Below are 133715 nucleotides of genomic sequence, written 5' to 3' on the forward strand. Positions count from 1 at the left end.
GGGGGGGGGGGGGGGGGGGGGGAGGGGCGGCGAAGGCTCCCGGCCAGAGGAAACGCCGCCGCCATGAGCGTGGAGGCGTACGGCCCCAGCTCGCAGACCCTCACCTTCCTGGACACCGAGGAGGCCGAGCTGCTCGGCGCCGACACGCAGGGCTCCGAGTTCGAGTTCACCGACTTCACCCTCCCCAGCCAGACCCAGACCCCGCCCGGGCCCGGCCAGGCGGGGCCGGCACAGGGCCAGGGCCCCCCCGGAGCGGGGCAGGGAGCTCCGGGCCCGCTGGAAGCGCAGGTGAGGGGGCCGTGAGGCGGCGGAGGAGCGGGGGGTCCGGAAGGGGCGGGCGGGGTTGGGCGCTCGGGCCCCGCCGGGGCGGGCGGGGAGCGGGAGCCGCGTGTGGAGGAGCCCCGGGAGGCGGAATCGGAGCGAGTTGTTCGGGGAGGAAACTTGCGGCCGGCTGGCCGAGTCGCGATAGTTGTGTCGTTGCGATAGGGAGGTGAAAAAAAAACAACCACCGAGGCTGGGTGTCGGTTCGGGTTCTTTCTCCTTAAAACAAGCGCGGCGTTTGGTTCTCGAAAGTTGGCCGCTGAGGAAATTCGGCTTTTTTACTTCCCCCTCGCTAAAATGCGCTTTAATTTCTAATTGTTATTACTGTTATTTTTTGCTTATTTCAGTTTCCACTTTCTTTGCTGCGCGGTTGTTGGGCTGGTTTGTTTGGGGGTTGTGTGGCAAGGACAGGCCCGAGACAAGTTCTGAGCTCTGGTTCCTCGTGGCTTAAAAACAGGTTTTAGTTCTGGGCTTTTTTATTATCACGGTTGATGATTGGTACCTAAAAGACAGTGAAATTGTATTTGTTTAGCAATTCACAGCTCGTAGGCAGGGGAGGAATTAGGATTGCAGCTCGCAAGAAGTGCTGCAAATGAAGATAACAATCTCAATGTGCCCGTAGTAAACAACAAAAACACCGGAGAACTCTCCCTTATTTTTAAAAAAGTCACACTTTTCTCCAGTTTAAAGATCATGGAATGTTCAGGTTCCTCACAGAAATGCCATTATTAACCATTAAATGCTCGTACATCACCCACGTGTTAAGGGATGAGTTTAGAGACGAGCTGAGAGCTGTAGGTGAGTTTTTATCCCCAAACCAAACATCCTGGACCTGGTTTTTGTCCTTTTATTTGCAAAAGCTGCCCGGGCTGGGTCTGGGAGGGGAGCAGGGAGCACATCCAGCTCCACAGGTGTGCAGGGCAGCACTGAGGGAGGATTTCTGTCCTGGGGGTTTATCCCAGCACAAATGAAATTAATTTTTATGCCTGAAAGTGCTCGGTGACAGCAGGGATGTGCTCAGGTCGTTGTGTTTGTGAGTCAGAGAGCTCAGAGCTGTCGGGTTATTTTCTGTTTATTTGCAGCTTTTGGATTTGGTAGAATTGATCCAGTTTGGGCATTGAAGATCAGAATTATTTTCTACCAGCAGTAAAATCTCTGTGACTATACATTAAAAGAGAATTTTAATCACATTTAATTTTAAACCTTTAATGGGTTGTGATCTGTCCAGAGTTCCCAGTAGGGAATTTGTGGCCAAGGAGAAGAAAAACCACCCCAAAATCAGCCTCATAAGCTGAAAGTCCAGACAAGAGGATTATTAATTGGCTTTTTTTTTTTTTTTTGTCTAAACATGTTTGAAAAACCTTTGAAGTCAAAGTAAAAAAAAAATACAGTAAAAGCTCTGGAGAGCACCTTCAAGTACTGGCTTTGTCTCCTGGCTAAAAGAAAGAGATTTTATGTTGTTGTTTTTTAAAAATCAGTGTGGTTTTGAGTTTCTGCAAACTTTTGTGGTCATCCTGGTGCTCATTTTGACGTTAGAAATGTCATTTTTGGGGAGGGACTCTCAGAGGTGGAACAGGCCCCGTTTCCTCCCGAGTGAAGTAAAACAAAGCCCAGGATCTGCTCAGGCCTGCCCCTCTCATCGGGCTCAGGGCTGATAAAATCACAAAATCTGGGGCTTTTTAAAACGTTCTGGGCAAAATTTTTGCTGCCCTCACCAGGTAATTGAAGTTTGTTGTTCTTTTTGGCGGGAGGCATCTTAAATAATGACTTCTCCAATTGATCAGGATTTGCTTAATGAAATATTAGCCCTGTGATTATAATTAAAGCTAATTAAATAAAGTTTTTATTTGGAGCTGACGAATATTGGAGGTGGAAACTTCTGCTCTGCTGTTTCTGGGGTCTTTTTAAAAAGGATGAGTTGAGCAATGCAGGGCACCTCATGTTTTAGGAAAATTTGATGTATTTTGTTTAAAAGAATGTCCTTTCCCAATATATTTAATTAATAGTTTAATAGTGTTACAAGTGATTAGTGGTCAATTGCCAAAAGTAGGAGTAGAGCACAAACATTTTCTACAGAAAACTCTATTTCCATTGTTTCCTAGAATTAAATAAACATAACAATCGATTTTCTGAAGTGTTTTTAGAGGAATTTAAAATCCTCAGAGCAGCTGTGGCTGCCCCTGGATCCCTGAAGCACCCCAGGATCATGGGGGGTGCCCCCAGATGAGCTTTAGGGCTCTTCCCACCCCAAACCATCCCTGCAGTGTCCAAGGAGCACCCCAGGATTCGGGAAGGTTTCTCTGGAAGGGCTTTCCCACCCCAAACCATCCTTGGATCCCTGCAGTGTCCAAGGAGCACCCCAGGATCCGGGAAGGTTTCTCTGGAAGGGCTTTCCCACCCCAACCCATCCTTGGATCCCTGCAGTGTCCAAGGAGCCCCCCAGGATCAGGGAATGTGCCCCTGGCTGGGCTTTAGGGTCCTTCCCACCCCAAACCATCCCTGCAGTGTCCAAAGAGCACCCCGGGATCATGGAATGTGCCCCTGGCTGGGCTTTAGGGTCCTTCCCACCCCAAACCATCCCGGGGTTCTCTGCAGTTCTCCCTCCTGCCTCATTTTCCCCTGCTGTGGGTGGGATTTCTCTGCTGGGACCCTCGGTGTGGATGAGCTCAGCTCCTGGCGAGGCTGGGGCAGCTCCTAGGCTGGCGGTCTGGCCTAGGCAGGCTGGGTTTAATTTCCAGTGCTAACAAAGGCTGTTTTGTCCGGGCCAGACGAGTCCTTGTTGCTCAGGTCCCATCTGGAAGTGCCGCTCCCTCCCAGGGGCGAGGCTTTCCCAACTTCCTCCTCGGGAAAGGGAAAGCAAATCACCCTCACTGGGGATCCCAGCAAAGCCCTGAAGGGAAAATCACCCACAACAGCAGCTGCCTTTGCCACCTGACCCCAAAAATGTGAGGTTTGGTGGTGAAAATCCATCAGCAGGATGGTGCTGGAGCCTCGTTGCAGGAATTTCCTAGCAGAATACCTGCTGGAGTTAAAGTGCAGTTACAGTTCTTGTTGCAGCTTGAAATGCAGCTCTTGAAAGCAGAGCTGGGTGAGGAGGCTGCAGGTGTGCTCACCTGGGGCTCTGCTCCTGGCCTGGGTGGGTGTGGGTGCTGGGAATATTCTGTTAGCACTGGTCCAGGACTCACAGGATCCCAGATCCCGGCGTGATTTGGGCTGGAAAACCTTAAATCGTTAAAGTCCCAGAGGCAGGGACACCTTCCACTGCGCCAGGGTGCTCCAAACCCTGTCCAGCCTGGCCTTGGGCAGTTCCAGGGATCCTTCTGTCCCTCAGCTCTCTCCTGGCCCTTGTTTTGTCTCACAGGGAATATTTGGAGGCCAGCAGAGGAGCGAGGCAGGCCCGGCAGTTTTTGGGAGTAGTTTTGTGGCACCTCAGTGCTCAGCCCGGAGCTGCCAAACTCGCCGTGCCAGAAGTTGCAGCCAACATTTTTTCAAGCAGAGCAGTGGCCCCCCTGCCACCACAGCTGCCCGTGCCAGGTTTTTAATCCAGTGCACACAGGGCTGACATCACACGAGGGTTTGGAGCAATCACTTCCTCATGCAGAGCCTGCCAAGGGCTGGGGCTGCACTTCACAGCACAGGTGACATCACTGCTGCCTCCCCGAGGGCTGGGACAGCACAGCCACTCCTGCCCTTGACGTTTCTTCCTTCTCTGCCACAAAAAATCCCAAACCGAACCCAAACTTTACTGCTTTTTTAAAAAAAACCACGAAGGCAGTTTTTTATGAGCACCCAAAAAAATATATTAAAATCAACCAACCTTAAAATAAATGCGTTGTGGGGTAGAAATGCCTGGGAATGCTTGTAAGGAGTTCAGCTAAACTCCAGGCTTTGGAATCCCACCTGGGCCACATCAGGCTTTATTTATCTTTTCTGAAATGGCTCTGTCATTGGAAATGGGGATTTGAAGTGGATATTTATCTGCTGACATGAGTGCAGAGTCTGTTCCACGGCGAGCTGATGGGGTTTGCCCTCACCCACTAATGGGGTTGTGCTGCTGCTGCTGCTCCTTCCATGGGCTTTGATTCCTTTTTCCATCTTCCCTTTTGCACTTTCAGTTCCTTTGGCCTGGTTGTTCCTATTAAAAGGCAGAGCTTGGAGTTAACACCAAGAAAAGTCAGCCCATTTATTTATTTTATTTAAATGCTCCTCATTTCATTTGCAGAGCTGAAAATGGAGCTGGTGGCTTTGAGGGCAGGTCCTGATGGCTCAGGGCAAGTGGGAAGTTGGCTTTGGACTTTAACTCTTGCAATTGGCTGTTAAATTTTTAATGTGGATCTCTCTAAAATGAGGAATAAGCTGAGTTTGCTTCATTACAGCTTGATGAGGGCAACTTTTTAATTTATTTTTTGATGTATTTTACAAAAGGTTTTGTGTTCTCAGCTTTCTGTCAGAATTAAGTTGCACCTCCCAGAGAAATAGCATTAAACCTGAGTTGTTAAAATACTGTATTCAGAGACAAAGGCCTTGAGTGGTTTTTGGCTGGTTAAAATTTATAAATCAATGTTAACTTTACAAACATTGGGGGGTGTTAATTACCCCTTAGATAGGAAATGACCCCAGCACTCTCCTCAGATGTGTTGTGAATATTCCAGTCACTTTGGTGGCCCCTTTCCCACATTTTCCACTCAAAAATTAACATGGATTAAGATAAACTTATCCCTGTTCAGCTTTTGGTGGGATCTTGGCTAAAGAGAGCAGAGAATAAACCAAATGTTGGGGTCTTTGCCAGCTCAGTATTGAGGTGCTAAAGCCCCTCAGGGCTGGAGAAATTGAACCAGGACACCTGGGAAGCCCAGGGGGCAACACCTGCAGTGGCCATGCCAAAATCCCAGTGACATCCACACCTCCTGCTGGTAAAAGTGCCAAAAAATGGAGTTATTTTGATCAGGAGAAAGGCTGGGGGTGGGAAAGTTGCTGAGACAGCACCAAATGTTGCAGAATTCCGTGGTTCTGGCAGTCCACAGTGGATGCAGGAATAGGTGGGGGAAATTCCTGTTCCCAGGTAGATCCCTGGAATAAAAAAAAGGGTGAGAAAACAGCTGCTGGAATTGTTGAAATGGAATTTTGTTACGTAAGGCTGTGGAAAAATGTAACTGCAGAAAAGCAATCTCCTTGTTTTCCTGCTTATCAGTTGGAGTTTAAATAATCCTGTGAAACAGGAGGTGATGAAGCAAGTATTGATTGTGGGATTGTATGGAAAAGTACAAGCTGCAGGAAAGCAATCTCCTCCTGGAAACTTTATTCCAACTTATCAGTTGGAGTTGAAATAATCCTGGAAAACAGGAGCTGATGGAGCAAATCATGCTTGTATAATGGGTGTGTATAGAATGCTCTTGGCACTTTTCTCTGGGGGTTTTTCAGTGCCACACAGGATTTTGGGGTTGATTTTGGGTGTGCACCCCAAATCCCAGGTGAATGGTCCTGATGGGATCCTGCAGAATGGAGCTGTGGATGAGAACGTGGCCAAGACCAGCCAGCTCCTGGCAGAGCTCAACTTCGAGGAGGATGAGGAGGACACTTACTACACCAAGGATCTCCCTGTGCACGCCTGCAGGTGGGGCTCCAGAGGGCACGAGGGAAAGGGATTTTGGGAACAGCTCCCTCAGCTGCCCTGGGATTTCTTGAACAGATTTGGAGCTGCCACGTCCACTTGTGGCCAGCTCCCTGGGGGAGAAATCCCAGGCTCAGCCACCCCAGTGATGGGAATATTAAATATTGAGGATTTTGAAAATTAATGTTAAAAATATCAATTAAATATTAAAATATTTGTGACTCACATCAGAAATTTGGCTCCTGTTTGATGCTTCTCCCAGCACTGATGTTCCCCAGTTTCCACTTCTCCTTATTTTTGTGCCCTGTAAATCCAGTTAGAGCTTGGGTTTGGGTTTTCCTCTCAGCAGTAACCAATCACTTGCTGGTTTCCCTTTGGAATTGCAGCTACTGTGGGATCCACGACCCTGCCTGCGTGGTTTACTGCAACACCAGCAAGAAATGGTTCTGCAACGGGCGTGGAAACACCTCTGGCAGGTAAGGGAGGAAATGATGAGACAAAAAAGTCAGCTTTGCACCCATTTCTTCTTCTTTTAACTCTCAGAGCACCCATGCACTGAGAAACATTCCCAGCATGGATGGAAGGAACCAAACACAACTTTGTACCTGTTTCTTTTCACTCTCAGAGCACCTATGCACTGAGAAACATTCCCAGCATGGATGGAAAGAGCCAAATACATCTTTGCACCCATTTCTTCTTCTTTTCACACTCAGAGCACCCATGCACTGAGAAATACTCCCTGCATGGATGGAAACAGCCAGACACAGCTTTGTACCTGTTTCTTTTCACACTCAGAGCACCCATGCACTGAGAAACATTCCCAGCATGGATGGAAAGAGCAGGCACAACTTTGTACCCATTTCTTCTTCTTTTCACTCTCAGAGCACCCATGCACTGAGGAATGTTCCCTGCATGGATGGAAAGAGCAGGCACAACTTCGTACCCATTTCTTCTTCTTTTAACTCTCAGAACTGAGAAATGTTCCCTGCGTGGATGGGAAGAGCCACATCCTACCAACGCGTGCCACAATAAATAGATTTATTCACATGTTCCTAATTGCTAACAAAGGTGTTTCTGATGTGAAACTGCTGTCAAACTGTGCTCTAAACCTGTGCTGTTTGCTTGCAGCCACATTGTGAACCACCTGGTGAGAGCCAAGTGCAAGGAGGTGACCCTGCACAAGGATGGGCCCCTGGGAGAGACCGTGCTGGAGTGCTACAACTGCGGCTGCCGCAACGTCTTCCTGCTGGGCTTCATCCCAGCCAAGGCTGACTCCGTGGTGGTTCTGCTGTGCAGGTGAGACAAGGCTCTGCTCCCACCATCTGCTTTTATAAAAAGCAGTCCTTGCTTTCATTTTGGCCCAATATTCTAGTTTGCCACCCTTTTTCCTTCAGGTGGTCGCACAGAGTTCAGGGATGCAGATGGATAATGCAGCAAAGGGAGTTTTGTTATGGTGGGCAAGCATCTCAGTTCTGTAGAAAAGTAATTTTTTCCTAAATTCTGCATTCCTTAGTGATAGAAAGGTGTTTTTCCCTCTTTTTTGAGCTTTGGGAGAGCCACAGTTCCATTCAGGAAGTGACTCTCACTCAGGGTGTTTTTCTCTCAGCTCACAGAGTCATTTGAGGCCACAATAAATGAGAAATTGTTCTGACAGGCTAAGTCAGAACTGAAAATTGATAATTGTGTGTGTTTTAATTCGCTGCTGTCACTGTGTGGTTGCCAGTAGAAGTTGTATTTCTGTGGAGGAAGTTCTGTTTGGGAAATAACCTCTTTATCTGGTCTGTGTGTGCACACTCTTCATGGCTTATAACCACCTCCAAAGGTGTCATATTTAATATTTTAAATGCATTTTCAGTTCTGGAAACACCCAAACAAGACTTCTCACAATACTGAAATAAGAACTGAGAAATGAATTTCCCCAGCAGGCTGGGGTTGTTTTGCTTGGATTTTCCCTGGTTTTGAGCAGTTTCAGGAGCACACCAGCCCAGTTTTCACCCTCCACACCAGACTACCCCTCACTTTATCTGATGTCACAACTCCTGGCTGTGTTTTGGTCCTGCAGGCAGCCATGTGCCAGCCAGAGCAGCTTGAAGGACATCAACTGGGACAGTTCCCAGTGGCAGCCCCTGATCCAGGACCGCTGCTTCCTCTCCTGGCTGGTGAAGATCCCCTCGGAGCAGGAGCAGCTCCGGGCCCGCCAGATCACAGCCCAGCAGATCAACAAACTGGAGGAGCTCTGGAAGGTACAGCCTGAGCTTTTTGGGGTTTGTTTTACCAGTCCTGAGGGTTTTTTTTCAAAGGAGGACAAGACTTTTTAGAATTCTGGAAGGCAGAAATCACACGAGGTTTAAATCCTGCAGTGCCACAGTGGGCAGAGCATTCAGGAAATTGTTGAAAGCTTCACCAAGCTGAAAATCAACTGTCCTTGCTCATATCAAGACTTCCAAGTATTTCTGCTTGAAGTGGTGCCCAGCAGAGCAGGGGATTGTTGCTCATTCAGTTTTGGGGTGGGTTTTTGAGAGGTTTTTTGTGCATCCTTTAAAATTTCAACTGGGTTTAATATGATTTGTAATGCCCTGGTGTAGCTTTAAGGGTGGTTCCACCTTGATATCACTCCCTGTATCAGTAAAACACAGTTTTACCGGCCCTGCAGTCATTTTTTATATTTCAAACTGTGAAACAAAACATCTCTGCTTTTATTTCCAGGAAAATCCATCTGCAACCCTTGAGGACTTGGAAAAACCTGGTGTTGATGAGGAACCCCAGCATGTCCTGCTTAGATACGAAGATGCTTATCAATACCAAAATATATTTGGTCCTCTGGTCAAGCTTGAGGCAGATTATGACAAGAAACTCAAGGAATCTCAGGTAAAATATGTAAAATTTGCATTTTGAGGGACTCCTGACCAGTGCTGGGGTCAAACATGGACTCACAGCACAAAATGAAACCTGGAGTGCAATAAATAAATGTTTGAATTGCTGTGGTGTAGCAGCACTGGGATATCAGCAGAGATGGTGCTGTGATAGCAGAGAGAGGAGAGGAAAACCCTCACAGTGAGGGGTTTTAAGAGCTTGAAACACTTGGGAACTTCTCACCTTTTCTGTGTTCAAGTTTTTCTTCCCAAAACCACCTTCTCTCCCACTAGTGCAGCTGTTTGTTACCCTCAGAAGCTGGCAGGGAAATGGGAGTTCTGAGAGCTCCTGGAAACATTTAATGGGTGTTTGAAGAGAGGGAGAATTACACAGCTGGTGAGCAGGACTTTGTTTCTCATCATTAGCTCTCAGAACAGAATTCACCTTCTGCAGGTGCTGTGAACTCAGCCACAGGAATGAATACAGATTTTTGTGACATTGGAACAGCAAGTTTTGTCATTTCTGCGCTGTTTTGAAACACAGGACTGTGGTGGTTGGCAAACAGTTCTTCAAGAAAATAATAGATGCTCTTTTTTTTTTATCCTCAGACCCAAGATAACATCACAGTCAGGTGGGACCTGGGCTTGAACAAGAAGAGAATTGCTTATTTCACTTTGCCAAAGACTGACTCAGGTAAGGACACCTGCACTGTCTCTTTGCCAGGGTTTTTTTTTGTACCTCCTGAATAAAACCAGCATTCAGAGCACACTGAGGCCTGGCCTGGGGAGGCTCTGCAAGGTTTTTGTGGTTGTTCAGAGCTTTTTTTCCCCTTCCTTTGCAGACATGCGCCTCATGCAAGGAGATGAGATCTGCCTGAGGTACAAGGGAGACCTGGCCCCCCTCTGGAAGGGAATTGGGCACGTGATCAAAGTTCCTGATAGTATCCTTTACTTAGAGAGCCCTCAGCAGGGCCAGCCCGCAGCTGGACTCGTTAACAAGTCATTAATTATGTCCAAAAATAATTCTCTGTAATTTAAAATTCAGGGTGGGTGCAGGGGAGGGATCTGCTGAAGAAAATCACCAAAATTGGGGAGAATAAAATTCAAATTTTTGCTCGAAATTACTACTTAACGAGGTTCTACAGATTATGGTGATGAGATAGCCATCGAGCTGAGGAGCAGCGTGGGAGCTCCCGTGGAGGTCACTCACAACTTCCAGGTGGATTTTGTCTGGAAATCCACTTCCTTTGACAGGTATTGAGGCAGCACCTCACTGTAGGGTTTTTGTTCTTTGCCTTCACTCAGTGTTTTTCAACCAAAAAATTTGTCTTGGTTTGGCAGCACCCATCAGAGATGTCAGTACCTGGTACCTGGTTCAGAAATGGAATTCATGGCACAAAATGGCCAATTTTTCTCATTTTGAAGGGTTTGTTGCAAAGACATCAAAGGGAGAAATTTACCTTCTGTTAAATAACACTTGAAACAGAAGAAGAAAAACAATTCTATAGTTGAGCTTCCTGAAATTGCTTTAAACTGTTAAAATATCAGAATTTGGTTGTGGGGCCCACAGGCTTCAGCCAAGTCTGTGATTGGTAAGACAGGAGTTGGCTTCTTATCCTGTTATTAGAATTTCCTATTAGTAATATACCCTCTTATTATTATCTCTTTATTCATTATGACTACAAATTTTCTTCAAATCTTGCACCTAAATTCCTGTCTCACGTTCTTGCACCTCAAATTACTGTCCCAGATTCTGTCACTAAAGCTGGTGTTCCTCTCCACATTTTTCTGGGAATACCTTGTAATGTTGACGTGGGGAAAAAGCAAAATCTGTGTTCTCAGAGTACAATTTCTGTGATTTTTAACTCTGTTAATAAGTGTTGGTTGTTGTTCTTTCTCATTTGTGTCTGATACCTGCTGTAGGACACCTGGGGGTGCCTCACACTGATCTTTAGGAATAATTTTCCTGCTTTTCCTTCATTTCAGGATGCAGAGTGCTCTGAAAACATTTGCAGTGGATGAGACCTCAGTGTCTGGGTACATTTACCACAAACTGCTGGGCCACGAGGTGGAAGATGTCATCATCAAATGCCAGCTGCCAAAACGCTTCACAGCCCAGGGACTCCCTGATCTCAACCACTCTCAGGTAACCTCATCTCCTCTCACTGCCCAGGATGACAGAAAGGATTTATAAATAGAGGTTAAACAACTGAAATCCTGTGCTGGGAATGTTAAATAACAATAAACCTTATTTTTTTTTTAGGTTTATGCTGTCAAGACCGTCCTGCAGCGTCCTCTGAGCCTTATCCAGGGTCCCCCTGGCACTGGGAAAACAGTGACATCAGCCACCATCGTGTATCACCTGGCCAGGCAGGGCAATGGGTGAGAGCTGCTCTCTCTGAGCCTTTATGCATGAGGCTGATTCATGCAAAGAATCACCTTGATTTAAAAAGCAAAAATAATTTGTGTCATTGAGCTGTATTTCCTGGGGAGACTTGGGCTCCTTGCACAAAATTCCCTTCCCCAGCATATTCTTAGGGGATGTGTTACTACTTATATTTTATTTCAAGTCTAGTGGAAAGGACTTGCAGTTCATTGAGATTTTTGGCTGATTTTTGGCTGGTGTTCCCAGGCCTGTGCTGGTGTGTGCCCCCAGCAACATCGCTGTGGATCAGCTGACAGAGAAGATCCACCAGACTGGCCTCAAGGTGGTTCGTCTGTGTGCCAAGAGCCGCGAGGCCATCGACTCCCCCGTGTCCTTCCTGGCCCTGCACAACCAGATCAGGAACATGGACAGGTGAGCAGTGAGGAAAAACCTCCATTTTTGGTGTTCCTGATGAGCTGAGGGGTGTTGTCACTGCGGCGCCGCTGTTTGCTTGATGGGGTTATTTTGTTTTAGTTAAAAATCACTTGCACCGCAATCCTACAGAGTTGGTTGGGCTGTAAAACAAAATTCCTGGGGTTTTTTTCAGCATGCCAGAGCTTCAGAAGCTGCAGCAGCTCAAGGATGAGACTGGAGAACTTTCCTCTGCTGATGAGAAGCGTTACCGGGCGCTGAAGCGCACGGCGGAGCGGGAGCTGCTCATGGTGAGGGCCCGGGGCTGCCCCCCGAATCCCTGGGGCTGCCCCCCCCGAATCCCTGGGACTGCCCCCCAAATCCCTGGGGCTGCCCCCCCCAAATCCCCTGGGGCTGTCCCCGCCCCCTCCCAAATCCCCTGGGGCTGTCCCCTCCCAAATCCCATGGGGCTGTCCCCTCCCAAATCCCATGGGGCTGCCCACCACAAATCCCCTGGGGATGTCCCCCCCAAATCCCCAGGGCTGTGCCCCCGAATCCCTGTGGCCACCACCCCAAATCCCTGCTGCCCCCTCAAATCCTTGCAGCCACCCCAAATCTGTGCTGCTACTCCAAATCCTCGCTGCCACCCCAAATCCTCGCTGCTACACCAAATCCATGCTGCCCCCATCCCAGTGCCTCTCCCCTCCCAGTGCTGTCCCCATCCCAGTGCCCCCCTCCCAGTGCTGACCCCGCTCCCCCTGTCCCAGAACGCTGATGTGATCTGCTGCACGTGTGTGGGAGCTGGAGACCCCAGGCTGGCCAAGATGCAGTTCCGCTCCATCCTCATCGACGAGAGCACGCAGGCCACCGAGCCCGAGTGCATGGTGCCCGTGGTCCTGGGGGCAAAGCAGGTAAATCCATCCCTGGAATCCCCTAAAAGGGGTTTGGAAACACAGCAGGAAGTAGCACTGAGCAGTCATGTTCCCAGTGCAGGCACACAGCATTTCCTCTTTTCTATAACATAAACTTACCTGACTTAATTTGGGGTCAGCCGTGTTCATTTTGGGATCAGCCGTGTTCATTTTGGGGTCAGCCCTGTTCATTTTGGGGTCAGCCCTGCTAGTTACTGTTTCCATGGCCTGGAAGGTGTTGGTGCTGTTGGAACAACCTGGAGCGTTACCAAGATTTTAATATAAAATGATCATCTGAAAAGAGAGTGACACTAAAGGTTTCTGAGCCTTTGGGGAGAGCTGAAGCCTATCACAAGTTAGAATGATTAATTCCTGATATGTCAGGGAATGGTTTAAACTGACAGAGAGTGGGTTTGGATTTTATATTTAGGGGAAATCGTTTCTGTGAAGGAGGAGAGGGGCTGGGATGGAATTCCCAGAGCAGCTGTGGCTGCCTTGTCCCTGGGATTGTCCAAGGCCAGGTTGGAAAAGAGAAGCTCCAGGGAGAGCTCAGAGCCCTTGCAGGGCCTGAAGGGGCTCCAGGAGAGCTGGAGAGGGACTGGGGACAAGGCCTGGAGGGACAGGACACAGGGAACGGATTTAAACTGGGAAAAGGGAAATTTGGGTGGGATCTTGGGAAGGGAGTCCTGGCTGGGAGGGTGGGGAGGGAATGGGATGGAATTCCGAGAGCAGCTGTGGCTGCCCCTGCATCCCTGGAAGTGCCCAAGGCCAGGTTGGAGCCCCTGGGATCATGGGAAGTGCCCCAGGAGTGGCACGCGGTGGGATTTAAGACCCTCCCATCCCACATCTCAATCCCCCATTTCCCCATAGGATATTTCTGTTATTCCAACCAAACCCATCTATCCCCAAACTCTTCCCACAGCTGATCCTGGTGGGTGACCACTGCCAGCTGGGGCCTGTGGTGATGTGCAAGAAGGCAGCCAAGGCTGGGCTGTCGCAGTCCCTGTTTGAGAGGCTGGTGGTGCTGGGCATCCGGCCCATCCGGCTGCAGGTGCAGTACCGCATGCACCCCGCGCTCAGCGCCTTCCCCTCCAACATCTTCTACGAGGGCTCCCTGCAGAACGGCGTCACCGCAGGTAAGGGGCTGCTGCCAGCCTCAGCAGCACCACGGGGCAAAGCAGCAGAATCCTGGCCTCACCTCAGACATGGAGTTTGGGAGCGCGGCAGGGAGTAGCGCTGAGCGGCCGCGTTCCCAGTGGAGGGACACAAAGTGTTTCCCTTTCCATCATATAAACCTGGCTGGCTTCTTTTTGTGATAGTCCTGTTCATTTGGGGTTAGTCCTGTTCATTAGGGGTTAATCCTGTTCATTTGGGGTCAGCCCTGTTCATTTGGTGTCAGCCCTGTTCATTTTGGGTCAGCCCTGTTCATTTTGGGATAGCCCTGTTCATTTTGGGATAGCCCTGTTCATTTTGGGGTTAGTCCTGTTCATTTTGGGGTTAGTCCTGTTCATTTTGGGGTTAGTCCTGTTCATTTAGGGTTAGCCCTGTTCATTTAGAGTTAGCCCTGATAGTTTCTGTTTCCATGGCCTGGAAGGTGTTGGTGCTGTTGGAACAATCTGGAGAGTGAACAATATTTTATATTGAAATGATCATCTGAAAAGAGAGTGACACTAAAGGTTTCTGAGCCTTTGGGGAGAGCTGCAAATCTTGAGCAGGATCAAAGCAGGCATTCTCTCATCTGGGTTTGGTTTTTTTAATAAAAAAAATTTGCATCCCGCTTCATTTTGAGGCTCTTTGATATGGAAATTGCCAAGTGGTGTTGCTGATTTGTTCTGCTCCTGTTGCTGTGCTCCTCAGCTGACAGGGTGAAGAAAGGCTTTGATTTCCAGTGGCCCCAGCCTGACAAACCCATGTTCTTCTACGTGACCCAGGGACAGGAGGAGATTGCCAGCTCAGGCACCTCTTACCTGAACAGGTGAGCACAACTCTGGTGTCTGACCTGGCTCAGTGTGCAGGGCAGGGCTGCTGCTCCTCGTGGATAAATCCCCATTTGTGCTTTCATAAAAACCTCCATCAGGGCTGCAGCCTGAGCTGCATTTCAGAGCTGGTTTGGGCTCCTCTCGTTGCAAACCAGGAGGAAAAGGCACCAGGAGCAGCTCAGGGCTGAGCTGGGAGTGCTCTGTGGAGGAGTTCACCCTCCCTGGGTGAAGAAGGAACAGGGCATGATAAAATGCCTGATGTGGATGAATTTGGGCCAGGGTTAGTCCTGTTCATTTGGGGTTAGTCCTGTTCATTTTGGGATAGCCCTGTTCATTTAGAGATAGCCCTGCTATTTTCTGTTTCCATGGCCTGGAAGGTGTTGGTGCTGTTGGAACAATCTGGAGAGTGAACAATATTTTATATTGAAATGATCATCTGAAAAGAGAGTGACACTAAAGGTTTCTGAGCCTTTGGGGAGAGCTGCAAATCTTGAGCAGGATCAAAGCAGGCATTCTCTCATCTGGGTTTGGTTTTTTTAATAAAAAAAATTTGCATCCCGCTTCATTTTGAGGCTCTTTGATATGGAAATTGCCAAGTGGTGTTGCTGATTTGTTCTGCTCCTGTTGCTGTGCTCCTCAGCTGACAGGGTGAAGAAAGGCTTTGATTTCCAGTGGCCCCAGCCTGACAAACCCATGTTCTTCTACGTGACCCAGGGACAGGAGGAGATTGCCAGCTCAGGCACCTCTTACCTGAACAGGTGAGCACAACTCTGGTGTCTGACCTGGCTCAGTGTGCAGGGCAGGGCTGCTGCTCCTCGTGGATAAATCCCCATTTGTGCTTTCATAAAAGCCTCCATCAGGGCTGCAGCCTGAGCTGCATTTCAGAGCTGGTTTGGGCTCCTCTCATTGCAAACCAGGAGGAAAAGGCACCAGGAGCAGCTCAGGGCTGAGCTGGGAGTGCTCTGTGGAGGAGTTCACCCTCCCTGGGTGAAGAAGGAACAGGGCATGATAAAATGCCTGATGTGGATGAATTTGGGCCAGCAGGAATTGCTGATCAAGTGACATTTTGAATTCCAATAACTCCTCAAGCAGAATCCTAAATCTCAGATTTACTTCAAAAGGGATTGAAATGAACTTTTTTTTTTTTTTCCTATCCCTTTTTTCTGCACATTCAAACTTCTTTTTCAACAAATAAAAGTAAAATCTGCTCCTCTTGGGTCATGATTCTTCACGTGCCTGGCAGGGAAACCAGCCCAACTTGTGAAAAAAATATCAGCTGAGATATTTTTAATCTCAGTCTGTTTCCTGAGCAGCATGTGCAAGACTGGATACAGTGGAGCAGATTGTGCACAAACAAACAGCACAATGCTTGGCTGATAGGGGGCATTGACATTCAAAACATTCTATATTTAAAGCTTTAAGATAAAGCAGCTGAAGGATCCGGGGGATGTTTGGAATGATGTTGATTTTAAAAGTTCCATGTGTACATTTAACTCCAGCAAGAAATCCCATTTGGAATTGAGGAGGTTTTGTTGTTTGTTGTGCAGTTCTGAGAAGGTGGGGGTGAAATTTGTGTGGTTCTCAGGCCTTTGGGATGTTGGTTTTGGCCCAAATTCCTCTGTGCATGTCCAGAGTGAGGAGCTCGAGCTGAATTAATTGCAGTGCTCGAGCACAATTATCTTTCCATCGAAACACCCTCACACGGGAGGCTTTTAAATCCCATTAACTCACTAAAAACTGAGCCCTGATGCCCTGACCCTCCTTGGCTGACCCAATCTGCCTCTCCAGGACGGAGGCTGCCAACGTGGAGAAGATCACCACCAAGCTGCTCAAGGCTGGGGCCAAGCCTGACCAGATTGGCATCATCACCCCCTACGAGGGGCAGCGCTCCTACCTGGTGCAGTACATGCAGTTCAGTGGCTCCCTGCACACCAAGCTCTACCAGGTACTGCACACAAAAAGTCACACATTGTGAAATTCTCAGTGGTTTTTAATGTTTATTCCATCTTCAGGCTCAGTGGTTTTGAATTTTTCAGTTGGTTTTGGGTTAATATCGATCGATTTTTTTTTTTTGAGTTTTTAAGTTGGTTTTGGTTAAAATCAAGGAGAAGAGTTAGGAGGTACCAATGGGAACAGGGAAAGGAGGAAGCCCTGCTAAAATCTGTGTGGGAAGAGGCTGCAACAAATCCTGGGAGACACAGAAGGGAAAGGTCACTGTGGAAAACCTTGTACCTCCATCAGCCCCCCGTGCCAAGGGACGTGCAGGAAACCAAGCAAATAAATCCTGGTGGCCACACAATTTATTTGCTTGGGAACACATCCTGCCACCAGTGAAACTCCTCCACCAAACAGAAAAATGAGCTGCTACAAACAGGACAATTCTGTGTTTAATGTGGTCTTGTTTTGCAAGATTGAGAACTTGAGCAGTGTTTTCACTGCAGGGAAACTTGGTGGAAATATTTTTCCCTGTGCCAGGAATGATGTGTCCCTCTCACTGAGGTTTCTCAGAGCTAATTTGGACCTCTCATCCTACAAAATTTTGGAACAGTCAGAACTTTTTGGCAACATCCTCAAGCAAAGAGCTGCTTTGCACAGTTTTGGGGAAACAGGAGAACCATAAAGCTCTGAACATGAGAGGAAATTCTCCTAAACTGGGACTCCCTGTTCCCCCTGGGGAAGCTGCTCCGTGCCCAGAGGAATTACCAAATCATTCCTCCCTCCAAAACCAACATTTTTCTCAGCTGATGGAAGGCTCAGTGCGTGGCCAGGCCTTTGGCAGTGCCTGCTGCTGGCAGAGCTGTTCTGCTTCCGTGCCTGAGGTGTTTTCCTGTGTTGCAGGAAGTGGAAATTGCGAGCGTGGACGCCTTCCAGGGCAGGGAGAAGGATTTCATCATCCTGTCCTGTGTGAGGGCCAACGAGCACCAGGGCATTGGCTTCCTCAACGACCCCAGGAGGCTCAACGTGGCCCTGACAAGAGCCAGGTGAGGCAACTGCAGGAAACAGGGAGAGGATGGAGGGACAGGACACAGGGGGTGGCTTCCAGAGGGCTGGGTGGGAGACTGGGAAGGAATCCTTCCCTCTGAGGGTGGGGAGGGGTTGGGGTGCAATTCCCAGAGCAGCTGTGGCTGCCCCATCCCTGGAGGTGCCCAAGGCCAGGCTGGAGCAGCGGGAAGGTGTCCCTGCCCCTGGCAGGGGTGGCACTGGGTGAGCTTTAAGGTCCCTCCAGCCCAAACCGTTCTGTGCCATTTTTATCTGCTCATCTCAGCCCCTGGCACCATTTGGCATCAGTAAATTTGGGAAGTCACCATGTCCTTCCCATTTCCAGCACAGATCCCTTCCCTTTATCTGCTGCTTTCACTTCCAGCAAACATTTTGTGCCCATTTGGCTTTTTTTAATGGCTTTGACTCCAAAAGGCTGAGGTGGAATCCAGCACGGTGCTGCTTGGCTTCCCTGGTGTTTCCAACCTTCAAAACCAGCACAGGAGGGTTTGGTTGGACCCAGAGCGAGCCTGAAGGAGGAACTTTGTGCTGCTGCCTGCAGCAATCTCCTTCCAGCTGCTGAGCCACATCTGGAATTGTTGCTGTGAACAATTGCAGCTGCATCAGGCTCCTCCTGCAGCTCCCAGAGAGAAGAACCCAGGGGCTGTTGTGACACCAACCTGCTTTTAACATCACCAGCTGTGCTTCCTCTGTGTTCACAGGTACGGGGTGATCATTGTGGGCAACCCCAAGGCCCTGTCCAAGCAGCCCCTCTGGAATCACCTCCTCAATTACTACAAGGAGCAGAAGGTGCTGGTGGAGGGGCCCCTGAACAACCTGCGCGAGAGCCTCATGCAGTTCAGCAAACCCCGCAAGCTGGTCAACACCATCAACCCTGTGAGTGACCCCCGGGCTCTGGCAGCAGCCAATTAGCCCCTGATGGCTTAATTAATCCTAAATGGGTGCAATGAGCCACCCACACAGCCTCACACCCCCACGAGTTTCCATTTTTGGTGCAGCGTGACTTCAGGGAGAAGCAGCTGCTGCTGTCCCGGGGCTGAGCAAACTTCATTGTTTCTTTTTAATTGCAGGATTTTATTAGGGGTAAATCTTGAGGTGAATGAAATGAAGGAAGTGGTTTGTGTGTAGAAAGGGAAAACTCAGTTTTAACCCTCAAGCTGCAAGTTTTAGACTTGATTTTGAACATAAATTGTTATTGGGGGAGCTTGGCAGCCACCACAGGACAGTGAATGGAGCAAGGGAATTGCCAGGGCCTCAGAATAGACTGAAAACTCATCAAATGTCTCACAGTTTGGGACAGGCTGCTGGAAAATCTTATTTTTGGTGTTCAGGATGTGGTTGAAATAATAATTAAAATTTTTCTATGCGTCAGAATTAATTTCCACAACATTTGTGCCATCTGTGGAATTTTATGGATTTTTACCCAAAATAGCTTCCACTGAGGTTGCAGTGCAAGGTTTTCTGGGGGGAAGGAAATGAGGATGAATGCCTAATTGCCAAAATCTCTGCAGGGTGCCCGTTTCATGACCACTGCCATGTATGATGCACGGGAGGCCATCATCCCTGGCTCTGTCTACGACCGCAGCAGCCAAGGTAAAGCAAATCCCCAAAATTCACTTCCAGGCCTTTCTTTTTCCCCTTACCAGCCCCTGAGGGATCACATCTTACACACTTCAAACTTTGAAACTTCTTAAAAGCTTTTAAACTTGTGAACATTTTGAATTTGTTAAACTTCAAACTACAGAAATGGAATTTGAGAACTGGAATTGATGGAGTTTGAAGACTGAAAATGTTTGGGATGAGTTTAAGGGGTGAAAATGGAATGAATTTAAGGACTGAAAATGCTGTGGATGAATTTGAGGCTGAAATGTTTGGGATTTAATTTAACAACTGAAAATATTCAAGATGAATTTGAGGCCTGAAAGTCTCGAGCCTGGATTTTGCTCTCTGTAAATAGAATCCCAACCTGACATGTGCAGAGCAAGTGCAAAATGAGGGGGAAAAGAGTGTGAGAAGCATTTCAGGGATCTCAGGTGGTGCTGTGAGGAGGAGCTGTGGGATGAGCCTGGATGGATTTCTGGCATTTCCAGTGTGGGATAAACAGCGAGGCACAAACGCTGCTGCCTTGGCAGGGGGAGCTCCTCCTTTTCCCTCCTGGGGCTGGGGGTTGATGCTGAAACAGCCAGAATTCCTGCAATCCCTGTGTTTTCCCCTCTCCCAGGGCGTCCATCCAACATGTACTTCCAAACCCACGACCAGATTGGGATGATCAGTGCTGGCCCCAGCCACGTCACTGCCATGAACATTCCCATCCCCTTCAACCTCGTCATGCCCCCGATGCCCCCCCCGGGGTACTTCGGCCAGGCCAACGGCCCCGCTGCAGGTAAGGGGCAAAAACACCCAAAAAGCCACTTGGGGGAGGGATTAAATTCCCTAAAAAGTGTGTTGGTAGCTGTCAGAGTTCTCACTGCTGGGTGGGGTGGGCTCTCTTCCAGGCCGTGGGGCTCCCAAAGGGAAGACGGGCCGCGGCGGGCGGCAGAAAAACCGATTTGGGATTCCTGGCACGAGCCAGTCCAACCTCCCCAACAGCCAGGCCAGCCAGGACGTGGTGTCCCAGCCCTTCTCCCAGGGCCCCCTGACCCAGGGCTACATCTCCATGAGCCAGCCCTCCCAGATGAGTCAGCCTGGGCTCTCCCAACCGGAATTATCCCAGGTGAGTGTGGATTTTGGGAGCTTTTCCTGGGGTTTGTGTTGGTGATCCGTGCCTGCACCTTCTCCCTCCTGAGAGAAACGAAACTGAAACTGCTCTCAGTGACTCAGCTGCAGCATTTACAGCCTGCACTGTTGGGGGCATGAAAGTGAAATGTTGCTTGAGCTGATAAACGGCTCAAAACCCCCTGAATTTAGGGAAATCCTGCACCAAAAAAAGCAGATTTAAAAAACCCAAACGCTCTCAGCTTCATGATTAACCTGGTTCTGCCTTGCACTTGAGCTGGACACTGATGTTGAGGCTTCCCTCACCTCTCCCCTTGCAGGACAGTTACCTTGGTGATGAGTTTAAATCCCAGATTGACGTGGCGCTGTCACAGGACTCAACTTACCAGGGAGAACGAGCATATCAACATGGTGGAGTGACGGGACTGTCACAGTATTAGAGTGTAAGGACCCTGTCCCCATCCCCTGAGCTAAACTGTCCCCTCCTCTGAGCTGAGCTGTCCCCATCCCCTGATCTAAGCTGTCCCCTCCCTGATTTAAATTGTCCCCTCCCCCTGGTTTAAGTTGTCCCCTCCCTGATTTAAGTTGTCCCCTCCCCAGTTTGAGCTGTCCCCTCCCCCTGGTTTAGCTGTCCCCTCTCTGGTTCAGCTGTCCCCTCCCCAGTTTGAGCTGTCCCCTCCCCCGGTTTGAGCTGTCCCCTCCCCCGGTTTAAGCTGTCCCCTCCCTGATTTAAGCTGTCCCCACCCCAGTTTGAGCTGTCCCCTCCCCGGTTTAAGCTGTCCCCTCCCTGGTTCAGCTGTCCCCTCCCCGGTTTAAGCCTGACTGAGTGAGCAGGGCCTCTCCTAACTCATCTCTGCTTCTGCCCCCAGGTTGAGGAAGAAGAGCTAAGCTTATGTGGAGCTTAGTTCATCAGCATTTTATTCTGGGTAATAAAAAAAATAAAATAAAATGGATACCTGTTTTCCACTGCTAAAACTGAAGCACCACTGTGTGAGAGCAACAGGAGAAAGAAACCAACCAACGGAGAGGAGAGAGAGAGAGAGGAGCACGCGAGAGAGCCACTGCTGGAGCTCACTGGGACAAGGAGACTGACAAGGAGAGGAGACAGAGCCCTGGAGGACTGGCTCACGGCACGGAACTCACCCGGCAGGAGCGCTCAGCTGAGCCCCTGCTGCCCCAGTCAGCCCAGCTCCGGAGAAGGGCCTTAACAAAGCAGGTTTCACTTCATTCCATACTTCTCTTTGCGAGCAGGGCATGAACTTTTCAGAGCAGATGGGGAGAGGAAAACCCTCATCTCAGAGTTGGGCTCGTTTTGTGAGGGGTACTAAAAATATTTTAGCAGGAAGTTGTTTACATTTTAGAAGCAGAGTATCTGAGAGAAGGGGGAAAAAAAAAAGAGAGAGAAAGAGCAAGTCCCTGCCTGGGTGACAGCCAGCCAAGCAGAAATCCAGCTGCTGCTCAACTCTGAGGTGCAGGTTTTGTTGTCCAACACTGGCTCTGAAATTTGTTGTCATCGTGTCGCCCACATTCTGAACGAGGTGGTTTTAAAGAGATTCTTTCAAAAAGAGCACTGAATTTTTTAAGAAGTTTTGTCTCTGAATTCTTAGTGGTGGACCTGGGAGATTTAGATCCTTGTTCTGAGAAGCTTATATTACAAAAAAACCTTAAAAAAAAAACCAAAAAACCAAAAAAATACGTTTCAAACAAAAATTAGAGCACCATCCTTGAGAACTTTCAGTGTGATTTCAAGTTGCAGCAATCAGCCTCTTCTTCCTGCATGGGATAGGTTTAGAGTGAGAGGAGCCTGCGTGCTCGAGCAGGAGGGTTTCAAAGTGTTTTCTGTATGCTTTAATTGGCAACTGTCTGGACTCTACTCTGTGAAAAACAGCCTTTCTGTAAGATGAATTTATGCTTGAAAGGGGACGGGTTCCTGTGCCCTTCGGCCCTGGAGGGAAGGTGCAGCCAGGCCTGCTTTGGTCCCCGCAGCTTTTGGGGAGGAGTAGTGGAAATTGGGGATTATTTTGGATGGAAGGAAAGACTCCATGCCATTGCAGGAGCAGGACGGACAGACGGACAAAGCAGGCAGGTGGTGGAAGGTGGTGGCCTCTGAGAGACAGAGCTGGGTTTAATTTGGGAGAATGGGTCAGGCTTTGGGGTGGCTTCGTGGGTGGCGAAGGCAGGAGAGGAACAGGGTGAGGAGTTGGAGGAGCTTTGCTTCAGCAGCAGAGATCCCAGCTGGGCACCGGGGCTGGGAGAGCCCGCGAGGAGAAGCCTTGCCTGAAACACTCACAGGGAACACTTGGGAGCTTTTCATTTCTGTCCAAACCTTTTCTAGGAACAGAGAGAGAGAATTGATTCCTCCAGCCCCGTTCTAGATCCTGAATTAGAGAAACCTCTACCTCCCAATTGGCCAGCAGCAGCAGAGATTGATCCAGAGCCTGGGAGTTCCTCAGCCTGGAGTTAAGCTTTACACTCAAAGGGCTCCAAGTGTTTCTAGTCCTTTTTTTTGGGGGGGAAAAACTCAAAATACCTCTCATCTGAATGTACTTCAAACAGCTCAAAGCCCACTTTGTACCCGGGGAGGGGGGAAACCCTTTCAGTCCTGTCCTTCCTGGAGATCCCTGCCCTGGATTTGCTGGATTTGCCCCCAGAGCAGCCCTGGCGTGGGACCCCCCAGCCCGGGAGGGACGTGCTCCCCCAGCCCCAGGGGGAGCTGCAGAAACTGCAAAAACCACAAAAAACTCGACTCACAAAACCCATTCTTTTCTCATCCAAAGCCTCCAAAGTTTAGATCCTAAAACAGTGAAAGAATGGAGACACAGGCCACCTTCCTTCCTCGTGAGATGGACTTGTTTTATTTATTAACATTGCCGAAGGGCTTTTTAATTTTTTTTCCTTGGTAGGCAGCGTAGTGGCGTAGACTTTTCGGGTAGGTTTAAGCTGAACCCCTCTGTGCAAAGCTTTCCATGAGTAATGTAGCCCCCTCCTCTCCCCTCACCCTTTATTTCACTGCTGGGAATGCTTGCCTCTGCTTCGTGCTGGTTTTTTCCTTTGTAGCAGTTCAAACTCTTTGAGTTTTACAAATCCAGACATCAGTGCTAGCACGGTGTTAAAACTCTTTTTTTTTTTTTTAATTAATTAATTTTTTTTGGTCTCAGTTTTGTTTTAAAACCTGTTTGTCATCAATAAAAAAAAAAGAAAAAAAAAAAGAATAAACAGCTCTTGCATTCAAGGTGGCCCTTAAGTTTCAATGAGGAAACCATGCAACGTTCATTAAAGCTTTAGTCTGATTGTATAAACTTCAAGTTTATTACTTTTTTTAAACACAAGACTAGTACAAAAGTGGGGGTGTGCATAGCAGAGGGGGTGAGCGACTCAACTGGGAGAACTGGGAATACTGGGAAGGGCCCCCCCTCTCTTCCAGCCCCAGGATTTGGGAAGAGCTCCCAGCCTGGAGGAAACACGAAAATGGCTTTGTCCTGCCAGGCTCAGGGCTGGGGGCTCAAAGCTGGGTCTGGGGGGGTTTAGGCCTGGCCTTGGCACCACCCTGGGCACAGACTCAGGCCAGGCTGAGCCCAGGTCCTGTCCTGGCTGGCACTCCCCCCTGGGTGGCCACAAACCCAGAAATACTTCAAGGTTTTCTTCCTCTGCCCGTCTAAAATCAGAATTAAATGGCTCCTGGAGTTCAGCCCTTTAAACACTGAAACGGAGCAGAGCAGGGCTGGGTGGAAACACCTGGATTTGGGAATGGGAATCCAGCTCAAGCTGCTCCAGGCTGGGTCTGCAGCTCCACATTTTGGGTGTGAAAACAAAAAAAAAAACACCACCCCAAGGCACCCCCAGTGGTGAAACCCTCAGTGCTTCCCCTGGGGGGAGGAGGTGAGAAAACAGCAAAAAACCCAAAGCTGCACCACGGCTTCACAGTTCAAAAATAAAGAGAAAAGAGTTCAAGTCTAACTGGGATTCCTTTTCCGTGTCCCCAGAATCCCCAAAGCCTGGCTCAGGTGGTTTCAGAACATCCCAAAGCCTGGCTTGGATGGTTTCAGAACATCCCAAAGCCTGGCTCAGGTGATTTCAGAAAATCCCAAAGCCTGGCTCGGGTGGTTTCAGAACATCCCAAAGCCTGGCTTGGATGGTTTCAGAACATCCCAAATCCTGGCTCGGGTGGTTTCAGAACATCCCAAAGCCTGGCTCAGGTGGTTTCACACACCCAGGTCCAGCTCAGCTGGGCTGGGCTCCAAAGCTCGGCTCAGCCCCTGCAGTGGAAGGGGAGAGCAGAGCTCAAGGATGGGAAATGGCCCAAATTGGGGTCCCTGCTGCCCCTCAGTGACACCACCAAGGGCCCGGGGCTGCCAGCCGGCACAAAACCCAACAAACCCACCCAAAACAACCCGGAGAAGCAAAAGTGTGCAGAGCTCTGAGCTCTGCCCTTGCCCCTGGCTCCTGCCCCGGGACACCCGGGGACAGCCTGGGCTCATCTGTTTGCAAATGAGGTAAATTAATAAATTAATACTGACTCCCAGCTGGGAGGGCAGAGCCACTGAGCCCAGCATGCCCTGGATTCCCTCAGCCACGTTCCCTGCAGGATCCTGCCCCTGGCACGCGGCTCCCAGCGGATTTCTTAGGTAAAATATCCTTTTTTTAAAAGCAAAATCTCAAATTTTTTGGTAAAATCTCTTTTTTTTTTTTTTTTAAGCAAAACCTCAATTTTTAGGTAAAATTTCCATTTTTTAGGGAAAACCTTCATTTTTTTAGGCAAAACCTCCACTGCATTTGGCCACCCAACACAAGCCCTGTCCCCAAACCATCCCATCACCAACCACACCCTGGAAACAGCTCCCAGAGCACAGAGGAAGCTCCTGCCTGGCTCTGCCTCCCCTGCGAAGGGATTTGCTCACTGCATCCCTGTCCCAGCAGCTGGACCACACCCCAGGGAACCCCCAGCCCCATTTCACCCAGAAAAGTCATTTATGCCCTGAGAAATCTGCAGAGTTCAGCCAAAAACCCCAAAAAGCTGCGAGGGGGGAAATGTGGGATTCACAGCGCGGTGCCAGCGTCCCCCGCCGAGAAGGGACCGAGCACCAGGCTTGGTCATAACCCCACAACCCCCTCCCAGCTAATCCTAAACCAGCACCGACCCTCAGTGCCAGCCTAACCCAGTAGAGAGGGCAGCCCTGAGCTCAGCGGGGCTTTCCCAGCGGGGTTTGTTCCCCCCTTTGTCCATCATTCCCTCCTTTGTCCATCGTTCCCCCCTTTGTCCGTCCTTCCCCGCTACCTGCAGCCGCACTCGTCCACCACCATGTCCTCGTAGTGCCGCAGCACCACGTTGTCGCTGTTGTCGTAGTAGAGGATGGAGATGGGGGAGAGCCTGACGGGCACGCAGCAGGGCTGGGGGGTGCCCTGCGGGTCCAGCGAGTGCACCATGGTCTGCAGCACGGCGTGGTTGGTGCTGTTCAGCTCGGCCGCCAGCGGGAAGGGACAGTCCCCGCGGCAGTAGTTGGCCAGGTAGCCCTGCGGGGCGATGATCCAGTTCTCCCAGCCCACGTCGCTGAAGCTGATGTAGAGCCGGCGGGGCTTGCACAGGGGGCTGGGGGTCACCGGGGGGCTCGGGGCGCTCCTCCTCCTGCGGCCAGCCTGGCACTGCCGGCCCAGCGTCACCAGCAGCAGCGAGGTGGCCGCGAAGGCGTCGGTGCTGGCGCAGAGGCTCCGCGGGGTCCCGGCGTGCCCGGCCCGGCCGCTCAGCGAGATCTCCAGCACGAAGGACAAATTCCTGCCCGGCAGCTCGCCGTCCTTCAGCGCCGCGCTCAGGTTGAACAGGAGGGATTTGCGCAGCTGGACGAACGAGCGCTCCAGCAGCGGCCGCCGGCCGGGCTGGGGCTGCCCCCGGGGGGACACCGGGTACAGCCGGAGCTCCAAAACCTGCCCGGAGCTCGGGCCGTGGTAGGAGTTGTGGTGGAACTGGAGCTCCAGCTGGGCCATAGTCAGGCGCTCGCCCTCCTCGAGCGCGGAGAGGTTGAAGAACAGGAGCTTCCGCAGGCACAGCCAGCCCTGGGGCTGCCCCGCGGGGAGGAAGCGGCCTGGCAAAGGAGAAACAGGGGTGGGGGCGGCTGAACGCGGGGGCTGGGCAGGATCGGCTCCTGGGATGGGCTGGGGGAACCCTCGGGATGAGCAGGATCAGCTCCAGGGATGGGGGAACCCTCGGGGTGAGCAGGATCAGCTCCTGGGATGGGCTCGGGGAACCCTCGGGATGAGCAGGATCAGCTCCCGGGATGGGCTGGGGCTGAGCAGGATCGGGAAAAAGAGGGTGAACGGCAGCGAATCTGGGGAGCCTGGTTCAACCAGCCCGAGCCAAATTGGAACCACGAGAGAAAAGAGCTCTGGAGTGCCTTGAAACTTCAGAGACACCAATCAAACAGTCCCCAGGGGACTGAGAACGGCTCGGAGCAGCCAGATGTGCCCTGGGGTCAGCCAGATGTGCCCTGGGGTCAGCCAGAGGCGCTGGGACAATGAGGAGGGGGGGAGGCAGCCCCGGGGGTCGATCCCATCCCTGCCCGAGCTGCTGCTGATCCCGTTCCTGCAGCCACATTCCACTCTCCTCCAGCACCGTGGACCCCAAAGCCTGGGATCAGGACTGGGATCAGGGCTGGGATCTGGGCTGGGATCTGGGCTGGGAACAAGCCAGCACCTCGGGAGGGATTTAGGGGGCTCCAGAGCCTGGCACAGCTGCCCCCCTCACGCCCCGCCTCGGGGTTCCAAACCCATAAACCATCACCGGCAGCATCCACAGGGACTCCAGCCCGCAGGGATTTCTCCTGGGATCCAGCTCCGGCCTCGGGACACGGGGAAGGAAGGAAGGAGCGGAGCCAAGGCTCGAGCCCGGGGAAGCCCAAAGGCGGCGTGGCTGTACCTTGGTCCGCGAAGACTCGGACGATGTTCCCGGGGACATTAAACTCCTCCACCCTACAGGAGTCCGGCTCTCCCTCCGGCCATGGCAGCGTCTTCCTCTTCTGGAAGATCCTCCAGAGCACGGGCGGCACCGGCACGGGGCTTTTGGGGCTGGGCCTGGCGCTCAGACCCAGCGATTTTAGCAGGGAGCTCTCCTGCGGGCTCAGCTCGGTGGCCAGGACGGGGCTCAGGAGAGCCCAGGCGAGGCTGCGGAGGAGCCACATCGCTGCTCTGCTCGCCCAGACAAAGAACAGCCCGGGCCGGGCACCCGCGGGGGTTGGGTCCCTGCTCGGAGCCTTTGATGGGCTCGGAGCTCAATCAGCACCGCGGGATTCCCGGCTCTGGGTGGGATCCTGCGGCTCCCGGCACCCCTTAACCCTTTCAGGGGCTCCGCCGTCTCTCCGGCACCTCCAGAGCGGCCGCTCGGGCTCCAGCACGGTCCGGGGGCTCAGGGGTGAGGATGGGAACCCAGCGCTGCTCCCAAAAGCGCTGCCCGGAGCTGGGGACAGGCCCGGAGCCGGGTCTTCCTTCCCAAAAAATCCCTTTTTTAACTCAATGTGGGCTCAGGGGTGAGGATGGGAACCCAGCGCTGCTCCCAGAAGCGCTGCCCGGAGCTGGGGGCAGACCCGGAGCCGGCTCTTCCTTCCCAAAAAATCCCTTTTTTAACTCAATCACGGTGTCCAGCACTCCTCTCTTAAAGCCATCGACCTCCAGCACATCCAACCATCCAAGTCCTGCTTCACACAGCCCCAAAAACCATCGGCCCCCAAAACCATTGGCCCCAAAACCACCGGTCCCCACCCAGCGCCGGGTCCTGCCCCAGCCAGGCACCCCCAGGTCCCCTCGTGGCCATCACAGCAGAGCTGCCACTGCCACCTCGATGTCACAGCCCCCAAAGGCAGCTGGAGCCACCCAGCTCAATGCCAGCACTGGAAAATTCAGTTTTATCCCCCCAAAGTCACCCCAGCTCTGCTCCGGCCCATGCTGGGGGATCAGTTCCCTTCCTGCCCTGCAAATCCCATAGGAAAACAAGGAATTCCAGCATTGGGGTGCTCCTCTGACACCCTGGAAGTCACGGGGAGGGACAAGGTCCTGCCACAGCTTGGGGACATTCCCACCAGCCCCATTCGGGGTCTGTCCCTGGCTCAGACACAACCAGTCTGGAGGGGAATCACTGTGAGAGACCAAACATGGAAAATCCCACAAATTCCCACCTGGAATTGATGCCCTGGATCCCCCTCTGGCTGTGGGGGAGGGAGCTGAGGGTCCTGGCCTGGGAGGGGACAGTGAGGGGACAACAGGGACCCAAACCCACAGAGCTGCCCAGGGCAGGGACCTGGAGCCTGCAGGGCTGGAGCTGCCTGGAAATCCATCCCAGGAGTAGGAATTCTCTGTTCTTCCTAAAAACCCAGCCCTGGGAGCAGGAATTCTCTGTTCTTCCCAAAAACCCAGCCCTGGGAGCAGGAATTCTCTGTTCTTCCTTCAGCAAGGGGACAGCCCTGGGGAGAATCCCCCAGCAGGGACCTGCAGGACCCTTTTTAAGCCGCTCCAAAACCTACACGGGTTTTTTCCAAGGAAATTGAAGCTCCTGGGCCTCCTCCAGAGGGCTGGGCTGGAGCTCCTGAGGTGGATTTCCAGGCAGTGGGAGCTGCAGGTGACAGTGACTCCTCCAAGGTCACCTCTGCAGTCCCTGGGTGGCAGCTGGAGCACAGCTGGAGCACAGCTGGCCTCGGGGTCCCCTTCCCGGGGCAGGACAGGAGCTGCCCTGCCCAGGCTGGAGCTGGACCCTGCAGGAGCAGCTGGGGAGGGCTCAGAGGGAGGGTCCAGGGGGTGTCACAGCGGGGCTGAGAACGTGGAGCAACACCAGGGACACAAAGCCAGCCCCTGATCCCACCTGGGCCAGCACAGCCACCAGTCTCCCAGCCAAACTGGGCCACAGGGAGCCCCCCCAGCCCCAGGGGACAGGTGACAGGGCACAGCCCAGCCCCGAGGGGCCCTGTCCTGGCAGTGGCGTGTCCTCCCCGGCTCCGGGCAGGGCTGGCAGGGGGCAGGGGTGAAGTCCTCCTCGGGCCTGTCCTTGGCAGGGTCCCAGAGCAGGGTCCTGGGCAGTGCCAGGCCCTGGCAGCCGTGGCCACGCCGCCCTCACAACCTCTTGTCCTTCACGAGGCCGTTCTTGAGGTGCAGCCTGGGGAAGAGCAGAGCCCGGGGTCAGCCCCGTGCCCACAGCAAATCCCTCCCTAGTGCCCTGCTGGGGACACTCCTGTCCCCAGATTTGTGCAGTTTGATGGATCCAGCACGAGGGAGAAGCTCCAGGGAGAGCTCAGAGCCCTTGGGGCTCCAGGAGAGCTGGAGAGGGACTGGGGACAAGGCCTGGAGGGACAGGACACAGGGAGTGGATTTAAACTGGAAAAAGGGAGATTTGGGTGGGATCTTGGGAAGGGATTCCTGGCTGGGAGGGTGGGGAGGGAATTCCCAGAGCAGCTGTGGCTGCCCCTGGATCCCTGGAAGTGCCCAAGGCCAGATCCCAGGATCATGGGAAGTGTCCCAGGGGTGGAGCTGGATGTGCTTTAGGGTTTTCTGACCCAAACCAGTCTGGAACTCCACGTACCCTTCCTTCAGAGCCTGGGGCAGCTGGATCCCAGCCTCCTTCCCGGGTTTCCTGCTCTCCTCCACGTCGTACTCACGGACATCGTTCACCTCCTGCATCTGCCCCAGCAGCACCTTGGCCACGAACAGCACGATGTACTGGGGGGCACAGGGGGACAGGGACCCTCAGGCACGGCCCGAGCCGGGGGAGACCTTTCCCTGCTGCCCCCACCCCATTTCGGGCAGGGCAGCTCCCCCCGGGATGGTCACAGCCCCGGGATGGGGTGGAACTCCACTGGTTTCATCCCAGGGATGATGGAATCACAGCTCCTTGCCCTGCCCCACGGATCTCCGCTCTCCAGCCCTCCCTGGGGCGTGCAGGAGCATTCCCAGAGCGTTCACACCTCTCTCCAATCCCCTTTCTGGGGGGCAGGAGCACTCCCAGAGCGTTCACGCCTCTCTCCAATCCCCTTTCTGGGGGGCAGGAGCATTCCCAGAGCATTCACACCTCTCTCAAACCCCGGCTGCTGTTATCACTCCCCGCGGGGTGTCAGACAGTCTGAATTCCCCCCAGCCTTCCCCCCTCCCCTGACCCCCCAAACCTCCTCCATCGCTGCCATGCCAGCAGCAGCAACCTTAAACACCTCCCTGCTGTCCCCAAGGGGAGGGGACACCTCCCTGCTGTCCCCAAGCCCAGTTTGGGCAGAGCAGCTCCCTGAGGGGCGGCCACCAGCCCGGGATCACCCACCAGGAACCAGTAGATGTTCATCAGGGTGAGAACCAGCAGCAGGGCGTTGAAGAAGAAGTAGAAGGGGATGTTGGGGACGGACTGGAGGCTGGAGTGGCAGGTGGCGTAGAGCACCTTGAGGGGGAACCAGTAGAGACGGAACCAGAACCTGCCAGGGACAGGGACAGCCTGGGTCAGTGTCCCCCTGGCAGAGGACAGAGCCAGCACAGCCTGCTGGCCCCTGGACCCCAATTCCTGCTCCTGGGAAAGGGACAGAGCCAGCACAGCCTGTCCCATCCATCCATCCATCCATCCATCTCTTTGTTTTCCAGGATTAGCTGGATTTTGGGACAGCCCTGCCTCCCTTTTCCTGCCGAGAAAAGAGCTCCTTGCTCCTCCTCCTCCTGCTCCTCCTCCTCCTCCTCCCCCCGTGCCACAGGAATTTCACAGGCACTCGCTGGTGACAGACCCGGCACTACAGAGGGATTCCGAGCCCAGCAGGAGCTCGGCCCCTTCCCAGCCAAAATCCCCCAGGAGATGCTGGGAAGTCCCAAAACCGGGAGGAGAGAGGGGACTGGGATCAGGGGGACAAAAATCCGCCAAAGAGGGACAGGATTGGGATCAGGGAGGGTCAGGAGTGGGGTGAGGAACACAAATCCAGCAGGGAGGAGGGTCGGGATTGGGATCAGGGACACAGACACACCAGGGAGGGTTGGGTTTGGGATCAGGGACACAAATCCAGCAGGGAGTACGGTCAGGATTGGGATGGGGACACAGACACACCAGGGAGGGCTGGGATTAGGATCAGGGGACCCAAATCCACCAGGGAAGGTCAGGATTTGGATCAGGGACACAAATCCAGCAGGGAGGAAGGTCAGGATTGGGATGAGGAGACTCAAACCCACAGGGAAGGTCTGGATTGGGATCAGGGACCCAGACCCACAGGAAAGGTCAGGATTGGGATCAGGGACCCAGACCCACCAGGGAAGGTCCGGATTGGGATGAGGGACACAAATCCAGCAGGGAGGAAGGTCAGGATTGGGATCAGGGACTCAGACCCACCAGGGAAGGTCAGGATTGGGATGAGGGACACAAATCCAGCAGGGAGGAAGGTCAGGATTGGGATGAGGGACCCAGACCCACCAGCTGACGCTGAAGGCCAGGCAGCCGATGTTGGAGACGACGTCGTTGAGGCGGTGGTAGACCCCGCCGCGGTGCTTGAAGTACACGTTGAGCTTGGTGAACTCCAGCTGCACGTCGTTGACGTCGTGCAGGAACAGCACCAGCACGCCCACGTTGTGGTACCTGGGGGGAACAGCGGGGAAATGCGGGAAAACTGCGGGGAAATGGGGAAAAATGGGGAAAAAATGCAGGGGAATGGGGAAAAACCATGGGGAAAAATGGGGTAAATGGGAAAAAAATGGGGAAAAACCATGGGGAAATGGGGTAAATGGGAAAAACCATGGGGAAATGGGGAAAAACTGCGGGGAAATGGGGAAAACCAAAGGGAAATTGGGAAAAACTGTGGGGAAATGGGGAAAACTGCGGAGAAATGGGACAAATCATGGGGAAATGGGGAAAAATGGGGAAATGAAATGGGGAAAAACCATGGGGAAATGGGACAAATCATGGGGAAATGGAGAAAAACTGTGGAGAAATGGGGGAAAGCCACGGGGGAAATGGGGTAAAACAATGGGGAACATGGGGAAAAATGGGGAAATGAAATGGGGAAAAACCATGGGGAAATGGGGAAAATGAGGAAAAATGGGAAAAGCGGGGGAAATGAAGGCATAGGAGGAGGCAAGGAGGGAGGGTCAGGCTTATCTGAAGGGAGGGAGGGTCAGGCTCACCTGAAGGGCAGGAGGAGGAAGGAGGGAGGGTCAGGCTCACCTGAAGGGAGGGAGGGAGGGAGATCAGGCTCACCTGAAGGGAAGGAGGGAGGGTCAGGCTCACCTGAAGGGCGGGAGGAGGCAGGAGGGAGGGTCAGGCTCACCCGAAGGGAGGGAGGGAGGCCAGGCTCACCTGAAGGCGTAGGAGGAGGCCAGCAGGGTCAGGGTGACCAGGTGGTGCAGCAGCATCACCAGCGAGTCCTTGCGCCACGTGTCCATGTAGGCCGTGGCGTAGAGCGAGTGCCCGTAGAAGCTGCCCTGCAGCAGGTACGCCACGGCGATGTCCCCGGGCACCTCCATGCCCCGCTGCCAGCCTGCAGCCAGCCCGGGGGGTTGTGACCGCGAAAATAAACACAGAAATAAAATCAAAATTAAAAATAAAATGTAAATTAAAATATCCTCGTCATAGTTGTTATTGTTATTGTTAATAATTTATTATTTGTTTTACAATTATGTATTATTTAACATCAATAATAATAACAATCATCATCATAATATGGATTATTATAGAAATATTATAGAAATATTTTCTATAATATTATTATAGAAATATTATTATTAAAATTAAAATGAGGAGATTTTTAAACCCTGACTTGAGCAGGGTTGGAATGAGGAGATTTTTAAACCCTGACTTGAGCAGGGTTGGAGTGAGGAGATTTTTCAGCCTGACTTGCTGCCCCTGCCCATGGCCATGAGCTGATCTTCATGATCCTCCTCAGCCCAACCCATTCCATGATTTAATTGTCCATGATTTAATTATCCATTATTTCATTGTTTCCTGATTCACTCAGCCTCTCCAGCAGCCACCAAGTGACTGAAAGAAGGGAACGCCCAGACACCCCCTCGTGCCCTTTCTGCACCCAGATCAGGATAAAAAAAAGGGAATTTAGGGGCTGGCTCTGCCATCCTCACCGTAGAAGACAGAGGGGGGGTCGTGGAAGAAGGGGTAGTCGGTGCAGAAGAGCAGGTAGGCGCCGTAGGACCACGACAAGGAGTAGAAAAGCAACTTCCAGGCACTCTCGGGCATCTTGGCAGCATCTTTGGGCTGCAGCTTGCACCACTCCCCGAAGGGCTGCGAGCGAAAGGGGGAATTTCGTCAGCGGAATTTCATCCCAGGGTGGTGCCAGCCAGGCTCGGGTCCCCGAGTGAGGCTGGGGAAGGGGAAATCGGGAGGGTGGAGACCCTCCGGGAGCTGTGAAAGGGGAGCCGGAGCATCCTCCCTCTCCCCGGAGTATCCCCGGAGCATCCCTGAAGCATCCTCTCCCGCCCCGGAGCATCCTCCCCCTCTCAGGAGCAAGGCATCCCTCCCCGAGGCATCCCCGGAGTATCCCCGGAGCATCCCTGAAGCATCCTCCCCCTCCCCGGAGTATCCCCGGAGCATCCCCGGAGCATCCCTGAAGCATCCTCTCCCGCCCCGGAGCATCCTCCCCCTCTCAGGAGCATCCTCCCCCTCCCCGAGGCATCCCCGGAGTATCCCCGGAGCATCCTCTCCCTCCCCGGAGTACCCCGGGCACGGCTGGCACGGGCGGGGTGGAGCCGAGAACCCAGAAAATCCAAATAAAGCGCAGGAAAGCCCCGAGGAGAAGCTCTAACGACATTATCCTGGCGGATGGAGCCGGCGAATCCCGGGAAAAAGGGAAATGGACGGGCAGGGAAAGGCTGGGCACAGCCCTGGGCACTGCCACCAGGTGCCAGCAGGTGCCACCAGCGCCGGGGACCTGGTGCTGTGCCACCCCTCCCCGCATTCCAGCCCCAATCCCTCCGGGATTTCAGAGGCCAAACCTCCCCAAAGCTGCCCAAAATCAGGGCAGGGAGGACGGGCAGCTCTGCTGGGGAATCACCGAACGAAATTCCTGAAATTCCTCGTCCTGGATCCCCAGGGGGACAGGGACAAGCTGGGAGTCACAGGAAAACGTGGAACAGCCTCATTTTTTTGGGGAACAAATGGACCCAGCATGGCACAGCTTCGTTTTTTTTGGGAATAAATAGATCCAGCATAGCACAGCCTCGTTTTTTGGGGGATATTAAATGGATCCAGCCTCATTTTTTTGGGGAATAAATGGATCCAGCAAGGCACAACCCCGGGTTTTTGGGAATAAAGGGAGCAGGGGTTCTGCCCTCCCCTGTGCCCCAGGGAGGGTTTCCAGCCCCCGCTGGCAGCTGAGCCATTCCAGACCCCATTCCTGCCTCCCATCAGGGCAGTGCCAGTACTGGGGTCCCTGAGAAATCCCAAATCCCCCCCAGGAGCTCCAGATGAGCCCCAGGGGAAAACAAAACTCTGCAGGGTAACAGGACCCTGCCTGGGTCAGCACTTTCTGCTCCTAAATTAAGGCCTCAGCTGTCCCTGGTGCTTGGCCCCTTCTCCAGGGGCTCCAATCCCAAAAGCTCTGGGGTTTCTGGGCACGTCCCACGCTGGGAGCGGCTCCCAAGGCCTTTTCCAAGGGGAAAAGAGGAGCAGGCTCAGAGGGGGATCAATAATGCACAGAAAGCTTTGGTTCCTGGGGTGTCCACATGGCAGGGACACGGGGACAGCCCAGGGGATTTGGGATCCTCAAAGCCCCGCTCACCCCATGAGGGTTTGGGGTGAGAGTGACCACAGGGATCTGTGGGGCAGGGATCCCCTATCCCAGGCTGGATTTGGGATCTGAGCTCTCCTGCTCACCCCATGAGGTTTGGGGTGGAAAGGACCACAGGGATCTGTGGGGTCCTTTCCCCTATCCCAGGCTGGATTTGGGATCTCTACTCGACCTCAAATCCCTGCTCACCCCATGAGGGTTTGGGGTGAGAGGGACCACAGGGATCATCCAGTTCCAGTCCTTCCCCTATCCCAGCATGGATTTGGGATCCGAGCTCAGGCTCAAATCCCTGCTCACCCCACAGGGGTTTGGGATGCAAGGGACCACAGGGATCTGTGGGGTCTGTGGGGCAGGGACAGCTTTGGGATCTGAGCATGGCCTCAAATCCCTGCTCATCCCACAAGGGTTTGGGGTGGGAAGGACCACAAGGATCTGTGGGATCCCTTCCCCTATCCCAGGCTGGATTTGGGATGCTGAGCCTCAAATCCCTGCTCACGCCATGAGGGTTTGGGTGGAGGGGACCACAAGGATCTGTGGGATCCCTTCCCCTATCCCAAGGTGGATTTGGGATCTGAGCTCGGCCTCAAATCCCTGCTCACCCCACGAGGTTTGGGGTGGGAGGGCCCGCAGGGATCGCCCAGCCCCAGCCCTTCCCCCACCCCGGGGCTCCGGGAAGGGGAGGTGACTCCAGAGGGGGACACGGGGGACACGGGGGTGTCCCTGGAGCTGTCCGCTCTGCCCCGTGGTGGGGGCAGGGGGGTGGGGGATGTCCTCCCATCACCCGGCTGCCGTTGCCATGGTGACGGCGCAGAGATGCCCGTTGCTACGGGCGACGGAGCCGCGTCGGGAGCCGGGATCCGGCTGGGCTGGAGGAGCCCAGGGCTGCTGGCGGTGATGTCACGGGGCTCTGCTTAAAGGGCAGCGTCCCCCTGCCTCCCCTCCTCCTCCTCCTCCTCCTCCGCGGGGGGAAGGGGCTGGCACAGGAGCCCGGCGGAGCTGGGGCAGCCCACGGGGTCGGGAGAGGAGAGAACGCAGCTGCTCCCTTTGCCAGCCTCCAGCACAGCCGGGACCCCTAAATACATCCCTGGGGATCCCTAAATCTATCCCTGGGGATCCCTAAATTCACACCAGGGATCCCTAAATACATCCCTAGGGATCCCTAAATCTATCCCTGGGGATCCCTAAATTCACACCAGGGATCCCTAAATCCATCCCTGGGGATCCCTAAATCCACAGCCAGGAATCCCTAAATCCATCCCTAGGAATCCCTAAATGCACACTCAGCTCCAAGGATCCCTAAATCCTCAGCTAGGGACCCTTAAATCCATCCCTGGGGATCCCTAAATTCACACCCGAGGATCCCTAAATCCACACTCAGCTCCAGGGATCCCTAAATCCATCCCTAGCTCCAGCAGCAGGACACAGGAGCATCCAGGGACCCCTAAATGCATCCCCAGGTCCAGGGATCCCTAAATCCATCCCCAGGGATCCCTAAATCCACCCCCAGGGACCCCTAAATCCACGCCCAGCCCCAGCAGCAGTGCCCGGCAGAGCCGGGCAGGGGGAAGAACACCCAGTCCGGAGGAGCTGGATGCCCCAGGGCCGGTGCCAGGGCTGGAAGGAGCCCGGCGGTGCCAGGGCTGGTGCCAGGGCTGGCTGCGGGCACAGAACGTTCCCCAGGGACACAAAGGAGCGGCTGGCACGGAGCATCCCCAGGAACTGGCAGTGCCAGCGGGGAGGGATGAGCCAGGACAGCTCCCGAGCCCGGCCCCGAGGCTCCTGCCCCTTCTCAAGGCTGTGGGTGCCCCAGGGGCTCGGTGCCTTCTGTGCCCTCTGTGCCCCCTGTCCCCCTGTCCCGGGGCACTGCCAGGGACAGGGCAGCTGCAGCTTCTTTGGGAATTCCGCCCCAAATGGAACCATTCCTCCCCAAATCCCACCCAGCGCTGCCCTGGCAGCCTGAAAAAGGAAAATCCAGGAAAAAAAATCCCCTGATTTGTGAGGCCAGAGGAGCCTGGGGACACCAGGGCAGTGACTGTCACCCACCCAGAGGAGCCTGGGGACACCAGGGCGGTGACTGTCACCCCACTCTCCCCATCCCCACAGCAGCTCCGTGCCTCAGTTTCCCCACACCGTGCCAAGCTCTGGCCAGCATTTCCCACCTCCACCAGTGGCAAAAGGCGATTTTCCCCCCCAAAAAGGCGATTTCCCCCCCAAAAAAGGCGATTTTCCCCCCAAACACCGAGCAGAAATTATTTTATGCCCTGGATCCGCGGCCCCGGGGGGAGAGGAGCAGCAGGAGCCGCTGTCCCGGTGCTGACACAGCAGAGCAGCCCCGGGGGGACAAAGGGCCCTTTGTTGTGGCTTTTCTGCCCCTGCAGCTCCAGGCTTTGTGCTCACAGGAGGAAAAAGCAGAGCCTGCCCCAGCTCGGTGTCCTGTGCTCCCACACGGGGCTGGGGGACAATCTGGGGACATCCCCCACCCCCAGGCTGGGATTGGGAAACAAAACCCTGGCAGTGCTGCAGGGGGGGAAGCTGCTTCAAGGACACCAGGAACTCTGAATTCCCAGAATCCTGAATTTCCAGGGTCCTGAATTTCCAGGGTCCTGAATTACCAGAATCCTGAATTCCCAGGGTCCTGAATTTCCAGAATCCTGAATTTCCAGGGTCCTGAATTACCAGAATCCTGAATTACCAGAATCCTGAATTACCAGAATCCTGAATTACCAGAATCCCAAATTTCCAGGATCCTGAATTTCCAGAATCCTGAATTACCAGAATCCTGAATTACCAGAATCCCGAATTTCCAGGATCCTGAATTTCCAGACTCCTGAATTTGCAGTATCCCGAATTTCCAGGATCCTGAATTTCCAGCTCCCACCTCTCCCTGGGGCTGATCTCCTCCAGCCCTGCCACCCTGAGAACATTTTCCAGCATTTTTCCCTGCAGAGGACACTGGGATGTCCTAAAAACCTGGACACCACCAGGTCAGGGTTAGGTTTAGGTTTAGAGTTAGGATTAGGGTTAGAATTAGAGTTAGGATTAGGGTTTGAGTCAGGGTTTGGGTTAGGGTTTAGATTTAGGGTTCAGTTTAGGGTTGGGTTAGGTTTAAGGTTAGGATTAGGGTTAGGTTTAGGCTGAGTGTTAGGGTTAGAGTTAGGGGTAGAATTAGGGTTAGGATTAGAGATTGCGTCAGGGTTTGGGTTAGGGTTTAGATTTAGGGTTCGGCTTAGGGTTGGGTTAGGGTTAAGGTTAGGATTAGGATTAGGGTTAGGTTTAGAATTAGAGTTAGGGGTAGAATTAGGGTTTGGGTTAGGGTTTGGGTTAGGTTTTAGATTTAGGGTTAGGTTTAGAACACACTCTTGCCTGTGGCTGGCTCATAAATGGAGAATTTTGCCCTCTGCAGAGCAAAACTTTGGGGTCAGAGGGGACACCTGAGCACTCCCAAACCCAGCTGCTCCCCCCAGGGGATTTTCCTCCCTCCCAGGTCACTTTTGGGGCTTCCAGGGGGGTCTCAGCAATTCCAGCTGTGCCCCAATCCAGGTGTGCTCCTGGATTTCCCTGCCCCAGGGGAAGGAGGCAGCTCCAGGGGCTTCTCCCATTCTTTTTTCCACTTTGTTTCCAGGCCCGGGTGCCCTCCAGGGGTTTTAATTAGCACAGATGTGCTCAGGTTGCTGCTGTTTAATCCAAGTGCTCCGGGCTGGCACAGCCACCCTCACAGGGACATGCCAGGGGCAGGGCTGGGGCACCAAGGCAGCCCCAGAACCCTTGGAATTGTTAATCCCGGGATTCCAGGCATGGCAGAACTTTTCCTAGAGCTCAGTTTTAATTTCTGGAGCTGCTCTGCAGCCCCAGGGAGCTCCTGCAGGTGTTTGTGCTCCCAAAATTCAGCGGGACACAGAGCAGGGCCTGGGAAGGAGAGATGAATCCCACAGGGATGTTCGTGCTCTGCTGGCTCTGAGGCTCTTTCCCAACCTTTTAATCCACATTTCCTCCCCTGTCTGGGATCTTTCCCACCCTAACACACCCCCCTCGCTGTGTTTGCACCGAGGATTCTGTGAGGAAGCAGCAAAAGGATGAAAATTTGCTCTGAGAAGGGCGAGAAGAAAACCAGGGCTGGAAAATCCCCTCCAAAGCAAGGGGGAAAAAACAAAAAAACCCTTCCCATCACCTGCAGCAGCTCCAGCCCCCCCGGGAGCTGCTGGGAAGCCTTTCAGGAGTCATTTCAGCCTCCAAGTAAGGAAGGATGCCCCGAGAAGCAAAATCCTGAGCAGGGGAGAAGTTCCTAGGCTCAAACAACTCTTTTTTCCCCCCCTTGAACCATCCTGACCCAGCCCTGCTCTCCCAGGGGCTGTGAGACCCAAACCTGGCAGCTCTTCCAGAAAATCCACAATTCCCATCCTTGCCCACAGCAATTCCAGCCAGGAAATTTTCCAACCTTTTTAAAATACAGCCCTGGAGACGGAGCTGTCCCTCCCTCCCGGGGGAAAGCTGATGCCAGCAGAGCCCTGCTCAGCATCTCATCAGCATCAGGCAGAGGCAGCTGGAGCCACAGGAACCCCTCAGCCCCCCTGGCCCTTCTGCAGTTACAGCAGTGACCCATTTCCCCAGGGAATGGCACCTCGGGGCTGCCAGGACCTGCCAGGACCTGCCAGGGAAATCCAGCCTGGCAAAAATTCCCAGCACTTTCCTCACCTACAGCCCCTTCAACCCTTCACAGGGAATGAGGGAAATCAGGCCTGGCATAAATTCCCAGCACTTTCCTCACCCACACCCCTTCAACACATCATGGACAGGCTGGGAATGGGGGAAATTCAGCCTGGCACAAATTCCCCTCACAAACTTCACCCACAGCCCCTTTGACCCTTCAGAGCCAGACAGGGCTTGAGGGAAATCCATCCTGGCACAAATTCCCAGCAGATTCCTCACCCACAGCCCCTCTGACCCCCCAGAGACTGACTGGACATGAATCCAGTCCTGGCATAAATTCCCAGCAGATTTCTCACCCACAGCCCCTTCGATGGATCATGGACAGACAGGGGATGAGGGAAATCCATCCTGGCAGAAATTCTCAGCACTTTCCTCACCCACAGCTCCTTTGTCCCCTCACAGGGAATGAGGAAAATCCAGCCTGGCACAAATTCCCCTCACAAACTTCACCCACAGCCCCTTCAATGTCTCATGGACAGCCAGGGGATGGGGGAAATCAGGCCTGGTACAAATTCCCCTCACAGTTCACCCACAGCTCCTTTAACACCTCAGAACTTGACAGGGCATGAGGGAAATCCATCCTGGCTCAAATTCCCAGCAGAATCCTCACCCACAGCCCCTTCGATGTGTCATGGACAGACAGGGAATGGGGAAAATCCAGTCTGGCACGAGTTCCCCTCATGATCCTCACCCACAGCTCCTTTGACCCCTCAGAACCTGACAGGGCATGAGGGAAATCCATCCTGGCACAAATTCCCAGCAGATTCCTCACTCACAGACCCTTCGATGCGGGGGGACAGTGTGGGGACAGTGGGGGACAGAGTGGGGACAGTGGGGGACAGTGTGGGGACAGCGCTCCGTGGCTGCGGGGCCCGGTGGCAGCGCTGCATCCCCGCGCTGCAGCAGCGAGCCGGGCATGGAGATCTGCTCCAAAAACCGCAGGAATGTGTCCCCTCCGTGTCCCCTCCGTGTCACCTCTGTGTCACCTCTTCTTCCCCCACGGGCGCGAAGGAAAAATCCGTGACCTTCTGGGGATGAGGGGATGGGAACGGAGCGGGGGAGGAGCAGGGAGGGCTGAAATCCTTCGGGATGCAGCCCCGGGAAAGGCACAAAAATGTGGGAATAACCGGGGAGAAATAACCTTCAGCCTTGTGGGGATGGAAACGTGGGGGAAATAAGGGGGAAAAGGAGCAAGGGCGCTCTGCCGGTGCTCAGGGATGCTCATATCCTACAGGATGCAGTCCTGGAAAAGGCATGGAAGCACGGCAAAAGCCGGGAATAACCGGGAAGAAAAACGCCTCAGCCTTGTGGGGGCAGGGATGGAAACGTGGAGGGGGAAACGGAGCAGGGGGGGCTCTGCCGGTGCTCGGGGATGCTCAGATCCTCCCGGTAAAAGGCACGGAACACCACGGGAATAACCGGGAAGAAATAACCTCAGCCTTGAGGGGATGCGGGGATGGATCCGGAGGGGATAGGGCAGGGGGGAACGAACGAGGGGGGGCTCTGCCGGTGCACCGGGATGCTCAAATCCTACAGGATGCAGTCCCGGGAAAGGCATAAAAAACCGGGAATAACCGGGAAGAAATAATCTTCAACCTTGTGGGGATGGAAACGTGGGGGGAATAAGGGGGGAAAAGGAGCATGGGGGGCTCTGCCGGTGCTCCGGGATGCTCAAATCCTACAGGATGCAGTCCCGGGAAAGGCATAAAAGACCGGGAATAACCGGGAAGAAATAACCTCAGCCTTGAGGGGATGGGGGATGGATCCGGGGGGGATGGGGCAGAGGAAAACGGAGGTGGGGGCTCTCCCGGTGCTCGGGGATGCTCCATCCTCAGGGATGCAGCGGCGGAGGAAGGCACGGAACAACCTGCGAATAACCTGGAAGAAAATCCGCTCAGCCTTGCGGGGCTGCAGCGCCGGGAAGGCGGCGGGGGGAGGCGGCGGAAGGCGGCGGGGGGGCTCTCCCGGTCCCCGGGGATGCTCCGCGCTCGGCGATGCGGCTCCGCCAGCAAAACCGGGGCGCATCCCTCACCCCACAACCGCATCCCCCCACATCCCCAACCCCGCCGCGGGGGCGACCGCTGCCCCCCGCGTTTCCCCCGCGTTCCCCCCGCGTTTCCCCCGCGTTCCCCCCGCTCCCGGAGCCCGGCACTGACCCGAAAGAGGCGGCGGGAGCAGGCGCGGCGCAGCGCGGTCCAGCCCAGCGCGCAGAGCCCGCACAGCAGCACCTCCGCCCAGCCCAGGTGCGCGTTCTCGGCCCAGGTGCGCAGCGCCAGCTCCCAGCCGCAGTCCCCGCAGCTGCGGGCGGCCGCGGCCAGGCTGCCGTAACCCCGGCGGAGCAGCTCCCCGTAACCGGGCATGGGCTCCGGAGGAGGCGGCATCGCGGAGCTGCCACGGCCGCGGCCCCGCGCAGGCTCCGGCGGGGCGGGCACCGAGCTCCCCCCGCGCCGGTACCGGGCTGGAGCCGCCCCCTGGCACGGCCCGGCCCCCTCGGGCTCGGCCGGGGCTCCCGGAGGGGGCGCGGGGAGCGGAGAGAAAAGAACGCGGGGGGAACGCGATGGAGGCGCCGCGGGAGGGGGAAAAAAAAGGCGAATTTCGGTACCGGGGGTGATGGAAACGGGGGGAGCTCTGTGCGCACCCGGGGAAGCGCGGGGGGCGGCTGGGAGGGGCACGGCGATGGCACGGCCATGGCACGGTGATGGCACGGTGATGGCACGGCCATGGCACGGTGATGGCACAGCGCGGAGCCGCCACTGCTGGGACTCGGGGGCCGCTTTGGGGGTCTCAAGTGCCAATTTTGGGGTCTCAGGTGCCGTTTTGGAGGTTTTAGGTGCCAATTGAGGGGATTCGAGTATGAATTTGGGGGTCTCAGGTGCCATTTTGGGGTCTCAGGTGCCAATTTTGGGGATTCGAGTGCAAATTTGGGGGTCTCAGGTGCCAGGTTGGGGGTCTCAGGTGCCAATTGAGGGGATTCGAGTGTGAATTTGGGGGTCTCAGGTGCCAATTTTGGGGTTTTAGGTGTCAGTTGAAGGGATTTGAGCGTGAATTTGGGATCTCAGGTGCCACTTTGGGAGTCTCAGGTACCACTTTGGCGGCCTCAGATGCCAATTAAGGGGATTCAAGTGTGAATTTGGGAGTCTCAGGTGCCACTTTGGGGTCTCGAGTGCCACTTTGGGGGTCTCAGATGACAGTTTGGGGGTCTCAGGTGCAAATTTTGAGGTCTCAGATGCTGATCTGGGGGTCTCAGGTGCCAATTTTGGAGGTTTTAGGTGCCAATTGAAGGGATTTGAGTGCAAATTTGGAAATTCGAGTGCAAATTTGGGTGCCTCAGACGCCACTTTGGGGTCTCAGATGCCAATTGAGGGGATTCGAGTGCGAATTTGGGGGTCTCAGGTGCCAATTTTGGAGGTTTTAGGTGCCAATTGAGGGGATTCGAGTGCGAATTTGGGGGTCTCAGGTGCCAATAAAAACGATATAAATATAAAACAAACCCGATATAAATACAAAATAAACCCCATACAAACATGAAATTTAAAAAATAAAAACCTCAACAAAATACAATTTTAACCTCATTTTAAGCCCCCGGGTCCCCCCCGGGTCCCCCCTGAGCACACTGAGCCCTTTCAGAGCGGCACAAAGGGACAAAGGGACATTGAAGGGACACTGAAGGGACACTGATGCCCGAGCCAGGCGGGCACAAAGGGACCTTTCAGTGCCACCAGGGCCGGCCGGGAGAATCCCGAAACTCGGGGGAAATGCCAGGGGGAGGGGACAGAATTCCTAAAAACCCAGGGAAATTCCCATGGGGATCTGTGCCACAATAATTCCTAAAAAATCCAGGTTGGGCCCGGCAGGGATTGAGGAAATTTCACGGGGAGGGGGAGTCAGAATTCCTAAAAAATCCAGGTTGGATCTGGCTGGGATTGGGGAAATTCCCATGGGGATTTCTGGCACAAGAATTCCTAGAAATCCAGGTTGGATCTGGGAGGGATTAGAGGAATTCCCATGGGCATTTCCGGCAAAAGAATTCCTAAAAATCCAGGTTGGATCTGGCTGGGATTGGGGAAATTCCAGGGAGATTTCTGCCACAATAAATACTAAAAAAAATCCAGGTTGGATCTGGTAGAGATTGAGGAAATTCCATGGGGATTTCTGGCAAAATAATTCCTAAAAATCCAGGTTGGACCCAGCTGGGATTGGGGAAATTCCAGGGGGATTTCTGCCACAATAATTCCTAAAAAAATCCAGGTTGGATTTGGGAGGGACTGGGAAAATTCCAGGGGGATTTCTGGTAAAATAATTCATAAAAATCCAGGTTGGACCAGGCTGAGGTTTGGGAAATTCCAGGGAGATTTCTGCCACAATAATTCCTAAAAAATCCAGGTTGGATCTGGTAGGGATTGGGGAAATTCCAGGGGGATTTCTGTCACAATAATTCCTAAAAAATCCAGGTTGGATCTGGCTGGGATTGGTGACAAGGACGCTGCAGGAGTGACATCAGACTCGGCCTGTTACAGAGAATTATTTTTATTTTTATTTCTTTTTATTAGTATTCTTTTCCTTTCTTTATTATTTTGGGGTTTTCCCTCTCGCCAGCAGCCAGCCCAGGGATTTTTATCCCAAAGGGAATTGTCAGAAGGGCTGGAGGATGATGCAGAATTTGGGATGGATCTGTGGAGATTTTGGAATTTCCCCTTCCCACTCTCCCCTCCCCACCCCAAAAATTCCAGGGACAGAGATCCAGGAACAAATTCCATTTCTTGGGAATGGCTCAGGTGCTCTGGGGATCTCCTTGGAGCAGAGTTCAGGGCTCAGGTGGGGCTTGAAACCCAAAATTTCACCCCAAATTTGGGGGTTCCCATAGGAGCTGGGGTGCAGAGGGGATTTCCTGGGTTCCAGAGGGGATTTTTTGGGTCCCAAAGGGAATTTTTTAGGTTCCAGAAGGGATTTTTATTGTTCCAGAGGGGATTTCTGGGTTCCAGGGGGAATTTTCTGAGTTCCAGAGAGGATTTTTTGTGTTTCAGGGGGAATTTTTTGGGCTCCAGAAGGGATTTTTCCTGTTCCAGAGAGGATTTCTGGGTCCCAAAGGGGATTTTTTGGGTCCCAAAGGAGATTTTTTGTGTTTCAGGGGGGATTTTCCCTGTCCCAGAGGAGATTTTTTGGGTCCCAGAGGGATTTTTTGGGTCCCAAAGGGGGTTTTTTGGGTCCCAAAGGAATTTTTTGGGACCTAAAGGGGATTTTTTGGGTGCCAGAGGGATTTTTTGGGTCCCAAAGGGATTTTCCAGGCTCAGGCACTGGGTGCATATTGCAGGGCCAGGCGGTCAAAGTCGTTCTCCTACAACCACAGCCAAAAAGAAATGGATTAAATTAATCACTAATTAATCATTAATTAATTATTACCAATCAATCATCCTCCAGTTCACATTTCTCACCCTCCTCTACCTGAACACACCACAATCAGCTCCCCAAAACTAAATTTATTCCAGCAGCAAATCCCATTTATCCCTTTTTTATCATTTTTATCATTTGCTTCTATTCCCTTCCCCTCTCCCCAAATTCCCTCTCCCATTTTTTTTTTCCTGTTTTGAGCACAAAATTTCCACCTGGATTAAAAAATCTGCATTTTTTTTTTCTTCCAGGCTTGGGATTCCCAAAAGGAAAAACTCAACGAGATGGAGCTGCCCCACTTGGGATTTGTTTGGAAAGAACCCCCTGATGGGGGAAAATTCAATTTATTTCATTTATTTCTAAGATTATTTCTATTTTCTGCCATTCCTTACCTTGGCCTGGTACTCCTTGATGAAGGGATGGTTTTTGTGAGCATCTTTAAGCTGGGACAGGTAACGATTGGTGACCTGGAGGGACAAAAAAAATTCAATTTTCAGATGGCAGAGTGGAACAAATCCCACCTAAATGTGAGGGTTTTTTTACACCTAAAATCCTGAATTTCTCACTGTCCCAGTTCAAACCAGTAGGAGCCATGCACACACTTGAAATAAAAAATAAAACTCTTTAAAATCAACTTTCCAAGTGGTTCCAAATAAAAAAAAAATAAGATCAGGAAGAGGTGAACTTGGAACTCCAAAGGTTTTTGCTGCCCAGGTTTTTTTATCTCACTAATCTGGAATTCTGGAATGGTTTGGGTTGGAAGGGACCTCGAGGATCAAGGAATTCCATGGGAAAAATCAAATCCCCCAAATCCCAAACAGATCCCTGGGGCTGTGAGCTCCCCATCCCCAAAATGGTCCCAAAATGAGCCCATTTACCCCACCCCCAGCCTGACCCCATTTCCCCCCAAATGACCCCGCTGACCTCGGGGGCCTTGCCCAGGTGCTGGGACAGCACCACCAGGTTCAGCAGGGTCTCGGGGTGCCCGCTGTCCTGCAAGAGAGGGTGAGCAAAGGGAAAAAACAAACCCAGACAGGATCTGGGAACTTCTGGGATGGGATTCCCACAGAATCCCCACGGCTGGAGTGTCCCAGGATGGCCTGGAGCCACCTGGGCTTGTGGAGGTGGAATGGAATGATAATAAAATATAAAATAAATAAAATAAAATAAAATAAAATAACAAATAAAATAAAATAACCAATAAAATTAAATAAAATAAAATAACCAATAAAATAAAATAACCAATAAAATAAAATAAAATAACCAATAAAACAAAATAACCAATAAAATAGAACCAATAAAATTTAATAAAATAAAATACAATATAATAAATAAAATATAGGATTAAATACAACTCAATATGACATAAAATATAAAATACTATTAAATACTAAAACGAAATAAAATATTATAAAACAAAGTACAATGAAATGAAATGAAAAGAAATGAAATGAAATTAAATAAAATAAAATAAAATAAACCACTCTGCAAGGCCAAGCACAGCGAGGTGGATCCATAAATTGTCACAGCTGTGGATTGGAGCAGGAGAACTCCTGGGAATTTGGGGTGTCCCTTGTCCCCGTGGGGACCCTCTGGGCTGTCCCTTGTCCTCGTGGGGACTCTCTGGGCTGTCCCTATAGGATTGGGGATGTCCCTTGTCCCCGTGGGGACCCTCTGGGCTGTCCCTTGTCCATGAGAGGACACTTTGGGCTGTCCCTGTGGGATTGGAGATGTCCTTGTCCCTGTGGGGACACTTTGGGCTGCCCCTATAGGATTGGGGCTGTCCCTTGTCCCCCTGGGGACCCTCTGGGCTGTCCCTTGTCCATGAGAGGACACTTTGGGCTGCCCCTATAGGATTGGGGCTGTCCCTTGTCCCTGTGGGGGCCCTCTGGGCTGTCCCTGTGGGATTGGGGCTGTCCCTTGTCCCCGTGGGGGCCCTCTGGGCTGTCCCTTGTCCCCCTGGGGACCCTCTGGGCTGTCCCTTGTCCCCATGGGGACCCTCAGGGCTGTCCCTTGTCCCCCTGGGGACCCTCTGGGCTGTCCCTTGTCCCTGTACCTTGTCCAGAGCCTCCTGGAGCAGCCCCTCGGCCTCGTCCCAGCGGCCCTGGGCCATGGCAGCAGCAGCCTGGCCGTTGAGCAGCAGCAGCGAGGGGCAGTACCTGTCTGCCAGCTCCTGGAAGGTGTAGAAGGCATCCTGCAGCTTCTCCCCACCCTGCAACGGCAGCAGGACAGCCTGGGTCAGCCCTGGGCTGGGAAAGCCTCATTTACATCTCTGGGGTCAGCCCTGGGCTGGGAGAGCCTCATTTACATCTTTGGGGTCAGCCCTGGGCTGGGAAACCCTCATTTACATCTTTGGGGTCAGCCCTGGGCTGGGAAATTCTGATTTATATCCTCAGGGTCATCCCTGGGATATCCTCATTTATATCCAGGGTCATCCCTGGGCTGGGAAACCCTGATTTATATCCTCAGGGTCATCCTTGGCCTGGGAAATCCTCATTTACATCTTTGGGGTCATCCCTGGGCTGGGAATTCCTCATTTACAACCACAGGGTCATGGGAATTCCTGATCTCCATCCTTGGGGTCATCCCTGGGCTGGGAATTCCTGATTTACAACCACAGGGTCATCCCTGACCTGGGAATTCCTGATTTACAGCCAGGGTCACCCCTGGGCTGGGAAACCTTGGCTGACATCCTCAGGGTCACCCCTGGGCTGGGAAACCTTGGTTGACATCCTCAGGGTCACCCCTGGGCTGGGAAATCCTGATTAGGAGTTTATTTAATGGGAACCCCAGGTGTGACCCTGGATCCAGCAATTTGAGTTTATTTATTAACAGAAACCCAAGCTGTGTGACCCAGGATCCAGGAATTGGAGGAGTTTGTTTCCATCCCTCCTGCACCCCCAAACTCTGGTTTTGCCCCATTTCCAAACCTCTTTAAGGACATTTTGTGTCCTGGAGTCTGGATGGGGGCAGCAGAGCAGCTCCCTGGGGTATTTGGGGATGTTTTGGGGATCTTTGGGACCATCTGGCACCCACCGAGGCCAGGTTCACCCAGGCTGTGGCCAGCTGGGTCAGGGTGGCATCCTCATCCTGCTCCTGCATTTTCTTCAGCTCCTTCCTGCAGGAAAAATGGGAATCACAAAGGAAAAGGGATTTCAGCACAAAACCAAAAAAATTGGGGGTTTTCCCCTTGAGTTTTCTGTGTTTTATTTCATCAGGAGAGGCCTGGTTTGAGTCCTGGAAATGGGAAAAGAGAAGGAGAAAAAGGAGAATGGAAAGGAGAAGGAGAAGGGAAAAAGAAAAGGAAAAATGAAAAAGGGAAAGGTAAATTGAAAAAGGGAAAGGGGAAGGAAAAGAAAAATGAAAAAGGGAAAGGAAAAGGGAAAAGGAAAAAGGGAAAAGGGGAAAAGGGAAAGGAAAAAGGGGAAAGGAAAAGGGGAAAGGAAAAAGGGGAAAGGAAAAAGGGGAAAGGAAAAAGGGGAAAGGAAAAAGGGGAAAGGAAAAGGGAAAAGGAAAAAGGGGAAAGGAAAAGGGGAAAGGAAAAAGGGAAAGGAAAAAGGGAAGGGAAAAAGGGAAAGGAAAAAGGGAAAGGAAAAAGGGAAAGGAAAAAGGGGAAAGGAAAAAGGGGAAAGGAAAAAGGGGAAAGGAAAAAGGGGAAAGGAAAAAGGGGAAAGGAAAAGGGAAAAGGAAAAAGGGGAAAGGAAAAGGGGAAAGGAAAAAGGGAAAAGGAAAAAAGGAAAAGGAAAAAGGGAAGGCCAATCCCACCTGGCCAGGTCGAGTCTGTCGAGCTTCAGCAGGATCTGGATCATCATGGCCAAGCTGCAGGGACAGGAGAACAGGGACACAGCTGGATTCCCAGCCCAGGAACATCTGCACAGGGCTCAGGGACACCTGGGGTGGTCCTGGGGGTCCCTCCTGACCCCAGCTCTGAGCCCTGGAGCTGCTCCAGCTCCTTCTCAGCTCAAATCCCACATGGATCAATATCCAGTATCCAATGCTCCCCTGACCATTCCTGGTGCTGATCCCTGTTTGTGACCCCATTTTTGGGATTGAAATGGGGGAGGAAATGGGGAAAGGGGGGAGAAATGGGAGGGAAATAGGGGGGAGAAATGGGGGAGAAATTCAGGGAGAAAATGGCAGAAAAAAGGGGAGAAAACGGGGGGAATGGAGGAAAATGGGGAAGAAAATGGGAGAGAAAATGGGAGAAAAAATGGGATAAAATGGGAGAAAACAGGGGAGACAATGGGGGGAATGGAGGAAAATGGGGAAGAAAATGGGGGAGAAAATGGGGGAGAAAATGGGGGAGAAAATGGGGGAGAAAATGGGGGAGAAGCTGTGGCTGCTCCATCCCTGGAAGTGTCCAGGCCAGGCTGGAGCACCCTGGGACACTGGAAGGGATCCCTGGATATTAAAAGCCCCTGCACCCCAAAGCTCCTGGCAGTGCAGGAATTGTGGCACCCCAAAAGGCCCAGGGCACCCTCACCTCTGGCTGTCGCTGGCCAGGAACTGAGCAAACATCCTGACAGCCTGCAGCTCGGGGCTGGGGCTGCCCTGCAGCTCGTCCAGAACCACCCCAAACTTCCTCTGCAACACAGCAGGGCCGGGGAGAGGGGAGACAGGGACAGGGAGGAGAGGGAGGAGGAGGAGAAGGAAGGAAAAGAAGGAAAAGAAGGAAAAGAAAGGAAGGAAAAGCAGGAAAGGGAAGAAAAGAAGGAAAAGAAAGGAAGGAAAAGAAGAAGAATAAGGAGAAGAAGAAGGAGAAGAAGGAGAAGAAGGAGAATCAAGAAAAGCAGGAAGGGAACGAAGAGAAGGGAGAGCAGGAGAAGAAAGGAAAAGAAAGGAAAAGAAAGGAAAAGAAAGGAAAAGAAAGGAAGGAAAAGCAGGAAAGGGAAGAAAAGAAGGAAAAGAAAGAAAGGAAGGAAAAGAAGGAAAAGAAGGAAAAGAAAGGAAGGAAAAGCAGGAAAGGGAAGAAAAGAAGGAAAAGAAAGGAAGGAAAGGAAGGAGAAGAAGGAGAAGAAGGAGAAGAAGGAGAAGAAGGAGAAGAAGGAGAAGAAGGAGAAGAAGGAGAATCAAGAAAAGCAGGAAGGGAATGAAGAGAAGGGAGAGCAGGAGAAGAAAGGAAAAGAAAGGAAGGAAAAGAAGAAGAATAAGGAGAAGAAGAAGGAGAAGAAGGAGAAGGAGGAGAAGGAGGAGAAGGAGGAGAAGGAGGAGAAGGAGGAGAAGGAGGAGAAGGAGGAGAAGGAGGAGAAGGAGGAGAAGGAGGAGAAGGAGGAGAAGGAGGAGAAGGAGGAGAAGGAGGAGAAGGAGGAGAAGGAGGAGAAGGAGGAGAAGGAGGAGAAGGAGGAGAAGGAGGAGAAGGAGGAGAAGGAGGAGAAGGAGGAGAAGGAGGAGAAGGAGGAGAAGGAGGAGAAGGAGGAGAAGGAGGAGAAGGAGGAGAAGGAGGAGAAGGAGGAGAAGGAGGAGAAGGAGGAGAAGGAGGAGAAGGAGGAGAAGGAGGAGAAGGAGGAGAAGGAGGAGAAGGAGGAGAAGGAAGGAAAAGAAGAAAGAGAAGGAGAAAGAGGAAAAGCAGGACAAGAACAAAAATCAAGAAATGCAGGAAGGGAAGGAAGAGAAAGAAAAGAAGGGAGAGGAGGGAAAGCAGGAAAAGAAGGAAAGGAAGGAAGGAAAAGCAGGAAAGGAATGAGGAAGAGAAGGAGGAGAAGGAAGAGAAGAAAAAAATCAGAAAGAGAAGGAAGAGAAGGCAGAGAAGGGAGGGAAGGGAGGGAAGGGAGGGAAGAGAAGGGAGGTTGAGGTTTGAGCAGAACTCTCAAAGATCTGCAGGGACAGGACCAGGGAATGGATTTGGGATGGGAATTCTGGGGCACAGGGAATGGATTTGGGATGGAATTCCAGGGCACAGGGAATGGATTTGGGATGAGGGATGGAGGGACAGGACCCAGAAAATGGATTTGGGAATCCCAGGGCACAGGGAACGGATTTAAACTGGAAAGGGGAATGTGGGTGGGACTTGGGCAGGAATTCCTGGCTGGAATTCCCAGGGCAGCTGTGGCTGCCCCTGGATCCCTGGGCAGGGACTGGGGACAGGGTGACAGGGGACAGGGTGAGGGGTCCCTGGCGGTCAGGGGGGCACAGTGAGGGGTCCCTGGCGGTCAGGGGGGCACATTGAGGGGTCCCTGGTGGGCAGGGGGGCACAGTGAGGGGTCCCTGGCACTCAGGGGGGCACAGTGAGGGGTCCCTGGCGGGCAGGGGGGCACAGTGAGGGGTCCCTGGCACTCAGGGGGGCACAGTGAGGGGTCCCTGGCGGGCAGGGGGGCACAGTGAGGGGTCCCTGGTGGGCAGGGGGGCACAGTGAGGGGTCCCTGGTGGGCAGGGGGGCACAGTGAGGGGTCCCTGGCGGGCAGGGGGGCACAGGCTGGGCCCTGCCCCCTCCCCAGGCTCACCTGGGCGATGTAGGCTCGGAACAGGAACACGTCCCGCTCGGCCTCCTTCTGGGGGCTGCTGGGCTGGGGGGGACAGCGACCCTCAGGGACCCCAAAACAGCCCCACACACCAACAGCCCCATAGAAAAACCCTACAGAAACCAGCCCCATAAAACCCATCCTATAAAATCAACCCCACACCAACCCCTCCTTCTGGGGGAATGCTGGGCTGGGGGGAACAGGGACCCTCAGGGACCCCAAAACAGCCCCACACCAACAACCCCACAGAAAAACCCCACAAAACCCATCCTATAAAATCCACCCCATACCAACCCCTCCTTCTGGTGGGGATGCTGGGCTGGGGGGAACAGCGACCCTAAGGGACCCCCAAAACAGCCCCACAAGACCAGCCCCCCAAAACAGCCCCCCAAAACAGCCCCATAAGACCCATCCTATAAAACCAACCCCACACAAACCCGCCCTACAAAACCCGCCCCAGACAAGCCCGCCCCACACAAACCCTCCCGGGCCCCGGCCAGCGCCGCCCAGCCGTGCCCGACCTTGGCCCGCTGCGCCTCGTTGATGGCGGCCTGGTAGGCGCCGATGTAGAAGTTGTTGCGGAGGTCGAAGAGCTCGTCCGCCTCCCCGGCCGGCGCCGCGCCCGCCATCGCCCTCAGACACGTCCCCGGAAGCGCCCGCGTCGCGGGGCATGCCGGGAGCCGCTGTCTCCATGGAAACCGCCAATAGCAACGCGAGGAGGATGAGACGTCACCAAAGCGACGCGCGGCGCTGCGTGTGGGCGGGGTTAGAGCGAGCCGGCCAATGAGCGCCGCGCGCGGCGGTGACGCCATCGGGGCGCGCCGCGCGGCGCGGAGCGGAGCGCGGCCATGGCGGAGTTCCGGGCGCTCGGGCTGGCGCCGTGGCTGGCGGAGCAGGCGCGGCAGGTGGGGCTGCTCCGGCCCACGCCCGTGCAGGCCGCCTGCATCCCGGCCGTGCTGCAGGGTGAGCGCTCGGGAGGGGAACGCCGCTCCCGGTTCCCGTCCCACCGCCGGGAACGGCCCCTCGTGGTCCCCATCCCTCCTTCGGGCCCGGCCGTTCTCTCTCCCCGCCGTGCTCCTTTCCCCGGTCTCGGTCCAGCCGTTCCCCTCCCGCTTCCCGTTTCCGTTCCCCTTTCCCCCTCGAATGCCCCGTTCTCCGGTCCCATTCCCCGTTCCTCTTTCCTCCTCCCGTTCTCGGTCCCGTTTCCCATTCCCCTTTCCCCCTCCCGTGCCCGGTTCCCCGTTCCCGTTCCTGGTCCCTTTTCCCGGTCCCGGTTCCCTGTGCCTTTTCCCGTTCCCTTTCCCCATTCCCGGTTCCCGTTCCCCGGTCCCGTTCCTCTTTCCCCGTTCCCGGTTCCCCATTCCCCTTTCCCCGTTCTCGGTTTCCCGTTCCCTTTCCCCGTTCCCGTTCCTGGTCTCTTTTCCCGGTCCCATTTCCTATTCCTGTTTCCCGTTCCCGGTTCCCTGTCCCTTTTCCTGTTCCCTTTCCCCATTCCCGGTTCCCATTCCCCATTCCCGTTCCCATTCCCCGTTCTCGGTTCCCTGTTCCCTTTCTCCGGTCCCGGTTTCCCGTTCTCGGTTCCCCATTCTCGGTTCCCTGTTCCCCTTCCCCTTTTTCCGTTCCCCGTTCCCAGTCCCTTTCTCCATTCCCGGTCCCTGTTCCCTGTTCCCCGTTCCCGTTTCCCTTTCCCGTTCCCTGTTCCCCGTTCCCTGTTCCCCGTTCCCTGTTCCCCGTTCCCTGTTCCCCGTTCCCGTTTCCCTTTCCCGGTTCCCGTTTCCCCGTTCCCCGTTCCCGGTTCCCTTTCCCGTTCTCCGTTCCCCGTTCCCTGTTCCCCGTTCCCGTTTCCCTTTCCTGGTTCCCGTTTCCCTTTCCCCGTTCCCGGTTCCCTTTCCCGTTCCCTGTTCCCCGTTCCCGGTTCCCGTTCCCTTTCCCCGTCCCCGTTTCCCTTTCCCCGTTCCCGGTTCCCTTTCCCCGTTTCCCTTTCCCGATTCCCGTTTCCCCGTTCCCCGTTCCCGGTTCCCTTTCCCGTTCCCTGTTCCCCGTTCCCTGTTCCCCGTTCCCGTTTCCCGTTCCCTTTCCCCGTCCCCGTTTCCCTTTCCCCGTTCCCGGTTCCCGTTTCCCTTTCCCTGGTCCCCCGTTCTCAGTTCCCTTTCCCCGTTCCCCGTTCCCGTTTCCCTTTCCCCGTTCCCGTTTCCCTTTCCCCGTTCCCGGTTCCCTTTCCCCGTTTCCCTTTCCCCGTTCCCGTTTCCCTTTCCCCGTTCCCGGTTCCCTTTCCCCGTTCCCGGTTCCCCTTTCCCCGTTCCCGTTTCCCGGTTCCCTTTCCCTTTCCCCGTTCCCCGTTCCTGTTTCCCGGTTCCCGTTCCCGGTTCCCTTTCCCCGGTTCCCCGTTCCCGTTTCCCTTTCCCCGTGGGGGGAAGCTGGGGGGAGCTCTGGGGAGGTGGGGGGAGCTCTGGGGAATTGGGGGGAGCCCTGGGGAGGTGGGAGGAGCTCTGGGGAATTGGGGGGAGCTCTGGGGAATTTGGGGGAGCTCTGGGGAATTGGGGGGAGCCCTGGGGAGGTGGGAGGAGCTCTGGGGAATTTGGGGGAGCCCTGGGGAGCCCAGGGCAGCCGAGCCATCCCCCCTGCAGGGAGCTGGCGTACCAGATCGCCGAGCAGTTCCGGGTGCTGGGCAAACCCCTGGGCCTCAAGGACTGCGTGGTGGTGGGCGGCCTCGGTGAGTCTGGGGGCTTCCCTGCCCCGTTCCCGGTGTGCCCAGCCCCGTTCCCACTGTTCCCAGCCCCATTCCCAGTGTTCCCAGCCCGTTCCCAGTGTTCCCAGCCCCATTCCTATCATTCCCAGCCCCGTTCCCAGCCCGTTCCCATGGTTCCCAGCCCCATTCCCATCATTCCCAGCCCATTCCCATGGTTCCCATGGTTCCCAGCCCCATTCCCATCATTCCCAGCTCGTTCCCATGGTTCCCAGCCCCATTCCCAGCCCATTCCCATCATTCCCAGCCCACTCCCATGGTTCCCATGGTTCCCATCCCCGTTCCCAGCCCCATCCCCATCCCCGTTCCCATCATCCCCATCCCCGTTCCCACGGTTCCCAGCCCGTTCCCCGTGTGTCCCCAGACATGGTGGCGCAGGCCCTGGAGCTGTCCCGCCGGCCCCACGTGGTGGTGGCCACGCCCGGGCGCCTGGCCGACCACCTGCGCAGCAACGGCAGCACCGCCAGCCTGCGCAGGGTCAGGTTCCTGGTGAGCACCCCCGGGGGTCCGGGGGGGTCCCGGGGGTACTGAGGGGGTCCCTGGGGTACTGGGGGGTCCCTGGGGATCCTGAGGGGGTCTCTGCATCCCTGGGGGTACTGAGGGGATCCCTGGGATACTGAGGGGTTTCCTCCATCCCTGGGGATCCTGAGGGGTTCCTTCCAGCCCTGGGAGCATTCCAGGGGATCCTGAGGGGTTCCCTGGGGATACTGAGTGGTCCCTTCCATCCCTGGGGGTACTGAGGGGGTCCCTGGGATCCTGAGGGGTTCCCTGCATCCCTGGGGATCCTGAGGAATCCCTTCCATCCCTGGGGATAATAAGGGGTTCCCTGGGGATCCTGAGGGGTCCCTTCCATCCCTGGGGGTACTGAGGGGGTCCCTGGGATCCTGAGGGGTTCCCTGCATCCCTGGGGGTACTGAGGGGTTCTCTGGGGATCCTGAGGGGGTCCCTGCACCCCTGGGGATACTGAGGGGTTCCCTGGGGATCCTGAGGGGTCCCTTCCATCCCTGGGGGTACTGAGGGGTTCCTTCTAGCCCTGGGCATCCTGAGGGGTTCCCTGGGTGGATTTCTGGGAGTCCTGAGGGGTTCCCTGCATCCCTGGGGATCCTGAGGGGTTCCTTCCAGCCCTGGGAGCATTCCTGGGGATCCTGAGGGGTTCCCTGGGATCCTGAGGGGTTCCCTGGGATCCTGAGGGGTTCCCTGCGCGCATTCCCTGGAATGTGGAGGTTCCCTGGTGGGTTCCGTGGTGCATTTCCCAGTGGATTCCCTGGAACCCTGTGGCTTCCCTGGGCACATTTCCTGGAATCTGGGGGTTCTCTGGTGGGTTCTCTGGTGCATTTCATGGTGGATTCCCTGGAACCTTGTGGGTTCCCTGAGCACATTCCCTGGAGTCTGGGGGTTCCCTGGTGGGTTCCCTGGTGGATTCCCTGGTGGATTCCCCGGAATCCTGTGGCTTCCCTGGGCACATTCCCTGGAATCTGGGGTTCCCTGGTGGCTTCCCTGGGCACATTCCCTGGTGGATTCCCTGGGCTCCCTGTGTGGAGGAGGCTGGAATGTGGAGGTTCCCTGGGCACATTCCCTGGAATCTGGGGGTTCCCTGGTGCATTTCCTGGTGGATTCCCTGAAATCCTGTGGCTTCCCTGGGCACATTCCCTGGAATCTGGGGGTTCCCAGCCTGTGCTGTGCCCAGGTGCTGGACGAGGCTGACCGCCTGCTGGAGCAGGGCACCGCCGACTTCAGCGCCGACCTGGAGCTGATCCTGGGCGCGGTGCCCGCGCGCCGCCAGACCCTGCTCTTCAGTGCCACCCTCACGGCCACCCTGAGCCAGCTGCGGGCCCTGGCTGCCAACAGCCCCTTCTTCTGGGAGGCCACGTCCCCGTGAGTGCCCAGGATTCCCGCTTTTCCCCGGGCTTTGTCTCCTTTGCCTGCTTTGTTTTTCCTGTGCCGGCGCTGCCGGGCCTTCGGGGTGTCAGGAGAAGGAGGTGGAGGGGTCCTGGGAAGGGCTGGGAATTCCTGAGGGAGCTGGGAAAGGGCTGGAGAATTCCTGAGGGAGATGAGAAAGGGACTGGAGAATTTTTGAGGGAGATGAGAAAGGGGCAGGAGAACTCTTGAGGGGGCTGGGAAAGGGCTGGAGGGAGATGAGAAAGGGATTGGAGAACTCTTGAGAGAGCTGGGAATTCCTGAGGGAGCTGGGAAAGAGTTTGAGAATTCCTGAGGGGGCTGGAGAATTCCTGAGGGGGCTGAGAAGGGGCTGGAGAATTCTTGAGAGAGTTGGGAATTCCTGAGGGAGCTGGGAAGGGGCCCAGCCTGGAGAAAAGCAGGATCAGGGGGACATTCCCAATCCCCACAAGTCCCCAGCAGGAGGGGACAGCCAGGACAGGAGGGGACAGCCCCAGGGAGCTCCAGGTGGGACAGCAGCAGGAATTTCCTCCTGGAAAGGGCAGCCAGGCCTTGGAAGGAGGAGTCCAGGGCAGGGCTGGACGTGGTCCCAGCTTGGGCTGGGTGATCCTGGAGGGCTTTTCCAGCCTCAGGGATCCTGGGATTGCCGTTTTCCCTGTTCCCTGCAGCGTGAGGACGGTGGAGCAGCTGGAGCAGAGGTACCTGCTGGTGCCCGAGGCGCTCAAGGACGCCTACCTGGTGCACCTGGTGCAGAGCTTCCAGGACCAGCACGAGGACTGGGCCATCATCATCTTCACCAAGACCTGCAAGTGAGAGGCCTCCTCCCTGCCTTCCTCCTCCTCCCTGCCTTCCTACTCCTCCCTGCCTTCCTCCTCCCTGACACACTTTTCCCACCCCAGCACTGTCCCAGGCCATGCTGGAGCACCCTGGGATAGTGGGAAGTGTCATAAATGAGAGGAAAAATTAGGATTTTGGGAATTAAGAACAGAAATGGGAGGTGTCCATGAGACTGTCCCTGCCTGTCCTATCCCAGGAATTGTCCCAGGCCATGCTGGAGCACGCTGGGATAGTGGGAGGTGTCTTAAAGGAGAGGAAAAATGAGGATTTTGGGACTTAAACACAAAAATGGGAGATGTCTCTGCCTGTCCTATCCCAGGAATTGTCCCAGGCCATGCTGGAGCACGCTGGGATAGTGGGAGGTGTCTTAAAGGAGAGGAAAAATGAGGATTTTGGGACTTAAACACAAAAATGGGAGATGTCTCTGCCTGTCCTATCCCAGGAATTGTCCCAGGCCATGCTGGAGCACGCTGGGATAGTGGGAAGTGTCATAAATGAGAGGGAAAATGAGGGTTTTGGGAATTACACACAGAAATGGGAGGTGTCCCTGGAACTGTCCCAGTTTCCCCACCCCAGCACTGTCCCAGGCCATGCTGGAGCACCCTGGGATAGTGGGAAGTGTCATAAAGGAGGAGAAAAATGAGGATTTTGGGAATTAAGGACAGAAATGGGAGATGTCTGTGCCTGTCCTATCCCAGGAATTGTCCCAGGCCATGCTGGAGCACGCTGGGATAGTGGGAAGTGTCATAAATGAGAGGGAAAATGAGGGTTTTGGGAATTACACACAGAAATGGGAGGTGTCCCTGGAACTGTCCCAGTTTCCCCACCCCAGCACTGTCCCAGGCCATGCTGGAGCACCCTGGGATACTGGGAAGTGTCATAAATGAGAGGAAAAATGAGGATTTTGGGAATTAAGAACAGAAATGGAAGGTGTCCATGAGACTGTCCCTGCCTGTCCTACTCCTGGAATTGTCCCAGGCCATGCTGGAGCACGCTGGGATAGTGGGAGGTGTCTTAAAGGAGAGGAAAAATGAGGATTTTGGGACTTAAACACAAAAATGGGAGATGTCTCTGCCTGTCCTACTCCCAGGAATTGTCCCAGGCCATGCTGGAGTACCCTGGGATAGTGGGAAGTGTCATAAATGAGAGGAAAAATGAGGATTTTGAGACTTAAAGACAAAAATGGGAGATGTCTCTGCCTGTCCTACTCCTGGAATTGTCCCAGGCCATGCTGGAGCACCCTGGGATGGTGGGAGGTGTCATAAAATAAGGGAAAATGAGGATTTGGGAATTACACACAGAAATGGGAGGTGTCCCTGGAGCTGTCCCAGGCCATGGTGGCACAGTCCCTGCCTGTCCCAGCTCTGACCTGACCCATTCCCTCAGTGCATCCTGAGGATTTTCCTGATTTTTTTTCCCTCCCTTCCAGGGACTGCCAGGTGCTGAACATGATGCTGAGGAGGTTCAGCTTCCCTTCTGTGGCTCTGCACTCCATGATGAAGCAGGTGAGGGCTGCAGGGGCCTGCCAGGGGCTGCTCCCAGCTGCATCCCACAGCCCTCACCTGGCACTTTCTCCTCCCAGAAACAGAGATTTGCAGCTTTGGCCAAGTTCAAGTCCAGCATCTTCAAGATCCTCATTGCCACAGATGTGGCTGCCAGGTAAAACCAAAGCTCTCCCACCTGGATTGTTCACCAGAACCAGTTTGGGCTGAGTTTAGCAAGAGCAGAGCCTCAAATCCCTCAGGTTTGGGTGGGACAGGCTCTGCCCAACCTGTCTGAGCTGGGCTTTGGAGCCTGGGGGTGCTGAGGCTCTGCCCAGGGGGGGCTGGGGGGTCCTGAGGGGTTCCTGGGGCTGCCAGGGAGCAGCTCCAAGGGGACAGGGAATTGCTGAGCCCTGAGGAGCTGGGAATTGCTAAACTCTGAGGAGCTGGGAATTGCTGAGCCCTGAGGAGTTTGGGAATTGCTGAGCCCTGAGGAGTTTGGGAATTGCTGAGCCCTGAGAAGTTTGGGAATTGCTGAGCCCTGAGGAGTTGGGAATTGCTGAGCCCTGAGAAGTTTGGGAATTGCTGAGCCCTGAGGAGCTGGGAATTGCTGAGCCCTGAGGAGTTGGGAATTGCTGAGCCCTGAGGAGTTGGGAATTGCTGAGCCCTGAGGAGTTTGGGAATTGCTGAGCCCTGAGGAGTTGGGAATTGCTAAACTCTGAGGAAGAAGTTGGGGAATTGTTGAGCTCTCTGAAGAAGGAATTAGGGAATTGCTGAACTCTGTGAGGAAGAAGTTGGGGAGTTGTTATGAGGAAGGAATTTGTCCTCCAATCAGCCAATAAAGGCTTTATCCATGGGAATCTGAGCTTTTGGAGACAGCAGGGATTAAACACTGGAATTAAGCAGGAATTAAACACTTCCCTGGCACAGAGGAAGTGTCCCCCCAAGGCAAGGCCAGCACTAAATGTTGTTTAAGCTCCCTCCCACCCCAAACCACTGTGACGTTTTACAATTCCCTGACATTTAACCTGTTTTCCCCCTGAATTCCAGAGGTTTGGACATCCCTGCAGTCCAGGTTGTCATCAACCACAACACCCCGGGGCTGCCCAAGATCTACATCCACCGCGTGGGACGGACGGCGCGCGCGGGTGACAGCCCCGGGGGGGGTGACAGCCCCGGGGGGGGGTGACAGCTCTCAGGGAGGGCCTCAGCATCATGTTCAGCACCTGGCAGTCCCTGGAAGGGAGGGAAAAAAATCAGGAAAATCCTCAGGATGCACTGAGGGAATGGGTCAGGTCAGAGCTGGGACAGGCAGGGACTGTGCCACCATGGCCTGGGACAGGGACAGGGACACCTCCCATTTCTGTGTGTAATTCCCAAATCCTCATTTTCCCTTATTTTGTGACACCTCCCACCATCCCAGAGTGCTCAGCATGGCCTGGGACAGTGCCAGGGGTGGGAAAAGTGGGACAATGACAGGGACACCTCCCATTTCTGTGTGTAATTCCCAAAAGCTTCATTGTCCCCCTCCTTTAAGACACCACTGGGGTCACTGGGATCCTGCCCTGGATGCCTGAGGGTGGATCACACTGCCCTGCTGGGATAATTAATGGGATTTTCAGAGCCAGCAGAGCTCTCTGAGCAGCCAGCCTGGCTCCTGGGGAAGGAGGGGTTGGGAGTGCCTTGGGTCCATCCCTCTGTGCCTGCCAGGATTGCTCAGTCCCTGGCTTTTCCCCGTTTCAGGGCGGAATGGCCTGGCCATCACCCTGGTGACACAGTACGACATCCACCTGGTGCACGCCATCGAGGAGGAGATCAGTGAGTGGGGCTGGGCTCCTTCCCTTCTTCCCTTCCCTTCCCTTCCCTCCCCTTCCCTTCCCTTCCCTTCCCTTCCCTTCCCTTCCCCGGGGTGCAAGGATCCAAACTCAAACACAGCACGCAGCAGCCCCGCTGACAGCCCAGGCATTTACTGGGGTTTTCCCTGAGGATTTGGGTTTGTGACCCTCTGTGTGTCACCCTGCCCCAGAGCTGCAGCTGAAGGAGGGTTTGGATTTGGATTTGGGTTTGGATTTTGGATTTGTGACCCTCTGTGTGTCACCCTGCCCCAGAGCTGCAGCTGAAGAAGGGTTTGGATTTGGGTTTGGATTTGAGTTTGGATTTTGGATTTGTGACCCTCTGTGTGCCACCCTGCCCCACAGCTGCAGCTGAAGGAGAATTTGGGTTGGGATTTGGGTTTGGATTTTGGATTTGGGTTTGGGTTTGGGTTTGGATTTGGATTTTGGATTTGTGACCTCTGTATGTCACCCTGCCCCAGAGCTGCAGCTGAAGGAGGGTTTGGGTTTGGATTTGGGTTTGGATTTGGGTTTGGGTTTGGAATTTGGATTTGGGTTTGGATTTGTGACCTCTGTGTCTCACCCTGTCCTAAAGCTGCAGCTGAAGGAGGGTTTGGGTTTGGATTTGAATTTGGGTTTGGATTTGAATTTGAATTTGGGTTTGGAATTTGGATTTGGGTTTGGGTTTGGGTTTGGGTTTGGATTTGTGACCTCTGTGTCTCACCCTGCCCCAGAGCTGCAGCTGAAGGAGAATTTGGATTTGGGTTTGGGTTTGGATTTGGGTTTGGGTTTGGATTTGTGACCCCTGTGTCTCACCCTGCCCCAGAGCTGCAGCTGAAGGAGTTCTCCGTGGAGGAGCAGCTGGTGCTGGACATCCTGACCCAAGTGAACGTCACCAGGAGGGAGTGTGAGATCGTGAGTGTGCCTGGGGGAGCCTTGCTTGGGCTCTCTCCCCGGGGTTTTCTGGGGTTTTTCCCAGTTTTTCAGGAATTTTGCTGCTCAGGGTTGAGGTTTGAGGCTCTGCTGCTCTTCCCTTTGGCAGGAGCTGGAGGGGATGGATTTTGATGAGAAGAAGGAAATCAATAAGAGGAAACAGATGATCCTGGAAGGGAAGGTGAGAGCTGCTGCCTTCTGAACTGCTCTGAGCTGATAAATGTGGGGAAGGGAAAGGGAAGGACAGTCAGTCCTTCCTTTCCCTTCCTTTCCCTTCCTTTCCCTTCCCTTCCTTTCCCTTTCCCTTCCTTTCCCTTCCCTTTTTTTCTCTTTCTTTTTTCCCTCCTGAACTCACTCCCCTTCTGGGTGTGAAGGTTTATTTAAAATAATCCTAAGGAGATGGTTTATTTGAAATAATCCTAAAAGAAATATTAAATCTTGTTATATTACAAGCTTAAACATAATAGTGTTAAGAATATGAACTATTATGCTGTTAAAAGTATGAAATATTATTGCATATATTAAATGTTATGAGATGAAATATTAGGATGTTAAAAATGCTCTGGAGGAAACGGAGAAGGGGCTGAATTTTGGGGCCTCCTCAGTTGTGGGAAAGGGCAAGGGGGTGTCCTGGGTGTGTCCCCATCCTGTCCCCAACATCCTGGGCCTGTCCCCAGTGTCCTGTCCCAAGTGTCCGTGGCCTGTCCCCAGTCTCCTGTCCCCAGTCTCCTGTCCCCGGTGTCCTGGGTGTGTCCCCAGTGTCCCATCCCCAGTGTCCCAGTCCTGTCCCCAGTGTCCTGGGTGTGTCCCCAGTGTCCTGTCCCCATGTCCCGTGCCCCGTGTCCCCAGTGTCCCTGTCCCTGTCCCCGCAGGACCCCGAGCTGGAGGCGCGCCGCAGGGCGGAGCTGGCCCGGATCCGGGGCAGGAACAGGGAGTGTCGGGAGAAGCTGCAGCAGGGCCTGCAGAGGAGGAGGCAGCTGCAGCTGAGGAGGAAACTGCACAAGAGGATGGAGAGGAGGAAGAGGAAGATGGAGAAGGAGAAGGAGGAGGAGGAGCAGTGACGTGGCTGGGCCTGGCCTGGACTGCCCTGGAATTGCTGCTGCTTTGGGAAAATTGGGATTGAACACTTGGATGTGTGGGAAAAAAAACCAAAACAAACCGGTGCTGGGGAGAAGGGAAGAATCCCAGAACCCTGGGGTGGCATTGGAAGGAGCTCAGGGCTCATCCAGTCCCACCCAGGCTGCTCCAGCCCAGCCAGGAATTCCTGCACAAATCCCACCCAGATTCCCCTTGCCCAGTTTAAATCCTCTCCTCCCACCCTCCCAGGGAAGAGTTTTGCCCCCATTCCTGGCAGGCTGGGTCCTGGAGGATTCAGAATTCCTTTCCAGAGGATTTTTCTTTCCTGGAGCAGAGGCCTGGATTCCTGCTGGGGCTAATCCTGCTGGGATAAATCCTGGGGCAATTCCTGCTGGGGCAGCTCCTGCTGGGACAATTCCTGGAGCAGATTCCTGCCCCTGGATTCCTGCTGGGACAATCCCTGCTGGGATAAATCCTGGGACAAATCCTGCTGGGATAAATCCTGGGACAATTCCTACTGGGATAAATCCTGGGACAATCCCTGCTAGACACCGGAGTCTTTCAGAGAAAATGAATTTATTGCTCCTTTATCAGAAAAAATCAACTCAGCCCTGGAAATTCGGGATTCAGAGGATTTGACCCGGAGCAGAATCCTGGGCTGGGCTGGGATTTGTGCCCCCCGTGTGAGTGCAACAGGCTGCTGCTGCCGAGGGTTCATCCTCTGCTAACCCCTGCCCCCCAAAATCACCCTCTGCCCTCCAAAATCCGCCTTTGTCACCCAAAATCCCCCTGTGTCACCCCAAAACCATCCCCGCGCCACCCAAATCCCCGCGTCACCCCCAAAATCCACCTGTGCCACCCAAAAATCTTCCTTTTCCACCCAAAATCCCCCTCTGCCACCCAAAATCCCCTTTTGCACACAAAATCCCCTTTTGCCATCCCAAAATCCTCCTTTGCCACCCCAAAATCCCCCCTGTGCCACCCAAAATCCGCCTTTTGCACCCAAAATCCCCCTTTTACACCCAAAATCCCCCTCTGCCCCCCAAAATCCTCCTTTGCCACCCAAAATCCCCCTTTGTCACCCAAAATCCTCCTTTGCCACCCCAAAATCCCCCCTGTGCCACCCAAAATCCGCCTTTTGCACCCAAAATCCCCCTTTTACACCCAAAATCCCCCTCTGCCCCCCAAAATCCTCCTTTGCCACCCCAAAATCCCCCTTTGCTACCCCAAAGTCCCCCTTTTGCACCCAAAATCCTCCTTTTCTGTCCCATTTCCTCCTCAATCCCCCAAAATCCCCCGAATTTCATCCCAAATCTCACCCCAAAACCCCCAAATCTCACCCCAAATCCCCTTTTTGTGTGTCCTTTTTCAGGTTATTTCACCCACAGAGAGGCACCCAGGCTCTCTGTAACTCTTTGTTTTTATTGTCTCCTGTTGTCCTAATCCTAACTGCCCAAATCTTTATTCCTCTAATTACATTACTAATTTCATTCTATTATTACTTTTAATATTAATAAATTTAATAACCATTTGATTACTTTTAAACTTTCAGAAACGAGGGATTGTTGTTTTTCACACTGGGGGTGTTTGGGGGATGCACAAACTGTGCTGCCCAGTGTAACCAGAGCATTTCTGCACTAAAAATAACCTGAGCAAGGCAGCAGCTGATCCCTGCAGGGTCAGCTCAGCCCTCTCTTCATTAATGGCATTATTATTTAATGACAAGAATTAATTACGATTAAATTGTCATTTAATACAATTAAATTTCTAGAAAACAAATTTAAAAGGAATAAATTTAAGAAAAGAAAATTTAAAGTAAATTTAAATTTAAATTAATTAATATTAAATTGGAATTTAATACCATTAAATAGAATTAAATTGACATTTAATACCATTAAATACAATGAAATTGTCATTTAGTGCTGAGCCTCATCCTGGGTAACTCCCAAACAAAAAGTCCTCGTGGCTTTGCCTCCATCAGGAATTATTCTGATAGAGATCACCCAGGTTTTTTCCCCGGATTTTTTCTCTTTTTTTTTTCCCCTTTTTTTCCCCCCTTTTTCCCCCCTTTTTCCCCCTTTTTTTCCCCCTTTTTATTCCTTTTTTCCTCTTTCTCTTGGCTCTGCAGCACCTCTGAGAGGGTGGAACTCAAAGTCCAGGGAGGGCAATTCTGCCCTGGAGGAGGAGGAGGAGGAGTGTGAAAAACGCCAATCGTTTCTAAAATTTTAAAAATTTAACAGTAATAAAATGGTCATAAAAATAGCAATATAATTAGAGAAATAAAGACTTGAACAGTTGGGATCAGGACAATACGAGACAATAAAAAAAAGAGTTTTGGACAGGCTGGGTTCCTCTTTGTGGGCAAAATAAACCCAAAAAAGGAGCCACGTTAACAGAGGATTAACCCTTAAAAGCCACAGCCTGTTGCATATTCATCCAGCTCATCCATGCTGCATAAATTCCATTAAAACACAGAATTCTGCTCAGTGTCAGCTTCTTCCTCTGAATCCTGAACTTTCAGAGCTGAAGAAGTTGTTTTCCTCTGATAAAGGAGCAATAAATTCTTTTTCTCTGAAGGATTTGGGTGTCCTGGGGCTGCTGTCTCAGTGCCTCGTTCCTCTCTTTAAAGAAATATCCCACACACAGAGTTCCTATTTTAACTACAAAACTCACATTTTAACTACAAAACTGCATTTACCACACAATTTAAAATGTGAATACAGCGCTGCCATTCCCATTAAAATCCCATTCCCAGCAAAATCCCATTCCCACCAAATTTCCATTCCCACCAAAATCCCATTTCCATTCCCACCCAAATCCCATTTCCTTGGCTGGGCAGCAGGGCCCAGTTTTGGGGCTGTTTTCCCCTTTTTCTGCTCAGCTCAGCCTTCTGTGCTCGGGGGGAATCTCCAAAACATTTTCCTTGCTCATCCCACTCTCCTGTGGGATTGATTTTCCCGTTATTAACGCTCTGGCTGGGCTGTGAATAATTAAAATCCTCGTTTTAAATCTTCGTGAGGCCTCTCCTGTCTCAGCCAGGAGGAGGCTGGGATGGAGCTGCCAGGCACAAAAAGGGAATAATGATGCTTTGGGAATTTTCCTGCTTTGGGAATAATCCTGGGATTTTGAGAAAAGTACTGGGACTTTGGGACTAATCCTGCTTTTGGAAATAATCCTGGGATTTTGGGAAAAAATTCTGGGACTTTGGGAATAATCCTGGGATTTTGGGAAAAATTCTGGGATTTTGGGAATAATCCTGGTATTTTGGGAAAAAATTCTGGGACTTTGGGAATAATCCTGGGATTTTGGGAATTCTTGTGCTTTTGGGAATAATCCTGGGATTTTGGGAACGATCCTGGGATTTTGGGAACGATCCTGCTTTGGGAATGATCCTGGGGACTTTGGGAATGATCCTGTTTTAGGAATAATCTTGGGACCTTGGGGAATAATCCTGGGACGTTGGGAACGATCCTGCTTTGGGAATAATCCTGCTTTTGGGAACAATTCTGCTTTTGGGACGACCTTTGCACACGTAAAGGATTTCCCCGGAGCTCAGGCTCCAGCCCCGGCGTTCTCCTGGATTTCCAAGATGGTTCCTGCACGGAAGAGCCCCAGGAGCAGCGTTCCCTTGTTCATCCAGAAAAACCAGAGCAGGTTTTGGGGCTTCCCTCCGTGTCTTTGGGACGGGCTCAGGCTGAGCAATCCCAAAATCCACCTCTGATTCGTGCGCTGTGAATAATTCAAATCCTCACTTGCGAGGCCTCGCCAGGCCCCGGCGCGTCCCTCGGCCAGGAGGGGCTGGCACGGAGCTGCTGCCGGGCACAAAAAAGCACAAAACGCACAAAACGCTGCTGCCAGACACAAAAATGAAGCTTTGTCACCTTCGCAACGCAAGATTTTCCCTTTTGGAAGCACAAAAATAAAGAATTCATCGGGGCGAGGCCTGCACAGGGCCCAGCGGGGAGGTGTGATGCCGCTGCTGTGAAAAACAACCAAAAAAGAAATAAAATCCTCTGGAAACGGCTGGAATTGGGAACAAAACCCTCTGGAATTGGGGCTCTGGAACAGCCAGGGAAGTTTTCTCCTGGCTGGGGGCAGGTTTGAGGGAAGTGCTGGTGATAAATGGGATTTCATGAGCGAGGAAGGAGGGAAGGGCCTCCCGGAGCCTCCATCACAGCCTGGGCAAAGCTTTTTTTATTCCCAAATGCCAAGCACGGGGCTGAGCTGATCCAAAAGGATTTCCAGAAGATTCTGGCAAGCACAAGAGTGGCTCCAGGCCGGGGAGGGGACACTGGGAATGGCCTCGGGGACAGCCCCAAACCCCACTGTGAAAATGGATTTGTGTGGTTTTAGTGGAGGTTGGCGGTGGAATCAGCAAATGTTTGGATCTGCTGTGTGAAAATAAGACACGAAGAAAGGTTTGGAGACTTTACGATGGAAAATGGACACGAAGAAAGGTTTGGAGACTTTCTGATGGAAAATGGACACGAAGAAAGGTTTGGAGACTTTCTGATAGAAAATGGACACGAAGAAAGGTTTGGAGACTTTCTGATGGAAAATGGACACGAAGAAAGATTCGGAGACCTTCTGACCACGTAGCCAAACAGAGCATCAAAATAAAAGCAGGAAACTCTGAAACTTCTGGGGTAACTCCCAAATTTCTGGGATTAATCTTGAATTTCTGGGGTAACTCCCAATTTTCTGGGATAACTCCCAAATTTCTGGGATTAATCCTGAATTTCTGGGGTAACTGTGAAATTTCTGGGGTAACTCCCAAACTTCTGGGATTAATGACAAATTTCTGTGGTAACTCCCAAATTTCTGGGATTAATCCTGAATTTCTGGGGTAACTGTGAAATTTCTGGGGTAACTCCCAAACTTCTGGGATTAATGACAAATTTCTGTGGTAACTCCCAAATTTCTGGGATTAATCACAAATTTCGGGGGTAACTCCCAAATTTCTGGGATTAATCACAAATTTCGGGGGTAACTCCCAAATTTCTGTGGTAACTCCCACTTCAAAACTTCTGGGGTACTCTTCTGAGTAAACTTCTGAGATTAATCCCAAATTTCTGTGGTAACTCCTGAATTTCTGGGATACCTCCCAGGTTTCTGGGGTACTCCCAAACTTTTGGGATAACTCCCAAATTTCTGGGATCAATCCCGACTTTCCGGGTGACCCCACGCTCCCCCAGCCCCTCCGGATCCCAGCGTGTCCCCAGCTCCTCCCGCTGTCCTTGAGCCCAGCTGGGACCTGTCCCTGTCACACACAGCAGGACATCCCTGGGGGCTTCTTCCCAACACAAAAGGGACAAAAAGAAAGCACAAAAAGCCAGCTGCGATTTGCTCCATTTAATTTCAATTAACCTCAGCCCCCCGGGGCTGCAGCGATGCCAACCCAGCAGCTTGGTGGCCCTGAGGGATGTCCCTTGTCCCAAATTCCCCGTGCCCGGCCCCAAAATTCCCAGCAGTCCTTCAATCCTCTGCGTTCAGCTCATCCAGGCTGTGAAAGTGCAGAATTTCCCTCTGGGGCCAGGGAAAATTTTCCAGAATTTTCCTCCGTCTCTGCTCCCCTGGGATGCTCCAGGGGCTGGGAACACCCAGCATGGAGGAAGAGGAAGAGGAGGAACTCCTGGCAGTGCCCAGCTCCTCCTGCCTCCCCAGCCAGGGGGGGCAGGCAGCTGATCTGCAAAAGGCAAGTGGTTTCCTAAAAAAACTACAGAAAAAAAAAAAAAAATCAACCCCCCCACCCAAGGCTCAGCCCTTGCCCTTAGAAAATGTAAAAACCTCGGGGACACGGTGGCAGCAGGGTGGTGGCACGGGCACAGCTGGCACCTCTGGGCCAGGGCAGGGCCAGAGAGCTCTGCTGGGGCTGCAGGGGCTCCCCAGAGAGGATTTGGGGGTGCAGGGGCTCCCCAGAGAGGATTTGGGGGTGCAGGGGCTCCCCAGAGAGGATTTGGGGGTGCAGGGGCTCCCTGGAGAAGGTTCGGGTGCTCCCTGGAGAGATTTGGGAGCTCAGGTTCTCCCTGGAGAGGTTTGGGGGCTCCTTGGAGAAGGTTTGGGGATTCAGGTCCTCCCTGGAGAGATTTGGGAGCTCAGGTTCTCCCTGGAGATGTCTGGGGGCTCCCTGGAGAGGTTTGGGGGCTCCCTGGAGAGGTTTGGGGGTTCCTTGGAGAAGGTTTGGGGGTTCAGGTGCTCCCTGGAGAGGTTTGGGTGTGCAGGGGCTTCCTGGAGAGGATTCAGGTGCTCCTTGGAGAAAATTTGGGAGCTCAGGTGCTCCCTGGAGAGGATTTAGGGGCTCAGGATCTCCCTGGAGAAGGTTCAGGGGCTCCCTGAAGAGGTTTGGGGGTTCAGGTGCTCCCTGGAGAGATTTAGGGGCTCAGGTTTTCCCTGGAGGGGTTTGGGGGCTCCCTGGAGAAGGTTCAGGCTCTCCCTGGAGAGGTTTGGGGGTTCAGGCTCTCCCTGGAGAGGATCTGGGGCTCGGGGGCTCTGTGCCCTGCTCTGGGGCTCGCTGGGCAGTGAGTGACCAGTCTGGTGCCCGCTCTGTCCAGGCAGCTGCTGGTGGGTGGCAAATCCTGCCCGGGCAGCACCGAGGCTGCTGGGTGCCCTCGGGAGCTCTGGGTGCCCAAAGGAGCTCTCTTGGTGCCCTCAGGAGTTCTCTTGGTGCCCACAAGAATTCCCAGTAAACACAGAAGGTCTTGGTGCCCACAGGAGCTCATGGTGGTGCCCACAGGAGCTCTCAGTGCCCACAGGATCTTTGGGTTCCTACAGGATCTCATGGTGCCCTCGGGATCTCTCGGTGCCCTCAAGATCTCTTGGTGGTGCTCTCAGGATCTCTCAGTGCCCTCGGGATCTCTCAGTGCCCACAGGATCTCATGGTGCCCACAGGATCTCTCGGTGCCCTCGGGATCTCTCAGTGCCCTCGGGAGCTCTCGGTGCCCACAGGATCTCTTGGTGCCCACAGGATCTCTCAGTGCCCTCAGGATCTCTCAGTGCCCACAGGATCTCATGGTGGTGCCCACAGGATCTCATGGTGCCCGCCCCAGCTGCGGCTGCCCCTCTCCAGGGGCTCTCTGCTGCTCAGTTGCTCTCCACCAGCTTGGCCAGGCCCTGCCTGAGCTCGCTGAGCTCGAAGATCTTCACGTCCATGATCTCGGCCACCTTGGTGACCTCGTGGTGCATCCTGTCCCTCTCTGCCAGGCTCTCTGCCAGGCTCTGCTCTGCCAGCTGCAGCCGCTGCTCCAGCTCGGCGTTCCGAGCCTCCAGCTCCTGCAGGGACAGCCACACTGCTGCTCAGAGCCTCGGAGAGCCCCAGGTGCCACCCGGGGCCACCCCGAGTCCCCAGGGCTCCCTCCTGAGCGCTGTCCCCAGCCCTGCCCGCGGGGTGAGGGGGTGGGAGGGCAGCTGTGCCCACACGGGCCCTGCCAGCCTGGTGGGGTTGGCTCTGGATCCTCCCCATGCCAGTGGGATTGGCCCTGGATCCTCTCCAGGCTGGTGGGATTGGCCCTGGATTCTCCCCATACCAGTGGGATTGGCTCTGGATCCTCCCCATCCCAGTGGGATTGGCTCTGGATCCTCCCAGCCTGGTGGGATTGGCGCTGGATCCTCCCCATCCCGGTGGGGTTGGCTCTGGATCTTAATGAGGGGGTTAATGAGGGGGTTAACGAGGGGTGTCCCCCAGGTGCCACCCTTACCTGCAGCTTCTGCAGCGTCTCCTCGCGCTCCCCCTCGGCCTCCCAGCGGCACCTCTGGCTCTTCAGCATCTGGATCTCCTGGGTGAAAAACATGTATTTATGGCATTTTTTAATTTGGCTTTCAAGGGAAATACAGGTTGGATATTGGGAAGAAGTGTTTTACAGGAAGGGCTGATGAAGTTCTGGAATGTTCTGCCCGGGGAGCGGGTGCAGTCACCATCCCTGGGGGTGTTTAACAAAGCCTGGATGTGGCACTGGTTCAGCTGAGGGGCTGGGGCTGGCTGGATTTGATGATCTTTGAGGTCTCTTCCAACCCAGTGATTCTGAGAATTCTGTGATTCTGTGATTTCTGGGAATTCTGAGCTGCCAGGATCCTGAGCCTCTCCACCCCAGCACATCCCTGTCCCTCACTTTGCTCCCTGGGAGGGGACAGAGGGGGAACAGCTGGAAGAGCTCTGACAGCTGGGGGTCTGACAGGTTTTGGGGGGTCTGACAGGTTTTGGGGGGTCTGACAGGTTTTTTGGGAGGTCTGACAGGTTTTTTGGGGGATCTGACAGGATTTTTGGGGCTCTTACAAGTATTTTGGGAGGTCTGACAGGTTTTTTGGGGGGTCTGACAGGATTTTTTTGGGGGATCTGACAGGTTTTTTGGGATATCTGACAGGTTTTTTGGGATGTCTGACAGGTTTTTTGGGAGGTCTGACAGGTTTTTTGGGGGATCTGACAGGTTTTTTGGGGGGTCTGACAGGTTTTTTGGGAGGTCTGACAGATTTTTGGGGGGTCTGGCAGGTTTTTTGGGAGGTCTGACAGGATTTTTGGGGCTCTGACAGGTTTTTTGGGGGGATCTGACAGGGTTTTTGGGGCTCTGACAGGTTTTTTTGGGGGATCTGAGAGGTTTTTTGGGGCTCTGGCAGGTTTTTTGGGGGGATCTGACAGGTTTTTTGGGGGGTCAGACAGCCTCACCTCATCTTTAGCCTTGACCAGCAGCTCCAGCTCCTCCAGGGTCTGGCTCAGCTCCTCCTTGTTGTTCTCGCTGGAGGAATCGTGGGTCCCCTGTGCCTCCAGCTCTGCCACCTGCAAGGGGAGGCAGAATTCCCTCAGGAATTCCCTCAGCACCCACTGCCGTGCTCTGCTTCCCTGCAAACCCACCTGCCTTCCCCTCTTCTTGGGGCTGGCAGCAAAACAATTCCTTCTGCTCTGCCTGCAGGAACATTTTTGGGGCTCAAAGCCCCGCTTTAGGGAGTGTGCTTTGTGCAGGAGTTCTGCACTCCAGCCAGCTGAGCTGGCTGACACCCAGCCCTGAAGATCCAGCTCCATTCATGCCCAGGACACTCCTCTGGCTGCCCTGGATGGCTCCAGCCCCTGGCAGGGGGCTCAGAGACCTTGGCACAGAGTCAAAAACACCTGTGATTTGATTTTTGGCCCCTGGAGAAAATTACCAACCTCATATGAGGATGTACAAGCCGTGAAAGTTTAGGTAGAATGATAGTTAGTTTGTCACGGGGTGGAAAAGTAGAATTTTGGGGGTTTTAGAATGGGGGTTCAGGAGGGAAGATGGAGGGATTTGGGTGTGCCCTGTCCTTCCTTCTCCTTCTCCTTCTCCTCCTTCTCCTCCTTCTTCTCCTTCTTCTCCTTCTCCTTCTTCTCCTTCTTTTCCTTCTTCTCCTTCTCCTTCTTCTCCTTCTTCTCCTTCTTCTCCTTCTTCTTCTTAGCCTCCATCTTCTGTGTGATGGTGGCACTTTTGGATTGGTTTAGGGACTGTCTAACACAGCTGATAGGTATTGGAAAACGATTGTAAATGAATTTAGTATAAAAGACAGTGTCTCAGGGCAGAGCAGGGTGCAGGGACCGACCTGCCAGACAGACCTGGGCAGGGAAAGAATTAATCAGATAAGAGAAAATAAACAACCTTGAAAACCAGAGGTGAAGAATCCTGACTCCTCCTCCCATTGCTGGGCTGGGAAAAAGAGACTTTCTACAAGCTCAGGGTCATCTCCACCACTCTGAGACATTTACACCTCTGGGCAGAGATCTCCAAAAGCTCCGGAGCTGCTGCAGCAGGAAGGCTTTGCCCAGAATTCCCCTGGAAAATGCAGCTGGGTGCCTTGGATTATTCATGAGCAGGATTCATTTTTAGAGTGGTTCTGGGCTGCTGTGAGCTCTGCAGGCAGCTCCGGGGACAAGGAGCTCAGACGGGGAGCTCGCCTGCTCTCCCTGCACTGACAGGGGCGGGGGTGGCACAATCCAAAAGTGCTCCAAAAGTGCTCCAAAAGTGCTCCAAAAATGCTCCAAAAATGCTCCAAAAATGCTGCTTAGGGACAGTAATGGAGGGGTTTCACTGAGTTACGGTTCCTGCTGTGATCCTGGCAGGGCCGGGGATCCTGAGGGAATCCTGAGGGAATCCTGAGGGAGGGGTGTTGGGAATTCTGAGGAAATCCTGAGGGAATCCTGAGGGAATCCTGAGGGAATTCAGAGAGAATCCTGAGGGAATCCTGAGGGAGGGGTGTTGGGAATCCTGAGGGAATCCTGAGGGAGGGATGTTGGGAATCAGCCCCAGGGAATCCTGAGGGATGGATGTTGGGGATTCTGAGGGAATCCTGAGGGATGGATGTTGGGAATCCTGAGGGAATCCTGAGGGAGGGATGTTAGGAATCCTGAGGGAATCCTGAGGGATGGATGCTGGGAATCCTGAGGGAGGGATGTTGGGAATCCTGAGGGAACCCTGAGGGAGGGATGTTGGGAATCCTGAGGGAGGGATGTTGGGAATCCTGAGGGATGGATGTTGGGAATCCTGAGGGAACCCTGAGGGAGGGATGTTGGGAACCCTGAGGGATGGATGCTGGGAATCCTGAGGGAGGGATGTTGGGAACCCTGAGGGAGGGATGCTTACTGCACAGCACACAGCCACCAGTGCAAACATCTGCCAACTGCTCTAAATCCCTGCTGGCTCTCAAACGCCCCTCTCCAAGTGGGAATGGCTCCGTGCCTCCTTCCCCAGCACTCCCAAAAACTTTCCCACCTCTCCCAAAACCTTTCCCATCCCTCCTGGAGCAGCCACACGCTGCCCTGATGTCCAGCTGGGCCAAACTGGGTCATGCTGGAAACCGGAATTTTCTGGAATTCCTTCCAGAAAATCCCCAAGGGAAGCTGGAATCCCGTGGCTCTGCACTTTGCTTTCCTGCCTTTCCCTCGTTTCCTGCCCCATTTCCCTGCCAGGCTGCTGCAGCTCCCGGCATCTGCTGGGTTTGATGGGAAAAGGGGCCAAGGGCAGCTGGGCTGGGGTTTCCTCCTGGGAGGAATGAGGGATTTGTCCTTCCAAACAAGCTCTGGGGCTCATTTATCAGCAAACCTAAGGTTTATTCCTAAAACCAAATTATCTTTTAGCATTCACCAACCAGTGGAACCCTTCCCACTGTTTCTTTCACCTTCCAATGCCTAATTTCATTTATGAGTAAACCTAAAGTTCATTTGTAAAATCAAATACTCTTTTCATTCACCAACCAGTGGAACCCTTCCCATTGTTCCTTTCACCTTTCAACACTTAATTTAATTTATCAACAAACCTAAAGTTTATTTGTAAAATCAAATACCTTTTCCCTCCACCAACCAGTGCAATCCTTCCCCACTGCTTCTTTTACTTTTCAATGCCTAATTTCATTTATGAGTAAACCCAAAGTTTATTTGTAAAACCAAATAATCTTTTCCCATTCATCACTCAGTGCAATCCTTCCCATTGCTCCTTTCACCTTTCAACACCTCGTTTCATTTATGAGTAAACCTAAAGTTTATTTGTAAAACCAAATAATCTTTTCCCATTCATCACTCAGTGCAATCCTTCCCATTGCTCCTTTCACCTTTCAATGCCCAATTTCATTTACCAGCCAACCCAAAGTTCATTTGTGAAATCAAGCACCTTTTCCATCCACCAACCAGTGGAACCCTTCCCACTGCTTCTTTCACCTTTCAACACCAAATTTCATTTATCAACAAACCTAAAGTTCATTTGTAAAATCAAATACTCTTTTCATTCACCAACCAGTGGAACCCTTCCCATTGCTTCTTTCACCTTTCAATGCGCTATTTAATTTATGAGTAAACCCAAAGTTCATTTGTGAAATCAAGCACCTTTTCCATCCCCCACCCCGAGGAAGCCTTCCCACGGTTGCTGTCTGTCCCGGGGCAGGTTTCCCCAGCCCAGCAGGTTTGGGCAGCCAGAGCAGCCCTCCCTGCTGCTCACCCTGTGCCGCAGTGCCTCGGTCTCCTCCTGGTACGCTGCCAGCTGCTGCTTCCACTGCTCCACGCTGGCGTTGGCCTCGTGCAGGGCGGCCACCAGCTTGGAGTTGTTGTCCTGCAGGCTGAAGAACTCGGCCTCCCACTGCACCTCGCTCACCGAGCTGGGGAAAAGGTGGGAAAAGGTCACATTTCCTGCAAAAATCCCCCTTGCCATGGGTTTTCTCCTGGGAAGATGAGAAGCTGCCCAAAACCTTCCCCAGCCAGACCCAGCTCTCACCAAAACCTTCCCCAGCTCTCCCAAAACCTTTCCCAGCTCTCCCAAAACCTTTCCCCACCAATCCCAGCTCTTCCAAAACCTTTCCCAGCTCTCCCAAAACCTTTCCCCACCAATCCCAGCTCTTCCAAAACCTTTCCCAGCTCTCCCAAAACCTTTCCCCACCAATCCCAGCTCTTCCAAAACCTTTCCCAGCTCTCCCAAATCCTTTCCCAACTAATCCCATCTCTCCCAAAACCTTTCCCAACCAATCCCAGCTCTTCCAAAACCTTTCCCAGCTCTCCCAAAACCTTTCCCCACCAATCCCAGCTCTCCCAAATCCTTTCCCAACTAATCCCATCTCTCCCAAAACCTTTCCCCACCAATCCCAACTCTCCCAAAACCTTTCCCATCTCTCCCAAAACCTTTCCCAGCCAGACCCAGCTCCCTGGGTGCGGGAGATCCAGGTCTGGATGTCCCCTCTGTGCTTTATCCCTTTAATACTTGTTTTTTGGGTCTGAAACTGCACAAACCACGTTGGCATTAATGGGGTGGGGCAGACCTGGGTACTCTGAAGGGGCTCTGCAGGGTGGGATGGTGAATCCACTTCAAAACCCCACACTGGAGCAGAGTTTGCTTTGAATAAAGCCCAGGACTCTTTGCTTTTGATTTAAAAATACCCCAAGTGTTCAGCTGGGAGCTTGACAGGAGCAGGATCCAGCCCCAAAGCCTTTTGAAGAGACAAAGAGAGGAAGCAGCAGGGACTTTGCTGGAATCACCAGGGGAAGGAACACAAACAAGTGTGAACATCTCCTGGTGCCACAGGATCCTGCTCTGGGCACGGCTGGCACGGAGCATCCTGCTCCCCTCCTGCCTGAGCAGATTTCCCAGCTGGAATAGATCCCTGCTGGGAAAGGGGGAATCCATCCAGGGGGGGGGTTGAGCAGCAGACAGAGAGAATTAAAAGGGCAGAATGGGTCAGAATTATTTGGGATGCACCAAACCCTGCCAGGGGAGAGTTTGGGGTCAGAGCAGCCAATCCCAGTGATTTGGGATGATAAAAACAAACTCTGCCAGGGGAGAGTTTGGGGTCACAGCAGCCAATCCCAAAGATTTGGGATGACAAAACCTGGCACCAAACCCTGCCAGAAGGGAGAATCTGGGAGTCAGAGCAGCCAATCCCCATTATTTGGGATGCACCAAACCCTGATAGAGGAGAGAATTTGGGGGTCAGAGCGGCCAATCCCAATGATTTGGGAAGCACCAAACCCTGCCAGGGGAGAATTTGGGGGTCAGAGCAGCCAATCCCAATGATTTGGGATGCACCAAACCCTGCCAGAGGAGAGTTTGGGCTCAGAGCAGCCAATCCCAGTGATTTGGGATGATAAAACCTGGCACAAAACCCTTCCAGAGGGAGAATTTGGCGGTGAGAGCAGCCAATCCCAATGATTTGGGAAGCACCAAACCCTGCCAGGAGAGTTTGGGCTCAGAGCAGCCAATCCCAATGATTTGGGAAGCACCAAACCCTGCCAGGGGAGAGTTTGGGCTCAGAGCAGCCTCACCCCTCCGAGAGCATCTTCTTCAGCCTCTCCTTCTCGGTGCTGATCTCCACATCCGCGCTCTGGCTGCGGAACAGTTTGTCCTCCCCCGGCCCGTTGGAGCTGATGATGGGGCTGGGGAGCACCTGGGGGGGGACAAGGACCAGGACAAGGACAAGGACAGGGTGGTCACCTCCAGCAGGGGGGCCTGGGATGGCCCTGTGGTCACCAACCCGGCCTGGCTGCACGGGGTCCGCGTGGAGGTGACAGAGGGACAGTGGGCCACACCTGGGGACAGCAGGGACACCCTGGGGACAGCAGGGACAGCCCTGGGGACAGCAGGGCCACGCCTGGGGACAGCAGGGACAGCCCTGGCACAGCAGGGACAGCCCTAAGGACATTTTCCTCACATTTTCTCCCCTTTCCCTCCTGTTTTCTCCTTTTCCCCCCTTTCCTCCCCATTCCCAGCCTCACCTGGTGGGAAGGGATGCTCAGGGCAGGGTTGGTGAGCTCAGTTTTATCCTGGCATTTCTCCCTGGCCACACGAGCGGCTTCCTTCACCTCCTGGAACTTCTCTGCAAACTGGAGGGGAGGGAAAAGGGAAAAGGGAAAAGGGAAAAGGGAAAAGGGAAGGGAAGGGAAGGTCACCCTGGGGCTGTGCACAGCAGAGCTCATGCTCTGCCTGCACCTTCATTAAAAACGCTTTTTAATTTCTCTCCAACAGCAAAATTCAGATTTTAATCTGAATTTGGAGCTCAGGGCCGTGGGTTCAGCACAGGAGCAGCACCTGCAGCTCCATTTGTGGCACCCAAACACAACTTTGAAGCTGTTTTTGGTGCCTTTGCGCCTTGAATTCCATTCCAGCCCGGTGAGAGCAGCACCTCAGCTGGTGCCTGAGGATTTCCTGGAGGCTTTTCTCCAGAGGGGCTCCCTGAGCTCACCTGGGCCAGGTTCCTGAGCTACCTGGGACAGGTTTCCAGATTTCTAGGCTCACCTGGCTCAGGTTTCCATGTTCCTGAGCTCACCTGAACATGTTTCCATGTTCCTAAGCTCACCTGGCTCAGGTTCCTGGGCTCACCTGGGACAGGTTCCCTGAGCTCACCTTACTGGTAAACACACCTGGCTGAGGGTTCCAGGTTCTGGGCTCACCTGGCTGAGGGTTCCAGGTCCCCTGCTCACCTGGACAGTTCCCAGGTCCCTGGCTCAGCTGGCTCAGTCCCTGGCTCACCTGTTTCACCTGTCTCACCTGCTCAGTCCCTGGCTCACCTAGCTCAGGTCCCTGGCTCAGTTCCCTGCTCACCTGGACAGTTCCCAGGTCCCTGGCTCAGTCCCTGCTCACCTGGACAGTTCCCAGGTCCCTGGCTCAGTCCCTGCTCACCTGGACAGTTCCCAGGTCCCTGCTCACCTGGCTCAGGTGCTGCTCGGAGGCGAAGCCCAGCCCGTAGACGGTGTTGGCCCTGCTGTCGGCCCACTGCCCGAACTTCTGCGACGTCTTGGTGAACGTCATGTTGGGGGTGATGGTGCTGTTGATGATGGCCTGCAGCGGGTGCGGGGATCGATCGGGGATCGATCGGGGATTGATCGGGGATTGATCGGGGATTGATCAGGGATTGATCAGGGGATCAATCAGGGATTGATCAGGGGATTGATCAGGGGATCGATCAGGGGATTGATCGGGGATTGATCAGGGATTGATCGGGGATTGATCAGGGATTGATCAGGGGATCAATCAGGGGATTGATCGGGGATTGATCAGGGATTGATCGGGGATCGATCGGGGATCAATTGGGGATTGATCAGGGATCGATCGGGGATTGATCGGGGATTGATCAGGGCATTGATCGGGGGATTGATCGGGGATTGATCAGGGATTGATAAGGGATTGATCAGGGGATTGATCAGGGATTGATAAGGGATTGATCAGGGGATTGATCAGGGAGTCAGTCAGGGATCAGTCAGGGATCAATCAGGGAATTGATCATGGAGTCAGGGGATCAATCAGGGGATCAATCAGGAAATCAGTCAGGGAGTCAGGGAATCAATCAGGGAGTCAGGGGATCAATCAGGGAATTGATCAGGGAATTAATCAGGGAATTGATCAGGGAGTCAGGGGATCAATCAGGGAATTGATCAGGGAGTCAAGGAATCAGAGAATCAGGGAATCAAACAGGGAATTGGGGAAATCAAACAGGGAGTCAGAGAACCAATCAGAAAACCAGCTGTTTCTGTGGGGGAAAAGCTGTTTTTCAGGGGGAATAGCTGGGGTTTTTGGTGAAAAGCTGCCTTTTTGGGGGCACAACTGCTTTTGTGGCAACACAGCTATTTTTTAGGGACACAGCTATTTCTTTATGGACACAGCTATTTCTTTAGGGGCACAGCTATTTCTTTAGGGTCACAGCTATTTCTTTAGGGTCACAGTGGGTTTCTTTTGGGGACACAGCTATTTTTTTTGGGGGGACACAGCTATTTCTTTAGGGACACAGCTATTTTTTAGGGTCACATCTGTTTCTTTATGGACACAGCTATTTTTTAGGAACACAGCTATTTTTTTGGGGGGCACACAGCTGGTTTCTTTAGGCACACAGCTGTGTTTTCAGGGGCACAGCTCTGTTTTTAGGGGACACATCTATTTCTTTAGGAACACAGCTATTTCTTTATGGACACAGCTATCTTTTAGGGTCACATCTATTTCTTTAGGCACACAGCTGTGTTTTCAGGCACACAGCTGGTTTCTTTAGGCACACAGCTATTTTTTAGGCACACAGCTGTGTTTCCAGGGGCACAGCTCTGTTTTTAGGGTCACAGCTATCTTTTAGGCACACAGCTGGTTTCTTTAGGCACACAGCTATTTTTTAGGGTCACAGCTATCTTTTAGGCACACAGCTGGTTTCTTTAGGCACACATCTATTTCTTTAGGCACACAGCTGTGTTTCCAGGGGCACAGCTGCCCCGCGGTGCCCCGGGCAGTGCCCACCTTGGTGCCCCCCACGCTGATGATCCTGTAGACGCTGCGGGTGGCATCGTAGAAGTAGGAGACGGTCAGGGCGTGTTTGCTGGCCGGGATCCAGTTCCTCTTGGTGGCTGGGTCGATCTGGAACACGTGGGCCCTGGTGCTGAAGATGGGCTGCTCCCTGCAGGGGTGGAGAACAGCGCTTGGAGCCGTGGTTTGAAAGGGTTAAAATTTCAGCTGAGGCTCAGAACCAATTCATACTGAAATTAAATAACAGGGCTTTGAATCATGATTTTATAGGGTTAAAATTTCAGCTGAGGGAACCAATTCATATTGAAATTAAATAGGGCTTTGAATCATGATTTTATAGGGTTTAGGTTTCAGCTAAGAGTCAGAACCAATGCACATTGAAATTAGATAAACCAACAGGGGAACAGGGCTTGGAACCATGATTTTATAGGGTTAGGATTTTATAGGGTTAGGATTTTATAGAGTTAAGGTTTCAGCTAAGAGTCAGAACCAATTCATATTGAAATTAGATAAACCAACAGGAGAACAGGGCTTTGAATAATGGTTTTGTAGGGTTAAAATTTCAGCTGAGGCTCAGAACCAATTCATACTGAAATTAAATAACAGGGCTTTGAATCATGATTTTATAGGGTTAAAATTTCAGCTGAGGGAACCAATTCATATTGAAATTAGATAACAGGGCTTGGAATCATTATTTTTTTAGGGTTAGGATTTCATAGGGTCAGGATTTTATAGGGTTGGGATTTCACCTGAGGCTCAGAACCAATCCATATTGAAGTTAGATAACAGGACTTTGAATCATGATTTTACAGGGTTAAGATTTCACCTGAGGCTCAGAACCAACTCATACTAACATTAGATGCACCAGTGACAGGCTGATGATCACTGGATGTTTAAATCTAAAGCACTGCTGTAGAAATAACAACCCGACGCCAATTGTTGCATTTTGAGCTCGTTTGTAGAAGGAAGTGGAGCAAGTGAAGGAAGGAATTGAAGGAACCTTTACTGAAACCAGAACAATGCCCAGCCCCTGGACTCTCAGTCCGTCCAAGCAGGGGCGTGGGTGGTGCCAGAGGGTCACAGAGAGCTGAGGAAGACCTTCCTGACTTCATCCCTGGGACCACTGACCCAGTTAGGGACCGCTGCCCCCATTAGAGAGGAGAACTGCACACGAGTGAAGGACTAATGACCTCATTTTAACAGAGCAGGGATGGGAGGGGCTGGGCTTATGCAAATGCCTTATTTTGGGAAACAGAAGGCAAAGAGCCCTGTGAGGGCAGTCACACATGTCGGAATTGTCGGCGATTTTGGGATTCAGCGGTTCGGCGTGAGGGAAGCTGAGGGAAGGGGAAGTGCAGGAATTTCCTCCCTTCCCTCTGCCCCGGGCACCCCTGCTGCTGCTCCAGTGCCAGCCAGCCCCTCCTGGGGCAATGCCAGGGACAGAGCCCTGCAGGAGTGACACAGCCATGCCTGTCACATTCGCATCCTCTGGAAAATCCCTCCGCCCTGGATTCCTCTCCTGGCGAGCTGAGAAGCCTCCGGGAAAAAGGGAAACGATTTTATCTCATTTGCTTCTGCTGCGTTTGGCTGCTCTGCAATGTGGTTGGAGGTTGTTTACCCACAGGTGATTGTTTCTTTGTGCTCAGTTGTGAATTATTTTCACTCTTTGGCCAGTCAGGGCTCTGGAGAGAGCCACGAGTTTTCATTATTATCTTTTTAGCCTTCTGTAAGTATCCTTTCTGTATTCTTTAATATAAAATAGTTTCATAAATAATAAATTAGCCTTCTGAGAACACGGAGTCAGATTCATCGTTCCCTCCTGCCACGAGGATCCCTGCAAATCCAATACTGGTTATCCCAGGAAAATCCTGGCAGAAAATCCTGGGAAAGCTCTGAGAAAATTCCCAGAAAATCCTGGGGAAGCTCTGAGAAAATTCCCAGAAAATCCTGGGGAAGCTGTTATAGTAACAGCCTGGCAGTCCCCTAAATCCCAGATTTAGAAGTTTTATGGGATTTAGGAATGTTTTAGGAATGTTTTCCATGACACAACAGCCCAGCTGCTCCAGGCTGGCTCTGACTAAACCCAGGGAAGTTTTATGGGATTTAGGAATGTTTTAGGAATGTTTTCCATGACACAACAGCCCAGCTGCTCCGGGCTGGCTCTGACCAAACCCAGGGCCCCCCTCAGCACCCAAACCCGGGGGGATTTTATGGGATTTGCCCCCGCTGGCAGCTGCAAGGCACAGGAACATTCCTGCTGTGTGGAGCCCCCCAAAACCCCGGCTGCTGCTGATCCCTCCCCATCCCGAGTGCTGCCAGCCTGTGCCATCAATCCAAACCCCCCTGGTGCTTTTCCAGAGCCAGCCCAGAACCCAGCAGGGAATATTTGATGTCCTCCCCGCTCCCAGCCTGCTCCCAGGTGCCAGCCCTGGCTCAGATTTCTCCTGCCAGCACACTCCACACCCTCTCTGCCTGCATTTTTGGAGCGAGATTCCAATTTCCCAGGCTCTGTTTTCACGTGGATCACGACCTATCTTTGGCACAGGGGAAAAAAATGGATATTTCTGCCCCTAGACCCCCGAGTCCTGGGCTGCTTTTGGAAAGAACAAAGGCAGGACTTTACCGAGCTGTTGACATTTGTTAGTAAGGGCAGGAGGCTGGTGCAGTTAGTGGGGTGTCCCCTCCTCCAGCAGCTCCTCTCAGGGCTCTCTCAGCTGCTCTGAGGCTCCTTCCCAGCGCTGCCTCCACAGGGATTCATTCCCTGGCAAGGGAAAGTCCAGCTGTTATTCCCCACACAGCCAGGCACCTCCAGGGGCTCTGTGTGCCCCCAATATCCACAGAGCTGCTCCTTTGCAGGGATTTCTCATCACTGAATGAGGGTTTTTCCCCCTGTTGTGGGAGATATTTGGGTGAGCTGTGCAAACCCCCCCTGGCTGCTGGGAGAGGCCACGAGGAGCCTGGGAGGCTCCAGAGCTTCCAGCCATGCCCATGAGCTGCTGCCTGATGGAAAACCCTCCTGGGAGATCATTCCTTGGGCACAGCAGCTGTCCCTGGGCTCCTGTCTGTCCTGGAGTCCTGTCCCTCTGTCCCTGTCCATCCTGGAGTCCTGTCCCTCTGTCCCTGTCCATCCATGATCCTGTCCCTCTGTCCCTGTCCATCCAGGATCAATGTCCCTGTGTCCCTGTCCATCCAGGATCCCATCCCTGTGTCCCTGTCCCTCCAGACCCCATCCCTGTGTCCCTGTCCATGCAGACCCCATCCCTGTGTCCCTATCCATCCAGGATCCATGTCCCTGTGTCCCTGTCCATCCAGGATCCCATCCCTGTGTCCCTGTTCCTGCAGACCCCATCCCTGTGTCCCTGTCCATCCAGGATCCATGTCCCCGTGTCCCTGTCCCTCCAGGATCCCATCCCTGTGTCCCTGTCCATCCAGGATCCTGTCCCTGTTTCCCTGTCCCTCCAGGATCCTGTCCCTGTGTCCCTGTCCATCCAGGATCCATGTCCCCGTGTCCCTGTCCCTCCAGGATCCCATCCCTGTGTCCCTGTCCATCCAGGATCCATGTCCCCGTGTCCCTGTCCCTCCAGGATCCCATCCCTGTGTCCCTGTCCATCCAGGATCCATGTCCCCGTGTCCCTGTCCCTCCAGGATCCCATCCCTGTGTCCCTGTCCATCCAGGATCCATGTCCCCGTGTCCCTGTCCCTCCAGGATCCCATCCCTGTGTCCCTGTCCCTCCAGGATCCTGTCCCCATGTCCCTGTCCCTCCAGGATCCTGTCCCTGTGTCCCTGTCCCTCCGTGTCCTCCCCAGCTCTCCTGGAGCCCTTCCAGGCTCTGGGAACAGCTCCAGGGTTTCTCTGGCGCTTCCCTTCCCCAGCCTTGGGCACCCCCAGGGGTGCAGGGTCGGCCTCGGCTGCTCTGGGAATTCCATCCCAGCCCCTTTCCATCACCTCCAGCCTGAACCAGCCCCGAGCCAGCAGAAGGGGCGGGTGAGGACAGAGGGACAGGACAGAGGGACAGCCAGCAGGTGACAGCCGGAGCTGAGCCCTGCAGGAGCCGCTGCCCAAAACACCCCCGAGCTCTGGGACTCCTGTTCCCCCTCCTGAGCCGACCCCAGCAGGGTCCCTGGAATGCTGACTCCTCTTTTCCTGCTCAGCAGCGGAGGGCGGATAAACAAACGTGTAAATAAAACCGCTCGCCCCCCCAGGGCTGGCCTTCGCAGATAATTAAGGAGAAGCGAAGCAAACGCCTGAAAGGACAAAGATCCGAGCGCCCTGGTGGCACTGGAAGGGATCCAGGTCCCTCCTCTGCTCCCAGCACAGGGGAAGGGCAGAATTCAACAGCCCGGGGAGCTTAAAAATGACTTGTCCCGGGTGGATATCCACTAAATGAAGGGATATCCACTAAATGAAGGGATACCAGGGCAGGAAGGGGTTAAATGCTGGGGTTTTAACACGTTCTCAGCCGGAATGTTTAGCCTTGATTTTGTTTTAAGGGTAAGGAAGGGGGGAATTGTGAGTTGCTGCAACTTCTTTTAGTGGGTATCCAATGAAAGAACACCTTCATTTAGTGGGTATGCATGAAAAGCTCCCTTTAATTTAGTGGATATCCATTAAAAGCACCCCTTCTTTTAGTGGATATCCTTTAAAATAAGACCTTAATTCAGTGGATATCCTTTAAAAGAACCCCTTCTTTTACTGGATATCCTTTAAAAGAACCCCCTCTTTTAGTGGGTATCCCATGAAAGAACACCTTAATTTAATGGATCTCCATTAAAAGCTCCCCTTAATTCAGTGGATCTCCATTAAAAGCACCCCTTCTTTTAGTGAATATCTATTAAAAGCACCCCTTCTTTTAGTGAATATCTATTAAAAGCACCCCTTCTTTTAGTGAATATCCTTTAAAAGCTCCCCTTAATTCAGTGAATATCCATTAAAAGCTCCCCTTTTTTTAGTGACTATCCTTTAAAAGCACCCCTTAATTCAGTGAATATCCATTAAAAGCTCCCCTTTTTTTCCTGGGAATCCCCCGGAGCCCCGGAGGCAGCAGCAGCAGGGGAAGGAAGGGATGGTTTCACTCCTTCCCCTCCCTCCAGGTGTTCCTCACCTGGCCCCAGGTGCTGCCTGGGCAAAGACCCAAAGGGCTCCTCCTGGGCTGCTCCTGGCTCGGAGCAGGGGAAGGGCCCAGGGGGGGTTTGGGGAGGGCACAGGGGTCCGGGAGATGTTTGGGGAGGATCCAGGGAATGTTTGGGGAGGATCCAGAGAAGGTCCCAGGGAATGTTTGTTATCTGTGATTTCTTATTTGTGATCTGTCATTTGTTATCTGTGATTTGTGATTTGCTATCTGTGATTTGTTATCTGTTATCTGTGATTTGTGATCTGTTATCTGTGATTTGTTATCTGTGATTTGTTATCTGTTATCTGTGATTTGTTATCTGTGATTTGTTACTTGTTATCTGTGATTTGTTACTTGTTACCTGTGATTTGTGATTTGTTATCTGTGATTTGTTACTTGTTATCTGTGATTTGTGATTTGTAATCTGTGATTTGTTATCTGTTATCTGTGATTTGTTACTTGTTATCTGTGATTTGTTACTTGTTATCTGTGATTTGTTATCTGTTATTTGTGATCTGTTATCTGTGATTTGTGCTCTGTGATTCGTGCCCTCAATTCACTCAGTTCTGGCCAGAGCAGCAATGACCCAGCAGGGCGAGGAGAGCTGGGGACACGGTGACACACGGCCAGGGGACAGCAGCCCTGTGCCAGGAGGGACAGATGGCACCAAGCAGGGCCAGCACTGGCACCACGCTGTGCCAGGAGGGGCAGCGGGCACGGGAGGTGCCAGGGGCTGGCAAGGACCCAGCCAGCCCTGCCACGGGTGTCACAGGGGATGGACAGCCCTGTCACGGGTGTCACACGGGCTGTCCTGCCCTGCCACGGGTGTCACACGGGCTGTCCTGCCCTGTCATGGATGTCACAGGAGCAGTCCAGCCCTGCCACGGGTGTCACAGGGGCTGGGCAGCCCTGCCACGGGTGTCACAGGGCTGTCCTGCCCTGCCATGAGTGTCACAGGGGCTGTCCTGCCCTGCCATGAGTGTCACAGGGGCTGTCCTGCCCTGTCACGGGTGTCACACGGGCTGTCCTGCCCTGCCACGGGTGTCACAGGGGCTGTCCTGCCCTGCCACGGGTGTCACAGGGGCTGTCCTGCCCTGTCACGGGTGTCACAGGGGCTGTCCTGCCCTGTCACGGGTGTCACAGGGGCTGTCCTGCCCTGCCACGGGTGTCACACAGGCTGTCCTGCCCTGCCACGGGTGTCACACGGGCTGTCCTGCCCTGCCACGGGTGTCACACGGGCTGTCCTGCCCTGTCATGGATGTCACAGGGGCAGTCCTGCCCTGTCACGGGTGTCACACAGGCTGTCCTGCCCTGTCATGGATGTCACAGGGGCAGTCCTGCCCTGTCACGGGTGTCACAGGGCTGGGCTGGCCCCACTGCCCTCGGGTGTCCCGGGCTGGGCTCTGCCCGCAGGGGCCTCTCCCTGAGCGGGATCTGCAGGGCAGGGACGGGTGAGGGGGCAGAAACTAGTACAGGACAGGACAAAAATGAGTGAGAACAGGACAGAAGTGAGAGAGAACAGGACAGGAATGAGAGAGAGCAGGATTAAAATGGGCACGAATAGGACAGGAATGAGTGTGAGCAGGAGAGGAATGAGAACAGGACAGGAATGAGAGAGTGGCACAGGAATGAGTGCGAGCAGGATTAAAATGAGTGTGAACAGGACAGGAATGAGTGAGAGCAGGACAGAAATGAGAGTGAACAGGACAGAAATGAGTACAAGACAGAAATGAAATGAGTACAAGACAGAGATGAGCCCAGGACAGGAATGAGCCCGGCCCTGGCCTCTGGCCACGCTGAGTCAGCTGGGAGCCCAGCCTGGGGCTGAGCCAGGCTCTCCCTCCCTCCCTCCCCAGGGAAAACCCCCCCAGGAATCCCAGGGAGAATCCCCCCAGGAATCCCAGGGAGAATCCCCCCAGCAATCCCAGGGAGAATCCCCCCAGCAATCCCCGGGAGAATCCCCCCAGCAATCCCAGGGAGAATCCCCCCAGCAATCCCAGGGAGAATCCCCCCAGCAATCCCAGGGAGAATCCCCCAGGAATCCCAGGGAGAATCCCCCAGGAATCCCAGGGAGAATCCCCCAGGAATCCCAGGCAGAGCCCAGCACCCCAAAAAGGCAGAACTGGGGCACAGAGAGGGGTTGGGAGCCCAACCCTCCTCCTCCTCCTCCTCCAGGGTGTCTGCTCTCCCTTTATCTCCCCTCTGCAGCCGCAGGGGCTGCTGTCAGTGCTGTCTGTCTGTCAGTGCTGGCTGTCTGTCAGTGCTGGCTGTCTGGGGAACTGGGGCTGATAAAAGTCACGCCCAGCTCCTTCCCCCCAAACTCCGAGCCCTGCAGAGCCTCTGGGGGTTCAGGAGAATCCCTGGAGCTGGGCTGGATGATCCCGTTCATCCAGGATATTCCATAGCCCAAAATATCCCACAGCTCAGCCCAGGACATTCCATAGCCCGGGATATCCCACATTTCAGGATATTCCACATTTCAACCCAGGTTATTCCACATTTCAGCCCAGGATATTCCACAATTCAACCCAGGATATTCCATATCCCAGGTTATTCCACATTTCAGCCCAGGATATTCCATAGCCCAGGATACCCCACCGTTCCTCCCCAAGGACACTGAACTGCAGAAGCGCTTTGGGGACAAAGTTTGGATTCCAAATCAGGATTTAGGGCTTTGGGGAGAAGGTTTGGAAGATGGATTTAGGGTTTTGGGGAGAAGGTTTGGGTTCCAAAGATGGATTTGGGGACAAGGTTTGGGTTCCAAAGATGGATTTGGGGACAAGGTTTGGGTTCCAAAGATGGATTTGGGGTTTTGGGGACAAGGTTTAGGTTCCAAAGATGGATTTGGGGACAAGGTTTGGGTTCCCAAGCAGGATTTGGGGACAAGGTTTGGGTTCCCAAGCAGATTTCCCCCCCAGCAGGTGCCAGGGCTGTGACCTTGGCAGGAGCAGCTCCAGGAATAGCCTCTGGCTCTTGCCCCGCTCCCAGGAGATTTCCCCGAGCAGGAATCCTGAGCAGCTGCACCAGAGCAGGGACCAGCAAGGTCACACACAAAAAACCCCAAAAAAAGGGATTTTCCCTGGAATTATGGAGCCTCCTGGGCGTGCCCTTCCTCCTCCTGCTCTGGGACACGAACACTGCTAGGACGGAATTAAAATTTAAAAATTTAAAATGGAATGTAGCAATTAAAATTTAAAATTGAAACAGCAGGCTGCAGCTCAGGAATCCTTCACAGAAAATGCATAAATAAAATAAGGAGGATGATAATAAATAAATAAATGAAATAAGGAGGACAATAATAAATAAATAAATGAAATAAGGAGGACAATAATAAATAAATAAATGAAATAAGGAGGACAATAATAAATAAATAAATGAAATAAGGAGGAGCCTAGTCCCGAGTTCTGGCCTTGTTAAGCCTCTCCTGGCAGGTCTGGCAGTTTCAGAGCAACAGGAAAAAAAACCAAACCTGATTTAACGGGATCAGCAGATCCCTGCCAGCTTCAAAGGCTCTGCCAGCCTCACGTCGCTGTCACTGCTCATTCCTCACTCCTGCCTCCCCAGCCCCGGCTCCAAAAGGAAAATTTTTTAAAAAGGAAAGTGGGAAATTAAAAAAAAAAAAAAAAAGGAAAATTTTAAAAAAGGAAATTCTTTAAAAAGGAAAATGGGAAAAAAATTTAAAGCAGAAAATTTAAAGAAAGGGAAAGGGTAAAATTTTAAAAAAGGAAAACAGAAAAATTCTTAAAAAGGAGAAGGGTAAATTTTAAAAAAAGGACAAGGAGCCCCCAGGAATGTGATTTATGCCAAACCCTGCTCGATCTGACAGAATTCCCCTGACCCGACTGCACAAAAACTCCCAAAGCGCCGGGTCCTGGAAGGGATCAGAGCTGGGAACGGATCAAAGCCCAGCCTGAGCTCCTGTCCCGCGCCAAAAGCAGCCAAAATCAGCCAAAACCAGCCAAAATCAGCCCAAAAGCCACCCAAAATCCACCCAAACCAGCCAAAAGCAGCCAAAACCAGCCAAAACCAGCCAAAATCAGCAAAAATCGGCCCAAAACCCGCCAAAATCAGCCCAAAATCCACCAAAACCCACCGAAATCAACCAACACCCACCCAAAATCCACCAACAGCTACCAAAGTCAACCAAAGCCCACCAAAATCCGCCAAAACCCACCAAAATCAACCAAACCCCGCCAAAATCCGCCAAAACCCACCGAAATCAGCCAAAGCCCACCGAAATCAACCAAAAGCCCCCGCTCCGTCCCGCCCCGGGAGCAGCCCGCGGGGTCGCGGCCCAAGCCCCGGCCGCTCCCGGCCGCTCCCGGCCCCAGGAACTCCCGGATCCTTTTTTCCCCAAGCCAGAGCCGCAACAAACCCAAGAAAATCCCGAATTTTCAAGTCCCGGGGAAGTTTTTGGGCACAGCCCCGCTCCAGCCTTCCCGGTTTGGGTTCCACAGATCCCCGGAGCTTTCCCTTCCACAGGAGTTAATTTAATTTAATTTAATTTAAAGAACTTGTAGCAACTCGCCATTCCCCACTTCCCCAGCTCAAAAATAAAAGGCGAGGCGAAACTTTCCAGCTGCAAGCGAGGGGGGAAAAAGCCATTTAACCCTTTAATTCCTGTCCCCGCCGCCGTGAAGAACAAAAGCAGAGCAAGAACAGCCCGCGGCTCTCACCCCATCCCCGCCGGTACCGGTACCGATCCTCTCCAGCCGCCGCCGCCTCCTCCTCCTCCTCTTCCTCCTCCTTCTCCCCTTCCTCTTTCTTTCTGTCTTTCTCCGGATCCGGATGCTCTTTAAATTTCCTCCGGAATTTCACTTTGAAGCGCTGCTGCTGCTGCTGCTCCGCGGTACCGGGAAAGGCTTCGGGAGTGGCACCGGGAGCGGCACCGGGATCGGTACCGGGAGTGGCTCCGGGATCGGGATCGGTACCGGGAGTGGCTCCGGGATCGGGACCGGCACCGGGATTGGCTACGGGAGCGGCACCGGGAGAGGCTCCAGGAGAGACAGGGGACCGGGAGCGGCACCGGGAGCGGCACCGGCACCGGGAGTGGCCCCGGGAGGGGCTCCGGGATCGGTCCCGGGGCGCTCCGGCGCTTCCCCGCCGCTGCTCCCCGGTTCCCTCGTTCCCTCCCAGCCCGGCAGGGAGCGGCTGGATGGAGCCGGTGCCTCTCCGAGCCTTTCCTCCCCCCGCACCGAGCGCTTCCCCGCGGCCCGGGCGGACCGAGCTCTTTGTTGCCCGCTCCCGGCCCGGTCCCTGCCGCTCCCTGCTCGGTCCTCGCCGCTCCTGCCCGGTCCCTCCCCGCTCCCTGCCGCTCCTGCCCGCTCCCTGCCGCTCCTGCCCGCTCCCTCCCCGCTCCCTACCCGGTCCCTCCCCGCTCCCGCCGCCCCATCCCTCTCACGTTTGGCCGCTTTTCTTCTCCCGACTTTATTCGCGGCGCCGGCAGCACCACCTGCCGGGGACAGCGGGCTGGGGACCACCGGGGACAGCGGGCTGGGGACCCCCAGGGACAGCGGGCTCGGGGCCACCGGGGACAGCGGGCTGGGGACCACCGGGGACAGCGGGCTCGGGGCCACCGGGGACAGCGGGCTCGGGGCCACCACCTACCACAAGAGCTCTGACCCCCGGAACCGTCTGCAGCACAAAAACCTGCAGTCCTTGGGGTTCTCTGGGCCCCGGAGCCCCCTGTGACCCCAAATCCTCTGTGTCCCAAAACCCCCCACCCCTGGAATCCAGAATTCCACCCGGGCAGCACGAGCACAGGAGCGATAACCTGGGTGTGATAACCCGGGTGTGATGACTGGAGTTTGATAAACCAGGTGTGATAACCCGGGTGTGATAACCTGGGTGTGATAACACCAGTGATAACCCGGGTGTGATAACCCGGGTGTGACAAAACCAGTGATAACCCGGGTGTGATAACCCGGGTTTGATAATCCAGGTTTGATAACCCGGGTGTGAAACCCCGCTGCCCACACTCAGCCTTTCCTCTCCTCCCCGTCCTGCGCTGTTTTCCTTGTGCCAGGTGTCACCTCTGTCCCCCAGCGTCCCATCCCTGTCCCTGTCCTCGTCCCTGTCCCCATCCCTGTCCCTTTTCCCTGTCCCCTGTGTCCCTGTCCCTTGTCCCCATCCCCTGTGTCCCTGTCCCCATTCCTGTCCCCTGTCCCTTGTCCCCATCCCTGTCTCCATCCCCATCCCTGTCCCTTGTCCCTGTCCCCTTTCCCTATCCTCTGTCCCTGTCCCCATCCCTTGTCCCCATCCCCGTCCCTATCCCTGTCCCTTGTCCCCATCCTTGTCCCCTGTCCCTGTCCCGTGTCCCTGTCCCCATCCCTGTCCCTTATCCCTATCCCTGTCCCTTGTCCCCATCCTTGTCCCCTGTCCCTGTCCCGTGTCCCTGTCCCCATCCCTGTCCCTTGTCCCTATCCCTGTCCCCTGTCCCCGTCCCTCTCCCCTGTGTCCCCATCCCTGTCCCCTGTCCCCATCCCTGTCTCCATCCCCATCTCTGTCCCTTGTCCCTGTCCCTTGTCCCCATCCCTGTCTCCATCGCCATCTCTGTCCCTTGTCCCTGTCCCCTGTCCCCATCCCTGTCCCTGTCCCCTCCCGTGTTTGTCCAAACCAAACTCCCTTTCTGGCAGGATTTCCTCTCACCTCTGTTATTTTGTCACTTCTGAGCTGAACGCTGCTGATGCTGAACAGAAACAGTGTTTGGTGCTTTAGTAGTTGAGTATTATTTCAGCACTTTAGTATTTAAATGTTAAAATTTCAGTGTTTAAATTTGAACCACTGGAATTTAAACTCCTGCAGGGATCCCCCATCTCCTCCTAGAGCACAAAACCTCCAATAAACCCCAAAATCTGTCACCAGCCGCTGCTTTTAACCCCAAAATTCCCTTTTTTTCCCCACACCTGCTCAAAATTCCTCTCCCAAACGGCCCCTGAGCCACTTTTGTGTTCCCAAGGACAGAAATTCATCCTTCAGCACTAAAAATACCCCAAATTCACCTTCAATTTTCTGTTTAAAGCAGTTCATTAAAGCCTCCCTGTGCCCCTGAGGCCGCTGCAATCCCGGTTTTACAGGGAACTGAAATGATTTTTAAATTATTTCAATTATTATTTTTAAATTATTCCTCACTGCCCGGAGGTTCCAGATCCATTTCCCCCGATTTTTTTTCCTCCTTTCCCCTTTTTTTAGCCTCTCCAAAGAAATTTCCCCAGAAGTTTTACATAAAATGTTTGTAATTTCCAAGGCAATATTTGGAATTTCCTCCAGCCCCGATCGCAGCAGATCCTCCCTCCCCCCGGGCAATTAGCCCGGTTTAATTGGGGCAGGTAATTAATGAGAGCTCTGGGGGGGGGGCAGGAGGGCTCTGCCCTACTTGGGGGGATGGGGCTGCAGGGAGGGGACAGAGGGGACAGGGATGGGACAGGGGCTGCAGGGAGTCCCTTTGACACTGCTGGGGAGGGACAGGGGGACAGAGGGGACAGGGGACACGGGGACAGGAAAGAGATGGGGACAGAGGGGACAGGGACAAGGGCTGCAGGGAGTGCTTCTGTCATTGCTGGGGAGGGGACAGGGACAGGGGACAGGAAAGGGACAGGGATGGGGACAGGGATGGGGACAGGGATGGGGACAGCAGGCAGGGACAGGGACACGGCTGGAGCCACTTGGGATGGCAGAAAGTGTCTCCAAGGTGTCCCCAGAGTGTCCCCAGGACTGTCCCCAAGGTGTCCCCAGATGGGATTTGAGGTCCCTCCCACCCCAACCCTCCCTGACCCCACAGGACCGCAGGAAACCCCAAACCCTGAAATCCCAAACACCAAACCCCAAATCCCAAATCCCAAACACCAATATCCAAAGCCCAAACCCCAAACCCTGAAATCCCAAACCCCAAACCCCAAACACCAAAATCCAAAGCCCAGAACTCCAAAATCCCAAACCCCAAATACCATACGCCAAAATCCCAACCCCAAACTTCCAAACCCCCAAATCCTAAACCCCAAAATTCCAAATCCCAAACACCAAAATCCCAAACCCCAACCCCTAAAGTCCCAAACCCCAAAATTCCAAATCCCAGACCCCAAAATCCCAAAGCCCAAACTTCCAAACCCCAAAATCCAAATCCCAAAATCCCAAACACCAAAACCCCAAACACCGAAATTCCAACACCAGAATTTTATTGGCACAGAGAACTCCACCAGTCCCAGCCCCAAACTGAACCCAGGTCACCAAAAACCCCAAAATTGGATTTATTCCAGAAAAACCCTGTGGTGGTTCCAGCATATTCTGATTTTTCAGGTGTTTTATTCTGATTTTTCAGGTGTTTTATTCTGATTTTTCAGGTGTTTTATTGCTCAAACCCACCTCAGGTTGTGCTTGGCCACTCAGCTGTGAGATATGCAGGATTAAAAATGAAAATTAAATTTTAATTTTGTTTTAATTAGGGTAGGAAGAAGCCAAAAGGAGAATATTTGGATTTTTGAGGCCAGGTTTTATTTGGGCAAAATAAAAGTTGGGAGTGGGAGGTCAAGAAGAAAAAAAAAAAAAAAGTTGTATATTGATTTTTGGGAAAGAATTAATTCCAGTTTTTGGTGAGGAATCCCATCCCAAAAATGGATTTTGACCCCAAAATCCTGCTCTGCACCCAGAGGAATTCCAAATTCCAGCAAAAAAAAAATTGAATTTAATTAAAATAGAAATGCATATCTCCTCCAAAGGGCCAAAGTCACGAGGAAAAATCCAAATTAAACATCACAGGCAGCAGGAACTGTCCAGCTCTACGTTTATTGGATTGAACATTTCTACCAAAGTGTTACTGACACCAAAATGGGGAAAAATCTTCATTTTCCCTCTCTTGGGATGGAAAGCTGCACGGAAAGGAGGGAATTTGGGGTGGAATTCCAGGGAAAATCCAGAACTTGGGGTGGAATTCCAGGGAAAATCCGGAATTTGGGATGGGAAATCCAGAATTTGGGGTGGGAAATCCAGAGTTTGGGGTGGATCCCAGGGAAAATCTGAAATTTGGGGTGGAATTCCAGGGGAAATCCAGAACTTGGGGTGGAAAATCTGGAATTTGAGGTGAGAAAAGAGAGAGAAAAGAGAGAGAAAAGAGAGAGAAAAGAGAGAGAAAAGAGAGAGAAAAGAGAGAGAAAAGAAAGAGAAAAGAAAGAGAAAAGAAAGAGAAAAGAGAGATTCTCAGAAATCTGAAAAATTTCAACAAATGAAGATTTTGGGGTCACTCAGCACCTCCAGAATCTCAGAAATCAGAAAAATTTGGAAAAATTAAAATTTTAGGGTGGCTCAGCACCTCCAGAATCTCAGAAAAAATCTCCAAAAATTTACAATTTTGGGGTGGCTCAGCACCTGCAGGGCACCTCAGAAGCCACAAAACTCCCCCAGCATTGCAGGAAGAGGAAGAATTTTGGAGTGAAATGGAATTTTCCAGGCGGATTTTGGCACTCACCTATTTGTTTGCCCTTTTCTGTCGGTACATCTGGATCATCCTCTGGCGGAAAATGTCAAAAGCATCTTCTTGGTTTTCTTCCCCTGCCACTCCCAAACCCTCCCCAGCAGAGGTTGCACCCCTGGGGAAGAAAATTTCACAATTAAAACCAAAAAATCGGATTTTTTCCAACCAATTTTGCATCATTTGGTGCTTGGTGCAGCCAATTATTTGGAATTATTTTGAATTATTTGGAATTATTTTGAATTATTTTTAATTATTTGGAATTATTTGGAATTTTGTCCCTCAATTCTCATTAGAAGGTGAATTCCTAGTTGAAAAATTGGATTTTGTGGGAAAAAAAAATCAGGTGGGAGAGGGAATTGTGGAATAAATTTGAAGTTTAGGTTTGGTTTTCTGGTGGAAAAATGTCCCAAAAAATCTTGATTTTGGGATTTCAGGAATTCAGGTGCAGAGGATTTGAGGAGGGAGCAGGGAATGGCAAAGAATTCTGGATAAAAGGGAATTTTAGGGAAATTTAGGGAATTTCTCATATTAAATCTCTATTTTCCCCCATTAAAAACATGAATTTCCCCTATTAAAAACTTCTATTTCCCCATACTAAAACCTTTATTGCCCCCATTACAAACTCTTATTTTCCCCATTAAAAACTCTTCATTTCCCCATTAAAACCTCTATTGCCCCCACTAAAACCCCTTTTTTTTCCCCATTAATCCCCCTATAACCCCCCTATTTTCCCCAATAAATCCCCCATAAATCCCCCTTTTTTCCCCCATTTTCCCCCATAAATCCCCTATTTTTCCTCCATAAATCCCCCAATAAATCCTCTATCAATCCCCTTTTTTTGCCCATAAATCCCCTGTTAAATCCCCCAATTTTCCACAATAAATCTCCCACAAGTCCCCTATTTTCCCCCACAAATCCCCTTTTTTCCCCCATTAATCCCCCTACAAATCTCCCATAAATCCCCTATTTTTCCCCATAAACCCCCCACAAATCCCCCTTTTTTCCCCAGAAAAAATCTCCCTATTTCGCCCCCATAAATCCCCTATTTTCCCCCCGTTAAATCCCCCATTAAATCCCCCAATTTTCCCCAATAAATTCCCCAAAATCCCCTATTTCCTCCCCATAAATCCCCCTATTTTCCCTCCATAAACGGCGTAAATTGAATTTTTTCAGTGGAATTTCCCTCTTTTAAACCAGATTTTAAAGGAATTTTCCTTCATTTAAAGGAATTTTTAAAGGATTTTTTAGAAAGGAGTTTCCTACTCTTAAAGGAATTTTTTAAAGGAATTTCCCCTCTTTAAAAGGGCATTTTTAAAGGAATTTCCTCTTTTAAAGGATTGTAAGTTCCTGGGGCTCAGCCTCTTCTGGGGCACCTCCACAGCCCTGGGCTTCTGGGAAAAATAAAAATAAATTAAAAAAAAAATAAAGGAATTTATTAGGGGTTGGTGAAATGGGTGAAATTCTCATTCAGGACTGGTGTAAATTGAATTTTTTCAATGGAATTTTCCTTTTTTAAATGAGATTTTAAAGGCATTTTCCTTCATTTAAAAGGATTTTTAAAGGATTTTTTTAAAAGGAATTTCTTACCCTTAAAGGATTTTTTAAAAGAATTCCCCTTCTTTTAAAGGAATTTTTAAAGGAATTTCCCATCTTTTAAAGGAATTTTCAAATTAATTTCCTTACAGTAATTTCCTTCTTTAAAAGGAATTTTTCAATAATTTTTTTAAAATGAATTTCCTTCTTTCCAGATTTATTTTTCCCAAACCATTTCTCATTTTTGGTTGGATTTTGTGGCAGAAATGTGAATTTTTTACCTTTTTTTTCTTTGTGACAGGGCAGCCCCGGGGTCTGTCATAAGCAATCCTGACAGGTTCATGCACTGCAAGGCAAAAAACCCACAAAATTCAGCTGGAAATTCAAATTATTTAATAAAAAACCTCCAAACCACAGCAAAAAATCTTCCAAAAATTTGCATTTCAAGCCTGGACCTAAAACAGAAGCAATAAGAAAAATTAGAGCAATAAAAAAGACCAGAATTCATTAAAAAATTCAATATATACTCAATTTAATAGAAATATATTGACCCATAACAAATGATTTCTTCAGCTTCTCTTTTTAAAGTGAATTTTCTGTTCATTTTTGAAGGAAAAAATGTGATTTTTTAAGCAACAACCAGCAAGAAAACACCTAAAAAATTCAGATTTTTGCCCAAATTCTCTTCTGAAATATTTTGATGGCCACTGATCTTTGGGCTCTTCTATCCTCTGCCACTTTAATGAAGATTTAAAGTGAATTTTGTGTTCATTTTTGTACCAAAAAATGCAATTTTTAATGGAAAAACACCTTAAAAATCAGGATTTTTGCCCAAATTCTCTTATATTTTAACATAAAAGTGAAATATTTCAATGCCCACCCACCTTTGAGCTCAGATCCTTTTGGGGCCAGGATCATCCCAACTTTCAGAGACTTGGAGCTGAGTTTTGTGTAAAGAAATGTGATTTTTTAAGTGACAAAATATCTAAAAAAAACTGGATTTTTGCCCAAATCCTCTTTTATTTCAGTATAAAATTGAAATATTTCGATGCTCACTGACCTTTGGGCTGTTCTAGCCTTTCATGAAGATTTCAAGTCAATTTTGTGCTCATTTTTGTACCAAGAAATGCAATTTTTTATGGAACAACCCCCAAAAAAATGGGGATTTTTGCTCAAATTCCCTTTTTTTCTATACACAATTTAACCCTTTCAGTGCCCACTGACCTTTTGGCTCCTGGGTGAGGCCGATCCTTTGGGGGCCGGGATCAGGCCCACCCTCAGGGACTCGGAGCTGAACTTCGTCTAGGAGAAATGATGTTTTTTAAGCAACAACATGTAAAAAAAGTGGGATTTTCTCCCAAATTCTCATTTATTTCTATATAAAATGCAATCATTTTGATGCCCACCCACCTGTGGGCTCCTGGGTGAGGCCGATCCTTTGGGGGCCGGGATCAGGCCCACCCTCAGGAACTTGGAGCTGACCCTTTGCATTAAAGAAACGCCAATTTTTAAACGACACCTAAAAAATCAGGTTTTTTTTCCATATCCTCTTTTATTTCAGTGTAAAATGTAACCATTTTGATGGTTACCCACCTTTGGACTCCTGGATGAGGCAGATCCTTTGGGGGTTGGGATCAGGCCCTCCCTCAGGGACTCGGAGCTGAACTTTGCATTGAAAAAACGCCATTTTTCAAGTAACAATACACCCAAAAGATGGGGATTTTTTTTCCCAAAATCCTCATTTATTTTACTGTAAAATGTAACCCTTTAATTGCCCACTGACCTTTTGGCTGCTGGATGAGGCCGATCCTTTTGGGGGCCGGGATCAGGCCCACCCTCAGGGACTTGGTGCTGACCCCTTTGCATTAAAGAGAGGCCATTTTTTGAAGAGACAACACCTAAAAAATGGGGATTTTTGCCCAGATTCCCTTTTTTTCCACACAAAACGGAACCATTTAGATGGCCACTGACCTTTTGGCTCCTGGATGAGGCAGATCCTTTTGGGGGCCGGGATCAGGCCCACCCTCAGGGACTTGGAGCTGACCCGTTTGCGGGGGAAGCGCGCGCCGGGGCCCGGGCCGGGTGCCTGTGTCGACAGATTTGGGACAGCGCCGTCAGAGGGGCTGGAGAGCTGCACTTCACCTCCTGACATCTCCTCTCCTGCTCTGGACACCAAATCTTCCTCTAGCTTTGTCACCCTTCTACCTGCTGCCACGTCCTCCTCATCCTCCTCATCCTCCTCATCAGGTTGGGAGGGTTCAAACTCAGCTTCTTCTTCTTCTTCCTCTTCTTCTTCTTCTTCCTCCTCTTCCTCCTCGTCCTCCTCCATGTCCAGGGTTGTCCCCGCAGCTCTGGCAGCTTCTGCAGCCTCGGGGCTGAAGGTGATGGAGGGGCACAGCTCCATGACTTTCATGCGGTAGAATTTGAAGGCAGGGCTGGTTTGGTCCTGGAGGAACCTGGGGTGAGGGAATGGGAAATGAGGAATAAAAATGAGGGGGGAAAAGGGGGAAAATGCAGGGGAAATAAGGGGAAAAGTCCAGGGGAAAATATGGTCAAAAATCCAGGGGAAACAAGGTCAAAAAGCCAGAGAAACAATATCAAAAATCCAGGGAAGATAAGGGTAAAAACGCAGGGGAAATTAGGTCAAAAGTCCAGGGGAAAATATCATCAAAAATGCAGGGGAATAAGGTCAAAAATCCAGAGGAATAAGGTCAAAAATTCAAGGAAAACAAGGTCAAAAATTCAAGGAAAACAAGGTGAAAAATCCAGGGGAAACAAGGTGAAAAAATCCAGGGAAGATAAGGCAAAAATCCAAGGGAAAATATGGTCCAAAATCCACGGAAATAATGTCAAAAAGCCAGAGAAATAAGATGAAAAATCCAGGGAAAACAAGGTCAAAAATCCAGGGAAAACAAGGTCAAAAATCCAGCAAAGGTAAGGCCAAAAATGCAGGGGAAATAAGGTCAAAAGTCCAGGGGAAATTAAGGTGAAAAAGAGATTTTCTTCAGCTGGAATGATGTAAGAATTTAGGAATAAATCTCTGGTTGATTTATGGAGTGGCCAGGGCAGGTGGTTTTGGGGAGAAATGGGAGATTTCCTTCCTAAAAACAGCAATTTCCCCTCCAGTTCAGCAGCATTTCCCAAATTCTTCTGGGAAGAATTAATTGGGAAAAATGAATGAATTCATTGGGAAGAATTAATGAACTCAATGGGAAGAATTAATTGGGAAGAATTCATGAATTCATTGGGAAGAATTAAGGAATTCAGTGGGAAGAATTAATGAATTCAGTGGGAAGAATTAATGAATTCAGTGGAATCATCTTGAAAATTCCCAGTTTCAGGGTTCAGCTTGGTGATTAGGCTCAAAAATAAATCAAGTTGATGATCAGAAATCAAGACATTTATACATAAATGGGTTTTTTTTCCTGAGATATTTCAGATATTCACCATTAATGCAAGTGCTGGAGAACGGCCCCAAAACCCCCTGTTCCTAAAATCCCTAAATGCAGAGATTGGAGCAGAAATGGGAGGCAAGGAAGGAGCTGGCACTCACCAGAGGTCGGGGTTATCTGCACTGTTGTCAATGCTGAACTGCTCAATTTCTGGTCCTACCTGAGCCACAAACCTGGCCAGTTTCTCTGCAGTTTCCATGGTTTTGGCATCCACTGCAAGGAACGAAATGTTCTGGTAAAAAAGCTCAGGGCAGCTGAGAACTTCAAAATTCACAGTTCAAGAAATGGGGGTTGGGGTTTCCAGCAGGAATTCTTTTTGTGGATTGCAGGAGAAGTTTGGGGTTTTTTCTGGACACAATTTAACATTTCCATTCTAACCCTGTTTGTTTTCTCTGCTGTAATTTAAAATCCCAAATCAAACCCCAGACCACTGCAGGTGAGAAATGCATCAATACAATATAAAAGAAATTATATTTGGGGTTTCCAGCAGGAACTTTTGTGAATTGCAGGAGAAGTTTGGGTTTTTTCCTGGACACAATTTAACATTCCCAATCTAACCCCTGTTTGTTTTTTCTGGACACAATTTAACATTCCCAATCTAACCCCATTTTGTTTTCTCTGCTGTAATTTAAAATCCCAATATAACCCCTGTTTGCTTTTTCTGGACACAACTGAACATTCCCATCCTAACTCCTGTTTGTTTCCCTGCTACAATTCAAAATTCCCAATCTAACCCACTTGTTATTCCCAATCTAAACCCTGTTTGTTTCCCTGCTATAATTTAAATTCCCAATCTTACCCCTGTTAGTTTTCCCCTGCTATAATTTAAAATACCCAATCTAACTCCTGTTTGTTTTCCTGCTAAAATTCAAAATTCCCAATCTAACCCCATTTTCTTTCCCCTGCTATAATTTAAATTCCCAGTCTAACCCCATGTTAGTTTTTTTTCCCTGCTACAATTTAACATTCCCAATCTAACCCGTTTGTTTTCCTGCTATAATTTAAAATTCCCACTCTAACCCCATTTTCTTTCCCCTGCTATAATTTAAATTTCCCAATCCAATCCGTTTGTTTTCCTGCACAATTTAAATTCCCAGTCTAACCCCATGTTAGTTTTTTTTCCCTGCTACAATTTAACATTCCCAATCTAACCCGTTAGTTTTCCCTGCTATAATTCAAAATTCCTAATCTAACCCGTTAGTTTTCCCTGCTATAATTCAAAATTCCCACTCTAACCCCATTTTCTTTCCCCTGCTATAATTTAAATTCCCAGTCTAATCCCACGTTAGTTTTTTTCCCTGCTATAATTCAAAATTCCCACTCTAACCCCATTTTCTTTCCCCTGCTATAATTTAAATTTCCCAATCCAATCCGTTTGTTTTCCTGCACAATTTAAATTCCCAGTCTCACCCCAGCCCTCACTCACCATCAGCAAACTGCGAGCCCAGGCCTGGGAGAAGCTCAGGAGCTGCTGCCAAAGCCTCAGGGTCTGCTTTTCCCTCTGCTGCCCCGGGCACCTGGCAGCAGCTGGCACCTTGGGGGGCACAGCTGGCACCCTGGGGGGCACAGCTGGCACCTCCTGGGGCTGAGGAGGTGGCACCTTGGAGCGCAGAGGGGGTGGCACCTTGGAGGGCAGAGGAGGTGGCACCTTGGAGGGCTGAGGAGGTGGCACCTTGGAGGGCTGAGGAGGTGGCATCTTGGGGGGTACAGGTGGCACCTTGGGGGGCACAGGTGGCACCTTGGGGGGCTGAGGAGGTGGCACCTTGGAGGGCAGAGGTGGTGGCACCTTGAGGGGCACAGCTGGCACCTTGGGGGGCTGAGGAGGTGGCACCTTGGGGGGCAGAGGAGGTGGCACCCAGGCCAGGCTGTGCCAGGCCAGCCTTGGCACCTGGAGGATTTTTGTCTGGCTGTTTCAGCACTGTGCCAGCTGACAGCAGGGTCTGGGTGCCCGTGCTTGCCCTCCTCACCCTCCTGGCACGGGCAGGGACAAGGACAGGTTTTTTTTTATGCTTGAAAAGTCTCCTTTTGATGCTGGCAACTCTCCTGGCATAGAGCATGGCCCTCAGGGACTCTGGGGCTGCTGCCTCCCCTGCCAGGCTGCTCCTCTGCACCTCGGACAGCCTCAGCCTGTAGTATTTGTACTCCAGGCTCTCCTCGTCACACAGGAACCTGAGAAACACAGGAAAAGGGAAAATCAGCTAAAAATCTCCATTTTTACTGTGGTATCTGTACTCCAGGCTCTCCTCGTCACACAGGAACCCGAGAAACACAGGAAAAAAAGAGAAAGCAGATGAAAATCTGCATTTTGTACTGTGATATCTGTACTTCTTGTCACACAGGAACCTGAGAAACACAGGAAAAGGGAAAATCAGATGAAAATCTGCATTTTGTACTGTGATATCTGTACTTCTTGTCACACAAGAACCTGAGAAACACAGGAAAAGGGAAAATCAGCTAAAAATCTCCATTTTTACTGTGGTATTTGCACTCCAGGCTCTCCTCGTCACACAGGAACCTGAGAAACACAGGAAAAAAAAGAGAAATCAGCTGAAAATCCCCATTTTTACAGCCTCAGCCCATGATATTTGTACTCCAGGCTTTCCTCCTCAGAAAGGAACCTGAGAAACACGGAAAACAAAGCCGACACAGGAACCTGAGAAACACAGGAAAATCAGATTAAAATCTGCATTTTGTACTGTGATATCTGTACTTCTTGTCACACAGGAACCCGAGAAACACAGGAAAAAAAGAGAAAGCAGATGAAAATCTGCATTTTGTACTGTGATATCTGTACTTCTTGTCACACAGGAACCTGAGAAACACAGGAAAATCAGATTAAAATCTGCATTTTGTACTGTGATATCTGTACTTCTTGTCACACAGGAACCTGAGAAACACAGGAAAATCAGATTAAAATCTGCATTTTGTACTGTGATATCTGTACTTCTTGTCACACAGGAACCTGAGAAACACAGGAAAATCAGATTAAAATCTGCATTTTGTACTGTGATATCTGTACTTCTTGTCACACAGGAACCTGAGAAACACAGGAAAATCAGATTAAAATCTGCATTTTGTACTGTGATATCTGTACTTCTTGTCACACAGGAACCTGAGAAACACAGGAAAAAAAAGAGAAATCAGCTGAAAATCCCCATTTTTACAGCCTCAGCCCATGATATTTGTACTCCAGGCTTTCCTCCTCAGAAAGGAACCTGAGAAACACGGAAAACAAAGCCGAGATCAGCTAAAAATCTCAATTTTTAAAGTAAAACCCCTCAGCATTCCAGTTTGTTTGTTTTTCCCAGGTGTTTAGCATGAGGCTGAGCAGGTTTCTCTGGGATCAAGGAATGAAATCCTGGAGGGGTTTGACAGGAATTAATCAACTCACACACCTGGAGGTGTCTCAGCTCCCCCTTTCCCACATTTTCCCTGGAATTCTAAACCCTGGCACCTTGCTGGATGTCTCCATCACCTGAATTTGCTCCTAAAATGCAAATTCCTTTGAACACCTTGAATTTGAGAGCCATTATTGGCACATCAAAAGCAACAACAGGATCATTCCCGGGGATAATTAACTCCAGCAAAACATTCCCCCCCGCTAAAAAAAAACCTAATTAAATATACAACAGGCTTTGATCATTCCCAGTGAGTGAAAGGCTGAAGTTTTAATTAATCTACTCCAAATTTGCCAGCCAGTTCCCACACACCCACCAGTATTCAGGAGAGTTCTTCTGAGCATTCCTGTCCTTGGCAGACAAAGTTCCTGCCACGATGCTGCTCACCAGCTGCTCAATTGTGTCCAGAACCTTCCTGTCAGCTCGTTGGGGGGCTGTGGGGAGAAAGAAATCCCATTAAAATCCCCCCAAAATAAATAAATATATAATACGTGTATAGTAAATATATATATTCACCCAAAATTCCATCTGTGATTGGGATTCACCTGGAATTTCATCCCTGAGTGGGATTCATCTGGAATTTCAGCCCTGATTTGGATTCACCTGGAATTCCCTCCCTGCCCCAGCCCTGAGTGGGATTCACCTGGAATTCCATCCCTGATTTGGATTCACCTGGAATTCCATCCCTGCTCCAGTTCTGACTGGGATTTACCTGGAATTTCAGCCCTGAGTGGGATTCACCAGGAATTCCTTCCCTGCTCCAGCCCTGATTTGAATTCACCTGGAATTCCTTCCCTAAGTGGGTCTCACCTGGAATTCTATCCCTGATTGGGATTCACCTGGAATTCCCTTCCTGCTCCAGTTCTGAGTGGGATTCACCTGAATTCCATCCCTGAGTGGGATTCACCTGGAATTCTATCCCTGATTTGGATTCACCTGGAATTCCCTCCCTGCTCCAGCCCTGACTGAGATTCACCTGGAATTGAATTCCCTTCCCTGCTCCATCCCTGAGTGGGACTCACCTGGAATTCTATCCCTGAGTGGGACTCACCTGGAATTCTATCCCTGATTGGGATTCACCTGGAATTCCCTTCCTGCTCCAGTTCTGAGTGGGATTCACCTGGAATTGAATTACCTTCCCTGTTCCAGCCCTGAATGGGATTCACCTGGAATTCCATCCCTGAGTGGGACTCACCTGGAATTCCCTCCCTGCTCCAGCCCTGACTGAGATTCACCTGGAATTGAATTCCCTTCCCTGCTCCATCCCTGAGTGGGACTCACCTGGAATTCCCGCAGTCAGGAATTCCTGACCAAACCAAAGGGTACAAATGAACCCCATCCTGCAGAGCACCCCCCTCCCCGTTACCTTTGGGGTCGGGGGAGGCTGTTTTGAGCTGCTCCGTGCCTCCTGCCTCTGCTCTTTTCATCTGGATGGGATAGCCACTCTTCTCCAGCCAAGCCTTCAGGTTCTCGATGTACTCCCTCCCAAAGAGCGTGGAATCATCGAAATTTGGGAAGGACGTCGGTGCTGGGGCCATCTCCTGCAGCCCCACAGCCTCCAGGATCTTCTCCTGCCTGAAAACAGAGGCCAGAGCAAAGGTCTGGCCCAGGAGGGCCAGGGATTTCCTGCAGAGGGACACAGTGGTCTCGAAGGCGTTGGCCATTTCCCTGGGGTTGCCAAAGCCGTTGGTTTTGAGGCTCAGCTCGTAGGCGTTGCAGGCCATCAGCAGCGGGGTCACCCCCTTGAGGAGCCGGTCCTGGAGCCTCATGATGTATTTATCAAAAGGTTTGATGATCTCAAAGAAGCAATTCTTGGTTTTCACGGCCCCCTTGTCCAGCAGCATGTTCAAGAACTCGTTGTCCACCTTGGGGGTTTTCAGGGCGGCGTGCTGCAAGCTCTTGATGGTGAAAAAGCAATAATCTCTGTGCTCTGGCCTCAGGGAGCACTTGAAGGAGGCCAACATCTTGGCACAGGTCTCAGTCTCCAGCTCGAAGAGGGCCCCGAAGAGCCGCGAGAACTCGGCGTCGTTTTTGATGGCGTGGAACCCGGCCCACTTGATGATCTCGATGCCGAAGGTGGAGAAAATGTCAGATTTATCCACCAGGTCGAAGCTGAGGTTCCTGAAGACGTGGGCGGGCTTTGGCAGCCTCAGGATGGCTCTCTGAGCTGCCAGGGGGTGAGGGGGCAGCTTGGGGTGCTGCTGGAGGGGCACCGGCCTCTGCTCGGCACGGTCGGCGACTTCCAGAGGCTGATCCAGAGCTTTGGGATCCATGCCTGGCTGTGGTTTCTTCACACCCCACTTCTTCAGGGGGCTTTTGATGTCTCCTTTGAACACCTTGGGTTTCACCACGCCCCTGGTGAGGCGTTTTCCCCTCAGCACTCTCCCCCTGCCCACGCCTCCCCTGCGCAGCGGCGGCCGGAACTCGCTGTCCGCTGCCTCGTACTCCTGATCCTCCACGCCGCCATACTCCTCCTCCATCAGCCCGGGAGACCTGAAATCCCCCAAAACCTCCGAGGAGCCAAACCCTGCTCCCTGCTGCCCGCCAGCTTCCCAGGAATCCGAGGGACCGTAATCCTGCTGCTGCCCGTAGTCCCTGTCCCGCTGCTGGCCGTACTCCCGGTGCTGCTGCCCGTACTCCCGGCCCTGGGGAGCAGCGTGGTGCCCGTATTCCCTGCTGGGGGCAGCTGCACGGCCAAACTTCCCGTAATCCCGGCCGAATTCCCGCTCCCGGGGCGCAGGGCGGGAGAACTGTCCGTGGAAATAATTCTCCTTGCGGAGCAGGGGGCTGGCAGCTCTGTAGGAAGGGCCGGGGTAATTCTCCCCGGGGTAGTTCTCGCCAGGATAATCCTCCCCGGGGTAGTTCTCCCCAGGATAATCCTCCCCGGGGTAGTTCTCCCCAGGATAATCCTCCCCGGGGTAGTTCTCCCCAGGATAATCCTCCCCGGGCTCCTCACTCCAGTCCTGGTGCTGGCAGTTGGCGTGAGGGAAGCGCCCGTCGTGGTGGAAGCTCTCGTTGTAGCGGGGCCGGGGCAGCGGCCGGGAGTGAGCTGGGCAAAGGAATGGACAGGTTGAAAATTAGAGGCTGAAAAGAGTCAAAATGGGGAGATTTCTGAAGGAAATCCACGTCAGCATATTCCCGTTCCCATATTCCGATCCCTACATAAATTCAGTTCTCCTCCAAATCAAGTTTTTCTTTGCTCGTCACTGTCTCAAGTCTTGGTCTTCTACCTGAGGCATAAAAACCATCAGAACTCTGAACTTTCAGCTTTCCCAGAATTTATAAATTGCCAAAGACCTCCAAGAGCAGCAAGTGCAAGCTTTGGCCAATCCCCACCTTGTCACCCAGACCAGAATTCCCAGGAGGAATTCCACAGCTGGAGAGAAATTTGGATTTTCTACAACTCAACCACAATTCTCTCGCTATTGCAGGAAATTCTCATTATCCAAGACCCCAATGCCAGAAGTTCAATTCAGCAAGTAAAGAATACTTGGAAAAAAATAGAAGTGTTTAATATAAATGATTTCTTCAGGGCTCATGCAACTCTAAAAATAACAGCCTTCATTTTAAAGCTCTCCTGTGAACGTCCATCCCTGTGAATCCAACCCAATATATATATATATATATATATAACTTATCACCAGCAATCCATCCAGCAGCAGCGTCCCCGGAGACCTGCCTGGAACCGGACCCGCTCTCCGATGCTGAAGACAATTCCTTTGTCTCAATTCCCATTTTTTTTTCCACCCCCCCGTTACGGTGCCCAGCTGTTCTCCTGCCTCTTCCATAAAAACGGGTGTGGAAAAACAGCAGCGCCAGGCGAGTAAATAAATAAATAAATAAATAGCTGAACCAGAACTCTGAACTTTCAGCTTTCCCAGAATTTATAAATTGCCAAAGACCTCCAAGAGCAGCAAGTGCAAGCTTTGGCCAATCCCCACCTTGTCACCCAGACCAGAATTCCCAGGAGGAATTCCACAGCTGGAGAGAAATTTGGATTTTCTACAACTCAACCACAATTCTCTCGCTATTGCAGGAAATTCTCATTATCCAAGACCCCAATGCCAGAAGTTCAATTCAGCAAGTAAAGAATACTTGGAAAAAAATAGAAGTGTTTAATATAAATGATTTCTTCAGGGCTCATGCAACTCTAAAAATAACAGCCTTCATTTTAAAGCTCTCCTGTGAACGTCCATCCCTGTGAATCCAACCCAAGCACCTTGCTGGACATTTTACATCCCAAATTTAAGAGATAAAACAATTCGGGGACCACATTTTGTGTCACGTCCATGAGGTCAATGCCCTGCTTTGAGCTTTTTTCCCCCCAAAAAATAACACCAACCACAATGCCCCAAAGGCTTCCAGCAGCACTCCTTTCTCCTGCCTCTTCCATAAAAACGGGTGTGGAAAAACAGCAGCGCTAGGCGAGTAAATAAATAAATAAATAAATAGCTGAACGGCAGGCGCTGCTCCCGCCATCCCCCGGTTCTCCTACCTGGGAAATGATGGATGGGGTCCCCCGCGGCACCGCTCCGGTACCGCTTCACCTTGTCCTGCACCACGGCCTCGAACGTCTCGCGGGTGATCCTCCGAGAGGCCATCTTCCCCTCACGGCACCGGGGAACGGCACGGCACGGCACGGCACGGCCTGGCGCGGGCCCGGGCTCCCGCCGCGGCCTGAGGGGAGGCGCGGCCTGAGGGGACCCTCACGCTTCCCCGCCGCCGCCCCCCGCGCAGCGCCGGGAGGAGGAACCGGAGCGGAGCCCGAGCCCGGCCCGCCCTCACCCAGGCGGCCCCGCCGCCTCCCGCCACACCGGGACCTCCCGCTGGCCACGCCCCCTTCGCCGGTAGACACGCCCCTCCCGCTGACGGCCACGCCCCTCCCGCCGGTCCCGGGGCTCACGGAGACCGCGGGTGGACACGCCCCCTCCTAGGCCACGCCCCTCGTCGGTATAACCACGCCTTCCCCTTCGCACGGGCCACGCCTCCTCATGCGTTAACCACGCCGCCGTGTCCCGCCCCCTCCCGCCGCGCCTGCGCTGCGCGGAGCAGCCTCATCCCCTGCCGCCGGGCGCGGGGCGGTACTAACGGTGCGGGCGCGCTGCCGGTAAGCGGGACGGGAGCGAGGGGAGCGGCCCGCGGCCTCCCGCTCTGAGGGAGCAGCCGCTGCCCTGCGGGCGAGCCCGGGCACGCTGCGCCTACTGCGCGTGCGTAGGAGCGGCCGGGCGCGGGAGCGGTGCGCATGCGCGTTGCCGCCCTCCCGCGGTCTTTTTCGCTCGGTGCGAGGGCGAGCGGTGCGAATTCGGGCCGCAGCGCATGCGCAGAGAGCGCGTACGGTGGCCGAGTGGGGCCGTCCCGCCTTCGCCTTTTGTCCGGCGGGGCGGCCGGTGGGAGTACAGGTGGGTCGTGAGGGGGAGCGGGGCCGCGGGTGCGCCCCGGAGCTCCCCCAGCACCGCCGCCTTCCTTCGCGGCCCTCTCCGCGTCGCTGGGGGCTGCGGGGCCTGCTGAGGGGTGTGGGATGCGCCAGGGCCCGGGGGAAGCGGAGCAGGGCGGGCTGAGGGCCGGGGGCTGTGACCGGGCACGGTGCCCTCCGTGCTGCAGCCCCGTCACGGTGACAGCTCCTGAAACTCTATGAAAATGCTGCTGAAATGTCTCCATATCCCTCTTCCCCGCCGCGTTTTCCCCATTAAATAAAACACCGGCCTTGCCTTTGGCTGGGTATCTTTGATTCAGAGTCCTGAGCTTTTGTCCCGGGGTAGAACAAGCCCCTTGCTCGGGTTCTGCTGGGCGTTAGAAGGTTTTGCACCAAAAGGAGCTGGGCCCTCTGTCAGCAGCAGGACACAGAGGTTACAGAACCATTGGAAGGTTTTGTACCAAAAGGAGCTGTCCCTCTGTCAGCAGCAGGACCCTGAGGTTACAGAACCATTGGAAGGTTTGGTACCAAAAGGAGCTGTCTCTCTCTCAGCAGCAGGACCCCGAGGTTACAGAACTATTGGAAGGTTTTGTACCAAAAGGAGCTGTCCCTCTCTCAGCAGCAGGACCCCGAGGTGCATCCAGCCCAGCCCAGCACCATGGGCTCCAAGCAGATCGCCCAGGAGACGTTTGACGACGCGGTGCAGGAGAACATCACCGAGTTCGAGATGGAGCCCGAGGAGGCTGTGAGGGAAGCTGTGCAGCAGTTTGAGGCCCAAGGTACTGTGCATTTTGCAGGCTGGGATTTTGGAAATCCCAGGGTTTAAAGGAATGCTGCAGGCAAAGATGGGTCGTGCAGCGTTGGAAAGGAGCCTTTGTGAAGTGGAACAGAGACACCATTAATGCTGACCTGGTTTTGTGGATTAATTATGACTGCAAAACTGCTTAGAGGGAAGCTGGAGGACAAAATTTGGTCAGTGAAATGAAATCCTTCTTTTTTCTCCCCCTCAACTAACATCTAGCTTTGTTCCAGACAGAATCCGACCTTACAGTCAGAGTTGAACATTTCAGCATCTTTACAAGTTCATCTTTGTTCTCTGTGGTTACCTTGGCAGCTTTTCCCTAGAGCTGGAACTAATGCTGTTTATTTGACTCTGGTTCTCCTGGAACCAATATTAAACTTGGTTTTGTTTCCCCTTTTAGGTGTGGACCTGAGCAATATTGTGAAAGCTGTGCGACCTCCTGCCTCTGAGAACGGGCAGAGGCAAAAGCATCAAATCCTGCTGGTAGGGGCACAAACTGCTGCTCTCTCTCTCAGGGTTAAATAATTATAATAATAATAATAATAATAATAGTACTAGGCCAACTTGTGCCTCTGCCCCATTTCTCTGGGAGCTCCTCAGGCAGTTATTCCCATTTCTTCTGCAAATATAAAATGTTCCAAGAGCTCCTTGCACGTTTCAGGGAAGGCTCTGTGTAGGTGAGGTGGGGTCAGGCTCTGCTCCCGGGGCAGGACAGGAGGGAACGGCCTCAAGGTGTGCCAGGGGAGGCTCAGCTGGGACATCAGGAGGGATTTCCTCACGGGGAGGGTGGTCAGGGCTGCCCAGGGAGGTTTGGGGTCCCCACGCCTGGAGGTGTCCCACGAGTGACAGGATGTGGCTCTGGGCTGGGGACAAGGTGGGGATCGGTCCCACTTAGCCCAGGTTGCTCCAGGCTCTGTCCAGCCTGGCCAAGGACACTTGCAGAGCTGGAATGAGCTGGTTGGACCCAGTTCAGCTGGTGCTGGTGCCCAGTGGAGCTGTGGCAGAGGTGGCAGAGGGACGCCCTGTCCCTCCAGGGGTTGCGTGCACAAACCCCATAAACGCCGCAACCACCGCTCCCATCACCCCAAACCGATTTTCAACCTCAAAATAACCACCTTGCCGTTCCTCCTGCACGCTCCAGGTGCAGAACTAACCCTTGGTGTGTCCCTCAGACCCTGGAGTGCCTGGGCAGAGCCGTGGCAGAGCAGGACGTGGCCCAGCTGCCCCAGCAGCTGTCGGCCTTCGCCGCGCAGTGCAAGGAGCAGCTCGCCTTCCGCCACCTGGCCGGCCAGAACGGCGCCTACCCCGCCGTGCTCTCTGCCTGCCAGCTGGCTGCAGGGGACAGGGATTTGCTGCTCCAGGCCTTCTCCACGCTGGGTGCCCTGCTGGATGGGCAGCCAGACCTGCTGGACGCCGCGGGGCAGGAGCTGCTGCTGCGGAGCCTGCGGGAGCGGCGCGGGGACGCCGAGGTGACGCTGGCCGGGATCCGCTGCGTGCGCCACGCCTGCCTCAAGCACGAGCACAACAGGCAGGGCTTTGTCAAGGGTGGCATCCTCCCTCTCCTCACTGGAGCCATCACCCAGCACGGCAGCAGTGCTGAGCTGGTCAGGATGGCAGCCTCGGCCCTCAGGGTCATGACGTTCGACGATGACATCCGTGTACCCTTCGGTCACGCCCACGACCACGCCAAGATGATTGTGTTGGAGAACGATGGGTTGAGAGTCCTCATTGAGGCTGCAAAAGGTAAAATGAGCCCTGGGGATGTTGATCCTGATGGGGAAGCAGCTGAGATTTCTTCTTATTGTCTCAGGAATCACTTGTGGTTTCTTCTGTCACTGTCTCAGGAATCACTTGTGGTTTCTTCTCAGGAACTGCTTTGGATTTCTTCTCAGGAATCACTCGTGATTTCTTCTCATTGTCTCAGGAATCACTTGTGGTTTCTTCTCGGGAGTAATTTGTGATTTCTTCTCGGGAATCACTTGTGATTTCTTCTCCCGTTGTCTGATTTCTTCTCTCCTTGTCATAACTTGAAGCTCCTTGGAGGCGATTCAAGAATTTGTCACTCAAATGGGGTTTAATTCTATCCGTGAAATGTGGCCTGATAGAGCCAGGAAGTGCCACCATGTGCTGCTGATAACCTGTGGAGCAGTCAGATGATCAGAGCAGTTTTTCACTGATTTTAGGAAGGATTTTAGAGGTTTAGGGCCCTATTGCCCAGAGAAGACATTGTGACTCTGGCTAGGAACAGAGTGATCAGGTGTCGTCTCCCCTGTTTTAATACATAAAATGAAATGCTTCCTGTGTAATTAATCAAAGTAAACCCCGTTAAGTGTGCAGTAATGACTCCATCCCTCCTCTCTCCTCCGCAGCCTTCAGGGATAACTCTGGGGTTCTCAGCGAGCTCTGTGCCACCCTCTCTCGCCTCTCAGTCAGGAATGAGTTCTGCCAGGAAATCGTGGACCTTGGGGGCTTAAATTTCATGGTGACTCTGCTGGCTGACTGCATGGAGCACCCGGTGAGCACTGGGAAGTGTTTGGGGGTGGACTGGGGAGCATCTCATCCTCAGCAGTGAGGTTCATGTTAATTAATGAGCCTTAGCCTGTGCAATAATTTGGGTGCAATCAGGGTTGAAACCCCTCTGATCCCTATTTATAGAATTAAATTAATTCTTTTAAATTTTAAAGGTAAAATTTGTGAGCTTCTTGCTCAGAGTTATCCCTGCATCCTCCAGCCTCCACCAGCAGAACTCTGCCTGCTCTCTGAAAAGCTGAATGGTTGGTTTTCCACCAGAAAGAGACTTCAAACAAAGCATTTAAATGCTCAAGTCCCAGAGGTTGATGTGTGATTTTTTAAGCCTCGCCGATGGTCTGGCAGAGTTTTTGAAGGTTCCTTGTGCAGCAAGGAAGCGACTGAGGGTAGAGTTTTTATAACTGATAATTGCCACAGCCATTTTCATGGAATGGGGGATGTTCTGCTTTGCTTTCTGAGCTCTCCAACTCTCTGTGCTGCTTTTTGATGTGCTGTTTCCCCCCGGGGCAGGACGTGGTGAAGCAGGTGCTCAGCGCCATCCGCGCCGTGGCCGGCAACGACGACGTCAAAGACGCCATCGTGGAGGCCGGGGCCACCGACCTCATCGTGCTGGCCATCAGCCACCACCTGGGCAACCCTCAGGTACCCTCCAGGCTGCCCTCAGGTACCCCCCAGGGCCTTGGGAGTTCCCTCTGGGATGGGCGTGGAGCTCAGCTGGAGCTGCAGGATGTGTGTGAGCAGTGGATGGGCCTCGAGCGCTCGGCTGCAGAGCGTCCAATATTTGTGTGAATTTAGGGCTTTTCCACCTTGTATTGGTTTATTTTTCTTATTCCTGAATCAGGTAGATGGTGGGGATGGTGTTTGACACCTCTGGCGTGCAAAACACAGAATTATGAAGGTTGGGAATATCTCTAAGATCGTTATTCCAACCCTCCCCTTGCTTTACGTGCCTGAGCAGCAGGACGCCGCAGCGGGAGAAACTTCAAAACAATAAAAACAACTCCAAAACTGCCATAACAGGAAAGAAACCCCACATTTCTTTGGCTGCAAGGCAGCTTTGCAGGCAGTGAGCGTGCTGCCCTGTGTGTTGCAGATCTGTGAGCAGGGCTGTGCAGCCCTGTGCATGCTGGCCCTGCGCAAGCCCGAGAACTGCAGCGTCATCATGGAGAGCGGCGGGGCCCTGGCAGCTCTGCAGGCCATGAAGGCTCACCCACGAGAGGTGGCTGTGCAGGTATGTCCCTCACAGCACCTGCTGAGGCAGGCAGGGCTGTTCGTTTGTTTTCTTTGGGATTTTTTTTTTTCCCTTTTACTCAGCAAATTCCGACAGGTTGGGAAGGCAGCGACTCAGTGCAGCCCCCCTACATTTGTCATCCCCTTGACCCCTGTGGCTCCCTGCAGACCCCAGTGACCCCTGTGGCTCCCTACAAACCCCACTGACCCCTGTGGCTCCCTGCAGACCCCAGTGACCCCTGTGGTTCCCTACAAACCCCACTGACCCCTGGGCTTCTCTCCAAAACCCGCTGACCCCTGGGCTTCCCTCAGAAATCCACTGACCTCCCTACAAAACCTGCTGACCCCTGTGGTTCCCTACAAACCCCCGTGGCTCCCTGCAGACCCCAGTGCCCCCCGTGGCTCCCTGCTGACCCCAGTGACCCCATGGCTCCTTGCAGACCCCCGTGGCCCCCTGCAGACCCCCGTGACCCCTGTGGCCCCCTACAAACCCCTGTGACCCCAGTGATTCCCTGCAGACCCCATGGCCCTCTGCAGACCCCCGTGGCCCCCTACAAACCCCTGCAGACCCCAGTGTCCCCCTGTGGCCCCCTACAAACCCCTGTGACCCCAGTGATTCCCTGCAGACCCATGGCCCCCTGCAGACCCCAGTGCCCCCCGTGGCCCCCTACAAACCCCTGCAGACCCCCGTGGGCCCCTGCAGACCCCCGTGACCCTGTGCCTGCCTGTCCCCAGAAGCAGGCCTGCATGCTGATCCGGAACCTGGTGGCTCGCAGCCGGGAGCTGTGCGGGCCCATCCTGGCGCTGGGGGCCGAGGTGCTGATCGCCGAGGCGCGCGCCGCGCACCGCGACTGCGACGACGTGGCCAGGGCTGCCCTCAGGGACCTGGGCTGCAAGGTGGAGCTGCGGGAGCTCTGGACGGGCCAGAAGGGGAGCCTGGCTCAGTGAAGCCTCCTTTCAGCAAGCAGGGAAGATGCAAAAAGTGTCTGAGCCCCCGGAGTCTGGTGGGAAGCGGCGTGGATGGTTCTGCCCGACGCCCGGCTGGAACACCCGCAGCGAACTTGGAAGCAAATTTCCTGGCTTGGGAAGGCTGCAGGGAGCTTTTATCTGGGGAGCTACAGCTGAAATGGCTTTCTGCATTCACAGCCTGCAAATCAACTCTGTGTAGTGATCATTCCCTGGATCATCTCATGGCTGAAGATGATCTGCTCCCCGCTGGCGTGCAGGACGGGGCTGTTCTCACTGCTCTGACAGCAGGGCTGGCTCTGTCCTGCCCGGAGTTTGGCTGCTGGTTCCCATTTGTGCCCCTGTCAGGGGCTGGGTGAGGAGGAATCCCAGCATTTGTCAATGAGCTCTCTCTGTCCCGTTGCCCTGTTCTTTTACTGCTGACCCCACTCTTGTGTCGCTGCTTTGTTTGGGATTTTTCCGCCAGCGTAACGTTTTAAAGAAAAACAAAAAAACACCAAAAAAAGGAAAAAAAAAAGCAAGAAAAAAAAGCAAAGTAAGGATTTGGGATAATATCCAAAGGAACTGTTGGCATCCAGGAGTAAAGTTCATGTTCTCCCTCAGTGAGGGGAGCAGGGCAGGGACTGGCAGCGGGGTGGGAATTCCAGAGTGTGACCAAGCAGGCAGTGGTGCCACTGGGAATGCCAGGCTTCCTCACCTCTTAGCACTGCCCTGGATCCAGGAATGCTTTCATTGCAGTGAACGGGCCAAGAACCTCATGGACTGAGGCAGAACTGTGCATTTGTTGGATTTGTGGGCAGAGCAGGCCCCAGAAAGGCTCTGAAGGCTTTTGTGGCAGCCCTGCTCTGGTGCTGGGCCTTCCTCCTGCGCCGCTGGTTTTGTGAGTGGATGTTTTTAATGTGATACTCTCTGTAGAAATGGTGACCTTATAAAACAAACCTTCCAGGGCTGGGTGGCTCTTTGTGGAGCCTTGTTTTTGTGGCAGGAAAAGCGAGGTGCTGGGAGATGCCTGAGTGCTGAGTTTGTGAGTAAAGCCTCGAGCAGAGTTGATTTGCTCTGCTGGCTGCCAGCACATTGCAAAGGTCACTGTGTTCTTCAAAGCTCCCTCCCCCCGTGCAGGAGGAGAGGCTGCAGGGCTTTGGGCACTGCTCTGACCCTGCCCTGGCTGAAAGGGCCCCCAGAGTGGGCAAAAGCTGGGGAAAAAATGCAGAATGATGAGAACTGAGGGCAGCGGGTTTGGTGCAGCCTGTGGCTCCCGAGCTTTGCCTTCCTGGTGGGTTTGGGGTGGGTTTGATCAAACAGGGGGTTCCCTGCGGGGTTTAATTTCCTTCCCAAAGGTTGGGGGAGAATCAGACCCGCGGGATTTCATTTCCTTCCCCTTTCACCGAGAGCCGCTGGAGCTGCGCTCCCACCGCCACTGCCCCGGCTTTGAGCCCTGAGGGGCCGCGGGGACCGGCCAGAGCCCCGGCCCGAAGGACACCGGGGCCGTGCTGGACAGCGGAGCCGGCCGGGATCTCCGGGATGGGATCCCCGGTGTGAACGGGCGGGATCTCCGCGCCCCGCACGGGTGCTGCAGGGTGGAACCGGGCAGGATTGTCACTCCGCGAGCCGAGCACTCGCCGGGGCTCCTGGCGAGGCCGCTCGGGATCCCCGGTCGGGCTCTTTGGGCTCCCGGCAGTGCCGTTCGGGGTCCCGGGCAGTCCCCCCGGGCCCGGCCGCGCTCCCCGCCCCCGCACCGAGCGCTCCCCGCCCGCCCCGTGCTGCTACCGGCGCCCCGCCTCTTACCGCGCCTCCCCCTCATCCGATTGGCCGGCTCACCTGTCAATCCTCACCGCGCAGCCAATCCCCGCACACGGCTCTGCCCCCGCCGCGCCGATTGGCCGCGCCCCCGGGCGGGCCCCGCCTCCCGCGGCGCAGCGGGGGCGGCCTGGCGGCGGCGGACGCGGCCGGGGCGGACGCGCAGCGGAGCCGGTGAGTGCGGGAGCGGCCCGGGGCGACCCCGCCGCGGGCGCTGACACGGCCCCGAGGCTCCACCGCCGCGGCCTGCTTCCCGAGGCCCGGCCAGCAGCGCGCGTTGTGGCGGCGCGAGGCTCCGTGTGACATTGCCGCGGCCTCCCGCGGGGTCACCCCGTGCCGGCCGGGCCCGCGGGGCTGTGGCGCGGCCGCCTCGGTGCGCTCGGGAGAGCGGGACGGCGGCGGCGGCGTGCGGGGCCGGGCTGAGCTGCGGGAGAGCGGCGCCGGCCTTGGCTGCGTTCGCTCAGGGCTGCGGCACCGCGCGGGAGGCCCGGCCCGCACTGCCCGGGCGGCGGGAGGGATCCATGGAGCTCCGGGAGGGATCCACGGGGCTCCGTGAGGGATCCACGGGGCTCCGGGAGGGCTCCATGGGGCTCCGGGAGAGCTCCGTGAGGGCTGAGCGGGGGTTCCGTGAGGGATCCATGGGGCTCCGTGAGGGCTCCATGGGGCTCCGTGAGGGATCCATGGGGCTCCGGGAGAGCTCCGTGAGGGCTGAGCGGGGGTTCCGTGAGGGATCCACGGGGCTCCGGGAGGGATCTACGGGGCTCCGGGAGAGCTCCGTGAGGGCTGAGTGAGGGTTTCGTGAGGGCTCCATGCGGCTCCGTGAGGGCGGAACGGGGGTTCCGTGAGGGATCCACGGGGCTCCGTGAGGGATCCATGGAGCTCCGTGAGGGCTCCATGGGGCTCCGGGAGGGATCCATGGAGCTCCGTGAGGGCTCCACGGGGCTCCGTGAGGGATCCACGGGGCTCCGTGACGGCTGCGCTCCCTCCGGCATCGCCTTCCCCCTGCTCCTTTTCCCCCCTGCTCCTTTTTTTCCCTGCTGCTTTTTCCCCCCCTGCTCCTTTTCCCCCTGCTCCTTTTCTCCCCTGTTCCTTTTCCCTGCCTTCTTCCTTGCTCTTTTTCCCCGCTTTCCTCCTTGTTCCCTTTCCCTGCTCCCTTTTCCCTGCTTTCTTCCCTGCTTTCCCCCTCTGTTCTCCCTATTTCCCTGCCCTTCCAGCCCCTGCTTTCCCTCTTTCCCACGCTTTCCCGGCCCAAACCTGCCCTGCTGCCACCTTGCCAGCCCCTGTCTGGATTTTTCCTCATTTTTGGTGTGTCTTTAGGGATTGTTTTTCCCTTTTTTTCTGGATTTTTTTCCTCCTTTTTTCTGTGTCTTTATGGATTTTCCCCCATTTTTTCCATGTCTTTATGGATTTTCCCCCCCTTTTTCCATGTCTTTATGGATTTCCCCCCATTTTTTCCATGTCTTTATGAACTTTCTCCCCATTTTTTCCATGTCTTTATGGATTTCCCCCCCTTTTTCCATGTCTTTATGAACTTTCTCCCCCTTTTTCCATGTCTTTGTGGATTTCCCCCATTTTCCCATGTCTTTACGGATTTTTCCCCCTTTTCCCCATGTCTTTACAGATTTTCCCCCCTTTTTCCCACATCTTTATGGATTTCCCCCCATTTTCCCACGTCTTCATGAACTTTCCCCCATTTCCCCGTCTGTATGATTCCCCCTTTCTGTGTGCTAACCCAAAACCGCCCGGGGCAGGGCAGGGCAGCAAGAAAATCAAATTAAATTACATTTCAAAAACTCAGTTCAATCCAAAATGAATTCCTGGGGCTGTCACGTTCCCTTGGCAGAGGATTCCTGCTGAAACCCAGCCCTGGATCCCCTTTGCTCAGGTCCCAGGCAAACATGGGAGAAAATAATAAAATAAAAAAAAAATTTATAAAATAATAAAATAAAATAAGATAAAGTAAAAATAAAATAAAATAAAAATTTAAAAAATAATAAAATAAAAAATAAAATAAAATAGAAATAAAATAAGATAAAGTAAAAATAAAATTGAATTTAAATTTTGTTATTTTCTGGAAAAAACTTGAATTTAAATTTGGTTATTTTCTGGAAAAAATTGAATTTAAATTTGATTATTTTCTGGAAAAAACATGATTTAATAATATTTTTTCACTGTTTCTTTAGGATATTTCCTTGAAGAAAAAATAACCAAAAAAGACCCAAACTTTGTGGAGCTCGGGGAGGGGTTGGGGTGGGTTTTTTTTCTTGGAAAAAGAAGAACTTGTAGTGGTTGGCTGCTGCAGGAGCTGTGCCCTCCTGAGATAAAGCTCTGCAGATAAGGAAGGGCTGCAGGGAGCAGAGCTGGGTGACAATGCAGGGTAATCTGAGTAGTGGGACAATCCAGTAATGGGAATAATGGGAATAATGGGGGTAATCTAATAATGGGAATAATCTGAATAATGGGGGTAATCTAATAATGGGAATAATCTGAATAATCTGAATAGTGGGAATAATCCAATAATGGGAATAATCTAATAATGGGAATAATCTGAATAGTGGGAATAATGGGAATAATCTAATAATGGGAATAATCTGAATAGTGGGAATAATGGGAATAATCTAATAATGGGAATAATCTGAATAGTGGGATAATCTAATAATGGGAATAATCTGAATAGTGGGAATAATCCAATAATGGGAATAATCTAATAATGGGAATAATCTGAATAGTGGGATAATCTAATAATGGGAATAATCTGAATAGTGGGAATAATCCAATAATGGGAATAATCTAATAATGGGAATAATCTGAATAGTGGGATAATCTAATAATGGGAATAATCTGAATAGTGGGAATAATCCAATAATGGGAATAATCTAATAATGGGAATAATCTGAATAGTGGGATAATCTAATAATGGGAATAATCTGAATAGTGGGAATAATCCAATAATGGGAATAATCTAATAATGGGAATAATCTGAATAGTGGGATAATCTAATAATGGGAATAATCTGAATAGTGGGAATAATCCAATAATGGGAATAATCTAATAATGGGAATAATCTGAATAGTGGGATAATCTAATAATGGGAATAATCTGAATAGTGGGAATAATCCAATAATGGGAATAATCTAATAATGGGAATAATCTGAATAGTGGGATAATCTAATAATGGGAATAATCTGAATAATCTGAATAGTGGGAATAATCCAATAATGGGAATAATCTAATAATGGGAATAATCAGAATAATGGGAATAATGGGAGTAATGGGAATAATATAATAATGGGAATAATCTGAATAATCAGAATAATGGGAGTAATCTAATAATGGGAGTAATGAGAATAATGGGAATAATCTAATAATGGGAATAATCAGAATAATGGGAGTAATGGGAATAATCTAATAATGGGAATAATGGGAGTAATCTAATAATGGGAATAATGGGAATAATTGCTCTGTGTGTCATTGCAGGGTCCCTCTGCTGCTGAGTAATCTGAATAGTGGGAATAATGGGAGTAATGGGAATAATCTAATAATGGGAATAATCTGGATAATCTGAATAATGGGAATAATGGGAGTAATCTAATAATGGGAATAGTGGGAATATTGGGAATAATGGGAATCATCTAATAATGGGAATAATCTGAATAATAGGAATAATTGCTCTGTGTGTCATTGCAGGGTCCCTCTCCTGCTTCCCAGCTCGCTGGGAAAAATGGGAATTATGGGAATAATCTGATAATGGGAATAATGGGAATAATCTGATAATGGGAATAATGGGAATAATCTGATAATGGGAATAATGGGAATAATCTCAATAATTGCTCTGTGTGTCCTTGCCAGGGGTCCCTCTACTTGCTCCCAACTCCCTTGGAAAAATGGGAATAATGGGACTAATCAGAATAATGGGAATATTCAGAATAATGGGATATTCAGAATAATTGCTCTGTTTGCCCTTGCCAGGGTTCCCTCTGCTGGTTCCCAACTCCCTTGGAAAAATGGGAATAATCTAATAATGGGAATAATCTGAATAATCCCTCTGTGGCTGTGTGAAGGAATTTTGGCTGTGGGAAGGAGTGATTATTCTGATTATTCCCGTCATTCTGATGATTCCCATCATTCTGATGATTCCCATTATCCTGATGATTCCCATCATTCTGATGATTCCCAGGCACTGCAAATTTGACACCAAAACTTTAAATCCAGACTGAATTTTCAGACAATTCTTGTTTTTTGTGGCTCCGGTGTGAATTCTCGGTCAGAATAACCCCCTGACATCAGAGCCAGCCTGAGCCCAGAGTGAAATCCAGCTGTGAGGGCAGCAGAAGGGACCAAAAATAACAAAAATAACAAATAAATGAATGAATGAAGCTGTTTTTGCACTGGAGCCCGCGCGTGCTGGTGAGTGGAATGGAGCGCACCAACAGGCGTGGGTGGGCTCAGGCACTGCCAAGGGAGCGGAGAAAAGGGAGTGCTGTGCAGCAGCTCAGGAATATAAATATATAATATAAATATAAATAGATAAATAGATAAATAGAGAAGGGATGTGTCTGAGCAGGAGAAAAGGGAGTGCTGTGCAGTAAATGTGGAGTAACCATCTCATCTTTATGCAAAAATAAAGAATAGAAAAAAAGAAATTAAAATATATATATATACATAAAATATAAATAATATAAATAAAATATTCTAAATACATTATACATTAATCACTATAATACATTAATAAATATTAATAAATCAATAAATAGAATAAATATATTATAAATGAACTGTAAAGAACATAAACAATAAATAAATAGAAAATAGAGAAGGGATGTGTGTGAACAGGATAAAAGGGAATATTGTGGAGTAAATAATCTCATCTTTATGCAAAGATAAAGAAAAAAAATTTAAAAAATATATACATAAAATAGAAACAATATAAATAAAATAATATAAATTCAAATACTATATCATACATTAAAAACTATAATACAGTAATACAATTAATCAATAAATAGAATAAATATATTATAAATGAACTGTAAAGGACATAAACAATAAATAGAGAATAGAGAAGGGATGTGTGTGAGCAGGACGAAGGGAGCGCTGTGCAGTAAATGTGGGGTAAATAATCTCTTTATGCAAAAATAAAGAATAGAAAAAAAGAAATTAAAATATATATATATACATAAAATATAAATAATATAAATAAAATTATTCTAAATACATTATACATTAATAACCATAATACAATAACAAGTATTAATAAATCAGTAAATAGAATAAATGTAAACGAACTGTAAAGGACATAACCAATAAATGGCTGGAGAAGGGATGTGTGTGAGCAGGACGGGCTGGTTTCTGGCAGGGACAGATCCCATGGTGCGACCTGCATTTATTGCAGGGCAGGGACAGTGTCTGCACCCAGCAAAAAGGGATCTTACAGCTTTTCCAGCCCTGCGAGATAAGGAGTGAGAAGGGACGGAAATGACTGCAGCTCGTTAGGAATAATTAGAATGAACTGGAAATAATTAGAAATAATTAATAATTATGACGGGTGGTCTCTGCTGTTGATGCCTGTGGGGTTTTTGTTGGCTTGGTGCAGGTGGTGACACTTCTCCAGCAGTGCTGGTCAGGCTGTGTGGGGTGTTCTATCCCATTAAAGCTGCACTCATCCCTCCCTGAGCTCCCAAAACACCCTCAGGGGTTGGGAATCCCTGGATTTGGGGTTCCCCAAATTTCCCAGAGTTTTGGGAAGCGAGGAGAAGCTTTGGGGAGTCCGACCTGTAGCTTGAGGGGGACAGCAAAACCGAGGGAGGGAGGCAACTTCCAGGGGCTGGAGAGGGGAAAGGGGAAAGGCTTCACACAGGGAACGTGGGATTGGGAAACTGGGGGGGAATTCTGGCTGTGGGAGGAATTTTGGGGGTGAGGGAATTCCCAGAGGAGCCGTGGCTGCCCCATCCCAAGGCTGGGCTGGAACAGCTCAAGGTGGTGGAAGTGTGGGGTGGGATGCGATGATCCTAAAAGTCCTCCCCTAAAAGCATGATTAATTCTGGGATAATTAATTGGGGAGGAATTTTGGCTGTGGGAAGGAATTTTGGTGGGGATGGAATTCCCAGAGGAGCCGTGGCTGCCCCATCCCTGGAAGCCCCCAATGTTGGCTTGGAACAGCTCGAGGTGGTGGGATGAGATGATCCTAAAAGTCCTCCCCTAAAAGCATGATTAATTCTGGGATAATTAACTGGGAAGGAATTCTGGCTGTGTGAAGGAATTTTGGTGCTGAAGGAATTCCCAGAGGAATCCCAAGGCCAGCTCAGAGCAGCTCGAGGTGGTGGAAGGTGTTGGGGTGGGATGAGATGATCCTAAAAGTCCTCCCCAACCCAAAGCATTGTTAATTCTGGGATAATTAAGGTTCTCCGGGTGTGTTTTCCCCACTTTGGAGCGAGGGTGAGGCTCCTTCATCCCAAATTGGTCACGCCCGAGTTCAGCCGAGGCTGAGCTTTGTGTTTGAAATCTGCCAGGCCGGGGAAATGAGGCCTGCTGTTAATTTATGAGGGGAAAAAAAGCAGGTCAGCACGTCTGAAAGGTGCTGACAAGCATAAAGCACCTGAGATTGTCAAAAAAAGGGGGAAAAAAGAGGCTGGAAATGGTTTTTTATCCCCACGTGAGTGAAATGTTGTGGCCGAGGTTTCGCAGTCAGAGGGAGGGGGGAAGAGGTGCCTGAATTCAGGAATTCTCATTTCCTAATCAAACACCCCTTGGAGGGTTTGACCTTCCAAAGTGGGGCTGTGGGAGCAGCTCTGTGGCTATGAAAAGTGATTTTTGTCCTTGCAGAGCCCCTCCAGAGCCACCTCAAGGTTCTCACAGCAGCAACTCCAGCCCTGAAGATTCCAGGCTGAAAAAGCTGCAGCATAAAAGGCAGAAATAACAGAAAGTCAGAGCTGAAAAAGAGAATGATTCCATTTAAATAGAATTATTCCTTCATCCACACTCTGCAGCCAAGGTCAGGCTGACCTTTCCTCTTGTAGGTTGGGTTTGGGACATCTCAGAGCAGGAAAAACCTGTGCAAACCACCCTGGGAGGAAAGGGACTCCTGGAAGGCAGCACATCAGATCCAGAGTGGCCTCTGTGGCACGTGTGAGGCACTGGATCCCTCTCTTCCAAAAATAACCTCTGCTTGCTCCTGCCAGTCCTGGGGACTCATTCCTGGGACTATTTTTTCCCCTTTTTCCAGAGGGTTTTAAATTTCCACCTTCCTTCTCCAGTGTCTCGTTCAGCAGTCCCAGGGAGACACCAAAATTCACACTGAGAGAGGCAGGATCTGCTCCTTTTCCCTGGAAATTATGGATATTTTAAATTTCCACCTCCCTTCTCCAGTGTCCCTTCAGCAGCCCCAAGGAGACACCAAAATGCTCACTGAGAGAGGCAGGATCTGCTCCTTTTCCCTGGAAATTATGGATATTTTAAATTTCCACCTTCCTTCTCCAGTGTCTCATTCAGCAGTCCCAGGGAGACACCAAAATTCACACTGAGAGAGGCAGGATCTGCTCCTTTTCCCTGGAAATTATGGATATTTTAAATTTCCACCTTCCTTCTCCAGTGTCTCATTCAGCAGTGCCAAGGAGACACCAAAATTCACACTGAGAGAGGGCAGGATCTGCTCCTTTTCCCTGGAAATTTTGGATATTTTGGTGTTTTATTGCAGCTGAGTTCTTTGTGGGTGAGAAGGGTTGATATGAATGGCACAGTTTTTATCTGGCACCCCCTAAAAATCCATTTATACCTTAAAGGAATGGAAAGGATCCTGGAAATGCCCTTTGACAGGGAATTGGGAGAGGGATTTCCTGTTGAAAGTGGCCCTGGGGGTGGGTCACTCCCATCCCTGTGCTGTGTCACCAGCATATTTCCCATTTTTGACATTTTTCCTTTGTTTTTTTGGGCTGCATTTAGGAGCTGGAGCTCTCCTGGCCCCGTGGAAGTGTGCCTGGTATGGGTAATGGTGTGAGAGAAGGTCCAGTGGAATTCCAGAGGGATGTGGAGCCCGTCACAGCCCGGATTCCTGCAGAGGTGAGAGCAGGGGCTGGGCTGGGGGTCCAGAGCAGCTCCAGGGGGGCAATCCACCCCTCTCAGGGGAGATCCCACCTGCAGTGCTGCATCCAGCCCTGCGAGGACCTGGAGGGGCTGGAGCCAGTCCAGAGGAGGCTCCAGGATGATCAGAGGGATGGGGCAGTGGGGAAAAGCTGGGAAAATTGGGATTGTGCAGCCTGGAAAAGATCCAGAGTCACCTGACTGTGACCCTGCAGTGCCTGAGGGAGCCCCAGGGAACGTGGAGAGAGACTTTGGATAAAGGATGGAATTCCAGGGCACAGGGAATGGCTCCCCACTGCCTGAGGGGAGGGATGGATGGGATATTGGGCAGGAATTCCTGGCTGGGATGGAATTCCCAGAGCAGCTGCCCCTGGAGCTGCCCAAGGCTGGAGAAGGGAAGCTCCAGAGAAACCCTGGAGCTGTTCCCAGAGCCTGGAAGTGCTCCAGGAGAGCTGGGGAGGGATTTGGGATGAAGACGGAGAGACAGGACACAGGGAATGGCTTGGCTTCAGGCTGGAAAAAGGGAATTTGTGTGGGATTTTGGGAAGGAATTGCTGGCTGGGCTGGAATTCCCAGAGCAGGATCCCTGGAAGTGCCCAGGGCCAGCTTGGAGCAGCCTGGGCTGGTGGAAAATGCCCCTGCTCATGGAATGGGATGAATTTTCAGCTCCTTCCACCCCAACCCAGTCTGGATTTGAGCTCTGGACTCCCAAAAGCTGCAGCATTTGTACAATCCATGGGGTGAGGGGATCCAGACCTTCCCATCCCCTTGGGAAGGGCTTGGGAATTCCCAGTGGCACACAGGACAGTTCCCAGTGACAGACAGGGCAATTCCCAGTGACAGACGGGACAGTTCCCAGTGGCACACAGGACAGATCCCAGTGACACAGGACAGATCCCAGCCCAGTCTGGATTTGAGCTCTGGACTCCCAAAAGCTGCAGCATTTGTACAATCCATGGGGTGAGGGGATCCAGACCTTCCCATCCCCTTGGGAAGGGCTTGGGAATTCCCAGTGGCACACAGGACAGTTCCCAGTGACAGACAGGGCAATTCCCAGTGACAGACGGGACAGTTCCCAGTGGCACACAGGGCAGATCCCAGTGACAGATCCCAGTGACATACAGGACCATTCCCAGTGACAGGGCAGATCCCAGTGGCACACAGGACAGATCCCAGTGACCCACAGGACCATTCCCAGTGACAGTTCCCAGTGACACAGGGCAGATCCCAGTGACACAGGACAGATCCCAGTGACAGATCCCAGTGGCACACAGGACAGATCCCAGTGACAGTTCCCAGTGGCACACAGGACAGATCCCAGTGACAGTTCCCAGTGGCACACAGGGCAGATCCCAGTGACACAGGGCAGATCCCAGTGACACAGGACAGATCCCAGTGACAGTTCCCAGTGGCACACAGGACAGTTCCAGTCCAGGCTGAGGTGGCAGGCTGCACCAGCAGCACCACTCCAGGCTTTCCCTGCTCCTGGGCTGCTTGGAACCTCAGGAGAAGGGAGAAGGGAGGTGCCTCCCAGCCTTGCTGGGTTTTAACCCAAATCTGGGGCTGAAGTTCACTTTGCACGGCTGGGAAGGGGGAATTGAGCTGATCCAGGGCTTTTGGGTCATAAACATTAACTTTGGGGTTGGGAAACACAAGGAAAATGTTAACTGCTCTCCTCCACCAAGTGTCAAAAGTTCACACATCAAGCCTGGGCTTGTTCTCACTGCACAACCTCCACGGGGTTGGATTTTGTGGCTTTTTGTTGTTGTTGTTATTCTCTGTGGGAGAAAAATGCTGATTTTATAAATATGAGCTGTGGCGGGAGTTCCAGCAGCAAAATCCCTCTCATTCCACCCATCAGAGGGGGAAACTGCCTGGATTTACCCTCAGGAGCTTGGGAATGGTGTGGGAATAGGGCTTGTGTGCTTTTCCAGAAACTTCCCTTCTGCCCATGCCTAAAAATCGTGGGGAGGGAGAAGAAAGAGAAATATCAGGGATAAAACAACACATGCAAGAGGAATGCTTGGAATTTTGCCTCACAGTCCAACCAGCAATTCACTGTGCTGGAAACTCAGTGAAACATTTTGACCCAAATCCTGGCCCCGGGGTGAATGCTGCAGAAAAGATGAAATATTATTCCTTGTGGCATTGATTTTTTTTTTTTCTCCTCTATCCAATGGTTTTTTTTCCAGGATAACCAGGAGAAGAAGAAAGTGCTGAACTCCCTGATGTCTGGGGCTCTGGCTGGGGCTGTGGCTAAAACTGCAGTGGCTCCTCTGGACAGGACAAAAATCATGTTCCAGGGTGAGTCCTCTGGGCTTTTTTCCCAAATTGTTTTTAACTTTAAGCCCTTTGTGCTCATCCATCTCCTTCTCCTGGAGATGTGGAGGCTCTGGGAAAGGGGAATTGGGCTGTGGGGGTTCCCTGCTGAGGGCTGGGTGCCCAAATTGTGCCCGAAATGAGAGGCAGCAGGCCCTGGAGCTGCTGCATGCCTGGATTTGTGTGCTCTGGCACCCTGAATTGTCACAGAAAATGACATTCCTCTGAGTGGAACAGAGAATTTCCCTGTGTTTAGCAGGATTTGGGGATTTTGGGATCTGTTGCAGTGCAATTCCTCCAATTATCCCAAAGGGAACAGCACAGGCCTTTAATTCAGTGGACATTTGGGAAAGCCAAGAATTTTAATCCTGGTGACGTCCCAGATTAACTGAGTTGGGCTCAGCCTAATCCCTGGCTGACATTTAATTTAGAATTGATTTCTACTCACATGATTTTCATTCTGGGCAGAGCAAGGAGCTCTGCAATTGCTGGGATGTGGATCAGGGGGGCTGGGATTACCTGAATTTTTGGGTTTTCCCACCCAAATCACACAGCCAGGTTCATTTTAGGGTGGAAACATCAAGGGCAGGGAGGAGAGGGAAGCCACAGAGCTGGGCTGAGCCAGGGGATCAGCTGGAATTTGGGCAGGCCACATTCCTAAAAATCCCTGTGTGGTTCAGCCCATCCCAGGGGCTGGAGAGGGTGGGATTAAAGTCTCTCAATGGGAGCAATTTCTTGGGATCTGGTGGGGTTTTTTTTAGGTTCTTGCTGCCCTGAGGGGTTTTATTCCCTGGCTGTGAGGAAGGAAAATATCTTTGGATCATCAAAGTGATGCCTTGAGTTAGGAATGGGGCTTGGGATGGTGGAAAGTGTCCATGGCAGAGGGGTGGATGAGCTTTCCCAGCCCAAACCATCCCAACAACTCAATAAATTCCCCACAACTCAATCATTTTATTATTTTGAATAATTTTTTTAAAGGAACAAAACCCCCTTGATAACCATCACTGTTCATCGAGGTAGTTTTTATTCCTTAAAATTAAAAAAAAAAAAAAAAAAGAAAAATTCCAAATAAAAGCATTGAATTGCACAGAGGAGCAGCAGTGGGGAAAAGTGGATTTGCATGGAATTGTTGGATACACTCGAGAGGCTCCCAGAGCCTCAGATGAGCGAGGCAGGAGCTGCAGCAGCCCCTTAATTGGAGCCACATTCATTAAAGCTTTCCAGCCAGGGTTTTCCCTTCCTTTGGCAGAGCTGCCAAACAAATCCTGCCTCCCAAAGCCTGCCTCGTGCCTTTGGAGGTGCTGTCACTTTGGATGGATGCAAGGGAAAGGAGAAAAAAAATCAAAACCAGGGAGTTCATGGGGGTTTGGCTGGGATGGAGCTGCTCTTGCGTGGAGCTTCGCTCTGCCCTCGCTGGATTCTGGAATGAGGCTGGGATCTGGGCATGGAAATGCTCTGAAAAAGAAGTGAGCAGTGCAGTTTTGATGGTTTTCCTTTCATTAGTTGTTTTTATTTATTCATTTATTCTGCTGAAACTGAATTTTCCTAACAAGCAGCTGGGGAAAAAAAATGGAATTTTGTGCTAAATTATGGGAGCGTTTATGAGACAAAGAATTTCTGCTTCCTCTTGCATTCATTCTTTTCCTTCTGTTTTTATCCCTTTAGCCAAAACACCTGTTTATTTATCCCTTATTTAGGGATTCATGGATCAATATTTGTTTTTATGTCTTGCAAGCCCTAATCTTTTTTTTGTTGTTGTTTTTATTTTTAGTGTCTTCAAAAAGATTTTCTGCCAAGGTGAGGTGATGTCTGTCTGCTGTTGGTCTGAAATGTTTAATTAATCTTTTGTTGGTATTTCACTTTTTTGGGGATTTATCAGCAGCAGTCCATGAAAACATAGAGGGAAAGACTGGGAATGGTGTTTTTAATTACAGGATTAATTAGGACAGTGATTGCTGAGGGGATTTAAACTCCAGGTTGTACCTGTGATGTGACAAGAAAAGTGACATCACTCAGGGCTTTGGCTTTTGGGACCTTTTTTAGTGGCTTTGGGACCTTTCCTGGTGTTTGTGGGACTTTCCTGGTGATTTGGGGACCTTTTTTTGTGTTTATGGGACCTTTTTTTGTGTTTATAGAATCTTTTTTTGTTTATAGGACCTTTTCTTGTGCTTATGGGACCTTTTCTAGTGATTTGGGATGTTTTGCAGTGATTTTAGGACCATTCTTTGTGATTTTGGGACCTTTCCTGGTGATCTTGGGACCATTTCTAGTGCTCATTCTCTTCCCCAACCACACAGGAGTTGTTCCAGCATTTACAGGGAATTAAATCCGGGATCTCACCCCTCTCCTGGCTTCCTGAGGGCTTTTTCCCTGTGCATTCCAGCTTTTCCACGCGTGATGTGTGTGATCCTAATGTTCCTGCCTGGCCCCAGGGAGATGAATTTGGGTTTGGGAAGGGGTTTTGTACAAATTGTGCCTTCCCTGAGAGGGAAAACGAGGCAGGCTGGGATCTAAAAATCCTTCCTTGCTCTTGCGTGGAGCTTCACTCTGCCCTCACTGGATTCTGGAATCCAGGCATGGAAATGTTCTGAAAAACAAATGCACAGTGCAATTTTGATATTTTCCTTTAATTAATTTATATTTATTTATGCATTTATTCCACACAAACTGCGTTTTAAAGCACCTGGATGTGCCAGGGTGGCCATGACAGCTCCGTGGGCAGGGTTTATCTGTGGGTTCAGCTCCCTGCCTTGGTTCCTGCTCTCCCTGCCCCTTGGGCTGCTCCCCTCAGTGATTTACCCTCTCTCCCTGCTCCCCTCAGTGATTTACCCTCTCTCCCTGCTCCCCTCAGTGATTTACCCTCTCTCCCTGCTCCCCACGGCTGGTTTCTCCGCTCCCTCCCCTTGGCCTGCTCCCCACGGCTGCTTTGTCCCCTCAGGAAGCGTACAGGCTGATCTATCACACCTACCTCAACGAGGGCTTCTGGAGCCTCTGGAGAGGGAACTCGGCCACCATGGTGCGGGTGATCCCCTACGCCGCCATCCAGTTCTGCGCCCACGAGGAGTACAAGCAGATCCTGGGCAACTACTACGGATTCCAGGGAAAGTAAGAGGCTGCGGGGCTGGGGTCCTGCTGGGGTCCTGAGGGTGGGAGCTCCAACATGGAGGCTGTGAGGGGGAAGCTCTGAGGAGAAGCTGTGAGCTGGAAGCTCCAAGATGGAATCTCTGAGGGGAAAGCTGTGAGGGGGAAGCTCCAAGATGGAATCTCTGAGGGGAAAGCTGTGGGGGGAAGCTCCAAGATGGAAGTTCCAAGGGGGAAGCTCTGAGGTGGAGGTTCCAGAATGGAAGCTGTGAGAGGAAAGCTGTGAGGGGAAGCTCCAAGGTGAGGGAAAGCTCTAGGGAGGAAGCTTTGAGTTGGAAGCTCTGAGGGAAAAGCTGTGAGGAGAAGCTCCATGGGGAAAGCTGTGAGGCGAAATTCCCAGGGGGAAGCTCTGATGGGGAAGCTGTGGGGGGAAATTCCAAGATGGAAGCTCCGAGGGGGAAGCTGTGAGCAGAAGTTCTGAGAGGAAACTGAGGTGGAAGTTCTGAGGGGAAGTTCCAAGACGGAAGCTTTGAGTTCTGAGGGGAAGCTGTGAGGGGAAGTTCTGGGAGGAAGCTATGAAGGGAACCTGTGAAGAGAAGCTCCAAGGGGGAAGTTCCGAGAGGATGCTCTGAGGGGAAGCTGTGAGGTGGAACCTTTGAGGGAGAAGCTCCAGGGGGAAGGAAACTGTGAGGGGGAAGCTCCAAGATGGAAGCTCCAAGAGGGAAGCATGAGGGGAAGTTCTGAGGGGAAGCTGTGAGGGGAAGTTCCAAGATGGAAGCTCCATGAGAGAAGTTGGGGAAGTTCCAAGATGGAAGCTCCAAGAGAGAAGCTGTGAGGGGGCTGCTCCAAGGTGGAACCTTTGAGGGGGAGGCTGAGGGGATGCTCCAGCCGAGCCCTGAGCCTCCTCTCCCCACGGATTTTCCCTGTGGGATGGCCGGGAATGCCCAGCAGGCAGAGCAGTGCCGTTCCCAGCAGCCAGGTGGGATTTGCAGCTGCAGGTGACGTGTGGTCTCTTCTCTCACCCCACTCCAGGGCACTGACGCCTTTCCCTCGCTTCATTGCCGGCTCCCTGGCTGGCACCACGGCTGCCATGCTCACCTACCCCCTGGACATGGTCCGTGCCCGCATGGCTGTCACGCCCAAGGAGATGTAAGTGCCTCATACACAACTTTTTGGGTTTTTTAAAAGGTCACGTGGTTTTATTGCCATTTTTTGGATAATTTCTTGCTGGGAGGCTTTGGTGGGATAAAGCCCCGGGGTCTGAGCAGCGATTCAGTGTCCAGAGGTGTGGATGTGGGAGGAGATGGATACTGGGAGGCCAGCTGGATCCAGGAAAACCCAAGAGAGCTGAAACCCCCTCTGAGCTGCCCGATGAGCTCGGAGCCGAATTAATTACCAATTAATCCATCAGGGAGCCCTGCTGGGAACACCCCAGCCGCTGACCAGCGCAGGTCTGCTCTCCCCCTGTCCCCACGGCAGGTACAGCAGCATTGTCCACGTCTTCATCCGGATATCCCGTGAGGAGGGGCTGAAAACCTTGTACAGGGGCTTCACACCCACCATCCTGGGCGTCATCCCCTACGCCGGCCTCAGCTTCTTCACCTACGAGACGCTGAAGAAGGTGCACGCAGGTAAATGCAGGAAATGCCGGAGGGTTTGGGGTGCTGCAGTCCTGGTGTTGGGGTGGGGGGCTCTGTGCAGCTCCGGGCTGTGGACAAGGAAAGCTGCAGGAAAGCTGGGTCTGAATTGTGGGGGGAAAAAGGGAATTTCCAGGTGGAGAGGGACTTGGTTGTGCACTAAGTTGGGAGCAAAACCTGGGGAGTTGTACCTGTGACTGTCAGTAAATGTGGCATCACTCGGGGTTTTGTTTCGTGGGACCTTTTCTAGTGATTTGGGGACCTTTTCTAGTGATTTTGGGACCCTTTCTAATGATTTTGCTTGGGAGCTCAACCTGGGGAACAAAAGCTTGGGAACAAAACCTTGGGAGAGGAACTTGGGAACAAAATCTTGGGAGCAAAACTTGGGGAGCAAAACCTCAGGAGAGAAACCTGGAGGAATTAAAACCTTGGGAGCAAAACCTGGGGAACAAAACTTTGGGAGCAAAATTTTGGGAGCTCAGCCTGGGGAACAAAACCTTGGGAGTAAAACCTTGGGAGCTCAAGCTGGGGAACAAAACCTTGGGAGCAAAACTTTGGGAGCTCAACTTGGGGAGCAAAATTTTGGGAGCTCAACCCGGGGACCAAATCCTGGGGAACAAAACTTTGGGAGCTAAACCTGGGGAACAAGTCCTGGGGAACGAAACTTTGGGAGCTAAACCTGGGGAACAAGTCCTGAGGAACAAAACTTTGGGAGCTCAACCTGGGGAACAAAACCTTGGGAGCAAAACTTTGGGAGCTCAACCTGGGGAACAAATCCTGGGGAACAAAATTTTGGGAGCTCAACCTGGGGAACAAAACCTCGGGAGAGCAACTTGTGGGAAAACAAAACGCGGGTAACGAAACCTCCCGAGCGCAACCTCAGGAAGGAAGCCTCCGTCCCTCCACCGTGTCCCCTGAGCGGTGAGTGGATTCCAAGGACCCCCCTGCGTGTCCCCCCAGAGCACAGCGGGAAGGCGCAGCCCTCGCCCCCGGAGCGGCTGCTGTTCGGGGCGTGCGCCGGCCTCATCGGCCAGTCGGCCTCGTACCCGCTGGACGTGGTGCGGCGCCGCATGCAGACGGCCGGCGTGCTGGGCCACAGCTACAGCTCCATCCTGCTCACCATGCAGGACATCGTCAGGGAGGAGGGACTCGTCAGGGGCTTGTACAAAGGGCTCAGCATGAACTGGGTGAAAGGCCCCATCGCCGTGGGGATCAGCTTCACCACCTTCGACCTGACGCAGATCCTGCTCCGCAAGCTGCAGCACGGCCCCGGCCTCGAGAGGTAGTGGCTTTGTGTACAAAGAGCAGGTCGTTCTTCCCTGGCCTCCCACGTGCTCCTGCAGCTGGGAACTCGCCTGTTTGTTGGGGGGTTTTTTTCCTGTTGTTTTCGGATTGGATTTTTTTCTCCTTTTTAATTTGGAAGCCTGACCGTTCCCTAAGTGAAAAATTGCCGATCCTGCAGAGCTGAGTCCTCCAAAGCAGCTGCTGCCTCAGCCTTGTGCTGGACTCTGCCCCCAGGAGTGGAGCCTCCCCACCCCACCTGTGCTGCTCCTGGCTCCTCACCTGGCTCTCCGTGGGCAGAGGGAAGCGGTGGCTGATGGAAGAGGGGGCTCGGAGCTGTTGGGAATGAACCCCTGGATCTGGGAAGGGGCAGTTTTGTAGCTCCCTACATTCTGCCAAGTGCAATATCCCAGTGTAGTCCGTAGGGAATTCCAGATTCCCCTGGGCTGTGGAAGCAGGGCAGAGCAGGCCCAGGACACTACACTTGTTCCGAAAGCTGAATGTTTCCTCTGGCTGGGAACGCTGCCCTTTTTGCATGGATTTCCTTGCTTTTGGGTTGAGCTGCATCAATGTCCCTCGTTTGTGGTGTCCCTCTGAGATTACCAAAGACTGGAGGCAGCAGAGGAGGGGAGTTCTGAGCCTTTTTATAAAGGAAATTTTCCTCTGTGTGCTGTCGGTGTCGCCGAGCAAGGTCTGTGCCTGGATTCCCAAACCGGATCCACTCCAGCTGCATCTGTGTTTTCCTTCTGTGCTGCCCTGCCCTGGAGAGGCAGCGTTTTCCAGGGCTGCAGGCACTGAGGGAGGAGGTGTTCCATCCTCCCAAACCCCCTTTTTTCATTCAGTGTTATCGCTGCTCTATGCACCGTGGGAGAACAAACCCTGCTGCAGCCTGGGCTGTCCCCAAAAAAAGCTGTCCCTGGGAGCTGAGCCCGGCCCCTGGGCGTCCTGGTTGTCCTTTTTGGTACCTGCTGTGTAGGTCCTGTCACCTCTGTTCACTAACTCATCCCCTCAGCTGTTTTATCCCTAAAATCCCCCTTGGAATTTAACCCTTGTGGGCACCACAGCGCTGACCCTGCAGTGCCAATCACTTCCAGCTGGGATTCCACAGCCAACGGTCGGGAGTCTCTCAGTGTTCCTCTTTCCAATCAGTTTTCAGGGAAATGGAGATTTTTTTGGTGGGTGATCCATCCCTCTGTTGAATTCAGAAGTCAGAGCAGACTTCAGACTCCTCTGATGATAGATTACACAAACCAAGGTGGAAAAAATCCCTTTCCAGAGAGTCCATAATGTAAGAAAAAACCAAGATTTACCTTAAAACCTGTCCTTTCCTGGTTGTTCTGTGCTTTAGCTGTTGTAGCTGGATGGGAATGAGTGGGAATGGAAGGAATTGCACAAGGGGGCAGGAGCAGCCTTCTCCTTTCTTTTTTGTCTTTGCACTTCTTCGGAGCACCAAGCTGCTCCTGATGCCAAATATTTCCTTAGGAATCAGGGGATGTGGGAGTGGCACTGCAGTGTTGGCACACAGATTGTCCCCAGCACTGGAACTGGGATTTAACCTCAGCAATTCTGCCCCTGAGCCCAGCAGGGCCACACATTCCCTGATTTACCTGGGAGTTAAAGACCCCTGGGGTTTGGGGAGGTGGTGGCCACGAATTCTGTGTCATTGTTTTGGGGCTGTGGAAATCTCCCAGCTCTGCTTTCCCCTGGCTCTGCCCCCATTTCTTTTCTCCAGTGGAGAAGCCAATTTCCCTGCTCTAGTCCTGATCCAGAGGGAGGAATTCCCAGCAGTGTTTATGTCCTCTCCCTTCCTTGTCCCCTCCCAGCTGGGAAAAGCAGGATTTCCAGGAGCCTGGGAGTGCTGACAAGCTTTTCTTTTAATCAGCAGCTGCACCTGATTTAAATTCAGAATTTCAGCCAATTTCCCCACAAGTTTTGCAGGCTGGGTGTTCGTCCAGGGGCAGATCCTTGAGTTCAGCCTCTGATGGTTTTGGTGCTTTTGTTTCTCAGAGTGTGTTGCTGCTTTGGGTTGGTTTAAAAAGCTTTTTTTTTCCCTTTTTTTCCCTTTTTTTTGAATGTAGAAAAGGGGAAACAGAGTGTTCCCTTCCCTTCTCTTCTTCCCTGCATGGATTCACACACGTTCCAGATTTTTTTCTGGGGTGTGCTGGCCAGGAAGAGCTCTGAGAAAGGAAACAAAACAGGAGTTTTTCCCTTTTTTTTTTCCTTTTTTCCCTTTCCTGCAATTCCCTAATTTTTCATTTTCTTCCTCTCAAATTTAATTCCCCACTCCCCTTTCTCACAGATCCTTAAAGCATCACCACCAAATTTGTGCTTTTTGTTTTTCTTTTCCTCTCCCTCTTCCTGCACCTTGAGCCCCGCACTGGCACTTCGAGAAAACCAGGTCCAGAAAATTGCACCCAAAACGTCAAAATTGCAGCTTTTCAGCATTTTTCCAACAGCCCAAGCACGTGTTCCCCTCACGGCCTGGATGCTCCAGGCACTTCAGGCACCAGGGGATGGTTTGGGGGAGCTTTCCTGAGCTCCTTGGCCCGTTTGGCATCTTCACTTTGTACCTTCTGGGGGCTGATTTCCCCCTCTATTCACACTTTTTCCCCTTTTCCCCCCTTCTTTTCCCTTTTTCCCCTCCCCCCCCCTTTTTCTCTTTTCCCCCCATTTCTTTTCCCCCC

At 52.2% G+C, this 133715-nt stretch overlaps 9 protein-coding genes and 1 long non-coding RNA gene across 16 annotated transcripts in view; 4 read left to right on the forward strand and 6 right to left on the reverse strand.

Moving 5' to 3' along the window:
• Positions 1-242, reverse strand: part of LOC121352702 — a 5773-nt gene extending 5531 nt beyond the window's left edge. Inside the window, exon 1 of the long non-coding RNA XR_005954986.1 lies at positions 105-242. This is a non-coding gene — a long non-coding RNA (uncharacterized LOC121352702). The remainder of the gene's footprint in view (positions 1-104) is intronic.
• UPF1 (UPF1 RNA helicase and ATPase) lies at positions 7-23464 on the forward strand. The gene is made up of 24 exons (XM_041465878.1): positions 7-288; positions 5793-5935; positions 6319-6408; positions 7061-7228; positions 7995-8175; positions 8639-8800; positions 9394-9478; positions 9627-9725; positions 9930-10038; positions 10771-10930; positions 11048-11166; positions 11417-11581; positions 11757-11871; positions 12328-12471; positions 13394-13607; positions 14329-14446; positions 16239-16395; positions 17289-17431; positions 18152-18326; positions 18962-19043; positions 19672-19833; positions 19946-20163; positions 20486-20608; positions 21035-23464. The coding sequence occupies exons 1-23, from the start codon at positions 64-66 to the stop codon at positions 20603-20605; spliced, it is 3354 nt and encodes a 1117-aa protein (XP_041321812.1). The 5' UTR covers positions 7-63; the 3' UTR covers positions 20606-20608; positions 21035-23464.
• Positions 23465-24571: 1107 nt separating this feature from the next.
• On the reverse strand, positions 24572-28778 carry GDF1 (growth differentiation factor 1). Its single transcript, XM_041465832.1, has 2 exons — positions 27073-28778; positions 24572-26242 (listed from the first exon to the last, which is right to left on the reverse strand). The coding sequence occupies exons 1-2, from the start codon at positions 27332-27334 to the stop codon at positions 25437-25439; spliced, it is 1068 nt and encodes a 355-aa protein (XP_041321766.1). The 5' UTR covers positions 27335-28778; the 3' UTR covers positions 24572-25436.
• Positions 28779-28940: 162 nt separating this feature from the next.
• CERS1 (ceramide synthase 1) lies at positions 28941-41967 on the reverse strand. The gene is made up of 7 exons (XM_041465855.1): positions 41752-41967; positions 33225-33384; positions 32446-32626; positions 31567-31728; positions 30445-30592; positions 29719-29855; positions 28941-29295 (listed from the first exon to the last, which is right to left on the reverse strand). Exons 1-7 carry the CDS (start codon positions 41953-41955, stop codon positions 29253-29255), a joined length of 1035 nt encoding a protein of 344 aa, XP_041321789.1. The 5' UTR covers positions 41956-41967; the 3' UTR covers positions 28941-29252.
• A 2830-nt stretch (positions 41968-44797) lies between these two features.
• Positions 44798-52111, reverse strand: COPE (COPI coat complex subunit epsilon). The gene is given in 9 exon segments (XM_041465856.1): positions 44798-44930; positions 45376-45450; positions 45908-45976; positions 47040-47195; positions 48020-48101; positions 48749-48885; positions 49373-49567; positions 51424-51486; positions 51963-52111. Coding segments are annotated over 9 exon segments (933 nt in total). The 5' UTR covers positions 52071-52111; the 3' UTR covers positions 44798-44882.
• A 153-nt stretch (positions 52112-52264) lies between these two features.
• Positions 52265-62473, forward strand: DDX49 (DEAD-box helicase 49). The gene is made up of 12 exons (XM_041465848.1): positions 52265-52469; positions 53953-54154; positions 54552-54676; positions 55875-56062; positions 56752-56892; positions 58350-58425; positions 58503-58579; positions 59452-59549; positions 60145-60219; positions 61060-61148; positions 61276-61347; positions 62039-62473. Exons 1-12 carry the CDS (start codon positions 52290-52292, stop codon positions 62225-62227), a joined length of 1512 nt encoding a protein of 503 aa, XP_041321782.1. The 5' UTR covers positions 52265-52289; the 3' UTR covers positions 62228-62473.
• Positions 62474-67587: 5114 nt separating this feature from the next.
• Positions 67588-89389, reverse strand: HOMER3 (homer scaffold protein 3). Of its 3 annotated transcripts, none has more exons than XM_041465861.1 (10): positions 88728-89389; positions 81564-81701; positions 78935-79091; positions 77366-77497; positions 76435-76542; positions 75985-76106; positions 74174-74330; positions 70900-71010; positions 69938-70015; positions 67588-67929 (listed from the first exon to the last, which is right to left on the reverse strand). In XM_041465861.1, exons 2-10 carry the CDS (start codon positions 81575-81577, stop codon positions 67738-67740), a joined length of 1071 nt encoding a protein of 356 aa, XP_041321795.1. In that variant the 5' UTR covers positions 81578-81701; positions 88728-89389; the 3' UTR covers positions 67588-67737. The 3 variants fall into 3 exon arrangements, with proteins under 3 accessions (XP_041321795.1, XP_041321797.1, XP_041321796.1); XM_041465862.1 differs by lacking the exon at positions 67588-67929 and adding an exon at positions 68153-69512; XM_041465863.1 differs by lacking the exon at positions 81564-81701.
• Positions 89390-94782: 5393 nt separating this feature from the next.
• On the reverse strand, positions 94783-106529 carry SUGP2 (SURP and G-patch domain containing 2). The gene is made up of 10 exons (XM_041465849.1): positions 106396-106529; positions 103267-104949; positions 102217-102334; positions 99929-100671; positions 98604-98715; positions 97022-97506; positions 96834-96908; positions 96644-96715; positions 95332-95396; positions 94783-94908 (listed from the first exon to the last, which is right to left on the reverse strand). The coding sequence occupies exons 1-10, from the start codon at positions 106499-106501 to the stop codon at positions 94783-94785; spliced, it is 3585 nt and encodes a 1194-aa protein (XP_041321783.1). The 5' UTR covers positions 106502-106529.
• A 354-nt stretch (positions 106530-106883) lies between these two features.
• Positions 106884-113789, forward strand: ARMC6 (armadillo repeat containing 6). 4 transcript variants are annotated; one of them, XM_041465809.1, is made up of 8 exons: positions 106884-107007; positions 107933-108092; positions 108516-108598; positions 109288-109858; positions 110485-110630; positions 111155-111286; positions 111738-111875; positions 112610-113789. In XM_041465809.1, exons 2-8 carry the CDS (start codon positions 107972-107974, stop codon positions 112820-112822), a joined length of 1404 nt encoding a protein of 467 aa, XP_041321743.1. In that variant the 5' UTR covers positions 106884-107007; positions 107933-107971; the 3' UTR covers positions 112823-113789. The 4 variants fall into 4 exon arrangements, with proteins under 4 accessions (XP_041321743.1, XP_041321747.1, XP_041321744.1 ...); XM_041465813.1 differs by having other exon boundaries at positions 106910-107007; positions 107936-108092; XM_041465810.1 differs by lacking the exon at positions 106884-107007 and adding an exon at positions 107152-107299.
• Positions 113790-114762: 973 nt separating this feature from the next.
• SLC25A42 (solute carrier family 25 member 42) lies at positions 114763-133708 on the forward strand. 2 transcript variants are annotated; one of them, XM_041465807.1, is made up of 8 exons: positions 114763-114811; positions 122576-122692; positions 124906-125017; positions 126804-126829; positions 127971-128137; positions 129146-129262; positions 129593-129744; positions 130711-133708. In XM_041465807.1, exons 2-8 carry the CDS (start codon positions 122615-122617, stop codon positions 131034-131036), a joined length of 978 nt encoding a protein of 325 aa, XP_041321741.1. In that variant the 5' UTR covers positions 114763-114811; positions 122576-122614; the 3' UTR covers positions 131037-133708. The 2 variants fall into 2 exon arrangements, with proteins under 2 accessions (XP_041321741.1, XP_041321742.1); XM_041465808.1 differs by lacking the exon at positions 114763-114811 and adding an exon at positions 120931-121628.
• Positions 133709-133715: the final 7 nt, after the last annotated feature.

This window comes from Pyrgilauda ruficollis, unplaced genomic scaffold (assembly GCF_017590135.1).
Source record: "Pyrgilauda ruficollis isolate IOZ18807 unplaced genomic scaffold, ASM1759013v1 scaffold192, whole genome shotgun sequence".
In the NCBI taxonomy this organism is placed as follows: Eukaryota; Metazoa; Chordata; class Aves; order Passeriformes; family Passeridae; genus Pyrgilauda; species Pyrgilauda ruficollis.

Bases quoted from the DNA above. Each gene is read 5' to 3' on its own strand.
- UPF1 (XM_041465878.1), top strand. From the start codon at position 64: ATGAGCGTGGAGGCGTACGGCCCCAGCTCGCAGACCCTCACCTTCCTG. The intron at 289-5,792 runs GTGAGGGGGCCG...CCCAAATCCCAG, and splicing joins CGGGCCCGCTGGAAGCGCAG to GTGAATGGTCCTGATGGGAT. The intron at 20,164-20,485 runs GTGAGTGTGGAT...CTCCCCTTGCAG, and splicing joins CCCAACCGGAATTATCCCAG to GACAGTTACCTTGGTGATGA.
- GDF1 (XM_041465832.1), bottom strand. From the start codon at position 27,334: ATGTGGCTCCTCCGCAGCCTCGCCTGGGCTCTCCTGAGCCCCGTCCTG. The intron at 26,243-27,072 runs GTACAGCCACGC...CTCCTTTGCCAG, and splicing joins CCGAGTCTTCGCGGACCAAG to GCCGCTTCCTCCCCGCGGGG.
- CERS1 (XM_041465855.1), bottom strand. From the start codon at position 41,955: ATGCCCGGTTACGGGGAGCTGCTCCGCCGGGGTTACGGCAGCCTGGCC. The intron at 33,385-41,751 runs GTCAGTGCCGGG...TTTCGCTCGCAG, and splicing joins GCTCCCGCCGCCTCTTTCGG to CCCTTCGGGGAGTGGTGCAA. The intron at 29,296-29,718 runs GTACGTGGAGTT...GCTCTTCCCCAG, and splicing joins CCCCAGGCTCTGAAGGAAGG to GCTGCACCTCAAGAACGGCC.
- DDX49 (XM_041465848.1), top strand. From the start codon at position 52,290: ATGGCGGAGTTCCGGGCGCTCGGGCTGGCGCCGTGGCTGGCGGAGCAG. The intron at 56,063-56,751 runs GTGAGTGCCCAG...TGTTCCCTGCAG, and splicing joins TTCTGGGAGGCCACGTCCCC to CGTGAGGACGGTGGAGCAGC. The intron at 58,580-59,451 runs GTAAAACCAAAG...CCTGAATTCCAG, and splicing joins GCCACAGATGTGGCTGCCAG to AGGTTTGGACATCCCTGCAG.
- HOMER3 (XM_041465861.1), bottom strand. The intron at 77,498-78,934 runs GTGGGCACTGCC...CACCCGCTGCAG, and splicing joins TCAGCGTGGGGGGCACCAAG to GCCATCATCAACAGCACCAT. The intron at 71,011-74,173 runs GTGAGCAGCAGG...CTCCCCTTGCAG, and splicing joins CCGAGGCACTGCGGCACAGG to GTGGCAGAGCTGGAGGCACA.
- SUGP2 (XM_041465849.1), bottom strand. From the start codon at position 106,501: ATGGCCTCTCGGAGGATCACCCGCGAGACGTTCGAGGCCGTGGTGCAG. The intron at 98,716-99,928 runs GTGAGTGAGGGC...CGTTCCTTGCAG, and splicing joins GGGCTCGCAGTTTGCTGATG to TGGATGCCAAAACCATGGAA. The intron at 96,716-96,833 runs GTCAGTGGGCAA...TTCAATGCAAAG, and splicing joins CCTCATCCAGCAGCCAAAAG to TTCAGCTCCGAGTCCCTGAG.
- ARMC6 (XM_041465809.1), top strand. From the start codon at position 107,972: ATGGGCTCCAAGCAGATCGCCCAGGAGACGTTTGACGACGCGGTGCAG. The intron at 110,631-111,154 runs GTGAGCACTGGG...CCCCCGGGGCAG, and splicing joins CTGACTGCATGGAGCACCCG to GACGTGGTGAAGCAGGTGCT. The intron at 111,287-111,737 runs GTACCCTCCAGG...TGTGTGTTGCAG, and splicing joins ACCACCTGGGCAACCCTCAG to ATCTGTGAGCAGGGCTGTGC.
- SLC25A42 (XM_041465807.1), top strand. From the start codon at position 122,615: ATGGGTAATGGTGTGAGAGAAGGTCCAGTGGAATTCCAGAGGGATGTG. The intron at 129,263-129,592 runs GTAAGTGCCTCA...TCCCCACGGCAG, and splicing joins GCTGTCACGCCCAAGGAGAT to GTACAGCAGCATTGTCCACG. The intron at 129,745-130,710 runs GTAAATGCAGGA...GTGTCCCCCCAG, and splicing joins GCTGAAGAAGGTGCACGCAG to AGCACAGCGGGAAGGCGCAG.